Source organism: Schistocerca piceifrons, unplaced genomic scaffold, assembly GCF_021461385.2.
Source record: "Schistocerca piceifrons isolate TAMUIC-IGC-003096 unplaced genomic scaffold, iqSchPice1.1 HiC_scaffold_2345, whole genome shotgun sequence".
In the NCBI taxonomy this organism is placed as follows: Eukaryota; Metazoa; Arthropoda; class Insecta; order Orthoptera; family Acrididae; genus Schistocerca; species Schistocerca piceifrons.
In genome coordinates, this window is record NW_025728279.1 from 1,570,875 (window position 1) to 1,715,053 (window position 144,179).

The window sequence follows — 144,179 nt, forward strand, 5'->3', positions numbered from 1 at the left end:
ACAGCTTTACTTCCACCAGTACCTTGTCTTCTACCTTCCAAACTAAAAGGTACGTTACTTGGCAAGCTTCCAGAATGCACTTTCTTTTTCTAGCTGTAGGGAAAACATGCGCGCGCACACACACACACACACACACACACACACACACACACACACACTCACTCACATGCGCATGCATGTCTCCTTATGGTGTGGTCGCTCAACTGCCAGCTCTTTACTGGCCCACAGTGAGTGTTCTGGAGTGAGGTGGGGCTTTAGAGTGGGGTAGGATGGGGTGGGTTGAGGCAATGTGAGAGATGGAGAGAGATGGGAGGGGTTTGGAGGGAAGCATTTAGTGGCTCGTGGGAGAGTGGGGAGCCATCTGTGGGCTAGCTAGGGGTGCAGGTAGAGGGGTCAGGTGCCAGACAGCTGGGCACTCATAGACTAGGGTGTGACGTGAGATAACAGCACACAACTAGCTGATTAGTGAGGGGGGGAGAGAGGGGCGTGTGTGTGTGTGTGTGTGTGTGTGTGTGTGTGTGTGTGTGTGTGTGTGGTGGGGGGGGGGGGGGAGGGGCTGGGAGTTAACTTGGATTTAGGCCAGGAAGCAAAGGATGTGCTGTAAGTATGGCTACGAAAGTTGAATATTCTTAAATAAGATCAGCTGGTGCCAATGTATTGGAAAGTAACTGGCACACAAAGTGCAATTGTGGAGCCTTTTTTTTAAAAAATTTTAAATAGTCTGCAGAGCAAATTGAATTAGGAGGATCAGGCATTTGTGTGGGTCTAGGAAAGTAAATTGTAGAGCCAGATAAAAGGCGCACAAGACAGGAGGGGTACTACTACTCATCACTGCTGTATCGTGCTAGTATGTGTCAGTGTGAGTGCACCGAGAGTGGTGTTGCCGTACATGCGTCTTTAAATTGGTCACCGACTGATCATTGCAGGCTGGCTGCTGGATTCTGTCTCTGGAAGCCAAGCGTGCCGCGCGGTCCCTGCCATGCCATCTGCTGGTGACTCGCACATATATTAGTGTGGAACAGTGCTGACTGACTCTCTGTGTGATTCTAGTTTGTAATGTGCACATCAGTGTTCTGTGTCTTGTTGAGTCCTTAGAGGCATATTGTTCAGAGTTTATTATTAAAGCCATATTTGTGCAACTTGATCACACTTCAGTATTTATTTATTTATTTATTTCTTGTTCCATAGATTCAGTTAGTGAGTCAATCACAAGGATATGGAACATGTCAAATTATACAGGTTTCAATTTAAACTATACAAGGGCAATTCAATGGCAAATTGTACATAGTTTAAGTAAGACATACTATAAATACAGTAACAGATACAATGTCAGCTAGATAACATAACAACCATTTGACAGCAAAAGGAGTTTCAAATAAAGGTTAAAGATAAGAGCACAAAGTTAAATCAGATATTAGGCCTACAAGAGTAAATACATGTACAGCCAATCTGTTGTTACAAAAAGTGTGCTAATGCCCAAATGCACAATAAAATCAATTGAACTACTTCTAGACACAATAAGTTTAGTGATGGTATACATTTTCTTTCAGGTATTCATCCACAGTATAATAAGATTTCTCTGTCAGGTAATCTTTGAGAACTCGTTTAAATTTTGGCAGTTCTGTATGAACACATTTGATATGTAGTGGTAGAGCATTGAACAGCTTAATGCTGGAGTAGTAAACTCCTTTTTGTATCAGAGTGAGACGTTTCATTTCTAAATGTAGATTGTTTTTGTTTCTGGTGTTATAACCATGGAATTTACTGTTGTCTTGGTAGATGGAATAATTTTTGCACACAAAGGTCAGCAAGGAAAAAATATACTGTGAGGCAGTTGTTAGGATACCTATCTTCTGAAACAAGTGCCTGCAAGAGTGTCTTTGATGGACCCCACACGTTATTCTGATTGCTTTTTTTTGGATGGTGAAAACGTTTTTTGCAAGTGGTTGGTTCCCCCAGAATATGATAGCATATGACATCAATGAGTGGAAGTAGCCAAAGTAGGCAACCTTAATAGTGTCAACTTCAGCCACTGAAGAAATTACCCGTAGTGAAAATGTTGCCGAGCTAAGTTTTTTACATAGATGAAGAATGTGAATTGACCAGTTACATTTACTGTCTATGTAAGCACCCAGGAATTTTGTGTCTTCAACTTTCTGTATTGGTTGATCTCTACATTTTATGTCAATTTCATTGGGATTACTTTGTGATGTATGGAACCTCATATAATGAGTTTTATCTGCATTGAGTGAGAGACCATTTGAGGAGAACCAATTTAAGATGTCATTAAAAACAGTATTTGTAGTTTTTTCAAGATCATGATCAATCAAATCGTCAATTAGAATTGTGGTATCATCGGCAAACAGGGTAAATTTGCTGTTTGTCTCAGAACAAAGAGGAAGATCATTAATAAAGATGAGGAAAAGCAGTGGGCCCAAAACGGAGCCTTGAGGCACACCACACGTTATCGTGCCCCATTCAGACGAGGCAGGTTCTCCAGAAGAGCCATTTAGCATTACAGTCTGCTTCCGATCCTGTAGATATGATTGTAGCCACAAGCCAACAGTACCACCTAAACCATAGTATTCTGCCTTTTTCCAAAGAATTTGGTGGTTTACACAGTCAAAGGCTTTCGTAAGATCGCAAAAAATACCCACTGGAGACATTTTTTTGTTAATGGCTTCCAAAACTTGGTTGCTGAAAGGGAATATTGCCTCTTCAGTACAAAGACCGGCACGAAAACCAAACTGATTTTTGCTTAAGATACTATGGAAGTTGAGATGGTCTACAATCCTCCTGTGCATGAGTTTTTCTAGAATTTTCGAGAAGGTAGTTAATAGGGATATTGGGTGATAGTTTGTAACAATGCTTTTATCCCCTTTTTTAAAGAGAGGAATCACTACAGCCAACTTAAGTCTGTCAGGGACAATCCCATCTTGTAGGGATGCATTGAATATGTTGCATAAGATGGGACTAACAAATTTATAACAGTGTTTCAGTATTTTACTAGAAATATTGTCCACACCAGCAGAATTTTTGTTTTTTAATGATCTAATTACTCTTATGACTTCGCTTACAGTAACTGGAGATAAAGATAACTGTGGGATTCTGTTGCCAATAGCTTTCTGTAGGAGGGACAATGATTCTTCCATAGAACCATTACAGCCTGTCTTCTCTGCTGCTCTCAAAAAGTGGTTATTAAATATTTCTGCAACCAACTCAGGTTTCTTTATGATACTGTCCCCTGTTTTAATCTCTACCTGAGACATGTTCCCTGTTTTCCTGCCAGTTTCCCTCTTTATTACATTCCTTATAGTTTTAATTTTATTTTCTGAGCTTTCAATTTCTGATTTTATGCACATACTTTTAGATTTATTTATAACCTTCTTGAGAATGCTACAGTAAAGTTTGTAGTGTTGTCATTTCTTTGGATCATTACAAGTCCTGAGAGAACTGTATAACATCCTTTTTGTTCTACAAGATGTTGTTATCCCTGTAGTGATCCAAGACTTCTTGGCATTGCCTATATGACTATTTCTAACTACTTTTTTTGGGAAAGATGGACTCAAATACAGACATGAATTCATTTAAAAATGAATTGTACTTTTTGTTTACATCTGTTTCCCTATCAACTCGGCTCCAGTCTATCTCTTTTAGGCTATCATTGAATTTTTAAGGCCCTGTTCATTTATTATCCTAAAAGATTTCCAAGAATGCTCGGAACTGTTGCACACACTGATGTAATTGAGCCTAAGCAATTGACCACCATGATCAGAAAGGCCAAGGATTGGATGTACAGTGATCTCATTCCATGTAGACTTATCTATAAATATATTATCTATCAGACTTTTACTGTTAACAGTAACCCTAGTTGGGAAATCTACTATTGCCATCAGATTATAAGACTCCATTAAATGTACTAAATCAGCTTTACTATTGCTCTAATTTAGGAAATCAACATTAAAGTCACCAGTAATTATCAAGTTCTTGGACTTTGAGTACAGTATGGATAATAAAGAATCTAAGTGCTTAAGAAATACATTCAAATTCCCTGAGGGAGATCTATACAGTGCTAACACTACAGCCGTGAAGTCATTTACAAAAAATCTCAACACCACATACTTCAATTTGTTGCTCTATACAATGGCTCTTTAAATCTAATGCATTGTAAGACATGTAGTTTTTTACATAAATTACCACTCCACCTTTTTCCATGATGGTTCTTGAGTAATGCGCTGCCTGACACACAGTATTACTTGGTTAGTACATCACCACAAACATATGGACCGGGACTGTACATGCTTTGGCAGTTTGCTATGTCTCTCTCTTCTAGGACTGACATGGTAGCTGCCTTGCATTTCTTAATGACTCTGACCTTGTCAACCACAAACCGAATCTTAGTACAGTCATGATTTCCCTGAAGAGATTACATGACAGCAGAGACTTGTAAAATTGTGTTACCCATTTCTCTAGCCAGTGAAGATTCATTCTATACCTTCAGATACAGTGTCATGTAGGAGTAGAACAGCAAGAAATACGTAGCTCCTCTAACAGTAATGACAGTTTATCACCTCCCAACACTACATGTGCCAATGTTTCAGTGCATTTTTGAATATATTTGTTAACAGATTCATCAACACAACAAAAATTTACGATCTCAGTAGCATCTTGTTTCTTAACTCATACTTTACTATTCATCAGAATCTTCATCGCTGCTCTTTGATTTGTCAGAGCTCCCTGCTGTACTTTGTTTTATTTCATAGTCAGAATTAGTTGAAATACCACCTACCGTATTTACCCAAATCTAAGCCGCACTCAAACCTGAAAAATGAGACTCGAAATAAAGGAAGGAAAAAAAAAATTCCCGAATCTAAGCCACACCTGAAATTTGAGACTCGAAGTTCAAGGGGAGAGAAAAGTTTTAGGCCACACCTCCAAATCGAAACAAAGTCGGTCCATTGTAATATGAGACACAATTTAGGTCGAATGAATGACGATACAGCTACAGTAGTTTGGTTCGAGTCGTAAGCTTAGCAGTTAAGCTTTACCAGGTAGCCTTTGCTATGCGTCAAGCGCTCCGTCCGTATTTATACTGGTACCCTTCCTTTTTCACGTGCTTCGTCTGGTTTGAATCGATTGCTTATTTTGCTTTGATCCGATAAGTGTCGTTTTCCTTGTTATAGGCGTTTATGTCACTCTAAGCTGAAAATGCATTACTGTACTGTGTCATGCATTGTTTGTCGCATTCTGATAGTGCGTGTTTGCGGCCTGTCGTTGCTTGCGGCATGGCTTGCTTTTGTGCACGCTACCGCTGCCTACAATTAAAAAAAAAAAAAAGAGAGAGAAATCATCTCATTAGCGAAACAATGGCAAGAGACTACTATTTGTTGTTACTTACACTGCTGCTTTCTTTGATAATGATCAACAAGAACCAAATAATAGACTGCGTATGATAGAACATGTTCTGAACGAGAGTTAGGCAAAAATTTTTCTCCATTTGAAAATCTTTGCGGCCGCTTCTTTAGTACATCAAATTCTGCACAGAAATTAGAGTCATCTTGGATATAAAAATCTAGTCAGTTGCCGTGCTTCATTTCTGACTGTATCACTATTAGGCATAAGAATAATATGAATATAAACATGACACGATACGTATATTCTTCCGCATTTGCTGTTGTCTCACTCTAGTTTCGTAGTTTATTAGGCAGACAGGATTTAAATAAGATAGCAGCAAACACGAAAGAATACGTGGCAAAATGTTTATATTCATATTACTCTTATGATGAAGAGAATACTGCATGTGATTCACATTTCATCAGGTTGCTATTAACAACCATCTCTTCTCACAGGTAGGAAAAAATTCAGAACGTAGGGTTGGCCATATTGACAAACATCCCAAACAGTCTTGCCAGTTGGATTTTTGTAATACATTGAAGTTCTGCTACATTCAAAGATGAACAATACGGAATTTGTATTTACTTCGTTGGATAATGTATGAAAATTGTCTTCCACCTTTTTTTTTTAATTTATTTACTGACGCAGAGGTTTTGGCGCCAGTATTTATCTTTGTGCCTACGAAGCATGCCTGTGTAGCGCTACATATATTCGACGGCAGAAGTTAGTTGTTTCAGCACCTACCGACATTTTTCAGAACTTCCACTTGCTTTGCACTCAATTCCAAGCCGCAGGCGGTTTTTGGATTACAAAAACCAGAAAAAAAGTGCGGCTTAGATTTGAGTAAATACGGTACATCCTCTCCTTTGGATTCAACTTCTTAAGTATTATCTTTCAAGTCAACACCTGCTAATCTGTGAGACCGAAATGATGAGCCATACTACTCTATTTCACTGTGCCTGTATGTTTCATTTGTATAACATTTTATTCCATCATAGATGCTGCACTTATAGTTTCATATATGCATTGCAGCAGCAGACACAATGAAAGTAGCAATCAGCAGTGCTTAGTTTGTTGAATGGGTAAAAAATATGCCATTGTCCCAGTTCCACATATCCCCAAAATTTGATTCTGCCAAATTCTGTACTCTCTGAAATCGAATGTTTAATCCAAAGATGAAAGTGAACAAGTTTGATGCAGTATTGCTAATATTGTTTATTACTCATCTTGCTGAATGAAGTGCATACCGTGTTCTTTCTGAAAGGTTTGCAGAAGTAATGCACATACCAGTTTTCTAAAAACTTACATTGAGATTGTGCTCTCCTTCCTCTTGTACAAATTAGTAGAGCCCTTCGGATTACTCCACAATATGCCTCTTGGCAAGGTCGTAACGACAGTATTATGAAAAGGATAGATTGGCACTCACTGTATAGTGTAGATGTGTTGTTGGCAGGGGGGGGGGGGGAGGGGGGGAAAGAACACCACCTATTAGTAAACACGTAAGCTTTTGGTGCAAACCCCCTCCCCCTTCCCTCACATACACACACACACACACACACACACACACACACACACACACACACACACACACACACACACACACACGCGCGCGCAAATGCAGATCACACATACATGACCACTGTCTCTGGCTGCTAGGGCCAGACTGGGAGCAACTGCACATCATGGGAGAAACAACGGTCCTGTGTGTGTGTGTGTGTGTGTGTGTGTGTGTGTGTGTTTTGTCCACTTTGGAAGAAGACTTTCTGATTGAAAGCTTACATGTTTAGTAGTCTTTTTGTTGTGCTTGTCTGTGACCTAACATCTCCTGTATACAGCAAAGTATCTTTTTTATAATATGGTCATTACTCCAGCCTAGATTTTCTATTGTTTGTTTCCTTTTAAGACCTTATAAAGACAGTTACTGACAATTTCTTTTTTCTTATTGGAGAAAAGTAAAACCATATGGGGCCAGACATAGATTGTAAATGAATATGGAATAGAGTATTTTTATTCTCCCTGTATGCAGTGTCAATAACGTCACCTCACACACTTCATTTCTGGCAGCACCTCCTTCTCAACACATGACTGTCCCCCACCACCTCACCATAGTCTTCAAGTTATATCCTATAGCACTTCTGGGTGGACAAATAGATGAAGGATGTAGTTTAAAACAGTATAACTAAACTTAAAAGTCAAACTGCCCTTTTATAGAGACTGCCATCATTATTTAAACATGCTAAACAACATCAAAACGGTCAAAAGAATTTTTTTTTCAAAAGAGCAGAAAATTGTAGTGAAATTCATGAAAGGATTGTTTTGAATTATTATATCTTAAATCAATAAGTATGTCAGCATTTCCCAGGATTTTCTGGCTTAATTAAGACTAGGTCATGCCACCACAGTGGTCAGACAGTGGACTTGACTTCGAGAGGACAACGGACCCGAATCCCATCGGGCCATCAAAATTTGGGTTTTCCTTGATTTCCCTAAATGATTTAAGACAAATGCTGGGATGGTTCCTTTGAAAAAGATGACATTTGGCTGAGGAAGCTAATTTCTGTGGCACGTCTGATGACACAGTGCTGGTGGAAGGACGAGTATTTCAGAGCACACCATTTATTGCACATTGTTAAACATGGGGCTCTGCTGCAGACAACCCCTGTATGTTCCCATGTTGACAACACTGTTGAATTACAATTTCTGTCGCTCAGGAGCATTGAGATTGGGCAGTGAATCAATAGAAATGTGTCATCTGGTTGAATCATTCGTGTTTCGCATTACACCTGCTTGACGGTTTTGTGCACATACACTGTCAACAGAGTGAATTGGTGCTTGAAAGGTGCACTTTGCTACAGACTTAGGCCAGTGGGAGCAATATTATGCTATGGAGGACATTCACCTGGTCTTCTATGGGACCTGTGGTAGTAACTGAAGGCTCCATAACAGCTTTGTTCTGTGTGAACATTATTGTGCACTGTCTGCACCCTGTCCCTAATGAAGGTGACATGTTTCAACTGTGGTGTCACCGCCAGACACCACACTTGCTAGGTGGTAGCTTAAATCGGCCGCGGTCCATTTAGTACATGTCGGACCCGCGTGTCGCCACTGTGTGATCGCAGACCTAGCGCCACCACAAGGCAGGTCTCGTGATACGAACAAGCACTCGCCCCAGTTGTACGACGACATTGCTAGAGACAATACGGACGAAGCCTTCCTCTCATTTGCCGAGAGACAGTTAGAATAGCCTTCTGCTAAGTCCATGGCTACGACCTAGCAAGGCGCCATTAGCCTTACCTACTTTGAGAGTTATAGTATAAATGTCTCAAGAAGAACGCTGTATTCATCACATAATAAAAGTTAAGTATAAAGCAGCTACGTACTTTTCTTGCTACCATTCAATAGTTATCCTGTTCCAGAATTCACGCCCGTCGGCGTGTGTGTACGCGTGCCTTTCTTTAAATAGGCTACCTCAAGTGGCGTAACAGTCTTGTTACGTCACTACAGATTGGCGACGATTTAAAGTATTCTTTCTGATTGCTTACATTTACTTGTGTCATGGCTTCGCCAGATGTACTGTCCGAATTTTATCGCTTGCAGAATCAGCAGACGCAATCGTTATTGGATGCTGTTGCACCTCAATTCCGACCCTTTGATGCAACCCACGAGTCTTGGCAAGAGTGGTCCCGTCAATTCACCTTCCACCTCGCCGCCTACAGAATTCAAGGTAATGAGCGGCAGCCGTTTTTGCTTTCTTGTGTCAGTGTGTCCACATACCGTGTGATAGTGAAATTGTTTCCCCGACGCGACGTAGCAACTCTGTCCTACGAGGAAATTTTGTCTGCTTTAGATGCCTATTTCAAAGAAACAGTTAATGTGGTTGCAAAACGGTATACGTTTTTTCGTACAAAACGTACGGCCGGTCAAACTAATAGGGAGTGGGTAGCATCATTGCAAGGACTTACTAGGGACTGTGCCTTTGACTGTGACTGTGGTCTTTCTTATTCAGATACAATGGTGGGTGATGCAATTGCACAGAACGTTTCTGATGTTTGCATACGGGAGCAAATTTTGAAACTAGTTAATCCCTCCCTTCAACAAGTGATAGACATATTGGATAGGCAAGACACACTTGACTGTGCTCAGGAATCTTTTGAAACTTCGCCAGCTGTGTGTAACATTAACCGGCCCGCCAGGCGCGCTCGCGCTACGCGGCCCGGTCAACTGCCCTCGCGTACGTCCGCACAGCTGCCGCCGCGCGCTAAACCAGGTTTGCCGCGCCAGCCCACAAATGCAGTGAAATCATGCCCGCGGTGTGCTACTAGACATTCGCGTGAACATTGCCCGTCACGCCAAGCTATTTGCTTTTTCTGCAATAAGAAAGGACATGTTCAAAGTGTTTGCCAGAGAAAGCTCAGTTCAGACACTCTTAATCATTCCAGGCCCTTTGCTTCGCGCCGGAATCGAACCAGGGACACTCAGGCTCGTGGACCTTCGCCCATGGACATTCATGTCGTTAATTCCACTTCGTCCAGTGACACTTTCTCTAACAGTGACTGTGATCGTCCCACAAAAAGAGTGCGTCAACGTCGCCGGAAATCACGTCCATTAGCAAGTGATTCTGTACCAGTGTCTGTTCAAATTGCACGAGACAGTCGCTCTTGTCGTCAGCTGGACAATAAATTTTTTGTAGATTTGGACTTTAATGGCAAGGTCATACCATTCCAGCTCGATACCGGAGCTGCAGTTTCATTGCTCAATCACGACACGTACAAACAACTGGGCAAACCTCCGTTGCGTTCCGCAAATGTTAAGCTAACCACATATTCAGGACAGAAAATTCCTGTGTTAGGACAGTGCACTCTTCTTGCAACATACAAGGGACAAACAAAACTTGTGTCATTTTACGTTCTTCGTTCTTCTTCTGCAGTGAACTTGTTTGGTTTAGATTAATTTCAGTTGTTTAACATGTCTATAGTAAATCAGGTCCTATCAGTGAATCAAACTGTGCCTTCAGACAGTGTTTGCTGACATTTTTGCACCGGGCTTAGGTTGCACTAAAAACTATGAAGCACATTTGGAACTGAAAGTAAACGCGCAACCGAAATTTTTCAGAGCGCGCAATGTTCCCCACGCATTGCGTGATGAGGTCGCACGAACATTGAACTATGTAGAATCACAAGGTGTAAGTGAATGTGCGCATTGTCTCTTCCATTTCAGCTCCGCTTCCTCGCTTACGCCGTACAGGTGTTCCGTTTCTCTGGACGACGGAATGCGAACGCGCCTTTCGCCAGTTGAAATCGGCGTTGCTTTCTATTACTTGCCTCACGCCTTTCGATCCCCAGAAACCCCTTTTGTTGATGGTAGATGCATCGGATTTCGGGATCGGTGCTGTGCTTGCGCACAAAGTTGGCTCGCATGATCGCCCTATTGCCTTTGCGTCCAAATTGCTCTCATCTGCGCAAAGAAATTACTCGCAGATAGAAAAAGAAGCTTTGGCTCTCGTGTTTGGTGTTACTAAGTTCCATGATTTCTTGTATGGTCGTCACTTCACCATCATCACAGACCACAAACCTTTGACATCGCTTTTTCATCCGAACAAGCCGGTACCTCCACGTACGGCGCAGAAATTCATTCGCTGGTCTATTTTCCTCTCGCAGTACCGCTACGATATCTTGTATCGGTCCACTGCTAAGCACGGAAACGCCGATGCGTTGTCCCGTTTGCCTGTTGCTGAGGATAAAGCATTCGATTCTTCCGAACTTGCTTGCATGTTCATTGATTCGGAAACCGATGAAGTGGTCGAATCGTTTCCGATTGATTTTCGTCGTGTAGCTACAGCCACAGCTGCTGACCCTGTCCTTGCTACTGTTTTGCGTTTTGTTGCTACGCAATGGCCTTTGTCAAAGTCTCGGATCGAGGATCCGTTGGTTCGCCGATTTTTTGCTCACAGGGAGAGACTTTTTGTTCGACGTGGTGTTTTGTTGTTGCGTTCTGATAATGATCAGTCCCGAGTCATGGTCCCACGTTCGTTACAGTCCTCTGTCTTATGGCTTCTTCACCAAGGACATTGGGGTATAGTGCGAACGAAACAACTTGCTCGTCAGCACTGTACTTGGTTCGGAATCGATGCTGCGATTATGAATATGTGTTCTTCTTGCATGGCGTGTGCCGAACAACAATCCGCACCGCCGCGGAAAGTCTTTGCATGGCCGAAAGCCACTTCCCCTTGGCAACGCTTGCACATTGATTTTGCTGGTCCATTCTGGAATGCTCGATGGTTGGTTCTGGTCGATGCCTTCAATAATTTTCCTTTTGTGGTCCGGATGTCTTCCACGACGTCCTCCGCCACCATCCAAGCGTTGTCTGCTATCTTTTGTATTGAAGGTCTTCCGCAGACTATTGTTTCCGACAATGGCCCACCATTCATGTCCGCAGAATTTCAGTCATTCTGCCAGGCCAATGGTATTCAACATCTGACATCCGCGCCGTTTTCGCCTCAGTCAAACGGTGCCGCTGAACGATTGGTCCGGACTTTCAAGTCACAGATGTTGAAATTGAAAGAGTCGCATTCTCGGGAGGACGCGTTGTTGCTCTTTTTGTCCTCGTATCGCTCTCAGCCCCGAGATGGTCGCTCGCCGGCTGAGTTGCTCCACGGTCATCCTCATCGCACCTTGATGTCTTTGCTGCATCCGCCGCATCAGGTTCCTGTGCAGCGGCAGACTCCTGCTTTTGCTCCAGGCGACGGTGTATTTTATCGCAACTATCGAGGTTCACGGCGTTGGCTCACAGGGCGCATTCTTCGCTGCCTTGGCCGTGCGATGTATTTGGTTTTGGGGGCCTCTGGTGAGGTGCGTCGGCATCTCAATCAGCTGCGCCTCTGTCGTCGCACGGGTTCTGCCACTCCCCGTCTGCTTTCAGCGACGGTGCCGTCCGGTAAGCGCCCTGGGGACCCATCTACTGGCTCGCCTCATCCCCAGGTGTTACCGACGATGCCTTCCCTTTTGCCCCATGGCGACGTGCCGCCGCAGCAGCCGCCGCCGCCGCCGCCGCCTGTTCTCCCGTCGGCGCCGCCCGCATTCGACGCTTCGCTGCAGCCGCCACGCGTCTCCCTGGGTCACGCGCCGCCGCTCGCTTCCCGTGACCAGCTGTCCTCTGACTTGGAACTCTTGCCCGCTCTGGACCACATGACGTCATCGCGCGTCGGGTACCCCGACGCAATGGAGGTCGACCCTTCGGCCCCTCCTGTCTCATTACGGGCGCATACACCGCATGTTGACGTGCACCCTGGACTAGGTTTTCAGGCGTTTCCTAGCTCCCCTCTGACCGAATGGCCGGGTGCGGGTGGCACAGCCTCGCCTGTTGTTAGGCTCCCCACCTCATCGCATACGTCAACATGGGGTCCTCCCCACGGCGGGCGGCAGCCTTATCTCCCGACCGTTCGCCGATTTGCGGGGGAGGAATGTGGTGTCACTGCCAGACACCACACTTGCTAGGTGGTAGCTTAAATCGGCCGCGGTCCATTTAGTACCTGTCGGACCTGCGTGTCGCCACTGTGTGATCGCAGACCTAGCGCCACCACAAGGCAGGTCTCGTGATACGAACAAGCACTCGCCCCAGTTGTACGACGACATTGCTAGAGACAATACGGACGAAGCCTTCCTCTCATTTGCTGAGAGACAGTTAGAATAGCCTTCTGCTAAGTCCATGGCTACGACCTAGCAAGGCGCCATTAGCCTTACCTACTTTGAGAGTTATAGTATAAATGTCTCAAGAAGAACGCTGTATTCATCACATAATAAAAGTTAAGTATAAAGCAGCTACGTACTTTTCTTGCTACCATTCAATAGTTATCCTGTTCCAGAATTCATGCCCGTCGGCGTGTGTGTACGCGTGCCTTTCTTTAAATCGGCTACCTCAAGTGGCGTAGCAGTCTTGTTACATCACTACATCAACAATATGACTTTCAGTGTCACGAGGCCAGAATCAAATTCACCCCTTCTGAATCTGATGGAATACATCTGCGATGCTATCAGATACCAGTTCTGCACCCAGAAACCACTGATCTCCAATTTATGGGAATTACATGACCTGTGCTTAGACATGCGGTGCTGCATAATGCTGGGAACATACCTCACATAATGCTGGGAACATACCTGAAATTTGTTGAACTTGTCCCACACAAAATCACTGCTGTATTGTGTTCCAACAGTGGACAAACACATTATCAAACAGGAGGTCATAGTGTTTTGTCTCATCAGTTTATATATTCAAGCTTTAATGAAAGGTGTGCTCTTTTCCTTTTTTTCTGCCATTGCGTGTATGTGTAAAGCAGGATGTTCTACCATTTGGGCTTGTTTATATGATGGCTGTCAGTATTACCACCTGCACGGATACTAAATGCTCCTTTTGTGAAGACCTTTTATCTTGAGAACACTTTTAACTTTGTTTCACAAATGGCAGCACAGTTTCAAGAAAGCTTCTTAATTTCATGTAATAGTTAAAATAATACCTTCAGCAAAAGATGTGTGCGTTGGAGTGGGGAAAAAGATTGGAGATGTATGTAGTTTAATTTTCATAAATTGTTAAGAAGGTTAACAGCTTGGCATGCTAAGATAAATTCAGACATTCTCTAAAAAGAGAGAAAAAGATTAATTTAACAGAATCAGTGAGGTATACAAATATAACAACAGACTTGTAGAACCATTATTTTGTAGGTTAGATTAGATTAGATTCAGCTTTTGTTCCAAGACCCAAAACATGAGACGATTCTCATGGGTGAGTAACATGCCAGAAAGTATAACATAAAAAATATAAAACATTTGAATACCCTGATCATTTGTCAGGAGATTGTCAAACTAGGTGAATACAATACAAACTGGAACAGCTAATATTTTCAGAATTGATACGCTGTCAGACTGAAACATTGTTATGCACTATTAATAAATTTATCAAACAAAAAGTACATAATCTTGATTGTTATGACAAAGTGCTCTCAGAACTGAAATCTAACAGACATTCTTATTTAAGCTGGCCTAACAGCCACTGTTAAGATATTCATCTATAGAGTAGGATGAGTTACCTATCAAAAAGTCTTTCAAACTCTGTTTAAACCATGCTTTATCTGATACCAAGTTTTTAATGGTGTCTTTCTTCCACAGATAAATTATGTTGTAATGCGAGGTTTTAATGAAGATGAAGTGTGCAGTTTTGTGGAGTTAACAAAAGAGAAAAATGTTGATGTAAGATTTATCGAGTACATGCCTTTCAGCAGCAACAAATGGAATGATGGGAACATGGTCTCATTTAGTGAAATGCTCCAAATAATTAGAAAGCAGTGGCCTAATTTTGATCCTCTTCCCAATGGGCCCAATGATACCTCAAAGGTACGTGCAGTATTACATATGAACATACATTGAAAATAATTTAATGTTTATGACTTACTACCAATCACAAGAATACTTCACATCTGCTGGTGGTGTGAGAGATGGACTGGTTTAGTTACATATTTCTCATCCCATTCAGTAAGTCTGTCCTGGCCTGGGTTTCTCTGCAGCTTTTCTGCAACTCTCCCCATTTCCTAAACCTTGACAATCCTTTTCTTTCTTCCTTTTTCCTTCCCCTTCATTGTTTCTGCCAGAAGAATAAGCCACTGGCTCCGAAAGCTTGCACATTTCCATAACTTTAAGGGGAGTTAGAAGGGGAAAACATTCTTTTTCACTTTTTCGGGTTTTATACCTGATTATAAAATTTGCAATTTTCCAAATAAAATGATATGTATATTACTTATAAACTTGCGTGGGAAGTATTTTATTTTATTTTCTAAAATATAAATTACACCAGTTGAAAATGTTAAAATTTTTACATGCATTACTTCAAGACCTAATAAAATCGGTAATTTTTTATATACAGGGTAGTCCATTGATCGTGACCGGGCCAAATATCTCACGAAATAAGTGTCAAACGAAAAAACTACAAAGAACAAAATTTGTCTAGCTCGAAGGGGGAAACCAGCTGGCGCAATGGTTGGCCTGCTATAAGGCGCTGCCATAGCTCAAACTGATATCAACTGTGTTTTTGTAAATAGGAACCCCATTTTTTATTACATATTCGTGTAATATGTAAAGAAATATGAATGTTTTAGTTGGACCACTTTTTTCGCTTTGTGATATATGGCGCTGTAATAGTCACAAACGTATGTCTCATAATTTTAGACGAACAGTTGGTAACAGGTAGGTTTTTTAAATTAAAATACAGAACGTAGGTACATTTGAACATTTTATTTCGGTTGTTCCAATGTGATACATGTACCTTTGTGAACTTATCATTTCTTAGAACGTATGCTGTTATGGCGTGATTACCTGTGAATACCACATTAATGCAATAAATGCTCAAAATGATGTCTGTCAACCTCAATGCCTTTGGCAATACGTGTAACGACATTCCTCTCAACAGTGAGTAGTTCGCCTTCCGTAATGTTTGCACATGCATTGACAATGCACTGATGCATATTGTCGGTGGATCACAATAGCAAAATCCTTCAACTTTCCCCACAGAAAGAAATCCGGGGACGTCAGATCCGGAGAACGTGCGGGCCATGGTATGGTGCTTTGACGACCAATCCACCTGTCATGAAATATGCTATTCAATACTGCTTCAACCGCACGCAAACTATGTGCCGGACATCCATCATGTTGGAAGTACATCGCCATTCTGTCATGCAGTGAAATATCTAGTAGTAACATTGGTAGAACATTACGCAGGAAATCAGCATACATTGCACCATTTAGATTGCCATCGATAAAATGGGGGCCAATTATCCTTCCTCCCTTAATGCCACACCATACATTAACCTGCCAAGGTCGCTGCTGTTCCACTTGTTGCTGCCATCGTAGATTTTCCGTTGCCCAATAGTGCATATTATGGCGGTTTAAGTTACCGCTGTTGGTGAATGATGCTTCATCGCTAAATAGAACGCATGCAAAAAATCTTTCATCGTCCTGTAATTTCTCTTGTGCCCAGTGGCAGAACTGTACATGACGTTCAAAGTCATCGCCATGCAATTCCTGGTGCATAGAAATATGGTACGGGTGCAATCGATGTTGATGTAGCATTCTCAACACCGACGTTTTTGAGATTCCCAATTCTCGCGCAATTTGTCTGCTACTGATGTGTGGATTAGCTGCCCCAGCAGCTAAAACACCTACTAGGGTATCATCATTTGTTGCAGGTCGTGGTTGATGTTTCACATGTGGCTGGACACTTCCTGTTTCCTTAAATAATGTAACTATCCGGCGAATGGTCCGGACACTTCAATGATGTCGTCCAGGATACCAAGCAGCATACATAGCACACGCCCCTTGGGCATTTTGATCACAATAGCCATACATCAACACGATATCGACCTTTTCCGCAATTGGTAAACGGTCCATTTTAACACGGGTAATGTATCATGAAGCAAATACCGTCTGCACTGGCGGAATGTTATGTGATACCACATACTTATATGTTTGTGACTATTACAGCAGCTGGCCGGAGTGGCCGAGTGGTGCTAGGCGCTACAGTCTGGAAACGCGCGAACGCTACGTTCGCAGGTTCGATCCTGCCTCGGGCATGGATGTGTGTGATGTCCTTAGGTTAGTTAGGTTTAAGTAGTTCTAAGTTCTAGGGGACTGATGACCTCAGAAGTTAAGTCCCATAGTGCTCAGAGCCATTTGAACCATTTTTGACTATTACAGCCCCATCTATCACAAAGCGAAAAAAGTGGTCCAGCTAAAACATTCATATTTCTTTACGTACTACATGAATATGTAATAAAAAATGGGGGTTCCTATTTTAAAAAAATGTAGTTGATATGAGTTTGACCTATGGCAGCGCCATCTAGCAGGCCAACCATAGCGCCATCTGGTTTCTCCCTTCAAGCTAGACGAATTTCGTTCTTTGTAGTTTTTTCATTTGTTACTTATTATGTGAGATATTTGGCCCAGTCACTATCAATGGACCACCCTGTAGAAAGCTGTGGATTGCTGTGTTATAAAGGTTAAATTATGTGTTTGTATTGGTAGCACTGTCAAAAATAGTATCGTATCTTTTCATAGTATAAACATGCTTTGTATATCGAAGTGCTAACGTTTTTCCGAGGAATAGTGACGAATAGACTGGTAAATCTCTCAAAAAGTGTGACTCCAAAATGAAGTGTTTTTAAGAAATGTGGGTTTCATGGTAATAAATTTTTGAATAAAGAGAAACATTGTGTTCAGCATGTGGTGTGTGAAGTTACAGACAATGAAATACTGGCAAACTCATGAGTATCTAGAGAAACACCCATTAGTGCTTCGAAGATTAAAATAAAACATAGTGATAACACAGTTATCTCAAAACAAAACTCATGTAAATGGTAGGTTAGGTTATATTCTGATACATTTACACATCCTAACAGGGGTGTTATGTGAATGTGTGTGCTGTATGTATGTGGAGGGCCAGTTAGTTTACATGAAGACATTGAGGTATCAAATGGACTAGCCGGGAAACTTATCATTAATTCTGCCAGTTGTAAATATACTCATTCATTTTGGAGTTCTGATAAGTGTAAAGATAATTATTTTGAAATAAATGTTAGGTGGTTTTATGGATTTGGAGCTATTGGCAAAGGACACACTGCAGCAGAAACAATGTGTGTCGTGATGTATATGCCACACCCACTTTGTAAAATGTACAAGTATGCAGGATTTATTGGAGCTGCTGTGAAATCTGCTGCATGTGAGTCAATTAAGGGTGCTGCAAATGAAGCTGCTGAAATAAACGATGGTATGATTGACATATCAGTAGCTTTTTGGGCACTTGGTAGAAGCGCAGCTGCAGTTCTAAGAATTCTGTTGCTACAGTGACCAGTGTGGATACTGGAAAGCTAATAGATTTCCAGATTTTAACCAAACATTCTTATAAGTATAAATCAGGGAATGAAGAAGGGCATATCTGTGACAGAAATTATGAAGGACAACTAGTCGTACGGAGGCATGTGCAGCTGTTGAAATTTATAATCGATCTGTAAACTAAAGGGGAGTGTGTTACACTAAGTTCTTAGGTTAGGCAGACTCAAATGCATATAACAGTGTAGTAGCCACTCATCCTTATGGTGAGAAGCTTATCACAGAACTGGAATGTGTTGGTCATGTCCAGAAGAGGATGGGTACCAGATTGAGGAAGTTGAAACAAAGTTTGAGAGACAAGAAACTTTCAGGTGGTAAGACCATAAGAAGCAGGCTGACAGACAACATGATTGATGAATTACAACAGTATTATGAGAATTGTTGAAAATGAAGCAGGCAGTATGGGCTACCTTCTTCCAGAGACTGTCAGCTGATGATAAACCAGTACACCATCTTTGCCCTCCTGGATCTGGTTCATGGTGCAATTACCGCAATGCCCAGTACTCAAACAGGTCATACAGCCATAAACATTCTATCCCAGCAGCAGTTGTGGATATCATAAAACCTGTTTACAGAGACCTGGCAATCCTGAATTATTGAAGAAGTGTCTGCATTGTCAGACTCAAAATCCCAATGAGTCGTTCAATAACCTTATAGTGTCAGTGTCATCGTAACTGCCGTCTGCGTCACGTCTGCTGTGCAGCGAGCTATGCTAATTTTAGTATTAACTCTATTTTTCTTACTTGTCACTTCTTCTTCCGTGTGTTTTTGCTTTTAGGAAGCTTTAATTGTCGAGTGCTAGTAATAGTGTTCCATAGTTTTTGTGGTTGTTTTGAATACAGTCACAGAAAGTCCGTTTAGTCAGCCATAGTGCCAGTAGTGCTAGTGTTTGTTTTCAATACAGTTCAGAGACAGGTAGTGAGATTTTCATTGTTTTGCTACAGGAAGTGTCTAGTAACCACAGTTTAGTCAACTATCAGCCGCCTTTAGTGAATTAGCAGTCTAGTTATAAGTTGATTAACTCTCTACAGTAAATTGATTTCTTAGGATGGATAGGATGTGTGACTGCAGTGTACGGACACAGGAGGAGCCGGCCACTGTTCGCAAACAGCTGAACGTGTTGATGGCCGCGGTTAGCCGTCTTCAGGCAGTGGTGAGTCTGGTGCGTTGCATGGTACACCCCAGGTGTTACATGCTTCACCCACTGACCCTGCTGTCGACACATCTTTGCGGGTACCGGGCGCGGTTGGGCCACCCTCTTCCCAAGGGGAGTGGCGGGTTGAGCGGCGTTTGCGGCGCACGAGGCGGAGGGTCAGTGTGGAGGCTGGCCGTGTGGCATCGCCCGTTCTGCCTGTGAGTGGACATGTGGCCACTCCTTCAGCAAGGTCCGAGCAGGCACATGGGGGGAGGGGTTTATTAGATATTGGGAGCTCCAACGTTAGGCGGGTGATGGACCCCCTTAGGGAAATAGCGGAAAGGTCGGGGAAGAAGGTCAGTGTTCACTCTGTCTGCTTGCCGGGGGTCTCATCCGAGAGGTGGAGGAGGCCATGCCGGCAGTGATAGAGAGCACTGGGTGCACCCGACTGCAAATTGTTGCTCATGTCGGCACCAATGACTCCTGCCGTCTGGGTTCAGAGGTCATCCTCAGTTCGTACAGGCAGTTAACGGAGTTGGTGAAGGCGGAAAGCCTCACTGGGTGGAATCTGAGCTAGCTATTTGTAGTATCGTTTCCAGAACCGATAGTGGTCCTCTGGTTTGGAGCCGAGTGGAAGGCTTAAACCAGGGACTCAGACGATTCTGCAGAGATCTGGGGTGCAAATTTCTCAACCTCCGCTATCGGGTGGAGAAATGTAGGGTCCCCCTGAATAGGTCACGCGTGCACTACATGCAGGAAGCGGCTACAAGGGTAGCGGAGTATATGTGGAGTGCACATGTGGGTTTTTTAGGTTAGAGAATTCCCTCCCTAGGCCCGACAAGACACCTCCTGAGATGCGGCAAGGTAGGAGTAGACAAAATGCAACAGGGAATAACAATATTAATGTGCTAATAGTAAATTGCAGGAGCGTCTATAGAAAGGTCCCAGAACTGCTCTCAGTAATAAGCGGTCACAATGCCCACATAGTACTAGGGACAGAAAGTTGGCTGAAACCGGATGTAAACAGTAATGAAATTCTAAACTCAGATTGGAATGTATACCGCAGAGACAGGCTGGACAGTGAAGGGGGAGGCATGTTTAAAGTGATAAGAAGTGCAATAGTATCGAAGGAAATTGACGGAGATCCGAAATGTGAAATAATTTAGGGTGAAGGTCACGGTTAAAGCAGGCTCAGACATGGTAATTGGATGTCTCTATAGGCCCCCTGGCTCAGCAGCTGTTGTGGCTGAGCACCTGAAGGATAATTTGGAAAATATTTCGAGTAGATTTGCCCACCATGTTATAGTTCTGGGTGGAGATTTTAATTTGCCGGATATAGACTGGGAGACTCAAACTTTAATAACGGGTGGCAGGGACAAAGAATCCAGTGAAATTTTTTAAGAGCTTTATCTGAAAACTACCTTGAGCAGTTAAACAGAGAACCGACTCGTGGCGATAACATATTAGACCTTCTAGTGACAAACAGACCCGAACTATTTGAAACAGTTAACGCAGAACAGGGAATCAGTGATCATAAAGCGGTTACTGCATCGATGATTTCAGCCGTAAATAGAAATATTAAAAAAGGTACGAAGATTTTTCTGGTTAGTAAAAGTGACAAAAATCAGATTTCAGAGTACCTGACGGCTCAACACAAAAGTTTTGTTTTAAGTACAGATGGTGTTGAGGATCAGTGGACAAAGTTCAAAACCATCGTACAATATGCGTTAGATGAGTATGTGCCAAGCAAGATCATAAGAGATGGAAAAGAGCCAGCGTGGTACAACAACCGAGTTAGAAAACTGCTGCAGAAGCAAAGGGAACTTCACAGCAAACATAAACATAGCCAACACCTTGCAGACAAACAAAAATTATGCGAAGCGAAATGTAATGTGAGGAGGGCCATGCGAGAGGCGTTAAATGAATTCGAAAGTAAAGTTCTATGTACTGACTAAGAAATTTTTCTCTTATGTCAAAGCGGTAGGTGGATCAAAACAAAATGTCCAGACACTCTGTGACCAAAAAGGTACTGAAACAGAGGATGATGGACTAAAGGCCGAAATACTAAATGTCTTTTTCCAAAGCTGTTTCACAGAGGAAGACTGCACTGTAGTTCCTTCTCTAGATTGTCGCACAGATGACAAAATGGTAGATATTGAAATAGATGACAGAGGGATAGAGAAACAATTAAAATCACTCAAAAGAGGAAAGGCCGCTGGACCTGATGGGATACCAGTTCAATTTTACACAGAGTATGCGAAGGAACTTCCCCCATTCTTGCTGCAGTGTACCGTAGGTCTCTACAAGAGCGTAGCGTTCCAAAGAATTGGAAAAGGGCACAGGTCATCCCCGTTTTCAAGAAGGGACGTTGAACAGATGTGCAGAACTACAGACCTGTATCTCTAACATCGATCAGTTGTAGAATTTTAGAACATGTATTATGTTCGAGTATTATGACTTTTCTGTAAACTAGAAATCTACTGTGTAGGAATCAGCATGGGTTTCGAAACAGACGATCATGTGAAACCCAGCTCGTGCTATTCGTGCACGAGACTCAGAGGGCCATAGACACGGGTTCCCAGGTAGATGCTGTGTTTCTTGACTTTCGCTAGGCGTTTGATACAGTTCCCCGCAATCGTTTAATGAACAAAGTAAGAGCATATGGACTATCAGACCAATTATGTGATTGGATTGAAGAGTTGCTAGATAACAGAATGCAGCATGTCATTCTCAATGGAGAGAAGTCTTCCGAAGTAAGAGTAATTTCAGGTGTGCTGCAGTGGAGTGTCGTAGGACCGTTGCTATTCACAATATACATAAATGACCTTGTGAATGACATCGGAAGTTCACTGAGGCTTTTTGCGTATGATGCTGTGGTATATCAAGAGGTTGCAACAATGGTAAATTGTACTGAAATGCAGGATGTTCTGCAGCGAATTGATGCATGGTGCAGGGAATGGCAATTGAATCTCAATGTAGACAAGTGTAATGTGCTGCGAATACATAGAAAGAAAGATCCCATATCATTTAGCTACAATATAGCAGGTCAGCAATTGGAAGCAGTTAATTCCATAAATTATCTGGGAGTATGCATTAGGAGTGATTTAAAATGGAATTTTATTGCAGAGGATCTTTGTCACCACTAATTATTAATTTTGTGTTCCAGTTAATTAGACATGGTTTCATCCTTTCCTGGATGTGCTCTTTTTGTTAAATTTTCCTTCAAAAGATCTGATTTACTTCAAATTAATAAACCTGAGTATTCTGAAAAAGGAGGTGCAGCTTACAGCTGCAGTGTGACAGTTGATCACAGGGTGATTTTATCACTGCCATATCGTGGGTACCCATGGCTCGAGACACTTATTCTATAAGGGTGTGTAGTCATTGGGCTTTCTTGCACCACAGTGTCAAAGGTGTACTGTGAGCAGATTTATTCAAGGAAAATACTACCACAATCAGCAGAGTGAACTGCTATGGGCAACAGGATATCATTGACAGGGGTTACCACTGACTAGCATGGCTTTAGCAGCGAACAGGTGGGCCACAATGTAGCAAATGACTCACCAACTCAGTGACAGTCAATAAACAGTAACCATTCATGCCACTGGGAACTGTCACCTCTTTGTGGGATACAAAGATGCAATCTGCACACTGCTCGTCAGAGTTACAAAGATTAGCATTGGTTCGGAACAGCACCAGGGGATGCTCGAAGCATGCAGGAAGGTCGTCTGTCTGATGATTTGCGGTACATATTGCCAAGGTGGCAGGGAGCAAAATAAGGAGTGATCAAAAAACTTCCATTTTAAGGCTGCATAGTTCAGTTCAGTATGCCCCACACACACACACACACACACACACACACATACACACATATCCATCCGCACATATACCCTGCTTGTGTCTGTATATGTGCGGATGGATATGTGTGTGTGTGTGTGTGTGTGTGTGTGTGTGTGTGTGTGTGTGTGTGTGTGTGTGTGTGTGTGCGCGAGTGTATACCTGTCCTTTTTCCCCCCTAAGGTAAGTCTTTCCACTTCCAGGATTGGAATGACTCCTTACCCTCTCCCTTAAAACCCACATCCTTTCGTCTTTCCCTCTCCTTCCCTCTTTCCTGATGAAGCAACTGTGGGTTGCAAAAGCTTGAATTTTGTGTGTGTGTTTGTTTGTGTGTCTATCAACATACCAACGCTTTCGTTTGGTAAGTTACATCATCTTTGTTTTTAGATATATTTTTCCCATTTGGAATGTTTCCCTGTATTATATTATATATCAGTGCTTTCCTCTCCCACAACTATCCTGCAGACCTTGTCCACAAACAGATCTCCCAAGCAATACAATCCTCCCCACCCAACAACAATATTACTACCCCCAGACCACACAGAAGCATCCCCCTTGTCACCCAATATTATCCTGGTCTTGAATACATCAACTAATTACTCCGCCAGGGATATGACTTTCTCAAGTCAAGCCCTGAAATGAGATCATCCCTTGACAATATTCTCCCCACACCACCCAGAGTTGCCTTTTGCCGACCCCCTAACCTCCGTAACATCCTTGTCAAACCCTACAATATTCCCAGACCACCTTCTCTACCCAGCGGTTCCTACCCCTGTAACCGACCCCGATGCAAAACCTGCCCCATGCATCCCCCCACAACCAACTACTCCTGCCCCGCTACTGGTATAACATACACAACTCAAGGCAGGGCCACATGTGAGACAACACGTCATTTATCAGCTGACATGCCTGCACTGCACAGCCTTTTACATTGGTATGATGACAACTAAACTGGCTGAGCGCATGAATGGGCACAGACGAACTGTCCACCTAGGAGATGTCCAATACCCAGTAGCGGAGCATGCCCTCCAGCATAATTCTAGGGACCTAGGAACCTGCTACACCATATGTGCCATTTGGCTTCTCCCACCCAACACCAGTACCTCGGAACTGCGAAGATGGGAACTTGCACTCCAACACATCCTTTCATCCCGCCATCCCCCTGGACTGAACCTATGTTAACCAATCTCACTCTCATTTACTCTTTAGTCTTCTCCTCTTTCCCTTTCCTCTTTAGCCATTCACTCATCTTTTCATCCTACATAGTTGCGTTTATCTTTATACTATGTACCTCTTTACTTCTGTATTCATCCTCCTTGGTTTGAAGCTGGCACAGTAATTACAGTAGAATATCTTTGGCTTCCCTCTGACATCCATGCCTCCATCTTTGCTACCCTCCCTGTTTACCTTTCCCCTGTTGCTTCATAACCTGGGTTGTCAATAACTGAATCCACTTTCCCTTCTTCCCCTTTCTTCCCCTCTCTCCTCCCTGATGAAGGAACGAAGTTCTGAAAGCTAGGATACGTCAATTTTCTGTTCTGTTTTGTGTATCTACCGGCTGTACTGAGCTGAGGTAAGTACTGGCCAGGCCCTCTATCTCTTTGTTAGTATTTGTTTCATATATATAAACACACACACACACACACAAACACACACACACAGACAGGGTGATGCGTATTAACATTTAAAAACCTCCAAAACACTGTAGATGACCCTGAGACAAGTAATTTAATACAAGACACATGGGATCACAAATGTTGGATACGATACAAATGTTGGGAAATGTGTCAGAAGCGAATGACAAATGTCACCAGATGATGTACCTTGCCATGCTTGCAGTGGTTGAGCCTCTCGGCCTCTCACAGAAAAATAATGTATACAAATCTTCTCAGATTTGCCACTGAATAACTTTGTGCAAGCCTCACAATATTTCACCAACACAACTGTTCGTCATCTTCAGGTAGTGGTGGGTCCTGTCATCACTGCTGCAAGATGTGGCTGGTGATATTCGCACAGCAGAATTGAAATTTGTCAGGCTAGAAGCAGGAGTACGAATGTGTGGACAGGCACTCCCAGTTGGATGGAAATGCCATTCATAGTAGCCTTCTGCTTATGTGTTGTGGGCAATGACTGCACTCCTGGACACTCGTGTGGTTAAAAGCTGAATTAACTCTCTGCAAGGTGCTGCATCAGGTCATACATCGGAGGATCTGGTTTCTACTGTTTTAATTTCATGGCAGTCATTGCTGGATTCTGGGCAGTGCTTAGTCAAAATTCCATATTCCTGTTGGTAAGATTGCCCACCGTATGGCTACATGCCTCATTCTTAAAAACACAATCCTAGAGTGATGATGCTGAGGATAAAATTTCAGTGCTCTTGGGAAACGTGTGGTGCCCTGTATTCAGGCAGTGCTCTGCTACCACTAATTTACTGGGTGGCATTTTTGTCAGCGCTGTTGAACACAGTGTTCTTGCACAATGTGAGGTGTCTGCCCTATATAAGGTTTCCCATAATGGCATCAGATCTTATATATGATCTGTGTTTTCTAAGGTCAAGATTGTCTTTAACTGAAAACAAACAATTCCTTAGTTTTGCTGGTAGACGAAAAACACACTTGATTCTGTTTCTCTTAGTGATTCTTTCAATTTTGAAAACATGCCACTGAAATATGGCAAGAAAGCCATTTGCAGTGCTTGTCTAAGTATCTTCATTTACATCCCTACACTGAACTTGCTTTGCTCAGAACACATTGCAAATCTGTTTACAAGAATAAACATTCTGCTGGAACACTGTTCTTAGGTGTTACAGTTCACCAGGCAGACTGTCAGTATCTGAGATCACTTGTGCTCTATGTGCCAGGGAGTGTAAGACACTACCACATTGTGCAGGGTGACGGCAACTTTTGGACCGCAAATATAACTCTGCGTGTATCAGTTTGCAGTAGAGACTAAGCCCCAGTGTTATGTCAGCTTTTCTTCTAACCGTGACATCCAGGAATGGTAAGCTGCTATCTTTTTGTACTTCCACAGTGAACTGAATATTCAGATGGACCGAGTGCAAATGCTGCAGGAACATAGGTAGTGTCTGTATTATGTGGGCCACACCACAAATGTTTCTTCAGCATTCTGCCAGAAGGAGGAATGTTGGATATTTACTAAGGGAAATAGAGGATCTCCCATGGGAACACTGTCCACTTGATCAAAGTAGTTGGTGTTACATAAGAAATAGGATGAGGTATGCACATGTTTAAACAGCACCACAATTTCTTTCTCAAACTTGCTGCTAATAACCTCTAATGAGGGCTGCAGGGGCACTTTTGTAAGTAATGGTATAACATTTGAGCTAACTAAAAGATCTGAAAGTTCTAGTTTAAGCATCTTCAGGTATTCTATGAAATCCTCTGAATTCTAAATATGATGGTCATAGTCATCCACATGATAAATTTCAAAGCTGTCACGTGGAAATTGCCAGTTGCATCTTGCAGTTGTGATGGTGGAAATCACCACCACCTGAAGATGCCAAAACGTTGTGTCACTGAAATATTGAGGGAGGGACTTGCATAATGTTATCTGGTGGGGAACCCAAAGTGTTTTTGCAACAGATCTATCAGGCAAGCCTGAAAAGTCACATATACTCCAAGCAGTAAGTACCTATTGTAAAATGGTCACATTAGTGAGCTTGGCAATTAATTAAGAGTTTATCAATAAATTTGGCTTCATTTTGCAAGAAATTGTGCTGTGTTCCAGTACTCCCTCTTCAACAAAACTAATGTCAGTTTCTGCTCCACCTCTTCAGCCCGAGATCCTATGTATACTCTTGAGCATTTGTGTAAGATACCTGTTTATTTATAAAAATAAAAGTAACTTCTATCATGACTTTCCCATTCTTGTCCAGTGGGTTTGTTATCCTGCTGTTGCCTACTGCAGACTACAAGATTACTGTTGAAGATTTCTGCAAAGTTTTTCTTCCTTTTTAGTGTACCAACATTTCACTGTGTGGTAATTGCCTGGTACTGTTTAACGGGTGTTTTAACTGTTGTTTCAGAGATGCAATACAAAGCAAATGCAGTGAGGATGACTTGCTTGCCATGATTGGGGCAGCAGTGAGAAGAAAGAAGAAACAACATGGAGGTAAGATACATAACAGCAAATGTAACTCTATACATAGAAAGAAAATTTCTGCTTAACAAGTCATAGCAAACATAAGAGCAAAATAGAACGAAAAGCAACAGTGATAGAACCTGTGTTTTTTGTGTAAACTTGGATTTAATTTTTTATTTAGTATTCATTCTGATTGATGCCCATTGGTCAACAGTATATTTCAGCCCTAGAATTTGGTTCTGCAAGGTCCACCAGATAACCACATATGGCTGTTGTAGCTCCTTTATTGGACTTCAGAAGTTTTCCAGCAACAAATCTTTTTTTTTTTTTTCTTTCTTTCTTTCTTTTTTTTCTTTTTTTAAAAAAAGCTAAAATGCAGAAAACATCATAAAGGAAACACTCACAGAAAAGCATCAGTGTCCTTGAAACAATGGAAACTCCAGTAGGAATATCAACAATGTTGGAAAAGACAGATTACTACTTACTGATGAAGGCTGTGGCTGAAAGCTTTATGTAAGTGTCTTTTAATTCTTCCCATCTGCAGCCTAAGGTATCTTCTTTATGGTAAGTAACAGTTCGTCTTTTCCTTCATTATTCATTAGTGTTCTTTGTTTTTATTGCTGTTTAGCAAGCATCATGTGGTATATAAGGGATGTGAATAGCGTCAGATGTTGAATCATCACTCTGGAGGATATGAAGGTGCTGCATATTGGTGTGAGACAGCATTATCTGATGAGAGTTTGAAAGAAACCCCATTGTGGATGTCCATTTGGTCGCCTGGTTAAACCTTGCAACATCTGTATTTTTGGAGTATTTGGATCTGACAGTGGCTTGATGTTGGAAAGTAAGGGCATACTCATCATCAATGTTCCAGTTGACTACATCAGACCACTACAAGGGAGCATCACTGTGTAGTGTACTGAGTACATTGTAACCTGTTCACGTCTGTGACTACCATCTGAGAACAAGTACAGTAAACTCTCGTGCAGCTACACTTTTGGCTATCTAGATTGACACTTGACAAGTTTCAATTTGCGTGCACCTGGAGCCAAGCATTTGCTGGTGTTTTTTGGCAATCCACTGCTAATCAGTGCACTGGTGCGTGTCAAAAGTCCAAGTATCGTCAATTCGTGCATGTGTTGGTTGAAGCTCTAGTGTGTTTCTTATTCATATTGCATGGTTTCATGCCACTGCCATCTATTGGAACTCCTTGGAAGTACAGTACATACAGTATTGTTCTATGCAGCACAACGTAGCCCTGTCGAAACCGACAATTAGAGTGCGCCGCCTAACACTTTCCACTTGTTGTCGGTACATCAAAGCTGAGTGTTTAACAGTGAATGTACAACACCCTGTTGTGTTGCCACGTGGGCTTGGGTAGAACAGAGGAAATGGCATAGATGTATCGAATGCTTTCATTTGATGGCTGCCACAGCCTGGTTTCAAAAATCAAAAGTTTGTCTAGTGCATCTCGAGTGTTGTCAAGTTGTGCATCTGTGTGTTTCTGATTTGAGGTTTTGTGCTCCCACTATGTGCCTTAAAGTGTCCAGAGATAAAAGGGGCCAAAAACCATAAAGGACTCAGTCGAGTGTCTGTAAAAAGAACACTGAATGTGACTACGGGCACGAAACATAAAATGAATGTGATCTTGTTGGAAAAAGAGCTTCACACTTTGCGGAGAATTGATGCTGGTGAGCCACCCACAAAAGTTGCTGCAGAGTAGGAGTACAATTACTGATCGGAAGACAAATCGATCAGGAATTGAAAAATTTTGTTCCATCCAAGCATTGGGCAGTGCAGTGAAATCTTGAAAAACAATGAGAAAAGGTGCACATCCTCAGTTAGAAGAGGCATTATTTTTGTGGCACGAATAAATAAGAGCCAAAGGTGTGTCAGTTTCAGGTCCTCTAATTTGTCAAAATGAGCTAATGAGCTGATAGAAGGAAAGAAGCAAGAATTCCTCGGAAGTAATGGCCGGCAGGATCATTTCAAGAAGCAGCATGGCATCCATGAAATTGCCATCAGTGCCAAATCATTATCTGGGGATGAAGCTGCTATGCTGATTTTAAGAAGAAACTGCACACAATCATTGACAAAGGAGGTTATACTGGCAATCAACTTTACAAATGTGATGAAACTGGGTTGAATTACAAAATGCTGCCAACGAAAACCCTTGCCTCTAAAGAAGAAGAAATGGCTTCCGGATACAAAAAAAATCAAAGAAAGATTTACTGTCCTTGCTTGCAGTAATGCCACTGACAATCATAAACTGTGTCTTACTTTAATTGGCAAATCCAAAACACCAATAGCATTTAGACACCAACCAACCAGCTTTGCCACTGAGGTACACGAATCAGTCTTATGGCATGTATGAACAGTGCCATCTTCAGAGAGTGGTTCCAGGCAGAGTTTGTTCCAGCTGTAGTAAATTACATGGAAGGAAATGGACTTCCTTGAAAAGCGCTACTTCTTGTGGACAATGCTCCTTCTCACCCAGGTGATCTGCAAGATGGGGATATCAAAGTTGTATTTCTCCCACAAAATGTCACACCTCTATGTCAACCAATGGACCAAGGTATTCTTGAGGCGATGGAAAAACATTACAGACACAAGATGCTGGAATACTTAATAGATGTGATTGATGCTGCAGATGATTTTGTGGAAGCTCTTAAAAAAATTGATGTTTTAAGTGTCATTCATTGATTGCTGAAGCTTGGAATCTAATTCCTCCAGTTCCTCTTGTTAGGTCTTGGAAAAAACTCTTAGATCGTAAGGCAACCTAAGTGGTGAGAAGGAGGAGGCAACACCGAAACTCAAGCTGACATAATTTTGGTGAATTTACGGGAGAAGCTGGTTGTAAAGACACACACTTCGAAGACATTGAAGAGTGGATAGAAAATGGCATTTTTTCATGTGACTGAGGATGAAATCGTCCAAATTGTGACCGATCATAAAGCGTTAGAAGACTATGTTTCTGATGATGAATCAGAGAAAAATATTCCTCACACATTCTGTTATGAAGTGATCCAAACTGCCCTGAAGTACATCAGCCAACAGGAGGAGACGATTTATCCTGAAATAGTTTGATTTCAACATTGGAGATGTATTGTTGCAGCAATAGTTTCTCAAGCAAAAAAACAAAAGAAAAAAAGACATTCGTGACCTCGTTACCAAAAAATAAACTCTAATGAAGCATCCTAGAACTTCTATGTCCATAACTTAAAAAGTTTTTTTTTTTTTTTTACTTTTCTTGAAAGTTCCTCTGGACAGACTTTTCGTTCCTTTGAGTAATCTCTAGATTTGTTTCATAATTTTGTTCAGTAGTTTATTTTTTATTCAAAAGAGTAGGTAATAAAATTAAAACTCCTGTTTTTTCCTGCTGCCAAATAAGGGAGATTTTTTTCTGTAAGAATGCAAAATAAACAAGCTTTGTTATACAGCATTTAAAAACTTTGAGTTTTCAATCATAGTTTGGTGCCTTTTTAACATGTTAACACAATTTTTTCAGTAAAAAAGTGCAGGGTTATTTGCAACCATATCAGTAACGTTTTACATACCCTACGCACGTTTTACGATCGTATTTTGCAATATTGACGCAATTTGGAGTGTTCGCATGTGAAAACAGGGAGACTTTGATTTATCTGGAATTTTCGTTATCGGAACCAGCCACCGTCCTGATCATTTCGGATAAACAGGAGTTCACTGTAATAGACTCCTTGCAACATGCTGTGTCATACAGCTAGGAGCAGCCAGACTATGGAACTGCCGTCCTGCGCATAGGCTGCCATTAACACCCAAGCAAATGACTGCATGTGAAGTGGTGCCATGATCAAGAAGTACGGACTGCTAATGAATGGCGTCACATTATGTTCACTGATGAGTCCCAGTCCTGCACTGCTCCAAATGACTATCGTGGAGAAGTTTGACAGTGACCCGGGGAGATGGGGAGAGGTCCCATTCTTCCACTTTTGTGGGGGGGGGGGGGGTCACAAAGGAGTCCCATGGTGTGGGGAGCCATTGGGTATGACTTCAGGTCATGGCTTGTAATGGCCGAGGGAACTCTAATGGTACAACAGTGTGTAATAGTATTGTGGTGCTATTTTTCAACAGGCCACTGCTTGTCCACATGTAGTATGTCTCTCTTTAAATTGTCTGTGTGATGTTGATATACTCCTGTGGCCAGCAAAATCCCCATATCTGTCCCCGATAGAACATTATGGGACTAACATGGACGTCAACTCCATCCCACTGCCTGTATCCATGATTGCAATGTCCAGTTACAACAGTTGTGGATCACCTTTCTCAGGAGGGTATGCAGCAGCTTTACGACATCCTCACGCACTGTCCAGGCCAGACAGGGTGCATTGCTGTATTGATAAGTGGGCTCAAACTGATAAGTTCTGTGTAGATTTGACTCTGTTTTGTTATCACTGAAATAACATCACATACCCTCTAAATTAGCTACGTTTCAATTTGTTTTCTCCCCACCTTCTGAGTGTCTCACTTTTTTTCAAGCAGTGTAATTTAAGACAGACATAAGAATATGAAAATGGGATGGCATATCACATTGCTATTCAACTATGCCCCTAAGAAAATTTGTAAGATAATGGAGAAGAGCAGGTGCACTATTACACTGACTAGAACGTAAACTTAAAGATAGAATTATATTGTGTAACCTATACCGATGACATAATACTAATTGACAAAAACATCACTGATGTGCTAAAGCAATTTGAAATATTAAGGGAGCAAGCTAGGAAAATTGGACTACTAATTTCACCTGGAGAAAAAATTATTGACTGATACCAAAATGGCACTGGGTGAACTTATATAGGCAATGACATAGTATTCGGTCTTAAATAGTTTAAATAATTTGGTGAAAAAGACCACTGAACATCATAATGAAAAGAAGGCCATAGAATCCAGACTTCAGAAAGTACAAACTGTCTCTCAGTTAACTAAAAGTATTTTTCCTAGAACTCTAAAATCTAACATTGTACAACAGTGATCAAATTAGTATTTCTTTATGCATGGGAGAGACTCTTTGTCCAACACAAGACATGAAAACAGCAAACTGAATTAGAAGAATGTAAAATTGTAGTAAAAATCTTAGGTCCAAGAATAAAGGATGGGATACATCACACTGAACCCAGTGTGAAATCTCCAGGCAAATTCCTAAAAGCTCTTGTTACAATGCGTCTCCAAGGAATCCAACTTGTGGGACATACAGAAAGAATGTATCCAAACAGGCAGCTCATTGGATTCCCACATACTTGAAAAATAAGATCCTACTGATGAAAACAAACAGGAAGAGACCTTAAGAAATTGGAATCACCACATTTACAGTATTCTGATGTAGTGATGAGTCACACAAAGTGCAGTTTCGCAGTAGCTTGATCGATGCTTGTACTTGTGTATGTAGTATATGCAAGTGTGTACAGCATCTCTTCTGGTGTACTCATGATATGCTAATTTAGTGGCCGCGCAGTAAACCGGATCCCTACTCAGTTCCAGTGTGCTGTGCTAATTATTCTTCTTCACTTGACATTTATGCTTGGAGCTGCAAGAGAGGTCATTTTCCAGATAATGCCACAAAAACAACAAATTCTCAGATATCAGTTTAACTTACACTCTTCAACATCATAGACAACATTTCACATTAATATGTTGCAGAACACTAGATTAGTGTTAAAATTGCCAGAGTAAACATTGTTCTCCATGTGACAGATTGTCACCCGATGTCCAAAATCGATAAATTTTATATCTCTGCACAGAGAAGCAGCTGGTTGCTCATTGTCATCTGTGGTGCTAATCAATGGGTCGAGCTCGTTGCTGGCACAGCGCCACCACAGAGTAAGTGGCCCCTCATCCCAGCAGGTGGCGATGTTTTAACACCCGTATAGCTCCCCAGACTTACCACGTCTGTGGGTAACTCCGTCTCTGCACAGAACTTCCCACATTTCCCACACAGTGGGCCCTTGTGTCTTTTACACACAATAAATCTTCAAACTTATTTCATTGGCTAAGTTAAATTTCGAGTGTGACATGCTATTTCGTAAAAAATAGCAAACGGTAGACATGGATGTTATTGTGACTCTTTCCTAAGGCAACATTTGTGTATTACACTTGTAGAAGTGCACTGCAACATAAAACAGTAGACCGTAAGTTCAAACAATGGAAACTCCAGGTTGGAATATCAGCAGTGTAGGAAAAGATAGAGTGCTAATTACCATAAAGATGGCATGTTAAAATGCAGACAGGCACAGTTAAGACACTTACACATAAGCTTTTGGTCACAACCTTCATCAGAAAAAGAAATAGAAATACACACCATTCATTCACACAAGCAAGCACACCTCACACACACATGACCGCCAACTCCGACAGCTCAGACCAGAATGCTAGTCTGTAAGTTTGCTACACAATAAAATAATTATTCTGAGCTGCAAGAAAAATGGATTCAAAGAACTAAACTGCTTGAAGAAAAAAAAGGGAAGCTCCCTGAAGCAACGTAGATTCACGAGTGTGCATACCAGTGGTAAATTATGAGAGTTGCAACTCTCTGAAATGGATACAAAGGCCACCGGATTGCATTAGCTTTGTTTGTGTCTCGGATTGTTACCAAGAATGGTAGGAGCTATAAGAGATGTGAAGAGTGTAAGATGTTGAGTGATCCCTGTGAAGGACACAGATGCCCTGTACTTCTGTGAGTCAGCATTATCAGCACGTAACAAAATTCGAAGGGGCCTAGTTGTGTGTCTCCATTTGCCAGGCTGATTGAATTATGCAATATGCAGATTTGTGAGACATTCAGATGTGGTAGTGGCCCCATGTTGGACTGCTTGGGAACGTAAGGGCGGTGAGCTTGTCAGGAAGCTTCCAGTTTACCGTGTCTGACGAGCCCATGGGAGAATTGCTGTAATGTACACCGAGCACATAGTAACACTTTCACACCTGCACCTGTCATGTGATCAGCAGTGAGTCACATTCTGCAAGACCCACGGTGACAGTTGTCAGTGAGTATGACAACGACATAGGGAGAGGGCGTGTGGGGCAGCATCGGATATGACTTCAGGTCACTCTGACAGCACAGCAGTATGTCATGGACATCCTACATCCTCATTTGCTACCTCCATGTCCAACGGAGTTACAAGAGACAGAGCAGTGAAAACATATCCAGTTGTTGACTCACAAAACGGTTTTGAGCTGTGACGCATGTAGTCTTAAGCGAATCATTCATACAAAAAGAAAAGAAGAAGAAGCTAAAGTCAGAATGTGAAAAAATTGGAGAATGGAATAGATATTTGAAGACTTCACACTTGAAACTCCCAGTTTTCCTATTGTGAAAGTGCCTTTGTGACCATATGCATTTCACTGACGATAAACTTTTTTTTTCCCCCTGGGTCTTGGCTCCATATTTTTTCATCCAGTTGAGTCAGAATACTTGCATAGTATTTGTGAGGTATTGTTTCAGTCTTGCAAGCTAATCTAAAATACAAATCCCTTTTGCATCCTAGAAAACAATGACCACTCTTTCTCTCCGATGAAGTCACCTTGGCTATTTTTGTGCAACTGCTGTTTCATTTCGGTCATCTCTCATCCAAGGGAACAGATTGGTGCATAGAATCAGTTGTGTGTCAGATTGTCCCAAATTGTTTTTCACATTAGGTTGTAGTCAGGCTTCAACAGACATGCCACTCACTTTCTGGTACGGCCACGGCATCAACTGTTTTGCACATCTTTTTAATTACTGATCTTGCAATATCACACTGTGTTCTTTCTCAGCATTTTCATATTTGATTGTAATTCTAGGAAGTTGTTCATGAGTCATCTTACAGAGACATATGCTACATATGAATTCAGCCACCCATTCCTTAACTGTTGACTATGAAGGAACTCCCCCCATGAACCATGGACCTTGCCATTGGTGGGGAGGCTTGCGTGCCTCAGCGATACAGATGGCCATACCGTAGGTGCAACCACAACGGAGGGGTATCTGTTGAGAGGCCAGACAAACATGTGGTTCCTGAAGAGGGGCAGCAGCCTTTTCAGTAGTTGCAGGGGCAACAGTCTGGATGATTGACTGATCTGGCCTTGTAACATTAACCAAAACGGCCTTGCTGTGCTGGTACTGCGAACGGCTGAAAGCAAGGGGAAACTACAGCCGTAATTTTTCCCGAGTACATGCAGCTCTACAACTTGACTAGATGAAGAGATCGGTTGGTAGGACATGTTTTGAGGCATCAAGGGATCACAAATTTAGCATTGGAGGGCAGCGTGGAGGGTAAAAATCGTAGAGGGAGACCAAGAGATGAATACACTAAGCAGATTCAGAAGGATGTAGGTTGCAGTAGGTACTGGGAGATGAAGAAGCTTACACAGGATAGAGTAGCATGGAGAGCTGCATCAAACCAGTCTCAGGACTGAAGACCACAACAACAACAACATGAAGGAACTGACTCCTAATAAGTAAGATGATGCCTGTAGAAAAGTACAACAAAACAGTAATCTCAAAAAAGGACAGGATAGACAGTACATTCTGTAGGACATATTAAAAGTGATTGGTAAAAGAGACTTGGTGTGTTAAATGCAGCTTTTGATTACATGATAATTGAATTGGATAGATAAACAATCGACCCGCTAAGTGGCGGCAGAACACACACATAAAAGAAGATTATAATTAGGCAAGCTTTCAGAGCCAGTAGCTCATTCTTCAGGCAGAAGGGTTGAAGTGGAAGGAAGAGGGGTGAAGGATAGGTCTAGGAAAACGGGTAGATTTTGAGAAAGTTACCCAGAACTGCAGATCAGGGAGAACTTTCCAGATGGGATGAGAAGGAAAGACTGATTCCACATCTACATACATACTCCACTAGCCACCATATGGTGCATGGCAGAAGGTACACTGTCTCACTACAATAGTCTGAATAAAATTACTTGATAGTTGACATCAATCACTTGCTGCAACAATGTTGCCACATTGGCTACCAGCAACCGTTTGGTTACAGGTGAGAACAAACAAGCGGCTCACTTCACAAATTATGTTAAACGTTTAACACAATTCTAGTGGCTGGTGCAAGGTATGTCAGAAATGTTGGATACTCTGTCGACTATTGATTTAATGTGACCAGTGACTGAACTGGGGCAGACGACCCGTTTTGTATCCCTGACTGTAAACTTGTGTCCTAACCCAGCCGAGAAAATTGTGGTCAACAGTCTGCAGCAGTACTAATATCATGATCGCTTTGTTCATGGCGATTAAAGCTAACGCTTAAGGGTAAACTCAAGACAACAAAAACTCAATTTCAGGGCTGAAAGCAAATTGAAATTTCTCCATGTCATTTGTTACCTGTAACTATCCTTATTCTAGCTGCACATGCTGCCATGTTAGAAAACAGTGAACAGTCCATGTGGGCACTTGTTCGTGGATTATAGATGACTGAGGCAGATTCCAAATGAAGAAATAATGACAGGAAGAAAAATAAGACCAAATAGAACAGTCAAAACAATGATGAAAAATGATGCAGCAAAGTATTAAAAATAAAAAAATACATTTAAACCAATTAATTGAATGAAAATAATAATCACACTCTTTTGGTTGGATTTAGAAATAAAAATTTTGCTACGTTGATGAGATTCAAACCTACGACATGTTACACATTAGATTAATCTGCCAACCATTGTGCTATGCCACAGCACTGCATGAAGTATTTATATATGTGAATGTAGTGACCCAGTTGCAACTATGAATTGCAACCTTAAAAATTTCAGTTTCACACAGTGTAGTGAAAAGCTTATCTAATGTAAGATGATCTCTGTGAATATGATAACTATATGTATGATACTGAATTACACCTTGTGCTGAGTTATTCGGTAGTGTTTGGTTAGTGCTATGAATGAAATGAGTGTCTTTCATTAGCATTGTTAATGTGTGTTGTTTTTGGTGTAGCTATCGCGTGTCATGAAATACATAATAAAAGTGTCGGGCTCATAATTCGGGATACAAATACATCAAGAAAGAATGCTGAACCAGGAATTGGAAGTGACTGGCCAATTCTGGTGGAGTTTGGCAACAGCAGACAGTTCAAGTGTGACGCTGACTACTCTTATTGGCGTTTGAAGTGCCAACTATCAAGTAATTTTATTTCAACTGTAGTCAGTTCCTTTCCCATTCCATCTGCCAATCGAGTGAGGAAAAAGTGAATGTCTATATGCCTCTCTATGAGTCCTAATTTGTCGTCTCTTATCTTCGTGGTCCTTACACATAATGTATGTTGGTGCAAACAGAATTGTTCTGCAGTCAGCACAGTGTTCCTCAAAATCCCTCCAGGGATTCCCATTTTAGTTCCAGAAACATCTCCATAATACTTGTATGTTGTTGTTTCAACCTACTGTTAACAAATCTAGTATCCTGCCTCTGAATTACCTCAATGTCTGCTTTAATTCGACCCCTTGCGGATCCCAGACACTAGCATCCTATATGTGATGTCCATCACAGCTGAGCCACACTGTAGTAAAATCCACCCAACAAATGAAAGATGATTATTCGCCCTCCCTACCATGACCCTCACAAGTTTGTTCCATTTCATATCACATTGCAACGTTATGTCCAGATATTGAAACAATGTGACTTCTTTCATGACACTACTAATGCTGGATTCTGGCATTATGGATTAGTTTTTCCAACTCATCTGCAGTAACTTATATTTTTCTACATTTAGGGTTGGCTGTCATTTATCACACCAACTGGGAACTTTGCCCAAGTCATCTTTTATCCTCCTAAATCACTCAACGATGACACCTTCCATACACCACAACATCATCAGCAAACAACCACAGATTACTGTCCACTTTGTCCATCAGATCAGTTATGCACATAGAAAATATGAGTAATAGCGCTCCTATCACACATCCCTGGAATGATCCTAATGATACCCTAGTCACTGATGGACACTCACCGTCAGGATAATGTAGTGGGTTCTATTACTTCAGAAGTCCTTGAGCCACTCACATGTCTGGGAACCTATTCCATGTGCTTGTACCTTTGTTAAAAGTCTGCAGTGAGGCACTATGTCAAATGCTTCTCGGAAATCAAGAAATATGGAATCTGTGTTTGTGAATTTTGTGATGACAAAGTTAGAGGAGTAAGGCATCTGCATTAAATTTTGCGTGAAGCTCAAGAAAACCTTTACACAGACACACCAAATGATGCAGGGAGCCTATAGCGATGAGTGCTTAAGCCATACTTAGTGTTATGTATTATTCACACGTTTTAAAATGGCTTAACAAAAGTCAAAAATGTTCCTTGTTCAGGACTCTCTTAGATGTCCCCTGATGACACTTGTGACAGGAACGTCAAAGAAATTGTGTGTGGCAGTCGAAGATTCACTGTCTGAGAGATTGTAGAAGAATGTAACATTTCAATTGGATCATGTTATGAAATGACACAGCATCTTGGAATGCATTGTGTTGCCGCCAAGTTCATTCCACGGCTCATGAGTCAAGACCAAAAAAACTTTTTGGATCTCACAAATGAGAATGAGATGTTCCTTGCGAGAATAGTATGACCCCTGCAGACTTCTTTTTATTTCCAAAGTTGAAAAGGATGAAGTTTTGCAATGGTAGATGAGATAAAAGAAAATTCGCAGACGGCACTTTATGCGACCCAGCAAGAGGTGTGTCAAGACTGCTCCTGGAAGTGGAAATGATATTGGGAGCAGTGTATCAATTGAGGAGGAGAGTATTTCGAAGGAGACAATCCATAGTAATTAAAAGATAAGCATAGAAAATTTTGTGGACAAAGTTCTGGAATTTTTTGAACAGACGTTGTATGACAAAAGGGCATGCTGAGTTGCCCATGAGCGATGCTTTGTACTGATTTGTGGACATAAACTTATTGGTCTCTATGAAACTGATTAGATTCAAACCCAGAATATGTTCAAGAATTCTGCAGCAAACTGATGTTACGGGTATTGGTCTGTAATTTCGCGGGTCTGTTCTTTCGCCCTTCGTATATATAGGAGACGCCTCTGTATTTTATTCCCCAGTTGCTTAGGTCTTTCTTCTGGGTGAGAGATTCACAATAAATACAAGCTAAGTAAGGGTCCAGTGCCATATAGCACTCTTTGTAAAACCAAATTGAGATTCCATCTGCAACTGGCGACTTATTTGTTTTTAATTATTTCAGGCGTCAGGGATGCTTATGAGGGTGGTTTGAAAAGTTCTTGAAACAGAATAGAAAAAAAGTACTTATGTCACTGTAACTTTTTTGTTTTTCAGTGTACCCTGCTTGTAGATTAATTCACTTGGTCCAACAGTGTTCCAATACCTTGATCCCATCTCGACAATGATTTTCCTCCAGGCCTATAAAATAGTTGTCAACTCAGGCTATCAATTCTTCATTTAAGTGAATCTTCATCCACAAAGAAAAATTTTCAGTTTAGGGAAGAGGCACGTGTGGCAACAATTCATACCTTAGTTTGTGTAATTTTACCATGGCGATGGTACATGCATGTGAGCGTGCATTTGCTTGATGCTAGATGACTTTCTTCCTTATTAAACCTGGCCTTTTTCACATATCATTTGTTGCAATTTGTCCAGAAGGTTAGCATAGTATTCTCCAGTAATTGTTTGCCCAGTGGGGAGATAATGTACAAACAGAATCCCCTTCTCATCCCAGAACACTGATGCCATGCTCTTCCCCGCTGAAGGAATTTGGTGGCGCATGCCAGAACACTGTCGCCATGTCCTTCCCCGCTGAAGGAGTTTGGCGGCAGAGATTCAGCATGTTTCCACTGCCTTGATTGTTGCTTTGTCTCTGGGGTATAGTAGTAAACCAAAGTTTCCTTGTGGTCACAAACCAGCACAAAAGATCTTGTTTGTTTCTCCTAAAACAGGCCAAACATTGTTGTGATATGTCCATTCTAATGCGTTTTTGACACAGCGTCAAGAGTCGCGGCACCCATCTTGTGAATACCTTTCAGATGACATCTGGCAAGCGTGAGCAATTTCATGCACTCTAAATTGGTGATCCTCCTTGATCATTATGCGCACTTTTGCAATTATTTCTAGAGTAGTGACACATCTTGGCTGACCTATTCATGGATGTTCATCATCTAAGCTCTCCTGACCAAATTTAAATTCATTTATCCACTTGGCAACAGTTGAAGACAAAGGAGCAGAGTCCCCTGGTGTATTCTGGAAATCGGCATGAATGTCCTTCGCTTTCATACCTTTCTTTATGAAGTATTTAATCACTGCTTGGATCTCGACCCAACCCCCCCGTCCCGTACCGTCGCGTCTTTGCAGATCACTGCACAGGAACAACAACAGAGCCATGTCACTGCCACAGCTCTCTTCCAAGAGCACTGACATGGCACGCGTTTACAGGCAACAGTCCAACGAATATCATGTGAACAACTTGTGCTAGCGCTGGCCTCTTGTGGTGATTGTTGTTAGGTGTCTTTGTGCTATTGTCAAATGACGGTATGTTTATATGACTCTCTTGCATGAATGATTTCTTAAATGCAAAATTTAAAACATTTATCTCCTACTGCCACACCAGACTGGTCAAGTGACTTGATGGAAACCTTTGACTCACTTAGTGATTTTACATAGGACAATAATTTCCCCTGCTTCTCAGCCAGATCTTTTGCTGAGGTATGGCAGTGGTAGTAACCTTTCCTTGTTGCCATTTGGCATTCTCTTTTGAACCAAGAGTGCAGTAGCTTTTCCTTCCTCAGTAATTTCCAAATTTCATTGTTAAACCGCAGTGGCTCTTTTGCATCCTTAATTTGTTTACTAGGTACAGACTTGTTGAGAGTGCAATTCACGATCTGTTTAAGCTTTGACCATAATCTCTCTACATCCATCTTAATGGAACTAAGTGATGTCAGTTCTGTCTAAGTAAGATGCTAACATCTGCTTATCTGCTCTTTCTGGCATGAACATTTTCCTAGCCTTCTTGACTGATTTATTAATTTTTGAAACCTTAGTTGTTATGATGTTATCATGATTATTAATCCCAATCTCTATGCTGAAGTCATTGATGATATCTGGCCTGTTTGTAACTACAAGGTCTAAGATATTTCCATTGCATGTGGTGTGCCAAACTAGGTGCTCAAGACAATTTTCGAAAACCACATTCAAAGGTGCTTCACAAGATTGACTGCACCCTCTGCAATGAAGCCATAGGCTACCATCTATACTCAGTAGGCTAAATTCACCTCCAACTAGTATTGCATGATCTAGGTATTTACATGCTACTGTATGTAGACTTTCTGTGAATGGCTCCAAAACTGTCATAGCAGAACTGGGTGGCTGATTATCCATTAATTAACGTGATTTCACATAGACTTGTTATACGCAACCAGATAACTTCACTGTCACAATCAGCTTTGACCTCAATAGAGACAATGGACACTCCCTCTCCTACAGTGTCTAACCTGCCTTTCTGATATATATTCCATTAATCACTAAATATGTCAGATCTTTCTACTCTCAGTTTCAGCCAGCTCTCAGTCTCTGAGAATAATTTGAGTGCGATACTTTCCTGGATGGCAGTAAATTTGGAAACTGTGTTACAAGTACTTTGACAACTGATAAAATTTTGACAACCTACACTGGAGTGAATTCAAAAGATAAACCTCAACCAACATTGAATGTATCTTGGTGATAAAGAGCCCAAATAAATAAATTGATGATTTTATTCCATTTCATCTGATTGAATGAAACACACACAGCATAACTACTCAGCAAACAACTATAGTGCTGATTACATTTACTATCATACATGTAGCACTCTGAGAACATTTCACCTTGTCATAGTAGTCCTGTGTTTTGGAACTAGGCAGTGCTTCATTTCACAAAGCGAAAGGAATAGCTTGTGTAAAAAACAAAAGAAGGGGAAATAGTGGTTGCTGGTGTTTTTAACACTATCATTCAATTTAGTTCCTATTGTGAACTTTGCAGCTAGGATATGTAAATGCTCTGAGACTGCTATTGATAATATCTTTATGAACAAATCTAGGGGAAAAACATCATATCACAAAACCAATAGTATATGGACTATCTGATCACGACATGCAGCATCTTGTGTTAAATGTTGAAACTTGTCAGGATAAAAAAATATTAAATCTGAGTACAGGAGGATAATGAATAAGCCAGAAATTGAGGAATCCAGGAAATTGCTCAAAGACATGAACTGGAGAGATATTTACCTGACTCAAATGGAAAATACAAAGCATTTATTAATAAAGTTACCTCCTCTTTTGAAAATTGTTTTCCCCTAAAGGTAACTCAGATCACACAGAAGTCAAAAGATAAACCATGGATTACACAATGAATAAAGATATCATGTGGGGCAAAAAGGAGACTGTATCTACTATCTAGGAACATTTCTGATATTAGAATTGTAATGCATTACAAAGAATACTGCAAAATATTGAATCAAGTAATCCAGAAATCGAAGTAGCTTTATTAAGAGAAAAAGATAATTGTATCGGGCAACAAAATAAGAACTGTATGGGATATAGTGAAGACAGAGAGAAGTGGGGCCAAAAAGGAAGTGGAACAGATAGCTCTAAAAGTAAATGAGACTTTGGTAACAAGTGCATGTAGTGTTGTAAATCTCTTAAGCAAGACTTAATTTTTGTTACTGACGGCTCGGGGTTATCAGGTTCGGTGAATGGTGCAATGGAGTATCTGGGACCAGTCTTTGAAGAACATCGTGTAGAACCTATTCGAGGAACTTTGAATTCCAACCATTGCTTCTCAGTATACTTACTCCTTAATGAAATTTGTTGCAAGTTATATATCTATATTTCCAACAAATAGCTCAATACATATTATCAATACTAGGAATAACAAAAATCTACATAAAGACCTAAAATCACTTATGTTGGTCCAAAAGGGGGTCCAATATTCAGGAACACACATTTTCAATAAATTACCAGCAACCATTAAAAACTTGGTTTCAGATAAAGCACAGTTTAAACAGAGTTTGAATGACTTTTTGATAGGCAATACCTTCTACTGTATAGATGAATATCCTAACAGAGACAGTTAGGCCAGCTTAAGTAAAAATATGTTAGATTTAAGTTTTGACAGCACTTGGTTGCAACAGTCAATATTAGGTATTTTGTGTATGATAAATTTATTAATAGTGCATAACAATGTTTCATTCTGACAGTGTATTAATTCTGTAAATATTAGCTTTTCCAGTTTATTGTATTGTATTCACCTATTTTGACAATCTCGTGACAAATGATCAGGGTAGTATTCATTATATTATTTATGTTTTGTGTTATACATTCTGACATGTTCCACACCCTCGAGAATCATCTCATTTTTTCGGTGTATGTAATGAAAACTGAATCAAATCAAATCCAATCACCATCTCACGTCATGTAATAACTTCACTTCTTCTTCTTCCCTTGTCGTCTCCTGTTTTTCCAGTACTCGTCCATCTCCTCCTCATGTTTTTCCCCCTTTATTCTATTCGTGTTGTTCTCAATCCCCTATTTCTTCTGCATTGAAAGCCTTTTATTTTTATTTATTTATTTATTTTATCGAGGTGAGTCTCTACGGACTGCGTGGTAACAACCGACTTCACTCTAGTGTCCAGGTCTTGTTCTTGCTCCAGCTGTGACTTCCTGCCAGTATCTTCTGAGCCCCTCCAAGAAGTGCCTTTTTATGCTCTTCAGATAATGGTCCTCACTGTCTTTCGGATGTTGATGCCATGTTAAAACCTTGGCAGTTGGTCACCAATCTTCTAAATTTGTTCCTTTCAGGAATTTCTCTCTGAGATACCAATCTGCTTAAGATCTTTTTCACATTCTTTGAACCATCTCAGCCTCGTTTTCTTAGATAGGATGAAACTCCATATTCTTTTTGTTAGTCGATCACCGTCCATTTTCATGAGATGACCATAAAACAACAATCATTTCTTCGTAATGGATGCTGTGATAGGTTCTGTCTTGCTGCACGAGTCCTCATTTGCTCTCATTCGCCATTGTCCATCGACCCATCTATTACCTTAGGATTTTCCTTAATATCCTACACTCACGCTTTTCCAGCCGCTCAGCTTGACCTTGTCTATTCGTCGTAAAAGTTTTGGATTCTTATAAGCCCTCAGGTTTTACAACTGTATTATAATGTTGGAACTTGGCCCATATACTCATAGACTTTTTGTTATAAGTATTCTTTGTCAGTCGGTATGCTTGGTCTAACTTCCTCATCCCGACAATTGCTTCTTCTTTTAATCCATTCTCCTGGTGGATGTCTTCACCGAGATACCTGAAATTCTTAACTCATCCGATTTTTTCCAGGTTGGTTATCATCCATTCAGGTCCATCACAGATCTTCGTCATATATTTTGTCTTTTGAATAGAGATCTGGAGTCTAACTTTTTTCAGCAATTTCTGACAGCCTATTTATCTTGTTGACTGCTGACTCTATGTTGTTAGCAAAAATGGCCAGGTCAGCCGCAAAATCTAAGCAGTCAATGCACACCCCTTTGTTCTTAGGACCAAGTCTGAACCACTCTTCATTTGTTTCTCCTTGGGCTAATAACTTTCTCCACTCTTGAATGACCTTTTCCAAGACACAATTGAAAAGGAGAGGGATAGTCCATCTCCTCGTCTTATGTCTGTTCTGATTGTAAAGGGTTCAGATACCTCACCCATAAATTTAATTTTTGACACTGTGTTAGTAAGAGTTTGTTTGATCAGCTTTCTTGATGTATTATCCACCCCAAACTTTTCCAAAATATTCATTAATGCCTGTCAGTCGATGGAGTCATATACTTTCTAAAAATCAACAAACATGACATAGTTATTTTTCCAATTTTTTTTGTACCTGATGTTCTTCAGGTTAAAGATCTGTTCTGCGCAAGAATCGCCCTTTGGGAAACCAGCTTGATAGTCCCCAATCAGTTGGTTACAATGATCTTCTATTCTATTCTGTATCACTTTGGAGAGAATCTTATATGGAACAGATACTAATGAGGTACCCTTATAGTTATTGACATTCTATTTATCACCTTTTTTGTGTATACGATGGATTAAAGCTGATTGCCATTCAGTTGGTATCATCCCAGCTCTCCAGATCTCCTCTAAAAGTTGGACTAGTATATCTAGAGTTTCATTATTTGCCAGCTTCAGTAGTTCCACCACTATTGAATCCTCTCCAGCTGCCTTATTATTCTTAAAGTTGTTGATGATCTTTTTGGTCTCCTCTTTACTAGATGGAGATGAGGGGTAGTTTGTGGATTGGAGCACATACAGGGAATCTTTCTTTCGGTTCATCACAATTAAGTAGGTTTTCAAAGTAACGAGACATTATCTTGCAGTTCTCTTTGTTGGTCATTCCGAGTGTGGTGTGCATACTGTAAGACCTTCAGTACACACACCATTAGATTATTTGACTTGTTGCTCTAATGAAGTAAGCGAGTGTCAGCAATATGTCTCGTGGTCTTATCATGGCATGTTTATCTTCTGCCATTAGGTCAGACGATAGAAATGCCACTTGCACGCTTAGAGTAGCAGATTGACGGTGACCAACTTTAAACAGAACTTGATTAATTTTCCCACACATTTATTAAAATAATAACAAATATAAAAATTACTTAACTTGGTTCTGGATGTTATTTACAATTGACAATCTGAAGTTCCTTTGGTATTGATACATTAATTTTATTCCCACATATATCTCGGATACTTGACAAAAGTGTCTATACATTTATCTTCATGGCTATGTACAGGAATATGGTAATCTTATTAGGCGCAGACTGGATCTTGACTATGGACTGGCACAGACAATTGTAGAACTCGTGCAGACTGGTACAGACTAATGCAGACTGGTACAGACTAATGCAGAGTGGTGCAAACAAATGCAGACTGACTGATCGAAGGTCTTTACACTCGTTATAATACCTCGCACGTTCATGTATCACTGCGCGAGTGTGATGCGCGAGGAGAAAGTGTTCTATGTTAGCAGCAATCTCATTGGCTGCGTTACATATTAATACGCGGATCGGCGGAAGCAGAATTTGGTCTGTCTCTATGGCAGCGCCATCTCGTAGTGCGGAGATGGACGAGTGTTGCGCCTGCGCTGTTGTGCTTAGCGGAGCACACTCTAGTGGGAAATTTGTGTACGCGCTGAATACGCGGAACTATGTACACAACACTGAGCTTTCCATTTTCATCTCTAAAACAAAAACTAGGGACTTGGTACCCTTTCAAATTCGATTTGAACATCTGATAGAAGTCTCTGACATTCTTTTTCTGGAAACGCTGATCGATCTGTTCTAACTGCTGTTTCTCATGCAGTTTCTTAGCCCTTCGTAGAGTTCTGGCTGCATATTTTTGAACTTCATGGAATACATCAAAAGCATCAAGTCTCCTGGTAGAGTTCCACTATTTCCATGCACTTGCTGTTTGGGCCACCACCTCACCACAAACCTCATTCCACCATGTATGATTCCTCTTTTTAGCTGTCAGGATTGTAGTATTAGCTGCTTGTTGGATCATGGAGGCAATGTCTGCCCATTTATGGGATTCAACTGTCAGTTACTGGTGGCATTGTTCCAATACGTTTTGATTGATTTTGAGCTTCGCAATATCATATTTATGAAATTTATTTCCGGTTTTCACAGTCTTATTGAGAGGGATGAAATTAATTTTGATCTTGGAGAGGTGATGATCCTTTTAAATTCAGTATTTTATCTGTAAAAAGGTTTCTTTCTATTATTTCTGATTGTTTGATGTTGTTTCTTTCTTATTTCTGTAATCCATGCTATCATTGATTCCTTCTTCCAGAACTACTCATTCAGTAGAGGTCTCTAAAAAAAGATTAATCTTCTTTTAGCCATTACTTCTGATATTTTCTCAAAATTTTTGTAGATCTCCTCATTACTTCTCATTTTCCAGCCATCTGTAGCTTGTATTGCAACCATTATTTTCTAATAATGCTCCTTTGAGGAACCTCTGTTCTGTCCAGCTTATAGTTCATCATTAGGCATCCTCATCCATGTAAACATCCTGGTCATACCACTGTGGGATAGTGTTTAAATTTGTTTTTTTAGTTGTACATTTCTTGTTGTAAATATCCTTTGTCAAACGATTTGCTCTCTCCAGTTTGCTGACTCTTGCATCTACTGTTAATTCTTCTAGTCCATTTTGTTGTACAGTTTGTCCAATATATTTAAATTTACTTACTAATGCTATTTTACATTTTTGTTTTTCTAAGAATGTTGATGCATTGTTTGAAATTGTCATGAATGTTGTTTTTTCGGCTGAAATTTTGGGACCAGCTCTCTTTGCTATTTCTTCCAAAAGATTTCTTTTAATAACTGTCTGTCAGATTTTTTGAAAGTATATCAGAATCATCTGTAGAAGCCAGGTAGTTTACCTTAATTCCATTTGTTTTTCGTCCTAAAATTATTGGTTCAATTTTGTGATTTTTTTTTCTCCAAATTCCAATAACTTTCTATTTTTTTTTAGAATGTAGTGTTACAGTAAAGGTGATAAACTGTCCCCTTGTCTAACACCAGTTTTTATTTCAAATGGTTGAGATACTTCTCCCATAAATTTAGCTTCAGTCTTCCTATTTGCTAGTGTTTTGAGGATTATGTTTGCTTTAACACAAAATTCTTTGATGATTTTACCCATAATTTCTCTGCCTACCAAATCAAATGTTTTCTTGAAACCAATACATGATACTATTATTGGTTTGGTTATTAACAGTCTGTGGAGAATTATCAATTTTCTAATAAACATCTGTTCTGTGCAGGGTCTTCCCTTTCTAGAGCTCCTTGAGATTCTCCCAGTTATTTATATAAAGTTTCTACAACTCTGTCCAGAGAATTTTTGATAATATTTTGTATACCACTGGCAGAAGTCAGGCATCTCTGCAATTGTTGACATTTTGTGTGTCCCCTTTTTTTCATAGCTGTGGATTAATGCTTTCAATAATCTCTTCAGCTTTCCAAATGTTCTCAAACAGCAGTTGTAGATCATTTGTGTGTTCTGACTATTTCAATAATTTTGCTGTAGTGGAGTCTTCATTTGTTGCTTTGAAGTTTTGGAATGATTTGATGACTTCATGAATTTATTGTTCTGTTAGTGGAAAATCTTCCTCCAGATGTTGTGGAACTGCTATTATATATTGCTACAATGTGCTGTTATTATTATTGTTGTTGTTGTTGTTTGGTTGCCTGTTCTTCAGCACTATCTTTCTGTTTCGTTTATCTATTTACCGCCATTTTAGCCCATTTACCGGTATTTTCAGCTTGTTCTTCACTTATTTGAGCTTTTGGTGGCTCCTCTTGAAGAGATCTTATTTCTCAGCATTTAAAATTACATCATCTGCTGCTCTTTTGCAACTGAATTTCATCATGTCCAGTCTAGTTTTTTCATTCATTTAACCATTCATCTTCCTTGACTCAAGATCCTAAATTTTCATCCTTATTTCTTGAACAGTCTCATTTCTCTTTTTACATTTTCCAGATGAAGAAACTTTTGGTCCTCAAAGCTAAGATTAGTATCAGTTTTTTTATTTGTTTCTGCCTACGGCTGCTATATCTCTTTAGTTAGAATATTTTCTCTCTTTGTATTTGATTATAGTCTAAGTCTGAATATTTTTATAAGTACATTTATTGCTGTAGCAATGAGTAAAATAAATGGTATTGCACTGCCTGTAGCATGTAGCACCATTTTGACTGTTAGTCCTCTTGCTGTACAAAAAGTAGCTTTGATGATTACTTAATGCAAGTATTTTGTAAGAGCTGTGGAATGGTTAGTATCTGTTTATATTTTTCTGATTAATTCAAGCTCGTCAATGCACATCCTGTGTTAAGGAAATATTTGCTGTGTGTTAAATATAAGCAGTGGATCCATTGGGGTAGTCTTTTTGGTAGAAATATGTCAAGGTGAACAAAACAGGAGATGGTGAAGGAAGAGAGGGAAAAGATCAACATTTGCTTCTCATCAGCAATATAACTGGGTTGCAACATTCAGTGAAAATTATCTGTGACAGGAAGTTGTCAGAAATACATTTCTTGAAGAAACTTTATGTTTGTATAAGCATTTATTAAATTTAAAAAATTGGATTTCATCTGTTAATACAAAAGATAATGTTTTGCATTGCAGGCATGCTGAACCTGTCAAAGACGAAGAATCGGCCAATGATTCTTATTGGAGGATAACAGTATGTATAACTTAAACTTGAGATTCCTGAAAATAAAGCTAGTCAGTATTTCTTAACAGTACTGATTTAAATACATCTAAAAGATCGCTGTTACCTAAATGGAAGTTGACGAGCAAAGTCTTAGTGGACATTTGTATAAAATTGTCATAGGTATTATTTACAAGAAGAGTAAATAGTTTCAATAGGAATGTGGTGAGACATTTAACAAATGTCATGACCACACATTAATAGGACCTTATAACACTACCATTATGATATTAGTATGCTTTTATGTAAATAACAGAAACCCTGTCTCTATGTTGCCACGTATAACCCTCTTACTAAAATTTAGTTTAGTTTCCAAATAAAATACACTATGGAAGGATAGTCCTGTTTATAGGAAAAGATAATCAATAGAGTTATCCTTCTTACAGGATTTACCGTGTGTTGCGTCTAATGGATAAGTAAATTGGACTATTCACTTCTTTTCCAAAGATCTTACCCAGTGGCTAGATAGAAACACAGTATGAATGATAATATACTGAAGCTAGGACAACTCATTTCCAAGTTCATTTAGTGGTTTAAAACATGTACTTAATGGTCACCAACCTATCCTGGCAATGAAATAGTGAAGTATTGGAGAAGCAGAAATGTGAATTTTGCCTACTTTCTTGCTACTGTTTAGTTTGGCTCTTCAAATAAATTACCCCACTTAAACAATTTTGGGCTACATCTTTATACATTATGTTTTTAAAAAAGAAAAAGCCCAGTAGATAACTTCAAGGAAGGTAAAAAAAATTAGCCGGGGATGGGGGGAACAACCTTTAGAAAAGCACTTTCCATAATCAAGAAACTTAAAAACTTAGACACTAAAGCACACACATTTTAACTGAACATTTCACTTAAAGAAAACCTCTTTCTTGGTGGAATTTACTTTCAAAAGCTATTATTCTTTGAACTAATTCTGTATAGCCATCTAACAGGTTCTAGTAACTTGGCTTCACTCTGATTGAATTTTATGTAAGCAAACTATAACACTTTGCAATAGTTAAGAAAACATTTTTATTATTTACACTAAAGCAATTTAAATGGTTCCTCTTTATATTAACTTGGCACTTCATAAGTCTGTAAAACAGGACACTCGGATCAATCAAACACCAGGAAGGAACCCTACACAGATGTATGATTAGGATGAGATGACAGGGTGAGCCAGTTTCCGTAAAGTTCAAGAATGATTATTAAATCACAGTTTAAATTAATGGTTCATGCTGTACAAAGGTAAAAATAGAAAAAAATCTTATCTGGTGGCTGTAGGCTTGGGTGTGGCGAACAGTTATGACGGCTACACTACCCACACTATGGCCTGCAAGTTTCTTGCTGTATGGGCTCAATTTCTCTTCTTGGCTTCATTCAGTTTTACATACAGTAGCTCAACAACTCGCAGCTATGCTGTAAGCTGTTTGCAGTCTTCAACCAAGGCATTTTTATGAAAATTTGCAGGCAAAGCTTCTGCTCCACAAAGGAGTTACCTCAATCACTGCTGCCTACAGACTGTGTGACTTACTTCCCACACTTGCTCAAGGTAGCACGCCAATTCGCCTTTCGCACCTTTTCCACTCCCCACAGCTATTTTCATTTCAAACAAAAGCACACTGGCTTTTACATAACACCTATTTCTTACATTGTTCCTAAGCATGACCATTTCTTAAATTGTCAAATTTACATCAACATGAACAATTTATACACACAAATATTTTTAAATGCAAAATGTTATCAAAACATTATTTAGACCCTTCGTATCCTTTGTAGAGGACTTGGGCAGGTTTGTCCCATCCTAATACACATTATTTTGTTACTTCCCTTCAGATATTCCATTTAGCTACATCTACAATAATTCCCAATGTTCTGCCTTTTGAGGTGTCCAGTGCGGGTTGCTCTCCACTTCCTGGGTGTATTGTATCAAGTTAGCTTTTTCAAATTTCCATGTGGGTTTATCAATGTATTTTGTAACTGATATTTCAGCACCAATGATAACTTTTGTGAGCCAATGTACACTCCTTGAAAAATGTTTCAGTACTACTATTGAGTGATTCAGTGGTAATTTGTTCTCATCAGTGGAAAAGATGGATGGGTCAGGTTTTGTATCAGTTTCCATTTGCCTGCCCAAAACGTTTTAAATTCCTTGGCATCAAACTTAGATAATTTCTTGTGTATTGATCCATTTGAACAATGGTTCTCTACTTTGGTCTCTATTTATGTATCTCCGGGTTGTGTTTTGGAATTAAAATCTTAAACATATACGTGCTGTCTAGTTGCTGTGTGTAAGACTAGTGTCAGACACTTTCCGTTAGGTGATTTGTGGACTGATGTAATAACCAGGCCTTTGAGTTTTATCCTAATTACTTCTACATCACTAATTTTCTGACAGCTTAAGCCAGCATAATCCAAGAGCTGTTTCTTTTTTCACTTATTGTGGTAGCACCTAACAATTGAGAGGAGTATTGATATTGCTTTATATTGCGTAATCTTGCATGTAGCTGCTGAATTATCACCTAAATGCATTTCCTATAGAGCTATAATACTGATGGCATGCTCATCATCTAATTTGCTTTGGTAACTGCATTTGTCACTTGTTAATCCTACGTTAATTTGCATAATATGGACACCTTGCCTGATAATTTTTGACTGTAAGCTCTGAGAAGTGCTGGACCATCTTTTGTGTAGAGTTTTTGCTGTATGCTCCTGCAGTCACACTGCCTTGGTGCACCATCTCGGGGGTTGTCTACATGCCACACAACAGTCTTTTTGGTGTCCCGTGTGAATGATTCACTGGTAAATATCCTGTACCATACACTTTTGTTTGTAGACAATACTTCTGTGTTAGCTGAAAATAGAGCCAGGAAGCAGTAGTCTCAGTACCTCAGAGAATTAGTTTCAGGTAAAGTATATGGATCTAACATATCTAAAATGCACATGGTTTAGTTTGGAAACCACACAAACACCCAAATGTACACACCCGCAGTAGCTTCAGGGGGTGGGGGAGGGGGGGGGGGCAGAGTGATTGGAGAAGACAGTACATGGTCTGAATGGGAAAAGATTGGTGGGTACAGAAGAGAGAAGGGAAAAGGTAAAGTGATACAGTGGGAAACAAATTAGCAGAGGTTTAGGTCAGGTGGATGGCACTAGATGTGCTGGAGAGACAATTTCCACCTGCGTAGTTCAGAGAAACTTGCACTGGAAGGGAATATCCAAATGGTATGTCTAGTGAAGCAGTTGTTGAAGTGGTGTACAGCCTCTTGGCAACTGCAATGTCAAGTCTGTGGTTTGCCACAGTTTGGTGCTAGACATTACTGCGAGTGAACAGTTGGTTACTTGTCATCCCTACATGGAAAATTGTATGGTAATTGCAGCATAGCTGATTTTTAACAGGTTGCTTTTGCACATGATCGTGCCTTTTATATGGTGGGAGATACCTGCGACTGGACTGCTGTAGGAGGTGGTGGGTGGATTTGTGGGACAGGTCTTGCACCTGGGTCACTCACAGGATTAGGGGCAGACAAGGATGTTCTCTAGATTGTGCGGGCAATGGAACACTACTTCGCAGGAAGTGGGTAGTATCTTGAGTACAGTATACCCCATCTGAGATAGTCAAAGCCCCAGTGAAGGATGTGGTTGAGCTTTTCAAGGCCTGGGTGATTAGATGAGTGCTGACCATTGTCTGGTTAGCAGGGTTACAGGTGTGAGATGAGGAGATGGCACGGGAGATCTATTTATGAATGAGACGGATAGGATACTGTGGCTCTGGTAGTGCTATTGCCATATTTAGACAACTCCTGCTTTCCACTGGGGATAGTGAGTCCACGTGTGACAAGGCTGTATGGAAGAGACTTTTTGACATGGAATGGGTGACGGCTGTCAAAGTGGAGGGAGGTACTGTTGGTGGTTGGTCCACTTGACATGTATTTATGGATATCGATGTCTAGTGATATGGCGCATTGAGTTGAGAATAATCAGGTTAAGATGATTTGGGAGTAGGTTTTTAGGTTATGGAAGAAGCAGTCTATACCATGAGTCCAGATCATGAAAATGTCTCAATTACTCTGAATCAGACAATGGGTTTTAGGTGTTGACTGGATAGGAAGGACTTCTCCTGATGGCCGATACAAAAGCTGGCATAGGATGGCACCATGCGAGTACCCATGGCAGTACTACAGATTTGCTTGTACAGGGATAATCACTTAAAACCTGCACCACAAACATTGCAGAAATGGAAAGTGCTATTGATGTGTGGTTTTCACAGGATGGATTGGGAGTTGGGGGCTTATGCTAGTAACCAACCAACAGGTTGTAGTGATATTAGAAATTGCATTTTTTGTGCAAACATAAACTTTTTTAAATGAAACTATGCCTATCGGTATTAACTAAAAGTAGGGTAAATTAGTCTATCAGCGGTGTTTGTTGCAGGAGTCTAGTGTGAGCCATTCATGAGATATCATATTTTGAAAAGGTCCCACACCAACACTTGTACATTAGCTGTAAAGTTCCCACGCCAACACTTGTACATTAGCTGCGGTAGCACACACCAAAGAACAGTCCAAGTCCATACACTAGTTATGTGGATTGTGACCAGTAATGAGACAATTGACCATCACAGGCTGTGTTCAAAATGACCACTGGCAGCACCAGTATATGCTCCCATTCTGGTATGGAAAGACTGCTGCACACATACCAGTATTTCAGCAGGGACAATCTGACAGGCTGCAGTAATACATCATTGCATATCATCAGATGTAGTTGGTATGCCCTTGTAGACAGTCTTTCAGCTTTCCCCATAGAAAAATGTCTGCAGGCATGAAATTTGGCGAATGGGTCAACCGCGATACAGGTCCTCTGCATCCAATCTAATGATTTGTAAACAGTTTGTGAAGCCATGTTTTACTTCGTGCACTGTGGGTTGTACAGCCATCGTATTGGTACCACAAGTTGCTCCTAGTCTGCAGAGGAATCTCTTCTAGCATCCGTGGAAGATGATTTGTTAGGAGGCTGTGATACTTGTGCGCATTCAGTGTTCTTTCTAAGAAAAACGGGCCTATGAGCTGATGGTTCACTGCCCCACACCACACGTTTACACTCCAAGGATGCTGACATTCCACCTGCCACAGCCAAAGAGAATTGTTAACAGACCAATTGTGCTTATTTCAGCACTTTACCAGGCCACGATTGTTAAAATTTCCTTCACCACTAAACAAGATACATGATACATCTGGAGTATCCTGTCTTAATGCCCATGTATGGAAGTTAACACAATTCTCTTGATCAATTCCATGCAGCTCTTTATAGAAAGGGATAAACCTATATCAATGGAGAATGCATAGGACACTTGCCCAATTAATGCCATTTCCACATGCGATTGTGGAAGAGGTAACATGTGGATCAACTACTTGTTTCATCTGTTATGTTGCTAAGAGTTAGGCTATGACTTCCACATAACTGGGTGAAGAGGTTGATAAATGATTGCTGAGATGCTTGACATTTATTGGGATTTATTGCCGCATATACTGTACAAGAATGAACTGCATTATTCGTACACTCTCCATACACCATGAGCATGTCACCTTTTTATGCGTTGGTAGATCCCATCGTCCACTCACGACCTACTGATTGGACTGTCACACACTTATTGACTTGCAAGTCACAATGCACTCGAGGAACACACACACAAACACACTGTAAGCAAACAACATCATACCTAGCAACTACCCACACACACAAACACACTGTAAGCAAACAACATCATACCTAGCAACTACCCACACACACACAAACACACTGTAAGCAAACAACATCATACCTAGCAACTACCCAGATTGAGTGGCACAAACTAGTATTGGTGTGGAAACTTTTAAAAATACTGTATCTCATTGACAACTTGTGCTAGAATCCTGCAACAAACACCACTGACATTCTGATTTACCATATTTTTAGTTTGTTAATGTCAGTAAGCACAGTTTCATTTAAAAAGTGTACATCTGCATAAGAAAGGATTTTTACAATCTGTTGATTGGGTAACAATAATGAGTCCCTGACTACCAATCCATTCTGTCAAAGCCGCAAATCAATAGCACTTCATACTTGTGGTGAGAGCTTTAGGCATTTCACCCTGTGACTTGGTCTTCGAAAGTGAAATAATTGTGGGTCAGGATGTGATTGGGTAAGGGGATTAGGAAAGAGGTGGTGGGTTTGGTATCAGGAGGATGTTTGGAAAGTGAGGCCATGGGCATGGGGGATGTTGTAAAATGATGTTGCATCCATAGTAACCAGCAAGGAGTCATGTGGTAGCAAAACAGGAAATGCAGAAAGGCGGTGAAGGAAGTGAGCATTGTCTTCACTGTAGGATGGGAGGTTACAGACAATGGTTTGCATGTGATGTTCAGTGGGAGGATTGTACCCAGCCACAGTTGGACAAGTGGAGAGACCTGTGTAGTTGGGTTTGTGTAGTTTGGCGAATAGGTAAAAAGGAAGGAGTGGTGTGAGGAGGGAGATAGATCCAGGAGTCAAGTTATGGGATGGACTTATGGTCTTGGAGAGCTGCTGGAGTCTTGTTGGAATTCTAGGATGTGATCATGGTTGTAAGGTTTGTATGTAGAGGTGTTAGAAAGTTGGTGAAGACTCTCAGCCACATAGTCACTATGATTCATGAACACTGTGATGAAGCTTTTATCTGTGGGAAAGATGATAAGGCACAGATTGATTTTCAGGATATGGGTAGCTGTGTGTTACATAGGAGTGATGTTGGTCTCATTAGGGAGGATTTAGGAAAGGAAAGTAAGGCCGAGTTAGAAGTGATGAATTCCTGAAAGATAACCAAGAGATGACTGGCTGGAATGGGAGGTTCAGGGTGGGAGGGAGGCTGGAACTGTTTTAAGCAAGGTTCTATGTGAGGTTTTTGTTGGCTGTTATTAGTGGGATGCATCATCATCATCATTTAAGACTGATTATGCCTTTCAGCGTTCAGTCTGTAGCATAGTCTTGATCTATTTCAACGGTTTTTATACCCCTTCCCTTCCAACACACACACACTAGCCACCAAGGAAGAGCCTACAGCTTTGATTCAACCCCCCCCCCCCCCCCCCCCCCTCTTCCAGTCATACCCTCATACCTCCCTAATGCACATTGAAGAAATTTCAGCTGCAGAGATTAGGTAAGGAAAGAAGTTCCTTTACAAGTCCAGCACACTTGAATTTAGGTTTTGGGCTAAAGGTGAGGCCTTTAGAAAGTACCAATACTTCTACAGGGCTAAGAGTTGTGGCAGAAAGGTTGACAACAGTTTTACAGGATTGGTGTTTAGGATGTATATATCTCATGGAGGATGGAGGAATTTGTTGCGATTGTGGAAGATGGAGTATCGAACAAAGCATAGTTAGGGAGGTATGAGGGTATGACTGGGGGGGGGGGGGGGGGGGGGGAGGGGGTTGAATCAAAGCTGTAGGCTCTTCCTTGGTGGCTACTGTAGAAATAGATCAAGACTTCACGACAACTAGCAGGTTTAAACGGGTGGGTGTTGTAATAGATATGTAGAGGTGGAGGTGATGAGGCTTGCACAGGATAGATTAGTATTGAGAGCTGCAGCAAACCAATCTTCAGACTACCACAGCAACAACAAAAAGGTCATAAGATGGAAACAATTTTGCATCGTAGTATCTCCCTCTTTCCACTCCATGTAGTTTTCACTTATGGTAATGTGGCGTGTGTACAGAGATTTATCGGGTGTTGTTATTTTTTATTGTACTGTATTAACAGGATTTATCAAGAGTGGTGATAACATCAATTTGTGACAATAAATCTTTGTCATGTGCAATCTATAATACTGTTGTTCCATTTGTAATAAACAATTTCTTTGGTGCTGTTTTCCCAAATAAGCCTAAATTTTACTGTTATTCACATGGACAGAGGCAGAGTAAGACATGGGAGATAACTTCAGCTGATCTTCGAAGATCAGTTTCTTGAGACAGAGACAGTGTCATTATTATTATTGTTATTGTTATTATTATTGTTATTATTATATTGAATTATTGTTAATTAATACCCCCTTAAGGAGAGCAGTAAAGCACCATCAATTTTCAAGGCTTTTTTTCTGTCTCTTTCATTTGTCTTTCAAAAACTTCTCATATATTCATTGTGATTCCTCTTCCTCTCTTCTGTATCGTCGTTCCCCGTTTTCTTCTCTTTCAATATCTGCTGAAATTTCTGTTTTCCAATTTTTTACTCTGTATTTTTTCCTGTCTGTGATGTCTTCTGTGGAGATGTTTTGTTTCTTGAGGTCCTCCATGGTTTCCTATACCCAGTTGGTTTTCACTTTATTGGCCATAACTATATAAAAAATATTCTTGGTAAGTCTGTTTTTGTGCATAATTTGTATGTGTCTCTAGAACCTTGTCCTTCTTTACCTGGTGTTGTTTTTAATCCTCTGTTTGTATTTATACAGTTCTTTTGTCAATATGTTTATCCAGATCCCCTCTCTCTGAACTGGCCTGTAGATCTTTCCTTCTGTTTTTCCATCTCTTTGATTTTTGTTCTTCCCTTCATTGCTGTTGTTCTGAGGTGTACAAGGCCTGTGTTAACTACTGTAATACAGTGTCTTAATTTGGCATTGATGGAAAAACTTGTTTTGTTATAATTGTTCCATATAAGTCTGAATACCTTATGTAGTTTTGTGATTCTTTTTTCATTGGATGTTGAGTTCAGTCTTATTTTCTGTGTAATCTCTTCCAGGCACTGGAAACTTTGTTCATGTGATATCTTTCCATACTTTGTTACCAGTGGGTGTCTGTCTCTTTACATTGTGTCAATGTACAAGTTTTTTTCATGTGAGATTTGTAGTCCCATATTGATTGAGATTTGATAAAGAGTTTGTAGAGCTTTTTTGTCTTCTTTTCTGTTATTTGTTATTATGGCTATATTATCAGCAAAGGCCAGACATTTTATCTACATGTGCATATATATTCCGCAAGCCATGGTGTGGTGTGTGACATGGTCTGACTACACGTAGAGTGCAGTCTTTGTTTGGCACGGCACTTGGAGGGCAACGGTTCAGTCTTTACCCATCTGTCTCTTTTGTCGCATGTCCTGATTATTTTCTCCAAAACTGAGTTAAATAGAGTAGGTGATGGCCATCCTCATGCCTCACTCCTGTCTTTACTTTGAACGGTTCATAGATCTCTCCCATGAACTTCACTTTCGATATTGCATTTTTCATGTTTCTGGTCCTATTAACATCAAAGATAATGATAATGTGCAAGAATAATGTAAGGCTAGCATCTTTTTAGTAACATGTTTCTGCTTATACAGCTTATATTGTACAACTGGAAATACAATGTCAATTTTGTTCTGATGACAACACATGTCACCTGGGAATAGTAGATGTACTGGCAATGGTTTCAGTGTCGTCCGCCAACAGATAGTGTAATGGCATAGCTATCAGAGTGCTATATGTGTCTACCCTTTAATAGGAAATGCTCACAGCCAGTGTGATGCAGACATGTGAAGCAAGCAGGCAACCATGCCAGGAAGGCACACTCATGATTCTTATAGCCAACGAGTGAGTTTAAAAAGGGGTCAAATTGTGGGCTTCCGAGTGGCAGGATGGTCCTTTCGGGGGAATTGCCACACAAGTTGGACATGCTGCGTCAGTTATGCAACATTGCTAGTATCAGTAGTCACGTGAACATTCTCACACACGTAGTCGAGGTTCTGGACATCCACACAGCACAGATGCTCACTAGGATTGTTGTACTGAAAGGGCAGCAGTTGCAGATTGTATGGCTACCACAGCACAGATAAAAGGTCTTGTGAGCCCCAGATGTGTCAACACAAACTGTTGCAAAACAGTTATTGCCAGTTTCGTTACGGACGTGCACACATCTATCCCGTCTTCCAATCGTGCCTCAGCACTGACATGCATGGCTCGATTGGTGCCATCAGAGGATCTCTTTGAGGATGGCATGGCACGCCATGGTCGTAAGTGATGAAAGCAGATTCTGCTCGCACACAAGTGATGGTCATATCAGCAAATGACATAAATCTGGTGAGCACTCTCTTGTAGAGTGCATTCGTCCAAGATACAGTGGCCCCACCCCACGCCTTATGGTCTGGGGTGCGATAAACTACAACTCTCATTCGTCTGTGGTGTTTCTGCACTTGGTACATGCAGAATGATGTTACACCCGTTATTTTTGCATTCTTGCAACTGGAAGGTAATGTACTGTTCCAATAGTATGGTGCTGACCCACACGCTGCCCACGAATCTCAGTGTTCTCCGAAAGATGAGCAGTGACTTCCCGGGCCAGCATGTTCTATGAGTTTGTCTCCAACCGAGCACATGTGGGAACATGGGATGAGAAGTGACTCGTGCAACTTGTCAACCAACAACTCTTACATAACTATGTGAACAGATTGAGCATGTGTGACATAATTTATCTCAGGACAGTTTTTGCCATCTGTACTATCGACTGAATGCCATAGTCAGTGCCTGCATTGTCACCAGTGAGGGCTACACGACATACTAATGTGTGTGTTTTGGCACGGGTCGATACATGCTAGCTGAGAAGCATTTGCAGTATTGATCTGTAAATGTGATCATTTCATGTACTCCATATGCACTGTTGCAACATTAAATCTAGAGTGAATTTTCTTCTGGCAGTGGGCACAGACTTTTACCTCACAACTTTGATACATTTTACTTTTTCTTTTTCTTAGACTTTATCCCCTGCTATCACAGTCTCAGCATGTTAATGTGGATTTGGCAGTATTAGTGGTAAATTGTGGCCAGATGCCCTTTCCATGCCACCTCCCCCCCTCCCCTCCCCCCTTCCAACCCACACCAGGATGAAAGTTATGTACCCTGTATCTGTATGTATCTAATATTATCGTGTGTGAAAGTGTGAGAATGTTTTCAAAATGTTTGAGGATCATGTAACTGATGTGGGGTGTGCATACCAGTCTGCTATTCATCTAGTCGGATGTGGACAATAGCCTAAAAACCATGTCAACACTGGCTCTAGCTGCATGCTAACGTTGGCATCTACCCAGGGGTATTACAATTTCGATAGAGTACAGTAGAGTTTTAATGATTTATACAATATTTTTATGTCATAAATTTTAGAAAATTGATTGAAGATGTCTTTCTGTTGTTGTTTAATTTATGATATAGCCGCAACAGAAAATCCAACAGAATATGTTAATTATTCTGGTCTTGTTCATTTCCGTATTTGTTCTGTGTTAAAGTAATTTTTCAGACGCATACAACATAAATGTTAAAGTAAGGTCTATGATGGCAGGCAGTGACTAGGATGTTGTCCTGACAGCAGGTGGGGTGCAGCCTTTGTTCACCGTGGCACTAGGAGGGAGAGGGTTATGGCCTATCGCCCCAGCTTCGTTTTACCCCTGGGAAACATCCCCAGGAGTCATCTGATAGCAGGTTGGTGTCACCTGGGGCCATCCTGCAGTCACTGGAACAAGGAAAAATCCCCACCTTTTATGTTTTATGGGTAATCGAGCCCAGGACCACCTGATTGGAGTCTAGTGCACTACCCACTAGACCACCACAAACACCGTGCTTATGGGATATGAAATGTCTGCATCTATATGACTACTCTGCATTTCACAACTCAGTGCCTGACAGAGGATTTATCAAACCACTTTCATACTGTTTCTCTACTGTTCCACTCTTGAACAATGTGTGGGGGAAAAGTAACACTTAAATTGCTCTGTGTGATCTCTGATGTGTTGTGTTTTATTATAACGATCATTTTTCCCTATGAAGGTGAGTGCTATGAAAATGAAAATGTTTTTGTATTTGGAGGATGAAGTTGGAGACTGGAATTTTGTGAAAAGATCTTGCCACAGCAAAAAAGTATTTCTTTTTGTGATTACCATCTCAACTCGCATATCATGTCCGTGACTCTCTCTCTCCTAATATATTACAATAATACAGACTGAGCTGCCCTCATTTTGACTTTGATTTCCTCCATCATTCGTATCCCATGGTGTACTTGTGCATTGTCATCTTGAAACACAACCAATGATCATCCAAATGTTGACTATATGACAGGACAGTAGGTTCGAGGATCCTGTCATCAAATTGCACAGCCCTCAAATAGCCTCACTAGAAATGAGATTTGTCAGACATCTGTATACCATACTGGCCCAAAAAATGACCGATCCATCTGCCTGCTAAACTTAAAAGACTGGACTGCAGGTCTGAAACTCATTTTTCACTGGAGCGGACACAAATGAACAAGAATTCTCTGTGGCTCTGAACAGTAGCTGAGCACAAGCAGACACCATTATGTTGCATATGGTTAGCATTGACAGGTGTTCACTCATGTTCTGCCCATTATCAGTCTTTCGATGAACTGTCAAACGGAGTCTCCATCATCTCTGCATTGGTGAGAGCAGGAGAGAAAGAGCTAAATTCTGGTGTTTCATCAGTGAACTTTTGTCTTCAACTCAAGATCTTTGAGCAGCAGAATGGTCTGAAGAGAATGTAATGTTTCTGATAACAGAATAGATGCTCGTGAATTCCAAGATGTCCACGCCATAAATGCCAAATAAAAAGAAATGCAATTGACAGAGTGTTTCCTTGGTACTGGGAACATGAGAAAGATGATAATTACAATAGATACTTTCATCAGCCAGGAATGGAGTGAATAAGCACGAGCTTCGTATTTGTTTTTATTAAAAAAGAACAGCACAACAAAGTTCCTTGAAAGTAAACATGTACAAAAATGTATCTATCATGCTGATTAAAATCACGTACATACCCCACAAGCCACCTTAGTAATTTCTTGCCCTGTTCCACTGACAAATAGTGCTAGGAAAAATTATAGTCTATATGCCTCTCTACAAGCCCTAATTTCTCTTGTCTTTGTGGCCTTTACGTGAATTGTAAATTGGTCGCTGTAGGATCGACCTAAAGTCAGCTTCAAGTACGAGGTACCTAAATAGTTTAATGGTGTTTTGTGAAAAGAATATCATCTTCCCTCCAGGGGTTCCTATTTGAGTTCATGAAGCATCTCTATAATACTTATGTGCTAGTCAAACTTACTGGTGACAAATCTCTGAATTGGTTCAATGTCTTCCTTTAATCCAATGCCATGCAGATCCCAAACACTCAAGCAATGCTAAAGAATGGGTCACACTTGTGTTGCGTCCTTTACAGATAAGCTACACTTTCCTAAAATTCTTGCAATAAACCAATTTGGCCATTTGCCTTCCCTACAACCAAATTTGCTTGTTTCATGTCTTACTGCTTTGGAACATTATGCCTAGGTATTTAATTGACATGACTGTCAAGCAGCATTCTACTGATGCTGTATTCAAACATCATGGGATTTTTTTTTCCTTCTCATCTGCATTAACCTACATTTTTGTAATATTTACAGTGAGCTTCCATTCATCTCATCAATCACAAATTTTGTCTAAGTCATCTCATATCCTCCTATAGTCACTCAATGGCGACATTTGCTCATACACAATAGCGTCATCAGCAAACAGCCACATAGTGCTGGCCACGTTGGCTGTCAGATCCTTAATGTACACTTATTAGCCAAAACATTATGACCACTGCCCACTGCGAGTTGGATGCTGCCTGGTGGCATTGCGGGCATGTGATGCAGTAACAAAAATATGTAAATAGAGCAGACACAGATGGGGGCTCACTTTAGGGAAGATATGGGCTGCAAATGGGGAAATCAGTTGAGATAAGTGATTTTGATAAATGGCAGATTATTATTATGCTGAGCCTGTGACACACATCTCAAAAGCGGCAGTGCTGGTCAAATGTTCATGAGCTATCTATCACTAGGTGCTAAATGGTTAGACATCCATGACTCTTCACAGTACTTGGGGTTTGGAGGCATGTCTGGCTGCAATGTGGATAGATGGTGATTTGTAGCAACTCTGCTGAAAGAGCACAATGCTGGTGCACGCACAAGTGTTCCATAGCACACTGTTCATTGTAAATTCTGGAACACAGAGCTCCGCAGCAGACCACTCCTACATGTTCATATGTCTACCCAACAACATCATCAGTTGTGATTGCAGTGGGCACAGGACCATTCGGATTAAACCATCAATCAATGGAAATGTTGGCTTTTTGGGTGAATCCCATTTTTGCTACACTAGGTTGCTAGGTGTCTCCACAAAAACCATCATTGAGGTGAATGGCAGCTCCAAATGTGCAGCACACCATGGATGCCGGCTGGTGGGAGCAGCATTATGCTTGGGAGACATTCTCCTGCACTTGCATGTAGTAATCGAAGACATGCTGACAGCTGTGAATCACCTATTTCCCTTCATGCTTGATGTCTTCCCCGTCAGCAATGTCATCTTTCAGCAGTGTAAATGTCTGTGCCTCAGAGCCAGAATCATGCTACAGAGGTTTGAAAAGCATTATAGTGACATCATGTTGATGTCTTGGTGGCCAAATTTGCCTGATGTAAACCAAAAGAACCCATCTGGATCGCTATCGAGCATCTTTACCACGTATGCAAATCAGTGATATGTTATTTACGTGAATTACAAGACCTGTGTGTAGACATCTAATGCTTCATACCTCCTCGAACCTAACAACAAGCTGTCTGATCCCTGATATGCAGAATCAGTGATGTATTTTGTCCCAACGATGGACAAACAAGCTATTAAGCAGGTCATAATGTTTTGGACCACCAGTCTAAACAGGATGTTACAAAAAGGTACGGCCAAACTTTCAGGAAACATTCCTCACACACAAAGAAAGAAAATATGTTATGTGGACATGTGTCCGAAAATGCTTACTTTCCATGTTAGAGCTTATTTTATTACTTTTCTTCAAATCACATTAATCATGGAATGGAAACACACAGCAACAGAATGTACCAGCATGACATCAAACACTTTGTTACAGGAAATGTTCAAAATGTCCTCCATTAGTGAGGATACATGCATCCACCCTCCGTCGCATGGAATCCCTGATGCGCTGATGCAGCCCTGGAGAATGGCGTATTGTATCACAGCCGTCCACAATATGAGCACGAAGAGTCTCTACATTTGGTACCGTGGTTGCATAGACAAGAGTATTCAAATGCCCCCATAAATGAAAGTCAGGAGGGTTGAGGTTGGGGGTGTGTGGAGGCCATGGTATTGGTCTGCCTCTACCAATACATTGGTCACCGAATCTGTTGTTGAGAAGCGTACGAACACTTTGACTGAAATGTGCAGGAGCTCCATTGTGCATGAACCACATGTTGTGTTGTACTTGTAAAGGCACATGTTCTAGCAGCACAGGTATGAAATCATGATAACATGCTCCATAGAACGTAGGTGGAAGAACATGGGGCCCAATCAAGACATCACCAACAATGCCTGCCCAAACGTTCACAGAAAATATGTGTCGATGACGTGATTGCACAATTGCGTGCAGATTCTCGTCAGCCCACTCAAGTTGACTGTGAGAATTTACAATTTGATCATGTTGGAATGAAACCTTATCCGTAAAGAGAACATTTGCACTGAAATGAGGATTGACACAATGTTGGAGAACCATTCGCACAAGTGTACCCGTGGAGGCCAATCAGCTGCTGATAGTGCCTGCACACGCTGTACATGGCAACAACTGGTTCTCCTGTAGCACTCTCCATACAGTGACGTGGTCAACGTTACCTTGTACAGCAGTAACTTCTCTGACACTGACATTAGGGTTATCGTCAACTGCACGAAGAATTGCCTCGTCCATTGCAGCTGTCCTTGTCGTTCTAGGTCTTCCCCAGTCGCTTAGTCATAGGTTGGAATGTTCCGTGCTCCCTAAGACGCCAATCAATTTCTTCGAACGTCTTCCTGTCGGGACACCTTTGTTCTGGAAATTTGTCTCGATACAAACGTACCGCGCCATGGCTATTGCCCAGTGCTAATCCATACATCAAATGGGCATCTGCCAACTCTGCATTTGTAAACATTGCACTGACTGCAAAACCACGTTCCTGACGAACACTAACCTGTTGATGCTACGTATTGATGTGCTTGATGCTATTACTGTAGAGCAATGAGTCGCATGTCAGCACTAGCACCGAAGTCAACATTACCTTCCTTCAATTGGGCCAACTGGCGGTGAATCGAGGAAGTACAGTACATACTGACGAAACTAATATGAGCTCTAACATGGAAATTAAGCATTTCCGGACACATGTCCACATAACGTATTTTCTTTATTTGTGTGTGAGGAATGTTTCCTGAAAGTTTGGCTGTACCTTTTTGTAACACCCTGAATAGAGAATGAGAGTGATCCTATCATACTTCCCCGGGGCACTCCTGAGAATAACCCCAATACCCCTGCCTCTGATGAACACTCACCATCAAGGACGACATTCTGGCTTCTACTACACGAGAAGTCATCTCGAGCCATTCACATATCTTGAAACCTAATCTGTAATTTCAGACCTTCATCAACAGTCTGCAGTGGCGCACTGTGGCAAACACGTTCTGGAAATAACAATGTGGTATCTGCCTATTCCCTTCATCCGTGATTTGCAGGATATCTTGTGAGAAAGGGGCAAGTCGAGTTTCACACGAATGATGATTTCTAAATCTGTGCTGATTTGTGAACAGAAGCAGAAGGATATTGGTTTGTAATGATGTGGGTCCGTTGTTTTACTCTTCTTATATACAGGAATTACCGTGCTTTTTTTCCAATTGCTTAGGACTTTGCATTAAGCAGGAAATTACAATAAATGCATGCTAAGAACAGGACCTATGGCATAGTGCACTATTTGTCGAGAGACCCATTGCTGAAATTTTGACATTATGTTGACTAGACAGTAGGTTGGAGGATTCAATTCTGATACTGCACAGCTCTCAAATTATACTTACTAGTTATTAGAGGCATTTGATATCCATAGGTGACACCAGACCAAAACCAGACTGACTCAACTATGTGCTGAATCTGTGGGTCTTCACACTTGAGACATGCATTGGTACCTGGCCATTTCCGCACCCTTCTACAAGGATCATCAAGTATCAAAGAAATGCTTCACATATTGTGAAAGGAATACAATACCACTGATCCAAGTTCCGCTGGAGGACACTCTGTATCACCACTAGTAATTTCCTTTCCTGTTGCACCACAAACAGAGTGAGGGCAAAATGACTTGTCTATATGCCTCTGAATGAGCCCTAATCTCTCTAAACTTGTCTTCATGGCCCTTACATGGAATGTACATTAGTCGCAGTAGATTGTTCTGCAGTCAGCGTCAACAGCCATTTCTCTAAATTTTCTCACTAGTGCTCCTCAAAAAGAATGTTGCTTTCCATCCACCGGTTTCCAAGTACACCACAATTCTTTGTGCCCTACATTCCCCGGGGGTTTGTACTGTAGTACATAATGGACACCTAGAGACCCCACTGAATGTGTCGAGATGGTTGTGTACCGTGTGAGTCAACACAGCTCTCCCCATTATCTGAAAAAAAAGTCACAGTGCAGTTACAGTAAGTTCCCGAGGTACTACCTGTCAGCTATAATTTGAAGTTAGCAGTCGTCAGTTGTTGTTGGCTCTGAGCAATCTCTGTAGTTCTGATTTTTAACATTTTGTTACTGCAAAGGCTGTGGAATGTTCATATGACGCCGCTGTAGCGTTTGCCAATTGTGTGGTAACTTTCCATGCTGACAAACATTCTGACTGTAAAGTAACAGTGCTTGGGCAGTCTTTAAACATCAACGCTTTAATCCCTTTGCAAAGTCAAATTTTTTAATGTTATATTGGACATGTGATCAGTTTGTTTATTTATTTATTTTTGTAATTTTATTTTTGTGGTTTAGGACAAAAACTGTAGTGGTAGTGTATTTCTCCTAGAGCCCTTTTGTGAGCTGCTATTTTCCTCTGTGAAAATGAGGCAATTTTTTTTCCAACTACACAAGTGATGATAGTAGTGATCTGACAATAAACAAAAACTGTTTGTTGTAGCAATTTTTATGCATCTGGTACAGTGTACTATCACAAGATAGCAGGTACATCTACAGATGGTAATATATATTCCCAAAAGCTTTGTAAAACCACTAAGTGGTTGGCAAGTATGCTTCCCGAGATTCACAAAAGACATAATTGAGTAATACCGTATTTACTCGAATCTAAGCTGCACTTTTTTCCGGTTTTTGTAATCCAAAACACCACCTGCGGCTTAGAATCAAGTGCAAAGTAAGCGGAAGTTCTGAAAAATGTTGGTAGGTGCCGCCACAACTAACTTCTGCCGTCGAATATATGTAGCACTACACAGGCATGCTTTTCAGGCACAAAGATAAATACTGGTGCCAAAACCTATGCGTCAGTAAACAAACTAAAAAAAAACAGAGCTTTTTTCTCTGCCCCGAGTTTCGACCACTGCATTTTCATACTTTATCCAATGAAGTAAATACAAATCCCGTATTCTTCATCTCTGAATGTTGCAGCCTTTCAATGTACTTCGAAAATCCGACTGGAAGACTGTTTGGGATGTTTGTCAATATGGCCAAGTCTACGTTCTGAATTTTTGTCCTACCTGTGACAAGAGATGGTTGTTAATAGCAACTTTTATGAATTGTGAATCACATGCAGTATTCTCTTCACCATAAGAATAATACGAATGTAAACATTTTGCCATGTATTCCTACATGTTTCCTGCTATCTCATTTAAATCCTGTCTTCCTAATAAACTACGAAACTAGAGTGAGACAACAGCAAACGCGGAAGAATATATATATCATGTCATGTTTATATTCGTATTATTCCTATGCTGAATAGTGATACAGTCAGAAATGAAGCATGGCAACTGACTAGATTTTTAAACCTAAGATGGCTCTAATTTCTGTGCAGAATGTAATGCACTAAAGAGGCGTCTGCAAAAATTTTCAAACGGAGAAAATTTTTGGCTAAACTTTCGTTTGGAACATCTATCATATGCAGTCTACTATATGGTTCTTGTTGAACATTATCAAAGAAACCAGCAGTGTAAGTAACAACAAATAGCAGTCTCTTGCCATTGTTTTGCTGATGAGACGATTCCTCTCTCTTTTTTTTTTTTAATTGTAAGCAGCAGTATCGTGTGCAAAAGCAAGCCATCCCGCGAGTGGCGACAGGCCGTAAACACGCATAATCAGAATGTGACAAACAATGCATGGCACAGTATGATATTGCATTTTGAGCTTGGAGTGACGGAAACACCTATAACAAAGAGAACGGCACTTATCAGATAAAAGAAAAATAAGCAATCAATTCAAACCAGACGAAGCACGTGAAAAAGGCTCTCTAGTATAAATATGGACGGAGAGCCTGACGCATAGCAATGACTACATGGTAAAGCTTAACTGCTAAGTTTACCACACACACCAAACTACTGTAGCTGTATCGTCATTCATTCGACCTAAATTGTCTCATATTACAATGGACCAACTTTGTTTCGGTTTGGAGATGTGGTCTAAGACGTTTCTCCTCCTTAAATTTCGAGTCACAAATTTCAAGTGCTGCTTAGATTCGGGAAAATTTTTTTTCCTTGATTTCGAGTCTCATTTTTCAGGTGCGGCTTAGATTCGAGTGCGGCTTAGATTCGGGTAAATACAGTAAGTGTACTTCCCAAACCATTTTGAGAAACTATTTTGATGGAAAGCATATTTTCCTAGAGCCATTAAAACACTGTTATTTGGTGGGCTGTATATTTCTCACAGCACTAAAAGCTATATTTCATAACAAAAAGAAAGTAAACTGGTGCAGCGGACTATCACTGGATGCCAGGAGCATGCAGAAGTGGTAGTTCCTTTCAGAAGCAGTTGCAAATATATGTGCCACCAAATAATGTTGTTTTGAAGGCCCCTGGGAAGTATGCTTGCTACCAAAGTAATTTTTCCATGATACAAGGGGAATATACTTACCACAAAATTAATTTCTTTTTTGGACTGCAGAAAAGATACTTACCACCAACTGACCATACTTACCACTAATTTAGTTGTTTTACTCTGCTCTTGGGAAAATGTTGTACCTCCTCTGGATGTGGTTGACCTTTTGTGATAATATGCTAAACAACTGGTGTCTGTTTGTCATGATATCAGTGCTGTTGTCACTTGTTACAACAGAACACATTGTTTCATTCTGCAATTATGCTGTTGTGACTTGTCTCAGCTCGTTTCTTTAAGTAGTGTTAAATGAAGTTTCTAGGATTGTAAAATAGATAGTCAAATAAAAACAGAAAATTCCTTTTTTTCACATGTAGTAGTAACTCTTAACAGCTTACTAAAGACAGTGGGAAGTATACTTACCACTATAGTTTCTTGCTCCTAAATCACAAAAATAAAATAATCAAAAATTAAATGTAGTTGACACTTCAAAAATGATACCAAAACAATTAACTTTACAGGGCTGCTACAAAAAATGTGCCCACAAATGGGTTAAAAACAAAGTATGCAAGCTGTGGGGGCAGTGTGAAACTTTTTTAAGCACTGTATTTGAAAAATATTATTCATTTTGTTCCACTTCTAGAAAGGAAATTGGACGGATAGCTGACTCCATAAAAATTAATACATTTCATACTGTGCTCGAGCACAGGCAATAAAAAACTGTGAGCAAACATGATGTGTGTACTTGTTGCCTCAGGGTCTCCTGCAAAACTGAGGTGCTTGAGTAAGCTACATCACACTGCTTCGTTGTGTGCTTGTTGTCAAGCCAGTTTATGAAGTACACATCCCCCTTCATTTCTATATAACTTTGTTTTGAATGCACTGTACAAGAATATTGAATACCTTGAAAATTATCGAGTTCAGCCATTCATTCACATGTAATATTCCAACAGCTCCATCACCGATGAGAGCCTTCAGGGGTGTAAAACGAGTAAGTGAGAAGTGCCACTGAACTATTAACAACCATTTTCATCTACTACTAATCTGCTCACATTAATCATTATTCAAGGGGATTAGTTCTACATCATTTTATTTTTATAAATATACAGAGAAACAACTACTTGAAAAAAGCCAATGCTCTGCTACTTAAACTGCTCTGCCACTATTTTGATTTAATACTTCATGCTAAATGGGCATTTAATTTTACACAGGACACTGTCATCTAAACTTATTCTGATAAATTCATATACTTCCTTCCTGTGCAATGCCCTTTATGCTGTCAATGCCACGTTGGGACCGGTACAGTAGTTTCTGTTCCGTGGAGAACCAACCGTACCTGCACATAGGCTATTATTATGATGGAATCACCACTTCAAAAGGTTTTCCAAAGCTGCTGCCAGCTTCCCTCTGTGGAGTAAACCATCTACCATTCCTGTCTGCTCCTAGAGAATATGTTGCATTGCTAAATATGGTTTTCTGTTAGAAAGTGTTTGTGTGTTGTGTATCTGAGGTGGGACAGGTAGGTAAATTCACATATCCAGGTTAATTATTGGTGGACTGGCTAATAAAACATTTTTTACTATAATTTTGAGTATTTGGGGATTTCCAGATTGCTCCTAATGTTGGCTGGCAGATGTTAAAAGGGTGTTGCACCTGAATATAAAACAGTTTTCTTAACCCTAAGCTTCAATGCATATTCTCTATGGAAATTATTTATATTGTGATTGTTATGGTTGCAGACTTTGCAATTAATGCTAAATTCTCTCTTGTCCATTTGAGCAGCTCAGAGGTCAGCATATCTTGCTGCTATGTGGAGGACCCAGGTCCAATTCGTGGTAATGCCTTTTTCTTTAAAGGGCGAAGCTACTCCACACCCACACTGACATGGTGACCATCACCAAAGTTCTATCATCACCTCCGTTAGCTTCGTTACAATTGAGAAGTGCACAGGATGTGAGGTCATGATGTTGTCCGTAGGATTACCCACTTATACAGTCACTTTGAGGTGATAGAAGTGGTCGAGAAGTGAGCAGAAGGTAGCAGTTTTAAGGGCAGAGGGAGAAAAGTGCCGAGGCAAGCACCAAAGGAAAATAACTTCTGCAATAGTCTGGACAGATAGTAAGAGCAGTAGCAGTTTCTTTCTGTCTGCAAGGGTGAGGTTGTTGTTAGTTTTGGGTATTGTGCGATGCTCGATACCATTGTCGCAGCTTAAAACACTCTTTACAAGTGTCAGTCCTATTGAGGAGGGGTACTCCTGGGCTATGCACCTGAGTGTCTCCTGGGCCACCTGCAGCATCTGTACTTGTAACATGCCAAGGTCGTTATATGAGTGGTCAATTGGCCATAAAAAGGTTTGGTTGGATATGTTTATGTTTAGTGTGCAATACTGCTTTCCTGTATTGCCAGTTGGTCAGCTAGATATTTGCAGCTGGCAATGCCATTTAGTTTTGCTGTAATGCAGGGATTCACCAGTGTTTATTTTGTCTGTGAGCTTGTGCTGTCAACAGGTGATTAATTGTCCCTAGATAGAAGTGTTTTTCAGCGTTTGTGTTTTCACCTGTGGTTGTGGTCGTAGTTTCCCAGGTTAAGAATGAAGTGATTGTCAGAGTGTCTCAAGTTCCTGTACAGTCGTGTGGTGAGGTTTTTGAATATCTGTGTGTGAGTTTCAAGGCAGTATTCTCTGTGAAGGTCGACAGTGTGTGTGGACTGTGGTGCACTTCGTTCTGTATCACCTGTAGGCAGCACAGGCGGTCAGAGCCACGTAACCCCAGACTGCAGCTGCATGTATCATCATGGGTCTAATCAGTATCATGTACACGGACCTCGATACCCTCCTATTCAGTGTGCTTTACCTGTTGAGCTTAGAGTAACACTGTTTGAGCCTTGCATTTGCTCGGTTGGCCTGTCACTGAAGTATATGACTTTAACACTGAAACGTATTGGGCGTGTGTGTAGTGTTATTTGTCTGCAGTCTTAATGTGGGGTCCTGCCCACTCATCTTGTATAGGGTGCCTAAAGGATGCTGCATTCTCAAAATGCTATACAACAATTCAAGCAAACAACATTAATAGTTTTTATTACAAATAAGAAGCTAGACAATGCTTAACCTGGAATTTACAATGGTGTCGCAAGCAATAGGCGACATGCAGTATAAATGCGAGTCCTTTGCTATATACAATGTTCGTGCAAGTTTGACACACAGTTTGTGGATCACTAATAACTGTTATTGTAGCATTCAGCGCTAGGCCTGTTCGTATACTGTCCTAATCCTGTCCAAATACTGAGTGGCCGAGGCTGGCAGGAGTGGCACTTATATTCTCTTTGTCTAGGGGCCTGCTCCCGTCGTGGTGTGGTCCTTGCCAGTGGGCTATTGGCTGACGGTGTGTTCACTGCCTTCTTAGCTCTTGCAATCTTAATTTTCATTCCAGAGCTTGTGGGTATGCCAGAACACTTAATGTTTGTGCAGTTGTTATGGTTTGTCAGTGAACAGAACTGCTTCAAACTTGTCGCATTTGCTTTAACACACTGTCATTCCAGCTAGGCAGTTTTGTTTGCAGTTGCGAATTATGCCTGATGGTTTTCAGTCTTGCACTAGGATGGTAGTGTCATCTGCGTAGATGGTTGCCATTGTGTTTTGTTCAGTTGGAAAGTCAGTGACGTAGAGATTAAACAAGAGGGGCCCTTGGATGCTGCCTTGGGGTACTCCCACTTGTATACTGTGTTGTGTTGACTGTTTGCCCTGAATGTCGGTGTTGAAGCTTCTGTGGGTGAGATATGAGTGTGTAAGATGTACGAGCTCGTCGGAGAGACTAGCAGTGCAGAGTTTGCGAATGAGATGATTGTGCCGTTGATGACTGAAGACCAGGATCAGCGCTCCTGTAGCTTTGTTGGTGTTGGGGGTGTGTGTAATATGTACTACTACATGGAGGAGTTGTTGTGTTGTGGAGTGGTGATTGCTGAATCCAAATTGCTCCAGTCTCAGCGAGTCATTGGTGTTGCAGTGCATAGTAAGATGTTTGAGAATCATCTTCTCAACAATCTTATTCAGGGAGCTCAGCAGGCTGATGGCTCCGTAATTTTGTGGTAGGGAGTGGTATTTCCCTGGCTTCCTGAACATCTGGACAGGGAAGTGTTGATGTTGTAGAATGGTATTCGTCATATGTGTGAGATGCTCTATAGCTTTATTCGTGAACTCCTGGTTGACACGGTTTTGAAAGTGATTGGGACCAGGAGCTTTTCTAGCTGTTTTGTGCTTAATAACCTGTGTAATTTCATGTGTAGCAGTATGTATTGTTACATTGCACTTGGTCTGGGTTACAAGCCGTGTAACCTCCTGGTCCATTTCAAGTAGCAGTGCTGGATTGGAAGGAGCCAGATTCAGTGTGAATGATGTTGCTAGTGTTCTGGTCATCAGCTCATGCTTCTCCTCCATGGAGAATGCTGGTCTGTAAGGTATTTGTAAACTTGGTGTGTAGTATTTCTTCTTGGTGGAGTGGACAGCTATTTGCCACACTCCAGGTGATGTGGTGTGCAGCCCTTCGAGTGTATTGTCCCAGTTTGTGGTTTTAAAAGTTTTAATTTAGCCTGTATGATCCCCTGGAGCCTGCTAATATGCTGTTTGTACAGCCAGTATCTCCCGAGATGATCTCTCATTGACATTGGCCCCTGTATTTCTGGGAGCAGGGCCATTTGAGCATTCTTGTGGTATAAGTACCTTAATGGTACCTGCTATTGCATCCTGAACTACGGTGGTAAGGGCTTTGACAGCTTCAACAAGTTTCCTGCTTTGTGTAATTTTGGGAATTTGTGGGATACGACTTTTCAAGCATTTCCTTGAACAATGCCCAATGTCCACACGTCAGTTGGACAATGAGCTCATGCTGTCTCCGAGCCATTGCTTCTTGATTTGTGGCAGCAAAGTCCAGATTTAGCTGGTTCATCACTTACTGATAGGTGGCAAAGCAAGACAGAAACGTCGAAGGGAACAGATGGCACTCCTGCCTCTTGTGCTGCAGTCTTGCTACGGGTCGTCGGGTGGGATCTGCTCGGTGGATCTGCGTCTCCCAGACATAAGGATACTTTTAAGGATAGAATGTGGATATGAGACAGTTTTACTTTTTCGTCTGAAAAGACAATTTTGCTTTTTTAGTGTACATACAGAAGAGGGGAGTCCTTATGACTCACTTGTGCAAGATGCAATGCTCAGTGCAAGAGAGCACGGGTGGAAGACAGCAGCCTGTACTGGACAGTGTTGTCCAATGTGAACGTGCCCCGGACACTGAAATACCCTATTAAAGAATGGGAGAGTCACACTGGGGAAGTTCCAACCACAGTTGCAGGAACTTTGAGCCAGAACTCTTGGCCACCTAGCACTGTCAAGTGTGTAGCAGCGTGTGCTTGTTAGTGACACTCCAAAAAGTGTCCTGTGGCATCTACGCCAGTTTTAGCGTATGTGTAACACAAATATCCTCTCGCAGCTACTGCAGGTACAGGGGGAAGGCAGCTGCTCAGCTGTGACTCACCCATAGTACTGCCCGTGGTTTTCCTTGGTGGGAGGACTGGAACGAGGTGCACCAAGCCTTGTGATGCCCATTGAGGAACTGTTGGAGTGAGACGTAGTGACTCTGAGGTCAAGAAAGCTGGCAGTGACCAGAACAGGGTGTGCTGACTCCCGCCCCTCCCCAGATTTTCGACCTTAGCTTAGGAAAGAAAAGAATCATCACAGATCATTAAGGTTCAAAGAACTTGTCTTGAACACTGTAAGGGATCCGTGATCCAACAAACATTGATGCTAGTATCTGATGCCCAGGTCGATAGCCAACAGGAGTAGATTGTCGAGCGCTGCAGTAGGCAGTGAGACTAGTGCTGAGTGCGCAGTAGTATGGTAGAGTGTCGAGTGAGAAGTAGAGCGGAAAAGACGGGCAAGAATGGTGGTCGAGTGAGTTGTAAACGGTAAAATTCACTGGAGTATGACAAGTGATCACGTCCCCCTGATCGTCATGGGGTTGACTCTCACTAATGCCGATTCGCGAGTGATAAGAAACAGAAAGTGACAAGTGCCGAATTACGTGTTTCACGTCAACCGCGTCGGCCAGCAACAACCATGGATTGCAGTGAGGATTGTTGTGAATGTTAACCATCAGCATTGCGTGTGACAAAGTACTGAAAATCAGCAATCAATAAAAAGAGATAACCGCAATTAGACGTGTAAGGCAAAGGTAGCAACTGCCTCAGAATTTGTGTGTTAGTAGGAAATATATATCAGTTGTACATCACAACCTTTGTGATACTTAACAATAGACAAACTTTCAATCATTAGCTATTCCGTCTCAGAACAGCCGCATTCGGTTGAAATACTCCTGAAACCACAGCAGAACAACCAATAGCCTTTCATCCATTAAGCACACGGTCATATATCATAATAATTAATTGTTTGGTGGCTTCGGTAAATTACCCAAAATCCAGTAAAGGGATTAATCGGGGGTGGTTCAACACGAATGCTTAAAAATTCTTTTGTAGTTAACCTATTTTCAGATTATGAAGAGTTCTTTGTTACAGCTTGTATTTTTTTCCAGGTGGCCCTGAACTTAATGGCTGTAGTGATGTCGTGAAGGCACAAAGTCGGAAGTTGTTAAACCTTCAGAAACAAGATTTTCAAAAGTACTTCTTCTCAGATACCAATATTTCGCCCCTGTTTGTGTCGGATACATAGATGTCTCAGTTGTTGTCACATAATTTGAGTGTAGTGACTGAATCTAGAAAACAGTTTCTTTTGCTTCCCTGTACCCCAAGCATTATGTGCAATGCAGGACTCCTAACAAGACAAACACACAGAGCGCAGCCCTCTGTCTTCTCTTGCCATTTCTGCAGTTTGGGAGCACAGTCCGGAAGTCTGACTCATGTTGACCGGACCGGCAGGGCGAAAATGGTCAACGTGGGTTCGAAGCTGGTGACAGAACGAACTGCTACAGCATGAGCAAAGGTTTTTGTGGGACCCGAACTGATGAAACTCGTACGAGAAAATGGCCTGAAGAAAGGTGACGTACTTAGCATTGCTCGCCTGGCGGGAATTGTGGGGTCCAAGCAGACGTCCAGCCTTATCCCTCTGTGTCATAACATAACTTTATCCTCTGTGGCTGTGGACATTGAACTGGACTCTGCTCTCAACTGTGTGATTATAACTGGCACGGCAAAGTGTAGAGGGCAGACGGGCGTGGAGATGGAAGCTCTCACTGCTGTATCGGTGTCTGCCTTAACAGTGTATGATATGTGCAAAGCTGTGAGTCATGACATTGTGATATCTGAAATAATGCTTCTGGCCAAAAGTGGGGGAACTAGAGGAGACTTCCACCTGACATGAGCATCTGTGTGGGTAAGTGAAATAAGTTAAGTATACCTGGTGTGATGTAGGCAAATTTCAAAGTCTGTTCATAGTTATCATAAATTATACACTCCTGGAAATTGAAATAAGAACACCGTGAATTCATTGTCCCAGGAAGGGGAAACATTGTTGACACATTCCTGGGGTCAGATACATCACATGATCACACTGACAGAACCACAGGCACATAGACACAGGCAACAGAGCATGCACAATGTCGGCACTAGTACAGTGTGTATCCACCTTTCGCACCAATGCAGGCTGCTATTCTCCCATGGAGACGATCGTAGAGATGCTGGATGTAGTCCTGTGGAACGGCTTGCCATGCCATTTCCACCTGGCGCCTCAGTTGGACCAGCGTTCGTGCTGGACGTGCAGACCACGTGAGACGACGCTTCATCCAGTCCCAAACATGCTCAATGGGGGACAGATCCGGAGATCTTGCTGGCCAGGGTAGTTGACTTACACCTTCTAGAGCACGTTGGGTGGCACGGGATACATGCGGACATGCATTGTCCTGTTGATACAGCAAGTTCCCTTGCCGGTCTAGGAATGGTAGAACGATGGGTTCGATGACGGTTTGGATGTACCGTGCACTATTCAGTGTCCCCTCGACGATCACCAGTGGTGTACGGCCAGTGTAGGAGATCGCTCCCCACACCATGATGCCGGGTGTTGGCCCTGTGTGCCTCGGTCGTATGCAGTCCTGATTGTGGCGCTCACCTGCACGGCGCCAAACACGCATACGACCATCATTGGCACCAAGGCAGAAGCGACTCTCATCGCTGAAGACGACACGTCTCCATTCGTCCCTCCATTCACGCCTGTCGCGACACCACTGGAGGCAGGCTGCACGATGTTGGGGCATGAGCGGAAGACGGCCTAACGGTGTGCGGGACCATAGCCCAGCTTCATGGAGACGGTTGCGAATGGTCCTCGCCGATACCCCAGGAGCAACAGTGTCCCTAATTTGCTGGGAAGTGGCGGTGCGGTCCCCTACGGCACTGCGTAGGATCCTACGGTCTTGGCGTGCATCCGTGCATCGCTGCGGTCCGGTCCCAGGTCGACGGGCACGTGCACCTTCCGCCGACCACTGGCGACAACATCGATGTACTGTGGAGACCTCACACCCCACGTGTTGAGCAATTCGGCGGTACATCCACCCGACCTCCTGCATGCCCACTATACGCCCTCGCTCAAAGTCCGTCAACTGCACATACGGTTCACGTCAACGCTGTCGCGGCATGCTACCAGTGTTAAAGACTGCAATGGAGCTCCGTATGCCATGGCAAACTGGCTGACACTGACGGCGGCGGTGCACAAATGCTGCGCAGCTAGCGCCATTCGACGGCCAACACCGCGGTTCCTGGTGTGTCCGCTGTGCCGTGCGTGTGATCATTGCTTGTACAGCCCTCTCGCAGTGTCCGAAGCAAGTATGGTGGGTCTGACACACTGGTGTCAATGTGTTCCTTTTTCCATTTCCAGGAGTGTATACACATCGAATTGGCCTGAATATAAGTTGCACCTTTAATTTCGAAAAAGAGAGAAACTTAATTAAAAATAATTTGTCAAGTTGCCCATTTACAAAAGCTTTTCAAAATGTGATTTACCCTTAACCACTTTTTTTGTAGTACACTGTAGATAAATTACACACAAAAACAAAGCTTTCAGTTGCAGTTTTCATGTAAGACACTCTTAACTTCACTAACATTCATTGTTTTGTCACTGTCAGTATTTTTGTCACTCTCCTCCCAAAGGACAGTGCCGTCGCTACAATCCCGGGCATTGCATGTGCAGCATTTCTTGAACCGTACCTTTAAAAAGCACATCTGTTAGATGAATAACTGTGAGTTTGAAATTTGCAACGTAACTGTACCGAATTCCAAAATTTTCACTCAATGTTGTGCTTCATTGGTGAAGAATAAATTATATTCTTTAGTTAGGGAAAAACTGTGCCTGTCCCATTGTCTAAAATAGTGAAACTGTGACAGTGGTAATACAGAGGGGTCCAGAAAACTGTAGACTCTCTTTGATAGTCAATATTGATGGAACAAAATGGCATAGTGTCAAAATTCTTGCATGGGAGGAAGATCATTTTGTGTGTTCAAAGTGACACCTGTTAGCAGCCAAGCAACATCAATGTTGCTGAATTGTTGACTGAAGTACAGCTGTCAGTGTTGCCAGTGTGGTAGCTGCACAGGATGTCTTGATGGTCTCTCATATCTCATTCAGTGTAGCTGGGTTCTGTTGGTAAACTTTGTTTGTCGAGTTCCCCCATTGGTAGAAGTTGAGAATTGTAAGGTCCTGTGACCTTGGTGGGCACTTGACAGCTCCTCTTCGACTTATCCGTCGTCCAGGTAGATTTTCATCTAAGTAGAATCTGATATCTCTGTGGTGGTGAGGTGGAGTACAGTCTTGTAGGTAAAAATCTTTTGTTTCCAAACACCACTTGGATGGCTAATAAAATCAATGTTTGCAGCATGTGATACACCTCACCATTTATGTACATTCAAAGAAGAATGGGTCAGAGAAACAATACTATGACGGACAACACCACACATTAACACCAAGTGAAGTAACATGTTTGTCCATGTGAACATGAGGATTTTCAGCAGCCCAATACACGCAGCTATGGCAGTTTACATTACCATTCAGGTTGAATTGTGCCTCATTAGGCCAGATAACCTTCCCTGCAAACCATTCATCTTCGTGAAGCATGCCTTCAGATCACTCGTAGTGCTCCATCCTTCGATTGCAGTTGTCCTCATTCATAGTGTGAAACAATCTTGGAATGTACACTTTCCACTTTGCAGTCTTCAGAATTTATCATGCACTTGATCAGCTTATCCCACTTTCCCATACACCCTGCTTCATAGATTCTTGAGACGATCTAGAAAAATGTTGCAATACAGCAGTGCTGGAACCTGGAGGTTGATGTTCTTGTTCGGAGGACCTTTCCTTGTGCACATTTTAAACAGTATTGTCGGCTTAAAATTTATACCAAATACAATAAATTGTTGTTTCAGTAAAGCCTTGCATTGGTCAAACAATAGTTGTACTTCATTCAGTGCTGCATTGTCATCTGCTGGAAACCCACACTACAAGATCTGTTGGGAAAACAGTGGTTTATGCTACCACTCAAAATTGCAGCCATATAACACATTGTTCCAAAGGTAATAACTATCAGAAAATGTTTACACTTTTCTGGATCCCTCTGTAGTCACTACCTAAATGGGATATCAACAAAGAGAATGTTTGCATTGCTACCTCATACACAACAATTGATTTACAAACTGTAGTGATATTTTTGTTTCATTTCAAACTTAAGAAGAAGCACTACAGTTGAGGTTTCTATGATTCATAAAAGTCCCAGTTTTTATGGGGTGTGCTGTATACTCTAAGTTTTTTGGAGATTTTTTGTAGAAATGGTGTATCTTATATTCAGGCCAGTATGGTACCCGGTACCATCCTGTTTTAAGTCTTAATTCAAAATATTTATCTTTCTTTTTCCAATACCTAATCAATTTGAGAGAGATATTTAAAACAAAAAATAAGCACTAGCAAGTACGTTAATTTGCTGTTGTTAAAACTTTTTCTCGTGCATGTTCTCTACAATTTTGATATGACACCACCTGCACTCTTATCTTGTTGCCAGTAAAAAGTGAGTAAGTAGGTCATTAAACTCTCTCTCTCTCTCTGTGCCCTCCCCCAGCTGTGTGGTAGCGTCCTCTGTGTTGCTCTATTGTTTCAATTTTTGATGGTCCTGTGCTGTGAAAAGTTGAGGTGAAGTGTTCATTCTTAAATAAATAGTGTGTATCAGCTCTTTTCTCTTAGGATCAGGTTGTCATTGCTGTCTTCATTGATGTAAAATGACACTTTTTTAACAGTTCCTAAAAGGTGCACCACTTCATTGACACTTTTGCTCAGGTGTAGAGCATATTGGCCAGACTAATTTACATGTTTCAGCTTTACACTGTATCGTATCCTCTTTTTTAAAGGCCTATTATCTTTCTTGTGTGTGACTTGTCCAGAGATTGAAAATGTTTTATTTTTTAAGTTACCAATCCAGAACAGGTTTCTGTCAATTTAATTCTTCAGGTTTTTCCAGAAGTTTGCTGAAATTCCCGAGTTGTCCTTTGCACAGTCGGACATCATTGTCTTACTCGCATATTTCAGTGACATTAGTTGTTGCTTTTACAAAGTGCTACTTGAGACTGATCATCAGATGGAGCAGGTCTGTAATTTGTTCCCTCAGCCTTCATGCTTCATCTGCAATCTGCTCTGACAGACACCATCCTCGGGTATCCGTGTTACGTGATATTCCGAGTGTCATCTACACTCACGGGCACGATTCTTGTGTGTTATGTTTTCAGTCCAAGCTGGTTGGTAGAATTCTGTTTGCGGGCTGTCCCTGTTTGGGGACAAGGATCGGCAGGGCATGAAACCCTAATCTTTCATCTTTCAGTTAACTCAAATGTCGAGTGTCAGTTTTTTCATGTACTGCGGTTACAAATATAAGAAAATACAAAATGAAAATTTCTCAACATAGTCATGTTTCTTTTCAGTATGTTTCTCAGATCAGTACACTGCAATGTAAATATTCCATTAAAAGAATATATTTTTGATTGTTTCTTCAGTCAAAGATGCATTGCCTTTTTGACTTAACAATCAATGTCAAATCATTGTCCCTCAAACAATGCTGCAGGGGTTTGACAATGTGAGACCATGGCTTTATGGAGGATCACCTAGAATTAGCTGCCGTCTTTTCTGACATGATTTTAAATCAATGCTACCATCACCGTTTCTTTTGCTTAGGGTTTTGAATCTAGGAATGATGCAAACAATCAGCAGTTTATTTCTTTCTTATGTGATCTTGTTTTCTCCTCCCTAGCCCCCTTTCTTCTTTCATTTGGTAGCCTTGAGCAAATTGAATATTCCTCATTTTGTTTGTATTTATTAATCTGTTTGTGCCTCTAATTCTTAAAAGACTTCATTATGACAGTAATACTCTGAAGCAGGAAATTTGGGGAAAAAGAGCTGCATTCATTTATGCTGTTGTAAAATGGAGGAATTGGTTGTAGTTGGAAAATTTAATGCTGGTCTTCAATATTTTAATTGTTATAGTTTGGGGTATGATTGTTGTAATTAGAAAATGAATGTGTGCCTTGTGCACTATGTTGTTACAGTAATTTGGAGTTTATTTTGTACATCATCTGGTGTAAATTATAACATTTTAAGCAAAAACTTCTGTCTCTCAACAGCTTTCTTAATAACACTATTCCAGTAACTGGATATGCATATTGAAATATCTGTGTTGTATATTAGATTCTATAACCTGTACTGAGGCAATATTTTGCGGTTGCAAATTTTCTTGACTATTATTAAGTGTGTGTGTGTGTTGCTTATGCCCTACATACGAGTCCTCCAAGCTACTGATGATCTGACCAATGTACGACATGCCAAAATGCTACGGCTGCATGGGGGGATACAATTAAATCCCATCCCCCCCCCCAATTATCTCTCTCTCTCTCTCTCTCTCTCTCTCTCTCTCTCTCTCTCTCTCTCTCTCTCAAAGATCGGCAGGTTCAGGAATCTAACACAGAAAGAATTTAATCACGGTTTCTTTTTCATCTCTATCATACAATGTAGTCCAATTTTTTGCTAATACAGAAATAACATTTTGTGATTTATGTTGTGTACTCTTCAAAAGATCTAATGATGTCCTCATTCCTTTCTTATAAACAAAACAAGAAGAAACTGACAATAATTGTCATTAAAATAAAACACAGAACAGTGTTCATCCACACTCTGCAAACCACTATGAAGAGTATGACAGAGGGTACATCTCACTGTACCAGATATTAAAGCTTGTTCATATTTCCTTTCCTCCATCTTGTACTTCAACTTTTCTTCCTTAAACTTATCCTGTTTCTAACTACTCTGATTTGCTTTTGTGGTTAGTGTGAATTTAAACTCAGTTGCCATAAATATCTAATATGTTTTATTGAACAGTGAATGGATTATTTTATATTTCATCTAATGCTGTTCTGCTCTTTGTTACGGCACAAATGGTGTTCCCTACTTTTGTGCAATTTTCACGCAACTTGAAAAAATGGTGAGATAAACAACTAGCTTCATGATTTATTTATGTTTTGAATGTACCACAAATGTTTTGAATGTAACCAAAAATGCTTGTTGTTGTAAAATATACTTTCAACTTGCCTCCTTCACTAGCTGAAAACCTTTTTAGTTTCTCATGTTACCCCTGATGTCTTCTTTTTGGTTGATTCATTTATAATAACATTTTACTGTCCTGAGTAGTACCTGCGTATAAATATAATTTTATTTTTATTTTTAGTGATGTGCATTTTTATGTGCATGTTCTTTCAGTCCTGTGTAATGTGAGTCTCTGTTTAATGGTATGGTTATGTTGTCTTCAGACTTAAAGAATTGATGCAGAAATTTATAGTTTTCAGCATGTGGTTCAACAGATCCTTATTGTGTTCCTAAATTGGAAAAGTCCTAAAAACAGAAACTATAAAATAACTGTATAGAAATTTTGGACCACCATTGGTTAAATATTTTACTACCAACCCAAGAAATAAATTGGGAACAATGTGCAGCATCTTATTCAGTGTAAAAGAAAACTCAAATTTAGTTAAAAGTGGACCACTTGAGTTTGCTAAAGGCATAGAATCGTGTGTTTCTAGTGTTCTTAAATCCATTCAAAACCCTCGAAAAGAACAAAAAACTAAGAGAATATAATATTGAACTTACAGGCCTAAGTCTGAAAACAACATTATAATTGTGTGTATTTGGTTTTGTTTCTATGCTGTTGACATCCTGTACTGTTGATTTTAAATTATATGTGAGAGTTGATGTTTGGAAGCTAAGTGCAGGAAAGAAGACCATGAAGTGAAATCCACCCTTTATGTTCTCAGTTGGCGGAGAATGTGGGCAAAGAACTGGAAATCTTTGAGGTACCAAATGGTCAAGGGCTGTGATATTGCCCTTTTAACATCACTTAGAGTAGACATAGTTCTCTTAGTCCCAAGTGTAAGACAACATTTTTGGTACCTTACAATTTCAGTGGTTTCCATTTACAATTTCTGTTTACAGTGCTCATCATCAAATGTTTTGGTGTTGTTATTTGATTTCATATAAATAACATAGAGGTAGTTATTTCACATACTATTATGTTTCTGATAGCTTTTTCTCACAAAGCATACTTTAGGCTCATATTTTATTGTAAAATATTTAAACTGACAGACATATAGACTTACATTTTCTGCATGTCTTCTGTAACCAGTTTCACCTCTAATATTGACTGCAAAGCAGAAGTGATCAGCATAGAAAATGATGGAGTGAGGGTGGAGAGGGGGAGGGGGGGGGGGGGGGAGAAATGTAATATTGAAACTAAAATCAAGAAAGAGAGCAGTCAATTGAGGATACAATGAAACATTTGAGACCTCATTAACTGCAGGATCATTCTAGTAGAATAGAATTGTATAAAAGATTACTGCCAAAGAGAAGTGTTAGAACTTCAAGTTTAACACATATATTTAGGAACAACACAACAACACATATAAGTCACTGAGTAAGTTGACCTGTGTACAAGTCGGCATTCGATTCAACACTGAGTCTCAGTCTAGCGGCCGCTGCTCAGCTGGCCGCTTAGGTGGTGCAGCTGCTGCATGGCTGGCAGACAGCGCCGCACGTAGAGGACGTGTGTAATTGCGCGGCAGCACTTTGAATAATCGGCGAGTCACAACACTTTTCCCCCCTTTGAAATTGTTGCACTGGTCTTGATGGAGGTGTCCTGGAGATGGCTAACGTCCATAGGCGTTGTTTGACTCGCCGTAAAGTCTCGAGGAGTAGGCTTCCCGTACGGACGGAAGTGTCCCCGATGATAACGGGTTGAAATGACAGGAGACGTGGGCGATGTGTCGGCGTCCGTTGGAGAAGGAGGCGAGTAGATGTACTCTGACAGAGGATGATCCTCCGGTTCCTGCATGGGCACGTCTCCTGGTGGCGTCCGTTCTGGTGCTGGCATCGCAATGACGGTGAGAGGGCTGCGTTGTGAGTATTGAGAGATGCCAAGATCCCGAGCATCAGGTAGAGCCAAAGGTGGTGTGGCGGCATTCGGAACAGGCGTTGCTGGCACCCGAGGCCGAAGCTGGTCCAAATGACGCACTGCAACACCCATGTCCATCTGGATTTCATACAGGCGTCTGCCACAGTGTCGTAAGATGCGGCCCGGGCTCCTTTTTGGCCACCTGCCATATCCCCGTACCCAGACGAGGTGGCGGTGAACCGGCCAAGGGAAGGCACCCGCGGCCGTGAGGAGGGAGGCCGCAGAAGATGAAGTAGCGTGCGGGGCTGTCGCCATGTAAGAGCTCAGCCGGGCTGTGATCACCCATGGGGGTGAAACGGTAAGACGCCAGGAACAGGAGAAGCGCATCATTAGCAGCAGAAGAAGTCAGAAGTTTTCGCATCTGAGCCTTAAATGTGTGGACCAGCCGTTCAGCCCCACCGTTGCATTGTGGATGGAACGGCGGGGCCGTGACATGAGTAACGCCGTGACGAGCACAAAAATCTGCAAAGTCGGAAGAGGCAAATTGCGGACCATTATCAGTAACAAGAGTACAGGGGAGGCCTTCCAAAGAAAAAATGCGGGCAAGAGCACTGGTGGTTGCCACGGTGGTAGGTGACATGCAACGGACAATGAAAGGAAAGTTAGAGTAGGCGTCAATTACAAGGAGCCAATAAGTACCTAAAAAAGGTCCCGCAAAGTCAGCATGAATGCGCTGCCAGGGCTTCTCAGGCGAAGGCCACAGTGACAGAGATGACTTCGGGGCAGCGGCCTGTGACCACGCACTGGAAGTGACAGGAAGTAAGACCCCTGACGCAGTGAGACGATCCAACTCCCGTTTAACCCGATTTCGAAGGGCCACAGGAATGGGCAGAGCCCGAAAAAACTTAGGCCGAGCAGTGGGTTTGAGCGTAATATGAGCTTCAAAGTCGTTCGCACGGCCTAAACTGGGAGAAAAAAGGGACAAAAATGTAGTCGACAAGGAATCCAGTTGAGCATAAGGAATAGCGTCAGAGACAATATTGACAGAGTCATCTATGGAGAACCCAAAAACGTGAAAGGCATCGAAACCAAAAAGATTTTCTGCGTTGGCAGAACTCCGGAGATGGGAACTTGCCCTTCAGTATATCCTCTCTTCTCGTTATCCACCAGGCCTCAACCTCTGCTAATTTCAAGTTGCCGCTGCTCATAGCTCACCTGTCTTTCAACAACATCTTTGCCTCTGTACTTCTGCCTCGACTGACATCTCTGTCGAATCTCTTTGCCTTTACAAATGTCTGCTTGTGTCTGTGTATGTGTGGTTGGATATGGGTGTGTGTGCAAGTGTATACCTGTTCTTTCTTTCCCCTAAGGTAAGTCTTTCCGCTCCTGGGATTGGAATGACTCCTTACCCTCTCCCTTAAAACCCACATCCTTTCGTCTTTCCCTCTTTCCTGATGAAGCAACCGTTGGTAGCGAAAACTAGAATTTTGTGTGTATGATTGTGTTTGTTTGTGTGTCTATCGACCTGCCAGCGCTTTCGTATGGTAAGTCACATCATTTTTGTTTTTAGATATATTTTCCTGCTTGGAATGTTTCCCTCTTATTATGCATTCAGTTAACTAAGTAGAAATCAGTAATATCTTATCTCAGTGAGGAACTTGAAACTTTCAGCGCACGTCAGGAGCATGTAGAGGTGCTCTTCCTCTACTTGAAAAGAACAGTTGACCACGCACTGAGTAGATAGGTTCCTAGTAGAACAGTTCATAATGGGATGCAACCTCCATGATATACAGTCACTGTAAAGAAAACTTCTAAAGGAACAGAGATTACTGCATAATACGTGTAAAACAAAGTGTAGGATTATAGATTGAGAGAGGCTGGATGAAACATGTTTGGCTGTCAAGAGAGCAATGCATGAAGCCTTCAATGACTACTGTAGCAGAATATTGTCAAATGACATTTCACAAAATCCAAATAAATTCTGGTCATATGTAAGGGCTGTTAGTGGCACAAAAGTTAGTGTCCAGTCCCTAGCAAGTGAGACAGGAACTGATATTGAGGGTAGCAAAGTAAAAGCTGAAATTCTGAACTCAATTTTCAAATGTTCCTTTGCAAATAAAAACCCAGGAGAACTGCCCCAATTCAATCCTCGTACACTGAAAAAATGAACGAAATAGGTATTAGTGTCAGTTGTGTTGAGAAACAGTTGAAATCATTAAACATAGGTCCAGACCCCGATGGAATCGCAGTCAGATTCTATATTGAATTTGTGGCTGAGTTATCCTCTCTTCTCACTGTAATCTATCCAAAAAACCTTACCCAGTTTTTGGAAAAAGTTACAGATCACACCTGTCTACAAGAAGGGTTGTAGGAGTGACAAAACTACCATCCAGTAGCCTTGACATCAATTTGTTGTAGATTCTTAGAAAATATTTTGAGCTCAAACATAATGAGGTATCTCGAACGGAACTACCTTCTCGAATCAACCAGCATGGTTTTCAAAAACATAGATGATATGAAATCCAACTCTCACTTTTCTCACATAACTTGCTGAAAGCGTTGGATCAAGGCAACAGGTAGATAGTGTTTCTTGATTTCCTAACAGTATTTGATTCTGTTCCACACCTACACTTACTGTGAAAAGTACGATCATATGGGGTATCAAGTGAAATTCGTGACTGGATTGAGGACTTTTTGATAAGAAGGACACAGCATGGTACCTTGGATGGAGAGTCATCATCAGATGTAGAAGTAACTTCAGGTGTGCCCCAGGGAAGTGTGTTGGGGCCCTTGCAGTTCTTGTCCATTAATGACCTTGCTGTAAATCAGGATTTTTGCAGATGATGCAGCTATCTGTAATGAAGTGCTATTTCAGAGAAGCTGCATAAATATTCATTCAGATCTTGATGAGATTTCAACATGGTGCAGTGATTGGCAACTTGCTCTGAATGTTTAGAAATGTATAAACTTAGTATCCTGTGACTATAATATTGGTGAGTCACTGTCGGAATCTGCCAACTCGTACAAATACCTGTGTGTAACACTTTGTAGGAATATGAAATGGCATGATCACATAGGTTCAGTTGTGGGTAAAGCAGGTTGTAGACCTTGGTTTATTGGTACAATAATGGGGAAATGCAATCAGTCTACTAAAGAGATGCTTAAAAGTCATTCGTGTGACCCCCCCCCCCCCCCCTGCCCCCCTCCGCCCACCACCCTAGACTATTGCTTAAGTGTGTGGGACGTGTACCAGATGAGACTAGCAGGAGACATTGAATGTATACAAAGAAAGGCAGCATGGTCACAGGTTTGCTTAATCCATGGGAGAGTGTCACAGAGATACTGAAGGAACTGAAATGGCAGACTGTTGAAGACAGGTGTAAACTATCCCAATAAAGTGTATTAGCAAAGTTTCAAGAACTGTCTTTAAATGATTACTCTAGGGATATACCACAACCCCCCCCACATATTGCTCTCACAGGGGTCGTGAAGATAAGATGAGAATGATTACTGCTCACACAGAGGCATTCAGACAAATTCAGACAATCATTCTTCCATGCTCGATACATGAATGAAACAGCAAGAAACCCTGATAACTGGTACAATGGGACTTACCCTGTACCATGCACCTCCTGGTGGATTGCAGATTATAAACGTAGATGTGAACTGACAGTCTCTTACATGTGCATGAGGGAAACATCTAATCACCTTTATTTTACCAAGACAAAAATTATGATTTAATAAAGCTTCTAACCTTGACAGGAAATAATGGATTAGGCTGTCCGTAAATTATAAACTAACATTATTGTGATGATGGAAAATCTCATATAAAGACGTGAAACAAATACTAACAAAGAGATAGAGGGGCTGGCCAGTACAGCCAATAGATACACAAAACATAACAGAAAATTTACGTATCCTAGCTTTTGGAACTTTGTTCATTCGTCAGGGAGGAGAGAGGGGAAAGAAGGGGAAGAAGAGAAAGTGGATTCAGTTACTCACAACCCAGGTTATGAAGCAACAGGGTAGAGGTAAACAGGGAGGGTAGCAAAGATGGAGGCATGGGTGTATACTCTACAGTATGTCAACATGTTGCCTTGACCTGTTTGATCACCAGGTCTGGCTCCAATTCAGTGCACACGGGACATCATCGAACAACTCCAGTGTCTCTCAAAAACAGCATTAACCATCCCTGTTTTGATGACAATGTGAAACAGGCATGGAACTTCATCCCACAAACTCATATCCAGCACAGTGCATGCACATTTACATGCTTACATTTGGGCAGTTACACTGGATTTCAATGTATTAGTGTATCACATTTGCAATGGTGTATCTCGCACTTATATTATTCTGTGATCTTGCAACGTTAATCACTTAAATAAGTTACTTAGACATATATGTTCCTGAAATTTCATTACTCTACGTTAATTACTTTTTGGTGTTGCAAATTTTTTTTTTTTTTTTTCCAGTGTACATGATGACTACAATAATACATTATAATGTTTCTCCAGTGGTTTCAACATTAACTTTTTAACAGAAAAGATTTTGCTTACAGTTCATTTTTAAGTTAACATTTCTAAACTTTTTAACAATCCATATTAAAGCTAGCAATAGTAACTATATTAGTAATTGCTACTGTAAACAGTTACACATATAAACATCAGTTTTGAATAATGGGTTTTGAGTGTAAATAATGTTTTATGTAAGTGTTTGCATTGATACTTAAAATTAAATGTCATGTAATGAATGTCCACTGTTTTGTTGGATCAAGTTATTTACGAACGCGATGTACTGTGTTCTTCCATTAGAGAATGAGACTGTATTGTTTATCGGTTTCATTACAAAGTGCTAATAAGCTTTTAGTTAGAAAACCTTCTATAACTGGAATTATTAATATGAGAAAAATAGGAACAATGAAGGAACGGAAGATCAGTTGCAGAAACAAGAGTAGCTCTGAGTTGCAAGAGTGGTTGCTTTTCCCACACATGTAATTAACTGGCATTATCACCACTATTAACTTACCGTGGTTTCACATCTCATCTGTTCATTGTTCCCCATGTCCTGCCCTTCTGTTCCCCCTTCCTATTAGACCATATATGCCTCTGTTACTGTAATCGATATGTAAACAATATTTTTCACATGACCATTTTTTTTTACAGGTTGTAATATTTGACATTGCAGCTTTTGAAAATGGAGCAGGATGTTGTGCCCTCTTTCCTATTGGAGTGTTTCCCTGTGATCAGAATTGGAGGCAGACAATTCACTTGAACTTCCATTGCTGTTGTTGATGTCTTTGAATCATGTTGTTTCTTTGTGATTAATAAAAAAATTATACAATCCAATGGTTTCTTCACCTTGTCTTTAAAAATTCCAGACCTATTGTTCAAACACATATTTTGAGAGTTATGCATCTGAGCATTTTTGTGGAAAGTGTGTTTCACACATACTTTCAAGATAAATTGAATAATGACCCCCATTTTGTGTGTTGGGGAAAATAATTTGATACAGCTAAATGCATATTCAGGTACACACATTTGCTCGCGCCTGAGACAAAGTGAGAGTGATTCAAAGGAAGAATTCACTACTTTTTACCTACTTTCTGAATAACTCGTACTTTCATCAGAAATGTCACAATGCAAAGTTGATTAGATAAAGGGACAAAAATGAGAGCAAAATATAATTTGAATATCAGAAAAAATAACCAATTAGTGTTTGCGTAATACTTTACGGCAAGCCTAAAATTAATTTTTAAGCATTGGGAAATCTGGGATGGAATAACAATAATATGGAATAGGATAGCTTTCTGCTCCCCACCTAGAGGAGACACTGAGTGGCAGACTGGCACATTGAAGGAAGATTTTTAGATATTAGAAAGTATGGGACAGTCCTCATCTAGCAGGTGTGGTGGTGTGAGGCCGGGGTGGGAGCAGGTAAAGGCCTAGATATGTGAGACAGAGAGACTAGCAAAGGTTTAGGTAACGGGGTTTACAGGAGTGAAGAATATGTCACAGCTAGAGTTTCTAGGCTTCGTTCCTGTGGCCCCACACCTCAATGCCCTCCCCTGCTCCCATTCCAACCTCACACACTATTACGTCCCCCTAGTACACCTCTCTCTGTCTGTCCACCTCCACACTCCCAACCAGCAGAGACTCCCTATGCTGAGGTGGGCTCTGTCCATTAGATTACACTCGTAAGATAAAAATAAACATTATGCAGCATGAAAGAATTATCTGTGTGGGATGGAAATATGTAGATGTGATGTACGTGCACACACACAAAAAAAAAAAAAAAAAAAAAAAAAAAATTACAATGTCAGAAAAATTGAATGATTTATTCAAGAGAAAGAGCTTTACAAATTGAGCAAGTTGGTCCACCTCTGACTCTTGAGTAAGTTTGGCATTGATAGATTTGTTGGATGTCCTACTGAGGGACATCAAGCCAAATTCTATCCAAGTGGCGCATTGTATTGTCTAAATCATGAGCTGGTTGGGTGGCCCTGCCCATAATGCCCCAGACATACTCAGTTGGGGAGAAATCCCGTGACCTAGCTGGCGAAGATAAGGTGTGGCAAGTATGAAGACAAATTGTGTGTGGGCAGGCATTATCTTGCTGAAATGTAAGCAAATGATGGCTTGTCATGACGAGAAACAAAATGGGGTTTATAATATCGTCAACAGATGTCTGTGTTGTAATGGTGACACAGATGACAACCAAAGAGGTCCTGTTATGAAAAGAAATGGCACAGTAGACCATCAGTCCTCGTTGGGCTGTATGGCAGCCAGCAGCCGGGTTGGTATCGCACTGCTATCTGGTGTGTCCCCAGGCACGTCCCTGGTCTGGAATTGCATTGACTGGAATATAATTGGCTTCAGTGATGAATCCCACTATGAACTGAGCCTCAATGATCAGCACAGATGTGCCTGAAGACGCCCCAGACGGTGGGATACCACCTTGAATGTCACATCCCTTACGGTCCAACTACCAGGACTGATGATCTGGGGTGCGATTTCTTTTCGTAACAGATCCCTTTTGGTCAACAGACGACTATGCTGTAGGGGTGACATGGATGTCACCCCTACAGCATAGTTGTCTGTTGACAATACTGTAAATCCTATTTTGTTTCCCTTCTTGGCAAGGCATACATTGCTTACATTTCAGCAAGATAATACCTGTCCGCACACAGCTTGTCCTCATGCTTGCCAAACCCTACCTTGGCCAGCAAAGTTGCTGGATCTCTCCCCAGTTGAGAATGTAAGGAACATTATGGGCAGGGCCGTTAGACCACCTCGGGATTTTGACTATCTACAGTGACATTTGAATAGAATTTGGCATGATGTCCCTCTGTTGGACATCCAACAACTCTATCAGCCAGAGCCAAGCTTGTATAAGGGCCAGAGGTGGACCATCTCATCCAATTTGTGATGCTCTTTCTCTTGAATAAATCATCCAGTTTTTTCTGAAACTGTAATTATTTTTCTGTCTTCACATGTATGTCACATTTACTGATTTCAGCCCTATTTGGTATTTCGATAATTCCTTCAGTACCTAAGTGTTTTTTTGAGTATATAGTATCTGACAGTTTCTTTTTTTTCAATATGCTTGTCTGCTGCCCATTGCCTGCTCTAACTGGTGAGTAGCAATCTGTCCTATTTCATATTGTTAGAATTAACTTTTGACACTCAATATTTATGATGCAAGCAAACTGTTATTGCCACTTGACATGATGGTGAATGGTACTCTGTTAGCCATTGGCACAAATGGATTGACATGATAAAACAAGGCTCCACAGCTTTTACAAACTTTTTGAATGTGATAAATACAGCTTACTGCTGTCAATACTTTTGTTAATTACAATTTTGATAGTTTGTTATTTTCAAGCATACATGTCAGGTGCTACGACACATTTGAATTACTGCAAATGGACAAAGATGACCATACTCATTTCTCTTCAGTAGAAACAACTATCGACAAGAGAAGAAACTTAATGTCATTCAAATCTACTTTTTCATTGGTAGAGATCTTTCACTCATGGGATTAGCAGCAGAGATTAAAAAGAAGCAGCAGCAAACAGATCCAAGGCATCCATTGTTTGGAGCTCATGTTCTTCCATCACAACTCCTTATAATAGTATCAGCTCTGGAGAACTAAGTCCTGATTCATTTTCTTGTAACAAAATAGACTGGCATTACCTTGCAGTTAAAAATGTGAAGCTTTACATGAATGTCCTACATGCAGTTTTTTTATACTTGTGCTCTTTGAGTTCCTGTCCTAGAATACATTAAAATATTAAAAAATGTGTAAATTAATCTTTGAAACAATCCAAACCTTTCAATGGAAACCAGGAAAGACTTAGAAACATTATAATTAAAAAAAAAAAAAAAAATCAAGGAAAGGTAATGTAAGGAACAATCAGGGAAAGTCTGCTGTACCCTTCCTGTTGTGTATTGTGTTATTGTTATTCTTAATTTTTTAAAATTTGATAATGGCCATTAAAGACCATGCAGAATAGCAATTGCACATTACTAGAAGCTGCCTTTGCATTCTTCCTCCAACAGCCCGTTGTATTTGCTCATCGTAGAAGCCTTTAAAGTTGTAACTCTGGTCAGTCTGAGACGCCGCCTAGATTTAATCCAGCCTGTCAAAGATCCCTTTGTCATTCCCCTGAACCACGTCAGAAACTTTAAGGTTGTTTCCAAGAGTATTAAAAATCTGTTTTGTCATCCTGACCTTCAAACTTTCGTCTTCCTGACTCGACAGGTGCAGGCAGTATTTCTCGATTTCTGAACAGCTTTTGACTTAGTGCCAGATTGATGCTTATTATCAAAATTGCTACCGTGAGGGGTATCGAGTGAAATTTGTCACTGGAATTGAGGATATTTTGGTAGGAATGACTTACATGTTATCTTGGGTGGGGAGTCATCATCTGATGTAGAAGTAACCTCAGATGTGTCATAGAGAGGTATGTTGTGACCATTGCTGTTCATGTTCATGTACATTAATGACTTTGCAGACAATATTAATAGTAAAGCACTCTTTTCACAGATAGTGCATTTATCTAGAATAAAGTACAGTCTGAAAGAAATTGTACAAACATTCGTCAGATCTTGATAATTTCAAACTTTCTTTTAAATGTTCGGACATGTAAAAGCGTGCATTTTGCAAAATGAAGAAAACGCAGTGTGGTATGACTACAGTATCAGGGTGTCTTGCTTGGATTAAGTCTATTCATACAATTACCTGGGTGGAGCACTTTGTAGGGATATGAAATGGGACAGTCATATAGGCCCACTCAGGGGTAAGGCTGGCGAAAGAGTTAGATTCTTTTTTGGTAGAATACCATAGAAATGCAGTCATTCTACAAATCGTTTGTATGATCCATCCTTGAATATTGCTCAAATGTGTGGGACCCGTATCAAAATGGATTAATGGGTGATTTGAACGCATGCAGAGAAGGGCAGATCAAATGGTCACAGGTTTGTTTGACCCAAGGGAGAGTGTCACAGAGATGCTGAAATAACTGAATTGGCAGACGCTTCAAGATAAGATGTACACTATCCTAAGAAAGTATGCTTACCAAAAGACGACTCTAGGAATATGTTACAACCTTGTAACTATTGCTCCCATAGGGACCGTGAGGACAATATTAGATTAATTACAGCATGCAGAGAAAGATTTAAATGGTCTTGAAACATGAACAAGCTTTAATATCTGGTACAGTGAGATGTACCCTCTGTCATACTCTTCATAGTGGTTTGCAGAGTGTGGATGAACATGTAGATAGCATCATCAAGAACGCAATCAACGTGTATCTGAAACTTGAGCTTCTCCTAGTGTGTAGTGTCACAAACGTTTTGACATTATTATACATACAAGACTGCAAAGTGGAAAGTGTACATTCCAAGATTGTTTCACACTATGAATGAGGACAACCCGAATCGAAGGATGGAGCACTACGAGTGGTCTGAAGGCATGCTTCACGAAGATGAATGGTTTGCAGGGAAGGTTATCTGGCCTAATGAGGCACAATTCAACCTGAATGGTAATGTAAACTGTCATAGCTGCGTGTATTGGGCTGCTGAAAATCCTCATGTTCACATGGACAAACATGTTACTTCACTTGGTGTTAATGTGTGGTGTGGTCCGTCATAGTATTGTTTCTCTGACCCAGTCTTCTTTGAAGGTACATAACTGGTGAGGTGTATCATATGCTGCAAACATTGATTTTATTAGCCATCCAAGAGGTGTTTGGAAACAAAAGATTTTTACCTACAAGACTGTACTCCGCCTCACCACCACAGAGATATCAGATTCTACTTAGATGAAAATCTACCTGGACGACGGATAAGTCGAAGAGGAGCTGTCAAGTGCCCACCAAGGTCACGGGACCTTACAATTCTCGACTTCTACCAATGGGGGACCTCGACAAACAAAGTTTACCAACAGAACCCAGCTACACTGAATGAGATATGAGAGACCATCAAGACATCCTGTGCAGCTACCACACTGGCAACACTGACAGCTGTACTTCAGTCAACAATTCAGCAACATTGATGTTGCTTGGCTGCTAACAGGTGTCACTTTGAACACACAAAATGATCTTCCTCCCATGCAAGAATTTTGACACTATGCCATTTTGTTCCATCAATATTGACTATCAAAGAGAGTCTACATTTTTCTGGACCCCTCTGTATTACCACTGTCACAGTTTCACTATTTTAGACAATGGGACAGGCACAGTTTTTCCCTAACTAAAGAATATAACTTATTCTTCACCAATGAAGCACAACATTGAGAGAAAATTTTGGCATTCGGTACAGTTACGTTGCAAATTTCAAACTCACAGTTATTCATCTAACAGATGTGCTTTTTAAAAAGAAATGCTGCACATGCAATGCCCGGGATTGTAGCGACGGCACTGTACTTTGGGAGGAGAGTGACAAAAATACTGACAGTGACAAAACAATGAATGTTAGTGAAGTTAAGAGTGTCTTACATGATAACTGCAACTGAAAGGTTTGTTTTTGTGCGTAATTTATCTACAGTGTACTACAAAAAAAGTGATTAAGGGTGAATCACATTTTGAAAAGCTTTTGTAAATGGGCAACTTGACAAATTATTTTTAATTAAGTTTCTCTCTTTTTCGAAATTAAAGGTGCAACTTATATTCAGTCCAATTCGATGTGTATATAATTTATGATAACTATGAACAGACTTTGAAATTTGCCTACATCACACCAGGTATACTTAACTTATTTCACTGACCCACACAGATGCTCATGTCCGGTGGAAGTCTCCTCTAGTTCCCCCACTTTTGGCCAGAAGCATTATTTCAGATATCACAATGTCATGACTCACAGCTTTGCACATATCGTACACTGTTAAGGCAGACACCGATACAGCAGTGAGAGCTTCCATCTCCACACCCGTCTGCCCTCTACACTTTGCCGTGCCAGTTATAATCACACAGTTGAGAGCAGAGTCCAGTTCAATGTCCACAGCCACAGAGGATAAAGATATGTTATGACACAGAGGGATAAGGCTGGACGTCTGCTTGGCCCCCACAATTCCCGCCAGGCAAGCAACGCTAAGTACGTCACCTTTCTTCAGGCCATTTTCTCGTACGAGTTTCATCAGTTTGGGTCCCACAAAAACCTTTGCTCATGCTGTAGCAGTCCGTTCTGCCACCAGCTTCGAACCCACGTCGACCATTTTCGCCCTGCCGGTCCGGTCAACATGAGTCAGACTTCCGGACTGTGCTCCCAAACTGCAGAAACGGCTAGAGAAGACAGAGGGCTGTGCTCTGTGTGTTTGTCTTGTTAGGAGTCCTGCATTGCACATAATGCTTGGGGTACAGGGAAGCAAAAGAAACTGTTTTCTAGATTCAGTCACTACACTCAAATTATGTGACAACAACTGAAACATCTGTGTATCCGACACAAACAGGGGCGAAATATTGGTTTCTGAGAAGAAGTACTTTTGAAAATCTTGTTTCTGGAGGTTTAACAACTTCCGACTTTGTGCCTTCACGACATCACTACAGCCATCAAGTTCAGTGCCACCTGGAACAAAAATACAAGCTGTAACAAAGAACACTTCATAATCTGAAAATAGGTTAACTACAAAAGAATTTTTAAGCATTCGTGTTGAAACACCCCTGATTAATTCCTTTACTGGATTTTGGGTAATTTACCGAAGCCACCAAACAGTTAATTATTATGATATATGACCGTGTGCTTACTGGATGAAAGGCTATTGGTTGTTCTGCTTTGTTCTGCTGTGGTTTCGGGAGTATTTCAACCGAATGCGGCTGTTCTGAGACGGAATAGCTAATGATTGAAAGTTTGTCTATTATTAAGTATCACAAAGGTTGTGATGTACAACTGATATATATTTCCTACTAACACACAAATTCTGAGGCAGTTGCTACCTTTGCCTTACACGTCTAATTGCGGTTATCTCTTTTTATTGATTGCTGATTTTCAGTACTTTGTCACAGGCAATGCTGATGGTTAACATTCATAACAATCCTCACTGCAATGCATGGTTGTTGTTGGCTGACGCGGTTGACACGAAACACGTAATTTGGCACTTGTCACTTTCTGTTTCATATCACTCGCGAATCGGCATTAGTGAGAGTCAACACCACGAGGATCAGGGGGACGTGCTCACTCGTCATACTCCAGTGAATTTTACCGTTTACAACTCACTAGACCACCATTCTTGCCCGTCTTTCCCGCTCTACTTCTCACTCGACACTCTACCATACTACTGCGCACTCAGCACTAGTCTCACTGCCTACTACAGCGCTCGACAATCGACTCCTGTCCGCTATCGACCTGGGCGTCAGATACTAGCATCTATGTTTGTGGGATCACGGATCCCTTACAGTGTTCAAGACAAGTTCTTTGAACCTTAATGATCTGTGATGATTCTTTTCTTTCCTAAGCTAAGGTCGAAAATCTGTTTCGTCTGCAGAAGTGTGCAATATGAATATTACACAAAGTTGATAGGAACATCTCACATAAATCTGCTCAGTGGCTGTAGATTTCACAATCTTGCAGGAGTGGATACAAGGGGAGGTCATAGCAATGATGATAACTACCACCCACTTCCCAGACAACATATTATACTGGGGTGCCCTTAAGAAGGCAGCAGTGTGGTGCATTCTGTGCAGAAAGAGATGGGGAATGCTTTATGGTGCTGTCTGTGTGTTCTCTCTCTCTCTCTCTCTTTCTCTCTGTCCCACGACTCACATTTCAGCCACTTCCAACCCTCGTATCTTGCACAGGCCACTGTGTCTGCTTCTGACTCTCCCTAGTAGAATTTATGCGGTCGGAAAGCTATCGCTGTTGCTTTCTAATGTAATACTTGTCATGTTTCCTTTATGCCAGCCATTGTGAACACTAATGGCTAAGTAATCTCACCATACCTAAATGCCTTGTATCGTACACGCACCACAAAATGCACACTACAGACAGATGTGGCAGAATGACACAATGTCTTTATATTTCTTACTTCACCAATTTCCAAATGCACGCATAACTTTTGGAGAAGGAGGTAGCGTGGAAACAGAAGTGTGTCAAAAATGCCAAGTTCTTCCAGCAATGACAAGCTACATGTAATAAAGGACACTTTTCAGTTGCTCGTGCTAGGGTCTGCCCACAAGGACACGCTTTTGGTCTGATTGACAACATTCCAGCCGGGTAAAGCTGCACACCACTGGGTTAACATACCAGCTGTCAACAACAGATCCGATACAACAACAACAGAAAGAATGACTTCCCGAACACAGTTGGAAATCACTGATAGAAACAGTATTCCCCTCATTCACATGTGTTTGCAGACCTCTGTTCAGTCATAATGTTTATTGAAAGAACGATGGTGAGCACACAGTTTGACAGAGTTCAACTTGGTTGTTACGTGATTGTTCAGCTTTTTCCTTCTTTCCTCCTCCCGTTTCTCTTCCCAAAATCTTTTCAATCTTTGACTGTGTTCTTGTTTCCTTTGATATGTACATATTTTCTCTGTTTTCTTCCTTCCCTTTACTTCAAGTTTTATGTTCATAATTTTGTTTCTGAATTTGTCTCTTCCATTCATCATTTCCATTCTGATTCCTGCTCGTTTTAGCCTTCTTTTATTTCTTGAAACCAACTAGTTTTTTTGATTAAGGCATTTACTACATCCTAAATCCCTTTGTGAATCTGTCGCTGTTCATTGTGTGTATGTGTCCACAGAATGTTAGTTGGTGTTTTCTGATTGTGACTGAGTCTGCCTCTGTGTTCTTATAATTCTCTGGTTGATCTCTTCATCCATATACCATCTCTGTGCACTGCTCCAAAAAATTTTCTGAGGATTTTGCATTGTATTCTTTCTGCTTTGTGGTGCCTGGTCCTCAGATTGTGGTCATTTCTGATGCGAAGAGTGCTTCTGATACTATAACTGTATTGTAGCGCATGTGTTTGCCTTGTACTGAAATGTTTCTTTTATTATTGTGTGTCCATGTCAGTTTGTACACTTTCTGAAGTTCTTTTGTTTGTTCTATGTTTTCTTCCTTCTTTGATCCACCTATTTGTATTGTTGCTATTATATTGACTAATTTAATATATTTTTGTGTGTTTATTATTGTTATTAAAATTGTAGATGTCTGTCGTATACTAACAGTGAGGTTGCTAGCGAGTTGCATTTTTGAGGGAAGCTGGGCGAGGGGGGTGGAAACAATAACAAACCATCACTCCCCCCCCCCCCCCTCCCCCCCCCCCCCCCCCGCAAATAACCAAACCCTGGATGCCAACACATTTGCTCTGTATAGGTGTTTGTGTCCAGAAGTAAGAGTCAATTTAGCAAAAAAAAGCAAAGGAAAGCTTCATGTTCTGGGCCACATCAAAACCAGATGACCAACCACAGTGTAATCCTCTGCAATGGCATCACTGAAAGCAGTATTGTGAGACAGGGGGGGGGGGGGGGTGAGTCAGCACACCCTGTTCTGGTCACTGCCAGCTTTCTTGACCTCAGAGTCACTACGCCTCAGTCCAACAGTTCCTCAATGGGCATCACAAGGCTTGGTGCACCTCGTTCCAGTCCTCCCACCAAGGAAAACCACGGGCAGTACTATGGGTGAGTCGCAGCTGAGCAGCTGCCTTCCCCCTGTACCTGCTGTAGCTGCAAGAGGATATTTGTGTTACACATACGCTAAAACTGGCGTAGATACCACAGGACACTCTTTGGAGTGTCACTAACAAGCACACGCTGCTACACACTTGACAGTGCTAGGTGGCCAAGAGTTCTGGCTCAAAGTTCCTGCAACTGTGGTTGGAACTTCCCCAGTGTGACTCTCCCATTCTTTAATAGGGTATTTCAGTGTCCGGGGCACGTTCACATTGGACAACACTGTCCAGTACAGGCTGCTGTCTTCCACCCGTGCTCTCTTGCACTGAGCATTGCATCTTGCACAAGTGAGTCATAAGGACTCCCCTCTTCTGTATGTACACTAAAAAAGCAAAATTGTCTTTTCAGACGAAAAAGTAAAATTGTCTCATATCCACATTCAATGCTTAAAAGTATCCTTATGTCTGGGAGACGGCAGATCCACCGAGCAGATCCCACCCGACGACCCGTAGCAAGACTGCAGCACAAGAGGCAGGAGTGCCATCTGTTCCCTTCAATGTTTCTGTTTTGCTTTGCCACCTATCAGTAAGTGATGAACCAGCTAAATCTGGACTTTGCTGCCACAAATCAAGAAGCAATGGCTCGGAGACAGCATGAGCTCATTGTCCAACTGACGGGTGGAAGCAACGCAACGGCAACAGCAACGCCAACACCAGTCACACCACCAGTGAATATACTAGAGAGGCCCTCAATATCACCGCAGTAGTCCTCGAGCTGGAAGTGAGAGCTCCGTGGAACAAAGATGGACCTTGGAAGCTGGTAGGTCCAAAATGCTATCAGCAGCAACATACACGAACAACTGAGCCTACTGACTCACACGGCAAATGCAGCGTGCTTTTACCAACACCAGTTCTGAGCATCGGTAATATGAGGGACCATACAAACAATTCTGCAGCACCTCAACTACACAACACTACCCCAGCCGCTACGCAGAACACTACACCGACTGGCTTCCCACTGGTCATAATACACAATTACACTTGCCTCGGCAAGCTAAACAAGACATTTGTAGAATGTCACTCCCCACCATATACCAAACACAAAACTCACAAGGGACCATGTATCACTGTATGTATGCAACAAAACAGATTGCACAAATCTCCTGAAATTCGTCAAAGCTGGGGGAATTGAGTATCATAAACATAGCACCCAAGGGGGGAAAACTCGAATGTACATCGTGAAAGGAGTTGACACCATAACCCTCAATGACATTCTTCATGGTATAATCACAGCTCTCAGCTGGGACTGTGAGAGCATGAGATGAATTCTTGGATTCGTGACACACAGATTGCAGCCAAACTATTTAGTGGAGTTGGATGACACAGCTTACTCCTGCAACTTTCTGACGCAGATGCTCCTGCTTCACATGGTCGTAGTAGAAATATACACACCTCCGTGTGTCCCCCAACAGTGCCACCACTGCCAGAAGTTTAAACTTGGTACAACTATCAATTGTACCAAATGTGGAGGGGTCCATGTGAAAACTACAGATGGTGTGCAGCATACAAAGAAGCTCTAAGGTGCAAAAGTGCCAAAGACAGACAAGTGGTAACCAGAACAGCTCCAAGACACTCCCCACACCCCAACCAATAAGGTGTGGAATCTCTTTTACTGGCATTGTCAGTGGAAGTGGATGAACTGAGGATGCACAGAGCTCCACAAACTCATGGCACACTCCCACAACAACAGAACCACAACCAACACCTGCAGTGCTAGAAACTGCCCCTGTACTGATGACAACACTGCCGGTCCCAGACAACACCAAGTCAACTCTGTCTAGGCCAGATTGTGACACTCGCGAAATCACAGAAGACACACCCAAACTAGGGCAACCACAAACACACGAAATGAAACGGAGGTACCCAAAAAACAAAAGAGGGGACACTATCACACCACAACAAATACACCAGCAACAGACCAGACAAACATAGGAACACATTCAAAGGAACAATGTAACTGTAGCTCACACTCTTGCCCCCCTCACCACAGCAATAACACAGGTGACCCTTGAATAACACACAAGCCAGCCCATCCAGTACACCAACATAAGGACCACCAGCCACCAACACCACCGCCAACACTTTGGCTGACATAACAAACATTCTCACCACAATCAGAGGCATAGTGGAGACACTATTCCCCACTCATGTGGCTTAAGATCCTCTTGAGGCTCTTCATCGTAACACATGCACAAACTCATGACGGCTACACACAGCCAGTGCATGGCTGCTATACAAACTGCTATCAACACACTGCCCACACACTTCCATAGATAATACACCACAAAACACAAACAACAGTACTTTGACCCAGATGCTATTCTGGAATGCAGATGGGATTGGCAACAAAAGGGCAGAGCTAGCTGCATTTATGGAGGAGAAGGGAATCTGGATTGCTCTCATGAACGAAGCTGAGCTCCAGTCACACAATCTAACTACTCTTCCCAAGATATTACATCTACTGTACTGACCACCTGAAGGCACAACTGTGGGTGGAACAGCAATCATCATATATTGAGACAAAGAATACACAAATATTAAGATCTCTGAACCTGAAAGACTAGAAGTCACAGCTGTTAGGGTCAAGTCAACTGAGTGAACACTACATTGATATCGATATACAATTGATCTGGTAATATCATAACAAGCGATATCAGCACAATACTCAACATAGCATAGTGACTAATTGCCACTGGTGATCTTAATGCTAAACACTCTGCTTGGAACTAACAAAGATCAAACACCAATAGCAAAAAAACTATCCGAACATGCACTGCGCCCAAACTACATTACACAAGTGCCAGCTGAGGTGACTCTTAAAACAGGGAACAGAGACTAAATGTGATAGACATTAGATGTGATAGGCATTATAGTCACAATCAACATTGAAATTATACATGATTTGGCCTCACCAAACACCTGTAATACTTTACTTGGAAGAAACACAGCAGTATGATGAATCTCACAGGATACTGAGCTACAAGCATGTGAATTGGACATTGTTCAAGGAAATGCTTGAAAAGTCATATCCCACAAATTCCCAAAATTACACAAAGCAGGAAACTTGTTGAAGCTGTCAAAGCCCTTACCACCGCCTTACAGACCAGCATACTCCATGGAGGAGAAGCATGAGCTGATGACCAGAACAATAGCAACATCATTCACACTGAATCTGGCTCCTTCCAATCCAGCACTGCCACTTGAAATGAACCAGGAGGTTACATGGCTTGTAACCCAGCCCAAGTGCAATGTAACAATACATACTGCTACACATGAAATTACACAGGTTATTAAGCACAAAACAGCTAGAAAAGCTCCTGGTCCCAATCACTTTCAAAACCGTGTCACCCAGGAGTTCACGAATAAAGCTATAGAGCATCTCACACATATGACGAATACCATTCTACAACATCAACACTTCCCCGTCCTGATGTTCAGGAAGCCAGGGAAATACCACTCCCTACCACAAAATTACGGAGCCATCATCCTGCTGAGCTCCCTGAATAAGATTGTTGAGAAGATGATTCTCAAACATCTTACTATGCACTGCAACACCAATGACTCGCTGAGACTGGAGCAATTTGGATTCAGCAATCACCACTCCACAACACAACAACTCCTCGGTGTAGTAGAACATATTACACACACCCCCAACACCAACAAAGCTACAGGAGTGCTGTTTTTGGTCTTTAGTCATCTACGGCACAATCGTCTCATTCGCAAACTCTGCACTGCTAGTCTCTCCGACGAGTTCATGCATCTTACACACTCATATCTCACCCACAGAAGCTTCAACACTGACGTTCAGGGCAAACAGTCAACACAACACAGTATACAAGTGGGAGTACCCCAAGGCAGCATCCAAGGGCCCCTCTTGTTTAATCTCTACGTCAATGACTTTCCAACTGAACAAAACACAATGGCAACCATCTACGCAGATGACACTACCATCCTAGTGCAAGACTGGAAACCATCAGGCATAATTCGCAACTGCAAACAAAACTGCCTAGCTGGAATGACAGTGTGTTAAAGCAAATGCTGACAAGTGTGAAGCAGTTCTGTTCACTGACAAACCATAACAACTGCACAAACATTAAGTGTTCTGGCATACCCACAAGCACTGGAATGAAAATTAAGATCGCAAGAGCTAAGAAGGCAGTGAACACACCGTCAGCCAATAGCCCACTGGCAAGGAGCACACCACGACGGGAGCAGGCCCCTAGACAAAGAGAATATAAGTGCCACTCCTGCCAGCCTCAGCCACTCAGTATTTGGACAGGATTAGGACAGTATACGGACAGGCCTAGCGCTGAATGCTACAATAACAGTTATTAGTGATCAACAAACTGTGTGTCAAACTTGCACGAACATTGTATATAGCAAAGGACTCGCATTTATACTGCATGTCGCCTATTGCTTGCGACACCATTGTAAATTCCAGGTTAAGCATTGTCTAGCTTCTTATCTGTAATAAAAACTATTAATGTTGTTTGCTTGAATTGTTGTATAGCATTTTGAGAATGCAGCATCCTTTAGGCACCCTATACAAGATGAGTGGGCAGGACCCCACATTAAGACTGCAGACAAATAACACTACACACACGCCCAGTACGTTTCAGTGTGAAAGTCAAATACTTCAGTGACAGGCCAACTGAGCAAATGCAAGGCTCAAACAGTGTTACTCTAAGCTCAACAGGTAAAGCACACTGAATAGGAGGGTATCGAGGTCCGTGTACAAGCTACTGATTAGATCCATGATGATACATGCAGCTGCAGTCTGGGGTTACATGGCTCTGACCGCCTGTGCCGCCTACAGGTGATACAGAACGAAGTGCACCACAGTCCACACACACTGTCGACCTTCACAGAGAATACTGCCTTGAGACTCACACACAGATATTCAAAAAACTCACCACACGACTGTAAAGGAACTTGAGACACTCTGACAATTACTTCATTCTTAACCTGGGAAACTACGACCACAACCACGGGTGAAAACACAACTGCTGAAAAACACTTCTATCTAGGGACAATTAATCACCTGTGGACAGCACAAGCTCACAGACAAAATAAACACTGATGAATCCCTGCATTACAGCAAAACTAAATGGCATTGCGAGCTGCAAATATCTAGCTGACCAACTGGCAATACAGGAAAGCAGTATTGCACACTAAACATAAACATATCCAACCAAACCACTTTATGGCCAACTGACCACTCGTATAACGACCTTGGCATGTTACAAGTACAGATGCTGCAGGTGGCCCAGGAGACACTCAGGTGCACAGCCCAGGAGTACCCCTCCTCAATAGGACTGACACTTGTAAAGAGTGTTTTAAGCCTCGACAATGGTATCGAGCATCGCACAATACCCAAAACGAACAACAACCTCACCCTTGCAGACAGAAAGAAACTGTTACTGCTCTTACTATCTGTCCAGACTATTGCAGAAGTTCTTTTCCTTTGGTGCTTGCCTCGGCACTTTTCTCCCGCTGCCCTTAAAACTGCTACCTTCTGCTCACTTCTCGACCACTTCTATCGCCTCAAAGTGCCTGTATTAGTCAGTAATCCTGCGAACAACATCATGACCCCACATCCTGTGCACTTCTCAATTGTAACGAAGCAAATGGAGGTGATGGTAGAACTTTGGTGATGGTCACCATGTCAGTGTGGGTGTGGAGTAGCTTCACCCTTTAAAAAAAAAGGCATTACCACGAATTGGACCTGGGTCCTCCACATAGCAGCAAGATATGCTGACCTCTGAGCTGCTCAAATGGACAAGAGAGAATTTAGCATTAATTGCAAAGTTTGCAACCATAACATTCACAATATAAATAATTTCCATAGGGAATATGCATTGAAGCTTAGGGTTAAGAAAACTGTTTTATATTCAGGTGCAACACCCTTTTAACATCGGCCAGCCGACATTAGGAGCAATCTGGAAATCCCCAAATATTCAAAATTAAAGTAAAAAATGTTTTATTAGCCAGTCCACCAATAATTAACCTGGATATGTGAATTTATCTACCTGTCCCACCTCAAATACACAACGCACAAACACTTTCTAACAGAAAACCATATTTAGCCATGCAACATATTCTCTAGGAGCAGACAGGAATGCCTTTTGAAGTGGTGATTCCATCATAATAATAGCCTATGTGTTAGTTCTCCACGGAACAGAAACTACTGTACCGGTCCCAACGTGGCATTGACAGCATAAAGGGCATTGCACAGGAAGGAAGTATATGAATTTATCAGAATAAGTTTAGATGACAGTGTCCTGTGTAAAATTAAATGCCCATTTAGCATGAAGTATTAAATCAAAATAGTGGCAGAGCAGTTTAAGTAGCAGAGCATTGGCTTTTTTTAAGTAGTTGCTTCTCTGTATATTTATAAAAATAAAATGAATATAATAGAGGGCAACATTCCACGTGGGAAAAATATATCTAAAAAGAAAGATGAAGAAACTTACCAAACAAAAGCGCTGGCAGGTCGATAGACACACAAACAAACACAAACATACACACAAAATTCTAGCTTTCGCAACCAATGGTTGCCTCGTCAGGAAAGAGGGAAGGAGAAGGAAAGACAAAAGGATATGGGTTTTAAGGGAGAGGGTAAGGAGTCATTCCAATCCCGGGAGCGGAAAGACTTACCTTAGGGGGAAAAAAGGACAGGTATACACTCGCACACACACACATATCCATCCACACATACACAGACACAAGCAGACATTTGTAAAGGCAAAGAGTTTGGGCAGAGATGTCAGTCGGGGCGGATGTACAGAGGCAAAGATGAAGCTGAAAGACAGATGAGGTATGAGCGGCGGCAAATTGAAATTAGAAATTAGCGGAGATTGAGGCCTGGCGGATAGCGAGAGGAAAGGATATGCTGAAGGGCAAGTTCCCATCTCCGGAGTTCTGACAGGTTGGTGTTAGTGGGAAGTATCCAGATAACCCGGACAGTGTAACACTGTGCCAAGATGTGCTGGCCGTGCACCAAGGCATGTTTAGCCACAGGGTGATCCTCATTACCAACAAACACTGTCTGCCTGTGTCCATTCATGCGAATGGACAGTTTGTTGCTGGTCATTCCCACATAGAACGCTTCACAGTGTAGGCAGGTCAGTTGGTAAATCACGTGGGTGCTTTCACACGTGGCTCTGCCTTTGATCGTGTACACCTTCCGGGTTACAGGACTGGAATAGGTGGTGGTGGGAGGGTGCATGGGACAGGTTTTACACCAGGGGCGGTTACAGGGGTAGGAGCCAGAGGGTAGGGAAGGTGGTTTGGGGATTTCATAGGGATGAACTAAGAGGTTGCGAAGGTTAGGTGGACGGCGGAAAGACACTCTTGGTGGAGTGGGGAGGATTTCATGAAGGATGGATCTCATTTCAGGGCAGGATTTGAGGAAGTCGTATCCCTGCTGGAGAGCCACATTCAGAATCTGATCCAGTCCCGGAAAGTATCCTGTCACAAGTGGGGCACTCTTGGGGTTCTTCTGTGGAAGGTTCCGGGTTTGAGGAGATGAGGATGTGGCTCTGGTTATTTGCTTCTGTACCAGGTCGGGAGGGTAGTTACGGGATGCAAAAGCTGTTTTCAGGTTGTTGGTGTAATGGTTCAAGGATTCCGGACTGGAGCAGATTCGTTTGCCACGAAGACCTAGGCTGTAGGGAAGGGACCGTTTGATGTGGAATGGGTGGCAGCTGTCATAATGGAGGTACTGTTGCTTGTTGGTGGGTTTAATGTGGACGGACGTGTGAAGCTGGCCATTGGACAGGTGGAGGTCAACGTCAAGGAAAGTGGCATGGGATTTGGAGTAGGACCAGGTGAATCTGATGGAACCAAAGGAGTTAAGGTTGGAGAGGAAATTCTGGAGTTCTTCTTCACTGTGAGTCCAGATCACGGAAATGTCATCAATAAATCTGTACCAAACTTCGGGTTGGCAGGCCTGGGTAACCAGGAAGGCTTCCTCTAAGCGACCCATGAATAGGTTGGCATACGAGGGGGCCATCCTGGTACCCATGGCTGTTCCCTTTAATTGTTGGTATGTCTGGCCTTCAAAAGTGAAGAAGTTGTGGGTCAGGATGAAGCTGGCTAAGGTAATGAGGAAAGAGGTTTTAGGTAGGGCGGCAGGTGATCGGCGTGAAAGGAAGTGCTCCATCGCAGCGAGGCCCTGGACATGCGGAATATTTGTGTATAAGGAAGTGGCATCAATGGTTACAAGGATGGTTTCCGCGGGTAACAGACTGGGTAGGGATTCCAGGCGTTTGAGAAAGTGGTTGGTGTCTTTGATGAAGGATGGGAGACTGCATGTAATGGGTTGAAGGTGTTGATCTACGTAGGCAGAGATGCGTTCGGTGGGGGCTTGGTAACCAGCTACAATGGGACGGCCGGGATGATTGGGTTTGTGAATTTTGGGAAGAAGGTAGAAGGTAGGGGTGCGGGGTGTTGGTGGGGTCAGGAGGTTGATGGAGTCGGGTGAAAGGTTTTGTAGGGGGCCTAAGGTTCTGAGGATTCCTTGAAGCTCCGCCTGGACATCAGGAATGGGATTGCCATGGCAAACTTTGTAAGTAGTGTTGTCTGAAAGCTGACGCAGTCCCTCAGCCACATACTCCCGACGATCAAGTACCACAGTTGTGGAACCCTTGTCCGCCGGAAGAATGACGATGGATCGGTCAGCCTTCAGATCACGGATAGCCTGGGCTTCAGCAGTGGTGATGTTGGGAGTAGGATTAAGGTTTTTTAAGAAGGATTGAGAGGCAAGGCTGGAAGTCAGAAATTCCTGGAAGGTTAGGAGAGGGTGATTTTGAGGAAGAGGAGGTGGGTCCCGCTGTGACGGAGGACGGAACTGTTCCAGGCATGGTTCAATTTGGATAGTGTCTTGGGGAGTTGGATCATTAGGAGTAGGATTAGGATCATTTTTCTTCGTGGCAAAGTGATATTTCCAGCAGAGAGTACGGGTGTAGGACAGTAAATCTTTGACGAGGGCTGTTTGGTTAAATCTGGGAGTGGGGCTGAAGGTGAGGCCTTTGGATAGGACAGAGGTTTCAGATTGGGAGAGAGGTTTGGAGGAAAGGTTAACTACTGAATTGGGGTGTTGTGGTTCCAGATTGCGTTGATTGGAATTTTGAGGTTTTGGAGGGAGTGGAGCTGGAAGTGGGAGATTGAGTAGATGGGAGAGACTGGGTTTGTGTGCAATGAGAGGAGGTTGAGGTTTGCTGGAAAGGTTGTGAAGGGTGAGTGAGTTGCCTTTCCGGAGGTGGGAAACCAGGAGATTGGATAGTTTTTTAAGGTGGAGGGTGGCATGCTGTTCTAATTTGCGGTTGGCCTGTAGGAGGATGCTCTGAACAACAGGTATGGATGTGGGAGAGGAAAGATTGAGGATTTTTATAAAGGATAGGAGTTGATGGGCGTGTTGATTGGCTGAGTGGATGTGTAGGTGAAGGATTAGGTGGGTGAGGGCAATGGATTGTTTGGTTTGGAACTGGTATAGGGACTGATGGAAAGAAGGGTTGCAGCCAGAGATGGGAACTTTAAGTGTGAGGCCTTTGGGGGTGATGCCAAATGTCAGACAAGCCTGAGAAAATAAAATATGGGAGTGTAATCTGGCTAGGGCGAAGGCATGTTTGCGGAGGGAATGTAAATAAAACTTAATGGGGTCGTTGTGAAGGTGTTGTGAGGGTGACATGGTACTAGAAGGTGGAAAGTGGAACACGAGGCTGAAATGAAAATGCAAATAAATATGAAAAAATATATGGGGAGAGATAAAGGTAAAATTAGAAAGCAAATGGAGATCTGGTGTGAAAAAAGGCGAAAAAGGGTTGGTTAGGGCTGGGCTATGTTGATCCTGTGGTGAACTTGTGTAGGTGGATAATTATGTGCATAAAGGTTAGGTGGTTGTGTTGCCGCCAAAACACGTTAAAGGGTGGAGAAATTCGGGAAAATTTCGAAAAAACTACGTGAGGATGTATTAAAAGGAGTGGTTTGGTGGTGGCAGATTATGGAAATGAAGCTAACAATTGTTTGATGAAGAAATAATGACGTTAAAACCTGTGGGAAGCGGCTAAAAATGATCGATGATGTGAGAAAAACGGAAATGGAAATAAAGCAAAAGTTATTAAAACTGCCGAAAGGGTTGTTTAATAGCTAAAAGGAACTGTTTGTGTACTGGAAACGGTGGATTTTATAGAAGCAGAGCGGAGAAAAAAAAAAAAAATTTTTTTTTTTTTTTTTTTTTTTTTTTTTTTTTTTTTTTTTTTTTTTTTTTTGGTTATGGTTTCGAAGTGATTTACGTATTATTACGTATTATTGAGTTTATATCGACGGGATAAAATTGGGATAAAATTGTATACTGGATTACGGTAAAAAAGGAGAAGGTGAATAGAAAGTGAAACTGCTGGCAAAAACAGGAGGAGGAAATAAGACGACAGAAAAGACTTCGAAATGTAACAGTGACAATAACAATAACGATAACAATAACAAACGTGATTGTTGGCTTCAAATTAATGATATGAATATAATAGAGGGAAACATTCCACGTGGGAAAAATATATCTAAAAAGAAAGATGATGAAACTTACCAAACAAAAGCGCTGGCAGGTCGATAGACACACAAACAAACACAAACATACACACAAAATTCTAGCTTTCGCAACCAATGGTTGCCTCGTCAGGAAAGAGGGAAGGAGAAGGAAAGACAAAAGGATATGGGTTTTAAGGGAGAGGGTAAGGAGTCATTCCAATCCCGGGAGCGGAAAGACTTACCTTAGGGGGAAAAAAGGACAGGTATACACTCGCACACACACACATATCCATCCACACATACACGGACACAAGCAGACATTTGTAAAGGCAAAGAGTTTGGGCAGAGATGTCAGTCGGGGCGGATGTACAGAGGCAAAGATGAAGTTGAAAGACAGGTGAGGTATGAGCGGCGGCAAATTGAAATTAGAAATTAGCGGAGATTGAGGCCTGGCGGATAGCGAGAAGAAAGGATATGCTGAAGGGCAAGTTCCCATCTCCGGAGTTCTGACAGGTTGGTGTTAGTGGGAAGTATCCAGATAACCCGGACAGTGTAACACTGTGCCAAGATGTGCTGGCCTTGCACCAAGGCATGTTTAGCCACAGGGTGATCCTCATTACCGACAAACACTGTCTGCCGGTGTCCATTCATGCGAATGGACAGTTTGTTGCTGGTCATTCCCACATAGAACGCTTCACAGTGTAGGCAGGTCAGTTGGTAAATCACGTGGGTGCTTTCACACGTGGCTCTGCCTTTGATCGTGTACACCTTCCGGGTTACAGGACTGGAATAGGTGGTGGTGGGAGGGTGCATGGGACAGGTTTTACACCGGGGGCGGTTACAGGGGTAGGAGCCAGAGGGTAGGGAAGGTGGTTTGGGGATTTCATAGGGATGAACTAAGAGGCTGCGAAGGTTAGGTGGACGGCGGAAAGACACTCTTGGTGGAGTGGGGAGGATTTCATGAAGGATGGATCTCATTTCAGGGCAGGATTTGAGGAAGTCGTATCCCTGCTGGAGAGCCACATTCAGAATCTGATCCAGTCCCGGAAAGTATCCTGTCACAAGTGGGGCACTTTTGGGGTTCTTCTGTGGAAGGTTCCGGGTTTGAGGAGATGAGGATGTGGCTCTGGTTATTTGCTTCTGTACCAGGTCGGGAGGGTAGTTACGGGATGCAAAAGCTGTTTTCAGGTTGTTGGTGTAATGGTTCAAGGATTCCGGACTGGAGCAGATTCGTTTGCCACGAAGACCTAGGCTGTAGGGAAGGGACCGTTTGATGTGGAATGGGTGGCAGCTGTCATAATGGAGGTACTGTTGCTTGTTGGTGGGTTTAATGTGGACGGACGTGTGAAGCTGGCCATTGGACAGGTGGAGGTCAACGTCAAGGAAAGTGGCATGGGATTTGGAGTAGGACCAGGTGAATCTGATGGAACCAAAGGAGTTAAGGTTGGAGAGGAAATTCTGGAGTTCTTCTTCACTGTGAGTCCAGATCACGGAAATGTCATCAATAAATCTGTACCAAACTTCGGGTTGGCAGGCCTGGGTAACCAGGAAGGCTTCCTCTAAGCGACCCATGAATAGGTTGGCATACGAGGGGGCCATCCTGGTACCCATGGCTGTTCCCTTTAATTGTTGGTATGTCTGGCCTTCAAAAGTGAAGAAGTTGTGGGTCAGGATGAAGCTGGCTAAGGTAATGAGGAAAGAGGTTTTAGGTAGGGCGGCAGGTGATCGGCGTGAAAGGAAGTGCTCCATCGCAGCGAGGCCCTGGACATGCGGAATATTTGTGTATAAGGAAGTGGCATCAATGGTTACAAGGATGGTTTCCGCGGGTAACAGACTGGGTAGGGATTCCAGGCGTTTGAGAAAGTGGTTGGTGTCTTTGATGAAGGATGGGAGACTGCATGTAATGGGTTGAAGGTGTTGATCTACGTAGGCAGAGATGCGTTCGGTGGGGGCTTGGTAACCAGCTACAATGGGACGGCCGGGATGATTGGGTTTGTGAATTTTGGGAAGAAGGTAGAAGGTAGGGGTGCGGGGTGTTGGTGGGGTCAGGAGGTTGATGGAGTCGGGTGAAAGGTTTTGTAGGGGGCCTAAGGTTCTGAGGATTCCTTGAAGCTCCGCCTGGACATCAGGAATGGGATTGCCTTGGCAAACTTTGTAAGTAGTGTTGTCTGAAAGCTGACGCAGTCCCTCAGCCACATACTCCCGACGATCAAGTACCACAGTTGTGGAACCCTTGTCCGCCGGAAGAATGACGATGGATCGGTCAGCCTTCAGATCACGGATAGCCTGGGCTTCAGCAGTGGTGATGTTGGGAGTAGGATTAAGGTTTTTTAAGAAGGATTGAGAGGCAAGGCTGGAAGTCAGAAATTCCTGGAAGGTTAGGAGAGGGTGATTTTGAGGAAGAGGAGGTGGGTCCCGCTGTGACGGAGGACGGAACTGTTCCAGGCATGGTTCAATTTGGATAGTGTCTTGGGGAGTTGGATCATTAGGAGTAGGATTAGGATCATTTTTCTTCGTGGCAAAGTGATATTTCCAGCAGAGAGTACGGGTGTAGGACAGTAAATCTTTGACGAGGGCTGTTTGGTTAAATCTGGGAGTGGGGCTGAAGGTGAGGCCTTTGGATAGGACAGAGGTTTCAGATTGGGAGAGAGGTTTGGAGGAAAGGTTAACTACTGAATTGGGGTGTTGTGGTTCCAGATTGCGTTGATTGGAATTTTGAGGTTTTGGAGGGAGTGGAGCTGGAAGTGGGAGATTGAGTAGATGGGAGAGACTGGGTTTGTGTGCAATGAGAGGAGGTTGAGGTTTGCTGGAAAGGTTGTGAAGGGTGAGTGAGTTGCCTTTCCGGAGGTGGGAAACCAGGAGATTGGATAGTTTTTTAAGGTGGAGGGTGGCATGCTGTTCTAATTTGCGGTTGGCCTGTAGGAGGATGCTCTGAACAACAGGTATGGATGTGGGAGAGGAAAGATTGAGGATTTTTATAAAGGATAGGAGTTGATGGGCGTGTTGATTGGCTGAGTGGATGTGTAGGTGAAGGATTAGGTGGGTGAGGGCAATGGATTGTTTGGTTTGGAACTGGTATAGGGACTGATGGAAAGAAGGGTTGCAGCCAGAGATGGGAACTTTAAGTGTGAGGCCTTTGGGGGTGATGCCAAATGTCAGACAAGCCTGAGAAAATAAAATATGGGAGTGTAATCTGGCTAGGGCGAAGGCATGTTTGCGGAGGGAATGTAAATAAAACTTAATGGGGTCGTTGTGAAGGTGTTGTGAGGGTGACATGGTACTAGAAGGTGGAAAGTGGAACACGAGGCTGAAATGAAAATGCAAATAAATATGAAAAAATATATGGGGAGAGATAAAGGTAAAATTAGAAAGCAAATGGAGATCTGGTGTGAAAAAAGGCGAAAAAGGGTTGGTTAGGGCTGGGCTATGTTGATCCTGTGGTGAACTTGTGTAGGTGGATAATTATGTGCATAAAGGTTAGGTGGTTGTGTTGCCGCCAAAACACGTTAAAGGGTGGAGAAATTCGGGAAAATTTCGAAAAAACTACGTGAGGATGTATTAAAAGGAGTGGTTTGGTGGTGGCAGATTATGGAAATGAAGCTAACAATTGTTTGATGAAGAAATAATGACGTTAAAACCTGTGGGAAGCGGCTAAAAATGATCGATGATGTGAGAAAAACGGAAATGGAAATAAAGCAAAAGTTATTAAAACTGCCGAAAGGGTTGTTTAATAGCTAAAAGGAACTGTTTGTGTACTGGAAACGGTGGATTTTATAGAAGCAGAGCGGAGAAAAAAAAAAAAAAAATTTTTTTTTTTTTTTTTTTTTTTTTTTTTTTTTTTTTTTTTTTTTTTTTTTTTTTGGTTATGGTTTCGAAGTGATTTACGTATTATTACGTATTATTGAGTTTATATCGACGGGATAAAATTGGGATAAAATTGTATACTGGATTACGGTAAAAAAGGAGAAGGTGAATAGAAAGTGAAACTGCTGGCAAAAACAGGAGGAGGAAATAAGACGACAGAAAAGACTTCGAAATGTAACAGTGACAATAACAATAACGATAACAATAACAAACGTGATTGTTGGCTTCAAATTAATGATATGAATATAATAGAGGGAAACATTCCACGTGGGAAAAATATATCTAAAAAGAAAGATGATGAAACTTACCAAACAAAAGCGCTGGCAGGTCGATAGACACACAAACAAACACAAACATACACACAAAATTCTAGCTTTCGCAACCAATGGTTGCCTCGTCAGGAAAGAGGGAAGGAGAAGGAAAGACAAAAGGATATGGGTTTTAAGGGAGAGGGTAAGGAGTCATTCCAATCCCGGGAGCGGAAAGACTTACCTTAGGGGGAAAAAAGGACAGGTATACACTCGCACACACACACATATCCATCCACACATACACGGACACAAGCAGACATTTGTAAAGGCAAAGAGTTTGGGCAGAGATGTCAGTCGGGGCGGATGTACAGAGGCAAAGATGAAGTTGAAAGACAGGTGAGGTATGAGCGGCGGCAAATTGAAATTAGAAATTAGCGGAGATTGAGGCCTGGCGGATAGCGAGAAGAAAGGATATGCTGAAGGGCAAGTTCCCATCTCCGGAGTTCTGACAGGTTGGTGTTAGTGGGAAGTATCCAGATAACCCGGACAGTGTAACACTGTGCCAAGATGTGCTGGCCTTGCACCAAGGCATGTTTAGCCACAGGGTGATCCTCATTACCAACAAACACTGTCTGCCGGTGTCCATTCATGCGAATGGACAGTTTGTTGCTGGTCATTCCCACATAGAACGCTTCACAGTGTAGGCAGGTCAGTTGGTAAATCACGTGGGTGCTTTCACACGTGGCTCTGCCTTTGATCGTGTACACCTTCCGGGTTACAGGACTGGAATAGGTGGTGGTGGGAGGGTGCATGGGACAGGTTTTACACCGGGGGCGGTTACAGGGGTAGGAGCCAGAGGGTAGGGAAGGTGGTTTGGGGATTTCATAGGGATGAACTAAGAGGCTGCGAAGGTTAGGTGGACGGCGGAAAGACACTCTTGGTGGAGTGGGGAGGATTTCATGAAGGATGGATCTCATTTCAGGGCAGGATTTGAGGAAGTCGTATCCCTGCTGGAGAGCCACATTCAGAATCTGATCCAGTCCCGGAAAGTATCCTGTCACAAGTGGGGCACTTTTGGGGTTCTTCTGTGGAAGGTTCCGGGTTTGAGGAGATGAGGATGTGGCTCTGGTTATTTGCTTCTGTACCAGGTCGGGAGGGTAGTTACGGGATGCAAAAGCTGTTTTCAGGTTGTTGGTGTAATGGTTCAAGGATTCCGGACTGGAGCAGATTCGTTTGCCACGAAGACCTAGGCTGTAGGGAAGGGACCGTTTGATGTGGAATGGGTGGCAGCTGTCATAATGGAGGTACTGTTGCTTGTTGGTGGGTTTAATGTGGACGGACGTGTGAAGCTGGCCATTGGACAGGTGGAGGTCAACGTCAAGGAAAGTGGCATGGGATTTGGAGTAGGACCAGGTGAATCTGATGGAACCAAAGGAGTTAAGGTTGGAGAGGAAATTCTGGAGTTCTTCTTCACTGTGAGTCCAGATCACGGAAATGTCATCAATAAATCTGTACCAAACTTCGGGTTGGCAGGCCTGGGTAACCAGGAAGGCTTCCTCTAAGCGACCCATGAATAGGTTGGCATACGAGGGGGCCATCCTGGTACCCATGGCTGTTCCCTTTAATTGTTGGTATGTCTGGCCTTCAAAAGTGAAGAAGTTGTGGGTCAGGATGAAGCTGGCTAAGGTAATGAGGAAAGAGGTTTTAGGTAGGGCGGCAGGTGATCGGCGTGAAAGGAAGTGCTCCATCGCAGCGAGGCCCTGGACATGCGGAATATTTGTGTATAAGGAAGTGGCATCAATGGTTACAAGGATGGTTTCCGCGGGTAACAGACTGGGTAGGGATTCCAGGCGTTTGAGAAAGTGGTTGGTGTCTTTGATGAAGGATGGGAGACTGCATGTAATGGGTTGAAGGTGTTGATCTACGTAGGCAGAGATGCGTTCGGTGGGGGCTTGGTAACCAGCTACAATGGGACGGCCGGGATGATTGGGTTTGTGAATTTTGGGAAGAAGGTAGAAGGTAGGGGTGCGGGGTGTTGGTGGGGTCAGGAGGTTGATGGAGTCGGGTGAAAGGTTTTGTAGGGGGCCTAAGGTTCTGAGGATTCCTTGAAGCTCCGCCTGGACATCAGGAATGGGATTGCCATGGCAAACTTTGTAAGTAGTGTTGTCTGAAAGCTGACGCAGTCCCTCAGCCACATACTCCCGACGATCAAGTACCACAGTTGTGGAACCCTTGTCCGCCGGAAGAATGACGATGGATCGGTCAGCCTTCAGATCACGGATAGCCTGGGCTTCAGCAGTGGTGATGTTGGGAGTAGGATTAAGGTTTTTTAAGAAGGATTGAGAGGCAAGGCTGGAAGTCAGAAATTCCTGGAAGGTTAGGAGAGGGTGATTTTGAGGAAGAGGAGGTGGGTCCCGCTGTGACGGAGGACGGAACTGTTCCAGGCATGGCTCAATTTGGATAGTGTCTTGTTACTTTACAGTAAGAATGTTTGTCAGCATGGAAAGTTACCACACAATTGGCAAACGCTACAGCGACATCATATGAACATTCCACAGCCTTTGCAGTAACAAAATGTTAAAAATCGGCACTACAGAGATTGCTCAGAGCCAACAACAACTGACGACTGCTAACTTCAAATTATAGCTGACAGGTAGTACCTCAGGAACTTACTGTAACTGCACTGTGACTTTTTTTGCAGATAATGGGGAGAGCTGTGTTGACTCACACGGTACACAACCATCTCGACACATTCAGTGGGGTCTCTAGGTGTCCATTATGTACTACAGTACAAACCCCCGGGGAATGTAGTGCACAAAGAATTGTGGTGTACATGGAAACCGGTGGATGGAAAGCGACATTCTTTTTGAGGAGCACTAGTGAGAAAATTTAGAGAAATCGCTGTTGACACTGACTGCAGAACAATCTACTGTGACTAATGTACATTCCATGTAAGGGCCATGAAGACAAGTTTAGAGAGATTAGGGCTCATTCAGAGGCATATAGACAAGTCATTTTGCCCTCACTCTGTTTGTGGTGCAACAGGAAAGGAAATTACTAGTGGTGATACAGGGTGTCCTCCAGCAGAACTTGGATCAGTGATATTGTATTCCTTTCACAATAAGTGAAGCATTTCTTTGATACCTGATGATCCTTGTGCGGAAATGGCCAGGTACCAATGAATGTCTCAAGTGTGAAGACCCACAGATTCAGCACATAGTTGAGTCAGTCTGGTTTTGGTCTGGTGTCACCTATGGATATCAAATGCCTCTAATAACTAGTAAGTATAATTTGAGAGCTGTGCAGTATCAGAACTGAATCCTCCAACCTACTGTCTAGCCAACATAATGTCAAAATTTCAGCAATGGGTCTCTCGACAAATAGTGCACTATGGCATAGGTCCTGTTCTTAGCATGCATTTATTGTAATTTCCTGCTTAATGCAAAGTCCTAAGCGAATGGAAAAAAGCACGGTAATTCCTGTATATAAGAAGAGTAAAAAAATGGACCCACAACATTACAAACCAATATCCTTAAAATTGGTTTGCTGCAGAATTCTTGAATGTATTTTCATTTTGATTTCCACAAGACAGAAAAGCTTCTGTTCACAAATCAGCACAGATTTAGAAATCATCGTTCGTGTGAAACTCGACTTGCCCCTTTCTCACAAGATATCCTGCAAATCAGCGATGAAGGGAACAGGCAGATTCCACATTGCTATTTCCAGAAAGTGTTTGCCACAGTGCGCCACTGCAGACTGTTGATGAAGGTCTGAAATTACAGATTATGTTTCAAGATATGTGAATGGCTCGAGATGACTTCTTGTGTAGTAGAAGCCAGAATGTCGTCCTTGATGGTGAGTGTTCATCACAGGCAGGGGTATTGGGGTTATTCTCAGGAGTGCCCCGGGGAAGTATGATAGGACCACTCTCATTCTCTATACAGGGTGTTACAAAAAGGTACGGCCAAACTTTCAGGAAACATTCCTCACACACAAATAAAGAAAATACGTTACGTGGACATGTGTCCGGAAATGCTTAATTTCCATGTTAGAGCTCATTTTAGTTTCGTCAGTATGTACTGTACTTCCTCGATTCACCGCCAGTTGGCCCAATTGAAGGAAGGTAATGTTGACTTCGGTGCTTGTGTTGACATGCGACTCATTGCTCTACAGTAATAGCATCAAGCACATCAATACGTAGCATCAACAGGTTAGTGTTCGTCAGGAACGTGGTTGCAGTCAGTGCAATGTTTACAAATGCAGAGTTGGCAGATGCCAATTTGATGTATGGATTAGCACTGGGCAATAGCCATGGTGCGGTACGTTTGTATCGCGACAAATTTCCATAACGAAGGTGTCCCGACAGGAAGATGTTCGAAGAAATTGATCGGCGTCTTAGGGAGCACGGAACATTCCAACCTATGACTAAGCGACTGGGGAGACCTAGAACGACGAGGACACCTGCAATGGACGAGGCAATTCTTCGTCCAGTTGACGATAACCCTAAGATCAGCGTCAGGGAAGTTGCTGCTGTACAAGGTAACGTTGACCACGTCACTGTATGGAGAGTGCTACGGGAGAACCAGTTGTTTCCATACCATGTACAGCGTGTGCAGGCACTATCAGCAGCTTATTGGCCTCCACAGGCACACTTCTGCGAATGGTTCTCCAACATTGTGTCAATCCTCATTTCAATGCAAATGTTCTCTTTACGGATGAGGCTTCATTCCAACATGATCAAACTGTAAATTTTCACAGTCAACATGAGTGGGCTGACGAGAATCCGCACGCATTTGTGCAATCACGTCATCGACACATATTTTCTATGATCGTTTGGGCAGGCATTGTTGGTGATGTGTTGATTGGGCCCCATGTTCTTCCACCGACGCTGTATGGAGCATGTTATCATGATTTCATACCTGTGCTGCTAGAACATGTGCCTTTACAAGTACAACACAACATGTGGTTCATGCACAATGGAGCTCCTGCACATTTCAGTCGAAGTGTTCGTATGCTTCTCAACAACAGATTCGGTGACCAATGGATTGGTAGAGGCAGACCAATTCCATGGCCTCCACACTCTCCCGACCTCAACCCTCTTGACTTTCATTTATGGGGGCATTTGAATGCTCTTGTCTATGCAACCCCGGTACCAAATGTAGAGACTCTTCGTGCTCATATTGTGGATGGCTGTGATACAATACGCCATTCTCCAGGGCTGCATCAGCGCATCAGGGATTCCATGTGACGGAGGGTGGATGCATGTATCCTCGCTAATGGAGGACATTTTGAACATTTCCTGTAACAAAGTGTTTGAAGTCATGCTGGTACATTCTGTTGCTGTGTGTTTCCATTCCATGATTAATGTGATTTGAAGAAAAGTAATAAAATAAGCTTTAACATGGAAAGTAAGCGTTTTCAGACACATGTCCACATAACATATTTTCTTTCTTTGTGTGTGAGAAATGTTTCCTGAAAGTTTGGCAGTACCTTTTTGTAACATCCTGTATAGACTGGTGGTCCAAAACATTATGACCTGCTTAATAGCTTGTTTGTCTATCTTTGGGACAAAATACATCACTGATTCTGCATATCAGGGATCAGACAGCTTGTTGTTAGGTTTGAGGAGGTATGAAGCATTAGATGTCTACACACAGGTCTTGTAATTCACGTAAATAACATATCACTGATTTGCATACGTGGTAATGATGCTCGATAGTGATCCAGATGGGTTCTTTAGGTTTACATCAGGCAAATTTGGCCACCAAGACATCAACGTGACGTCACTATAATGCTTTTCAAACCTCTGTAGCATGATTCTGGCTCTGAGATACAGACATTTACACTGCTGAAAAATGACATCGCTGTCGGGGAAGACATCAAGCATGAAGGGACACAGGTGATTCACAGCTGTCGGCATGTCTTCGATTACTACATGCAAGTGCAGGAGAATGTCTCCCAAGCATAATGCTGCTCCCACCAGCCAGCATCCGTGGTGTGCTGCACACTTGGAGCTGCCATTCACCTCAATGATGGTTTTTGTGGAGACACCTATCAACCTAGTGTAGCAAAAATGGGATTCACCCAAAGAGCCAACATTTCCATTGATTGATGGTTTAATATGAATGGTCCTGTGCCCACTGCAATCACAACTGATGATGTTGTTGGGTAGACATGTGAACATGTAGGAGTGGTCTGTTGCGGAGCTCCGTGTTCCAGAATTTACAATGAACAGTGTGCTATGGAACACTTGTGCGTGCACCAGCATTGTGCTCTTTCAGCAGAGTTGCTACAAATCACCATCTATCCTACATTGCAGCCAGACATGCCGCCAAACCCCAAGTACTGTGAAGAGTCATGGATGTCTAACCATTTAGCACCTAGTGATAGATAGCACATGAACATTTGACCAGCATTGCCACTTTTGAGATGTGTGTCACAGGCTCAGCATAATAATAATCTGACATTTAGCAAAATCACTTATCTCAACTGATTTCCCCAGTTGCAGCCCATATCTTCCCTAAAGTGAGCCCCCATCTGTGTCTGCTCTATTTACATATTTTTGTTACTGCATCACATGCCCGCAATGCCACTAGCAGTGGGCAGTGGTCATAATGTTTTGGCTAATAAGTGTACATTAAGGATCTGACAGCCAACGTGGCCAGCACTATGAGGCTGTTTGCTGATAACGCTATTGTGTATGAGCAAATGTCGCCGTTGAGTGACTATAGGAGGATATAAGATGACTTAGACAAAATTTGTGATTGATGAGATGAATGGAAGCTTACTGTAAATATTAAAAAAATGTAGGTTAATGCAGATGAGAAGGAAAAAAAATCCCATGATGTTTGAATACAGCATCAGTAGTATGCTGCTTGACAGTCACGTCAATTAAATACCTAGGCATAATGTTGCAAAGCAGTAAGACATGAAACAAGCAAAATTGGTTGTAGGGAAGGCAAATGGCCAAATAGGTTTATTGCAAGAATTTTAGGAAAGTGTAGCTTATCTGTAAAGGACACAACACTAGTGTGACCCATTGTTTAGCATTGCTTGAGTGTTTGGGATCTGCATGACACTGGATTAAAGAAGACATTGAACCAATTCAGAGATTTGTCACCAGTAAGTTTGACCAGCACATAAGTATTATAGAGATGCTTCATGAACTCAAATAGGAACCCCTGGAGGGAAGATGATATTCTTTTCACAAAACACCATTAAACTATTTAGGTACCTCGTACTTGACGCTGACTTTAGGTCGATCCTACAGCGACCAATTTACAATTCATGTAAAGGCCACAAAGACAAGAGAAATTAGGGCTTGTACAGAGGCATATAGACTATCATTTATCCTAGCACTATTTGTCAGTGGAACAGGGCAAGAAATTACTAAGGTGGCTTGTGGGTTATGTACGTAATTTTAATCAGCATGATAGATACATTTTTGTACATGTTTACTTTCAAGGAACTTTGTTGTGCTGATCTTTTTTAATAAAAACAAATACAAAGCTCGTGTGGGGTATGTACGTAATTTTAATCAGCATGATGGATATATTTTTGTACATCTTTACTTTCAAGGAACTTTGTTGTGCTGTTTTTTTTTTAATAAAAACAAATACGAAGCTCGTGCTTATTCACTCCATTCCTGGCTGATGAAAGTATCTATTGTAATTATCATCTTTCTCATGTTTGCAGTACCTCAGAACCCTCTGTCAATTGTATTTCTTTTTATTTGGCATTTATGGTGTGGACATCTTGGAATTCACGAGCATCTATTCTGTTATCAGAAACATTACATTCTCTTCAGACCATTCTGCTGCTCAAAGATCTTGAGTTGAAGACAAAAGTTCACTGATGAAACACCAGAATTTAGCTCTTTCTCTCCTGCTCTCACCAATGCAGAGATGATGGAGACTTCGTTTGACAGTTCACCGAAAGACTGATAATGGGCAGAACATGAGTGAACACCTGTCAATGCTAACCAAATGCAACAGAATGGTGTCTGCTTGTGCTCAGCTACTGTTCAGAGCCACAGAGAATTCTTGTTCATTTGTGTCCGCTCCAGGGAAAAATGAGTTTCAGACCTGCAGTCCAGTCTTTTAAGTTTAGCAGGCAGATGGATCAGTCATGTTTTGGGCCAGTATGGTATACAGATGTCTGACATATCTCATTTCTAATGAGGCTATTTGAGGGCTGTGCAATATGATGATGGGATCCTCGAACCTACTGTCGTGTCATATAGTTGACATTTGGATGATCATTGGTTGTGTTTCAAGATGACAATGCACAAGTACACCATGGGATACGAATGATGGAGGAAATCAAAGTCAAAATGAGGGCAGCTCAGCCTGTATTATTGTAAAATATTAGGAGAGAGAGAGTCACGGACATGATATGCGAGTTGAGATGGTAATCACAAAAAGAAATACTTTTTCGCTGTGGCAAGAACTTTTCACAAAATTCCAGTCTCCAACTTCATCCTCCAAATGCAAAAACATTTTCATTTTCATAGCACTCATCTTCATAGGGAAAAATGATCATTATAATAAAACACAACAAATCAGAGATCACACAGAGCAATTTAAGTGTTACTTTTCCCCACACATTGTTCAAGAGTGGAACGGTAGAGAAACAGTATGAAAGTGGTTTGATAAATCCTCTGTCAGGCACTGAGGCCCATAAGCACGGTGGTTGTGGTGGTCTAGTGGGTAGCGCACTAGACTCCAATCAGGAGGTCCTGGGCTCGATTCCCCATAAAACATAAAAGGTTGGGATTTTTCCTTGTTCCAGTGACTGCAGGATGGCCCAGGTGACGCCAACCTGCTATCAGGTGACTCCTGGGGATATTTCCCACGGGTAAAAGGAAGCTGAGGTGATAGGCCATAACCCTCTCCCTCCTAGTGCCACGGTGAACAAAGGCTGCACCCTACCTGCTGTCAGGACAACTGCCCAGTCACTGCCTGTCATCATAGACCTTACTTTTACTTTTATGTTGTATGCATCTGAACAATTACTTTAACACAGAACAAATACGGAAATGAACAAGACCAGAATAATTAACATATTCTGTTGGATTTTCTGTTGCTGCTATATCATAAATTAAACAACAACAGAAAGACATCTTCAATCAATTCTTTAAAATTCATGACATAAAAGTATTGTATAAATCATTAAAACTCTACTGTACTCTATTGAAATTGTAATACTCCTGGGTACATGCCAACGTTAGCATGAAGCTAGAGCCAGTGTGGACATGGTTTTTAGGCTGTTGTCCACATCCGACTAGATGAATAGCAGACTGGTATGCACACCCCACATCAGTTACATGTCCGCCCCAGTAGCTGAGTGGTCAGCGTGACGGATTGCCGTCCTCTGGGCCCGGGTTCGATTCCCGGCTGGGTCGGAGATTTTCTCCGCTCAGGGACTGGGTGTTGTGTTGTGTTCATCATCATTTCATCCCCATCCGGCGTGCAGGTCACCCAATGTGGCGCCGAATGTAATACGACCTGCGCTATGGCGGCCGGACCTGACCCGCGAGGGGCCTCCCGGCCAATAACGCCAAACGCTCATTTCCATTTCCATCAGTTACATGATCCTCAAACATTTTGACAACGTTCTCACACTTTCACACATGATAATATTAGATACATACAGATACAGGGTACATAACTTTCACCCTGGTGTGGGTTGGAAGGGGGGGAGGGGGGGGGGGGAGGTGGCATGGAAAGGGCATCTGGCCACAATTTACCACTAATACTGCCAAATCCACATTAACATGCTGAGACTGTGATAGCAGGGGATAAAGACTAAGAAAAGAAAAAGTAAAATGTATCAAAGTTGTGAGGTAAAAGTCTGTGCCCACTGCCAGAAGAAAATTCACTCTAGATTTAATGTTGCAACAGTGCATATGGAGTACATGAAATGATCACATTTACAGATCAATACTGCAAATGCTTCTCAGCTAGCATGTATTGACCTGTGCCAAAACACACATTAGTACGTGGTGTAGCCCTCACTGGTGACAATGCAGGCACTGACTATGGCATTCAGTCGATAGTACAGATGACAAGAACTGTCCTGAGATAAATTATGTCACACATGCTCAATCTGTTCACATAGTTATGTAAGAGTTTTGGTTGACAAGTTGCACGAGTCACTTCTCATCCCATGCTCCCACATGTGCTCGGTTGGAGACAAACTCGTAGAACATGCTGGACCGGGAAGTCACTGCTCATCTTTCGGAGAACACTGAGATTCGTGGGCAGCGTGTGGGTCCGCACTATACTGTTGGAACAGTACATTACCTTCCAGTTGCAAGAATGCAAAAATAACGGGTGTAACATCATTCTGCATGTACCAAGTGCAGAAACACCACAGATGAATGAGAGTTGTAGTTTATCGCACCCCAGACCGTAAGGCCTGGGGTGGGACCACTGTATCTTGGACAAATGCACTCTACAAGAGAGTGCTCACCAGATTTATGTCATTTGCTGATAGGACCATCACTTGTGTGCGAGCGGAATCTGCTTTCATCACTTACAACCATGGCGTGCCATGCCATCCTCAAAGAGATCCTCTGATGGCACCACTCGAGCCATGCATGTCAGTGCTGAGGCACGATTGGAAGACAGGATAGATGTGTGCACGTCCATAACGCAATTGGCAATAACTGCTTCGCAACAGTTTGTGTTGACACATCTGGGGCTCACAAGACCTTTTATCTGTGCTGTGGTAGCCATACAATCTGCAACTGCTGCCCTTTCAGTACAACAATCCTAGTGAGCATCTGTGCTGTGTGGATGTCCAGAACCTCGACTACGTGTGTGAGAATGTTCACGTGACTACTGATACTAGCAACATTGCATTACTGACGCAGCACATTTAACTTGTGTGGAAATTCCCCCGAAAGGACCATCCTGTCACTCGGAAGCCCACAATTTGACCCCTTTTTAAACTCACTCGTTGGCTATAAGAATCACGAGTGTGCCTTCCTGGCATGGTTGCCTGCTTGCTTCACATGTCTGCATCACACTGGCTGTGAGCATTTCCTATTAAAGGGTAGACACATATAGCATTCTGATAGCTATGCCATTACACTATCTGTTGGCGGATGACACTGAAACCATTGCCAGTACATCTACTATTCCCAGGTGACATGTGTTGTCATCAGAACAAAATTGACATTGTATTTCCAGGTGTACAATATAAGCTGTATCAGCAGAAACATGTGACTAAAAAGATGCTAGCCTTACATTATTCTTGCACATTATCATTATCTTTGATGTTAATATGACAAAAAACATGAGAAATGCAATATCGAAAGTGAAGTTCATGGGAGACATCTATGAACCGTTCAAAGTAAAGACAGGAGTGAGGCATGAGGATGGCCATCACCTACTCTATTTAACTCAGTTCTGGAGAAAATAATCAGGACATGGGACAAAAGAGACAGATGGGTGAAGACTGAACCATCGCCCTCCAAGTGCCGTGCCAAACAAAGAAAGTTGATGATTGAAATTTTAAGAACCTGCTCCAGCAAAATGCTTTTGCTTTAATGACTGCCACCCCAATTCACAGGCGATATCTGTGGCATGCACTTTCCTGTTTGCCAATAATACAAAATGAGCTGCCCTTCTTTGAACTTTTAAATGATGTCTCCTGTCAGTCCTATCTGGTAAGGATCCCACACCATGCAGAATACTCCAAAAGAGGACTGACTAGTATAGTTGTAGATAGTCTCTTTAGTAATCCTAATCTTCTAAATGTTTTACTATTAAATCACAGTCTTTTGTTTGCTTTCCCACCGCATTATCTATGTGAGCATTCCAATTTAAGTTATTTGTAAATGTAATTCCTAAGTATTCAGTAGACTTCACAGCCTTTAGATCTGCGTGAATTATCATGTAACCAAAATCTAGTAGATGCCTTTTACTACGCATGCGGATGACATAACAATTTTTATTATTTAATGTCAGTTACCACTTTTTGCATCATATGGATAGGTAGCCTAAATCATTTTGCAGTTCATTTTGATCATCTGATCACTTTACAAGACAGTAAATGATTTGCAAGACTGTAAATGATAGCATCATCTAAGAGGACTGCTCAGATTCTCTCTTAAATTGTTAATGTAGATCAGCAACAGCAGGTGGTCTACAACACTTCCTTGAGGAATGTCAGATATCACTTCTGTTTTACTTGATGAATTTCCATCAATTACTATGAACTGTGACCTTTCTGACAGGAAACCACACATCCAGTTGCACAACTGAGACAATACGCCATAGGCACACAATATGATTAGAAAATGCTTGTGAGGAACTGTTTCAAAAAGTCTTCTGGAAATCTACAAATATGGAATCAATTTGAGATCCCCAGTCGACAGCACTTATTACTTTGTGTGACTAAAGAGCTAGCTGTGTTTTAAAAGGTCGATATTTCTGAATCTATCTTGGCTATTTATCAATGAATCATTATCTTTGAGATAATTCATAATATTCAGACACAATATATGTTCCAAAATCCTAATGCAAATCGACATTGGTGATATGAGTCTGTTATTTATCAGGTTACTCCTCTTTTCTTTCTTGAGCATTGGTGTGACCTGAGCAACTTTTCAGTCCCTAGGTATGGATCTTTATCAAATGAGCGGCTATATATGATTTCTAATGGAGCTATTGTATCAGTATTCTCTGAAAGAAACATAACTGCTTTATTACACTGAGGAGAGCTACTACTAAGTTACTCACAGTTGCAGTTGTTCTTGATTTGAATACTGCAATATTTACTTTGTTGTCTTTGGTGAAGAAATTTCAGAAATCCGTGTTTAGTAACCCTGCTTTAGTAGCACTGTCATCAGTAACATTACCACAGCTATTGCACAGTGAAGGTATTGGTTGTGTCTTGCCATTGGTGTACTACACATTCAACCTGAACCTCTTTGGATTTTCTTCCAGATTTCAAAACGAAGTTTCACTATGGAAACTATTAAACACATCTTGCACTGAAACCCACCCTAAGTTTTGAGCTTCAGTAAAACATCGCTAATCTTGGAGATTTTGCATTCTTTTAAATTTTGACATGCTTTTTTTCATTGCTTCTGCAGCTGAGTTTTGACATATTTTGTGCACCACCCTTTTAATTTATTTGGTATCCTTTCAGTTTATTTGGTATATATCTCTTAATTGATGTCAATACTATTTCTCTGAATTTAAACCATCTCTGGTCTACACTTACATAGTCAGACTTGAAGGAGTAGAGACTTAGCAGAGACCATCTCCTTGGAAGGCATCAAGTTAATTTTTATCTGCTTTCTCATTAAATGCCCTATTGTGTAGGGCTGAAAATTAATAGAGATAAGGCAAACAGAATGTGCAAAGTAAGTGGAAATTACTCGTCTCTTCCCCAATTACAGTGCAATAGAAGATACTACAAGATGTTGACAGATTGCCATATCTCGGTAGCTTTATATGTAATAATGAGGTCACAGATGCAGAAATCACCAGCAGAACTGGAAAATTGCTCCATATGTCAATTAGGTCTGTAATATGTCAACAAAGCTTTGACTGTACACCTTTATCGTTTTTATGTGTGAGACTTGGAAAATGTCAGTAAAATCAGCACACAGTCTCCATATTTTTCACCAACAATGCTAGAGATGAATTATGAAGATGTTAACCCAACCAAGTTACAAACGATGAAGTGCTGAGAATACGAGGTCTACACAGCCTGCACAAAATTATTGTTGAAAGAAGACTGAAGATTGCAGGTTATGTTCTACGCATGTAAGGTGGAAGAATCCCAAAATCAACAATGTTGTGGAAATCAATGGACAGATACAGATCTACAGGAAGACCTTTTAACACCTGGAACTTTTGCAATGAATCTTCAATGCATGGACACAAACTTGGAGGAAGGTGAGAACTTGGCAGCTGATCGAGTGAACTAGTGGAAACCAATTCCTTGTATGGTACACAGTAAATCTGAGTAAGTTAGTAAGTAAGTAAGTAAGTAAGTAAAGTAAGTACAACTCGGGATTTTGCAAAACTGTTGGATGATCGATATTATTGTCTAGATTTGACACTGTTGGACTTCTACCTTTCCCTTGATGTGTATTCTTCAAATTGTGAGTTTTCTGAGAAAGCTGATAGGTACTTACCAACCAACCTTCCCTCACATGAACTGACATTGTCTCTTTACAAATTCTACTGTGCTAACAATTATCTACTGAGAATCCTCGACTTGGTCTCCGCAGCTCAAATGAGCCAGTTTCTTTTAAATTTCTGTCTTTGGCTATAATTGTCTTCCAAGTATGGTGACACAACATCCTGTCATGAAACTTTTGCCTTTACACTTGTTTACTTTTCTGGACACTGCCTTTTTCTGCACTGTGCACTAAATACACTATGTGAGTAACGCTGAATCTCCAACAACCAATCGTGAACTGTAAACAGTTGTAAACTCTACCAGGGCACATAACAAACAATTAACATTTGTGTTTTAGTGTTCTAAGCTGTGAGGTCATCAGCGGACAAATAATTTAGTACCTATTCCTGGACAGCCGGAGTGGCCGTGCGGTTCTAGGCGCTACAGTCTGGAACCGAGTGACCGCTACGTTCGCAGGTTCGAATCCTGCCTCGGGCATGGATGTGTGTGATGTCCTTAGGTTAGTTAGGTTTAATTAGTTATAAGTTCTAGGCGACTGATGACCTCAGAAGTTAAGTCGCATAGTGCTCAGAGCCATTTGAACCTATTCCTGACGTGCTGTTGTTTGGAACAACAACTGACATGATCCAAAATATTACTTTCTTTTATTATAGCTTCACTTTTATTTTGTCTAATGATTACCAATTTCAGTATCAAATTCCATCATCAAGCCACTATATGATCAGAAAGCATAGTGTATCGTTAAAATATTGTTTAATAAACAGATTACCATTATATCATCATTCCTTAAAGTAATGTCCAAAGTGGAAGGACAGATGATTAATTTTGAGTATATACAAAAGTCAGAGTACTGTACCGGATATGAAAGAGGGAAAACCAGAAGGGCAGTGAGAGACGGGTGCCTTCTATCACCTTACTTCCTTAATATGTTCATCAAGGAAGTAATAACAACAACAGGTAATTTTTGGCATATGCCAAGGAAATGTGATAGGACCATTACATTTACAATGTATATAAATGATCCAGTAGAAAGTGTCAGAGGCTCCTTAATATTGTTCACAGGTACTACACTTGTCCATCAGAAAGTAGCAACAACAGAAGGCAGTATCACTTTGCACAATGACCTGCAGGGGATTTGTGAATGATGCAGGCTCTGGCAGTTGACCCTGCACATAAATAAATGTAACATATCACACACACACACACACACACACACACACACACACACACACACACACAGGAAAAGAAATCCAATACTGTACAACTACACTATTAATGACAAATTGCTGGAAACAGAATCTACCATAAAATATCTAGAAGTAACTATCCAGAGCAACCTTAAAGTGGAATGACCACATAAAACAGCAATAGAAAAGCAGATGCCAGACTAAGATTCACAGGAAGAATCTTAAGTGAATGTAAATTACCCCTGTGTCCTTAACCAGTAGGACTGACAGAAGAGAGAAAGAAGATCCAATGAAGTGCGGAGTGTTTTGTCACAGGATCATTTATTCACTGTGAGATCATTACAGAGATGCTCAGCAACTCCAGTGGTAGATGCCATAAGAGAGCAGTTGTGCATCACGGAAAGATTTACTACCCAAATTTTGAGAGAGTAGTTTTTGAGAAGAGTCTGACAACATAATAGTTTCTCTCATATACAATTCACGAAATGATCACGAGAAGGAAATTTGAGAAGTTAGAGATAATACAGAAGCATACTGACAGTCATTCTTCCCAAGCACTGTTCACAAATGGAACAAGGCAGAAGGGATCAGTTGGTGGCATGAGACGTATCCCCTGCCACACACAGTTAGGTGGTTTTTGGAGCATGATGTCGATATGGAAACTTAATTGCATGCATATACACTGCAGATTGATGTCATCGCAATAGTAAATCAGAGTAGGAACTAAATAAAATATTTCAGGCCTTAAATCAAGAAGTGGTAAAAGTAAAGCTAAAAATGAATACAAAGAAGACAAAAGTTATGGCTACGGACAAGAAAGGAGGTGGAGGTAGAACTGACACAAGAACAGGCAATGAGCAACTCAAGAAAGGAACTGAAATTCAATATCTCAGTAGCATTTTGCAAGAAAACAATCAATATTTCAAGGCATTCAAGAAAAGAATAGCACAGGTGAAGAGTTCCTTCTAAAATAAGAAGAAGCTGCAACTGAATAAACATATCAGCTTCCACATTAAGAAAATATTTGTAAAGACCTTTGTGTGGAGTGTTCTGACACACAGATGCAAAATCTGTACAATAGAAAAGCCAAAGGAAGCTCGCCTCAAACCTGCTGAAATGTGGTTCTGGAGGAGAAGTACAAGAACTAGCTGCATTGACAGAAAAATTAAAGGAAATAGGAGAGAAGAAAGAACCACTGAAAGTTATAGGCCAGGGCAAAGCAAAATACACTGGACACTTAACTGGAGACGATAATCTTTTAAAAAAATTTCTGAAGGCAAGATCGTAGGTAAGAAAACAAGGGGATGACTGAGAACATCCTACTTAAACAATATGATAAATGAATGGGATTTTCTTCACACATGGAAATGAAGACAACTGCTGGAGAGAGGAAGCTGTGGCTGCAGAGACAAGGTTTAACCTTTTGGAAGAGTAAGGACAAACTAATACAAAATATGAGTCTGCATGGTAGCTACATATGGAATAAATGACAACTTCTTGTGTGCATTCATCAAGTCACCTACCCCAGTAGGTGTCTTATCTACTAAAAGTAAAGGTCACTGTTGTGCTTTCAATAGATGTGAACTGCACCCTGAAAATGGTATGTCTAGTTTGCAGTTGTACAGAAGCTTTTTATTTTGCAAAATGGTTCAAATGGCTCTAAGCACTATGGGACTTAACATCTGAGGTCATCAGTCCCCCAGATGTACAACTACTTAAACCTAACTAACCTAAGGACATCCCTGCCTGAGGCAGGATTCGAACCCGCGACCGTAGCAGCAGCACGGTTCCGGACTGAAGTGCCTAGAACCGCTTGAACACAGTGGTCAGCTTTTATTTTGCAAAGAAATTTTTGATAATAAGATGAACTGATGCTGGTACTTGCTACTGAAACCAGTAGTACTTAGACACAACAAAAATGTGACTACAGAATTAAGAATAATTTTTCCAAACAATGGAGTTTTTTTTCAAAACAACACCACAATAGAGGAAACTTATTTTAAACTAAAGACACAAAAGAAAAAAAAGAGAAACTGTAAGGATCTTGAGTCTCATTAGACTCTCTTGGGAGGAAAATATAAGATATTTAATTGGTAAACTTGCAAGGCATACTTTTTTATGTTGTATAAACTACGAAACAGTTAGCATCGTCAACTAAAATTTACTTCCTCTGTCTTAATATACCTTCCTTCACTTACAGCTGCAGTGTGGAGACAGGGGTGAGGGTGGGAGCGGGGATGGGGGTGAGGGTGAGGGCGTACTGCTTTAAAATGGTGATTATTGTATTGATATTCTTAACAACAGATTTATATCTTTTGCTTATGAAAGTCTGCATGCGATGACAGCTGCACTAGTAATACCTTCACAGGGTCGTATTCAAGTTGCAAGGCTAGAACTATGCCAGCCATGACACGCTCCCAGCCTTTCCTCCTCGTGATCTGGTTGTAGCATTGGGACTGCAGGGTGTCTAAGCTGATGTTCAGACCGTCAAGCCCTGCCCTCTGCAAGGCAACCAGCTGTCTTGTCAACATGAGGCCATCGGTTGTCATTAAGACACTTTCGAGATATTTTATTTTCTTCAAGGCACCTGTGAAACAGCAAATTATTCTAATGAAACTGAAACAAATAATTTGTAACATTGCTGCTGCATATGAAACAAAACTCCAGTTGAAAAATTGTAAATACAAATTCCTTAAAAGTTAACTGTACATTTGCAATAATACCAAGAGATATGAAGGGTTAATAAACTGAATTGAAGAATGCAAGTTAAGATAGCAATGAAAAAATAATTAGAGGCATAAGATCACCTACTGCAACAGGGAAATGGGAATCAATATGAACCATTACCCAGCTACTGTCAACTGATTCCATGTCTCCATGCACACTGTATAAACCACTGTGGGTTGTACGACAAAGTACATTCTTGTACCACACATTACGGGTTTTCCCCATTCAATGCTCATGTGGAGTGTGGGAAGAATGATTCTTTAAATGGTTCTGTGCATGCTGTAATTAATCTTGCCTTCATGGTCCCTATAGGAGTGATACATATGCGGTTATTGTATAATCCCTAAATACCTCACTTAATACAGGTTCCTGAAATTTCATAAGTTAGGTTTTGTCATATATTTGGCATCTATCTTCACTTGTCTGGCATTTCCAATTTTTAGTAGCTTCTTGATGCTCTCCCATGCATCAAATAAATCTATGATCAATCATGCTACACTATTTTGTATGCATTCAATGTCTGCCATTAGCCTTATTTGTTATGGGTCATACTTAAGCAATATTCTAGAATGGGCCACACAAGTATTTTGTAAGCAATGTCCTCTATAGACTGATTGCATTTTCCAGTATCTTACCAACGAATTGAAGTCTGCATTCTGCTTTGCCTACAAGTGAGTCTATGTCACCATTTCATTTCATCCAGATATTTGTATGAGTTGACCAATTAAGACTGTGATTATTTGATAATGTAGTCATACAATACTGTCTTTTTTTTTTGTTTTGTGATGTGCTCCAATTTACATTTCTGAAAACTTAAACTCAGTTGCCTATCTTTGGACCAAATTGAAATGTTATGATCTGACTCAAATTTGTGCATATTTTTTTCAGGCAATAATTCATTATAGACAACTCTATCATCCAGGAAAAGTATGAGGTTCCTTATAATATCGTCTTCCAGAACATTAAGGTACAACATTAATGTAATGATATAAATTACTATAACTGTATAAATAAGTTTATAAGTGTGTAAAATACATTGAACTATTTGTTACAACAAAACATTGTACTGGTATACTCAGCAAGATGTTAAATCAGCAGATAGCTACATTTTATGTTCAACATTTTGTGTACAGCATATATGCTGGAAAGGATTTATACCCAAATTAAATAAATCTGAAGAAATGGTAGTGTGTGTCTGGAAAAAAAATCCATAAAAACTCATACAGTCCAATTTGCTATTATGTCACTGTTACTGAAATATAATACAAAGTAACTGAATTCGATGAACATTCTCAGAGTGCAATATGCCTCAGAGTGAAATGCACAGCAATGTCAACATTATTTTTCAAGGCTATGTTTGTGAAAATGGATGAAAGCAAACCACACATTTTGTTCTCAATCTGCGGAAGCATTATGCACTGTGAAACACTGTACTGCTGTTCTACATAAAAGCTGTCTCATTGCCAACATCTTTCCCCTGCTGGCGGTTCTACACTTCTCATCACTGATTCAACACGTTGTAAGATATTTTATGCTGTATGACACCAGAGTCCAGTCTGGTTAGGACAGCATAAAAATAATATATGAATTTCAGTATTGAAACTGGAACAGCAGAACAGCTCTCATCACACTGGCTATCAAATCGAGGTTGGATTACAGCCATGGGTACATCATTTCATGCTACTCAACTGTATGTCATATGTCAGAGTTCTTCAACTGTAATGGCTGGTGACTGGTGGCTGGCGACTGGTGGCATACCCATCTCTTGGCATCCTGTGAACAGACGTTCTCCACAGGTGACAGATTTGAAGAAAATGCTGGATACGGCAACAGTGGAACACTCTCTGTATCGAAGTAGCTCAGTACAGCTCAGGTGATGTGTAGTCTTGCATTATCCTGTTAAAAGATAGCATCACGGAGCCCTTGAAAATAGGGCACAGCGATAGGCCTTAACAAAACACAAATGCAATGGCTGCTGTCCAAATTACTGGCTATGTGAACCAGAGGTTGTGACATGTATCCAGTTGCACCCCATACCATCACATCACATGCTGGACCCGCATGAGAATGACAGGTACAATCTGGCCAGGTCTGTTGGCATCAGAGCCTCCACACACAAGTACATCAATTGTGACGATGTTGCAGAACCGAGACTCATCTGATACGATGACATAGTGCCATTCCTGTGTCTGGCATTGTTGTCAGTTGCACCGCTGTCAGTTCAACTCTCTCTAGAGCTGCATTAAGGGCTTGACAGTCTGTGCTGCTCCAGATACCATCACATTGTCTGTGTGGATACTTGTCTCACTGTATACAAGCCCACTTCCTGATTAAATGTACACAACTTCACTGCAGGATCACGTACGCATGAGCGAACACTTGTCTGCCCTCTCAGGTGCTAGTTGGGTGGCACTACTGAGGCCCTCAAGGCATTTAGCATGGCCCTCCTGAACCTACCAATTCTATGTTCGCACAAAATGAGATTCTGAGCAATGCAAGCAGCAATATAGTGAAACTGGAATGCTGATAAACATTTCTCCTTCTTCCATTACGCTTAACACGGTCTTCGTGTAAACAACCAACACTGAAATAGAATTTCTGAATGAAAAACCTGCTTTCTTGCATACAGAATATGCATGGGAGTGCTGAAAAGTAATGCCTCTGAATTTTTTATTCTGTTCTCAATATCGGTCGAGGCATGACACGTCACGCATATTACTTGGTCAACTTTCCCACTTCACTGACTCGTGGCACACCCCCTCCTGCAAACAGATGGAGTCGCAATAGGCAGCCCACTCTGACCAGAGATTGTGAATATGTTTACAGTGCACTTCGAGGAAGAGGCCCTGATGTCATCCAAATGGAAATCCATCTTCTTCTTTTCTTCTTATTCTTCTTCTGTTATGTGGTTAACACACTTGTCATCTGGCCTCATGGAAGAGACAAACTCCACACGCCACAAAATCAAATTCACTATGGAGACCAAAGAAGATGGAAGACTACCATTCCTGGACATCATAGTCAGGAGAATAACGGACAGCACCCTGTGCCATAGCATGTATCTGACTCTAAAAAAAACATAAACGCAGTTCTCCCTATGGCACTGTGAATAATTTCAATAACAAAAACTGAGATGAATGTTGCAGCGTACATTTAATTTCCACTTTGGCTTTGCATTCAAGATCAGTCTTACCTGAGAGTGCAACATTACATCTTTGGTTAATTTAATTATATGTTCATTAGATTTTGTTTATAAGGCACGTTTTGCTGCCTAATGTTTCATCTCCAAATACTGGAAACAATCCATGGAGGAAGAGGAGTATGTAAGACATTGGTGGACCAGGTTGGAAGAATCTGTGAATTTCAATACTCTGTAGAAGAGCTCAATCATTTGAAAATAACTTTCAGACCTTGTGGCTATTCTAACAGATATACATAGGGCACTACGTTCTAAAATATTTGCATCTTTCAGTGAAAAACAAGCAACTAGAGGAAAAGTTCTCTTGCCATTTGCAAAAACAGTCGCAGATGGCAACCGCCGAGTGCTATGAAGAGAAGGTATTGACGCAGTGCTTAAACCAAACTGAAGACCACAACAGCAGCCATACTCAAGCAAATTGCTATGCAGTAGTTTCAGTGAATTTGACAATGATGTGGCTGCTTTCATGGTGGCCCAGTCATATTGTGGGGTAGGGAATGTCAGTGACTGGGCTGGATTTGTAGGTGACAGATGGATTTTTGGCAAAGCCTTGTATCAATACCTCCTTAATTATTGAGCTGAAAAACTGTAAAAAACATTCATACAGTAAAATCACACAAAAAAATTTCCTATTTCTGCAGGTATTGTGCCTTCTGTTTCTTTTTCATTACAAAAACATATTGATTCAAGTTTATAAAGTCACAACTATGTCACTGTCACATGTGTAACACACATTCTGGAACATGTTCCAGGAATGTCATGAAACAGACAGCTTTAAATACTTACTCTAGCTCATCTTTCAAGACTTGCATGCCAACAACAACACCATCTATCCAATCTGTTTTTATTTCACTTTCATGTAAAGATTTCTCGACAAAGGATGTCATCTGCCATGTAGGCAGTGCAAGAGGAAATTCCACACTCACATTTGGGTAATCAAGTGGATTCTGTGTCTTGTCAGAACCAAGTACAATCAACCCAATTTCATCTTTACCACTGGTAAATATCTGGAAACATATTAAATGGTAAAAATGAGTTTTGTTTATAACAAGTTGTATACCAATTGAAACATCACACACAGATACTCTTTATAAAATTATTTAATTGGATAGATAAAAAATCTACTCACCAAGCAGTGTCAGAACACACACATAAAAGACTGTTGTGATAGGCAAGTGTTTGGATCCAGTGACTCTTTCTTCAGGCTGAATGGTTGCAGGGGAAGCAAGAAGGGTGAAGGAAAAGGACTGGAGAGGTCTAAGAAAAGGGGTAGATTTTGGGAATGTTACCCAGAACCATGGCTCATGGGTGACTTACCTTACAGGATGAGAAGGAGAGACTAATTGTTGGGGACTGCATCGGGCAAGATTCAGAAACCTGAGAGCTTAAAGGTGGAAGACAGGGTAATATGCAAGACAGAGATTACTACTAAAACTGTACATGAGATAATAAGAGTGAGAACCTAAGTGTATTGTATGCAACAGCTGTGAGAGGGGGCAGTGAAAATAGACGGGAAAGACAATGAAAGATGTAGAAAGCTAAAACGGAGTGAAGCAAAGAGTAATTACAGTGAAGAAAAGCTGAGACAGGAGAAATTAACGTAAATTGAGGCGAGGTGGGTGGTGAGAACCAAGGACAAGTTGTAGTGCTAGTTCCCACCTGCGGAGTTCTGAGAAACTGGTGTCTGGCGAAGAATCCAGGTGGCATGTGTGTTGAAACAAGTGCCGAGGTCATGTATGCCATGTTGTAGAGCATGCTCTGCAACAGGATATTGTGAGTTTCCAGGATATACACTATGACTATGCCCATTTATCCTAACTGATAATTTGGTGGTAGTCATGCAGATGTAGAAAGCTGAACAGTGTTTACATAATAGCTGGTATATGACATGTGTCGTTTCTATTTCTCACCTGATCCCCAGTTCTGTGTGACTTTCCCAAAATCCACACCTTTCCCTGGAACTCTCCAGGCCTTTTCCTTTACCTTTCTTCCTTCCCCTTCAATGCTTCTGTCTGGAAGAGCCACTGTCTTTTATGTGTATGTTCTGCTGCCGCTTGGTGAGTAGATTTTTTATCTATTCAATTAAATAATTTTATCAATAATTTATTGTTTTTGTTGTTATAGTTACTCTTTATAACCTACTTAAAATACATCACGTACCCTCCTCTCCACAATTCTTCGAACACATAGTTTTGCCTTTTGTAAAAAATCACTGCGTTTCTGTATAACATACTTGGAGTCAAAGTGTCCAACATCTATTACAATTATAAACAGAAGAAAGAAAGTCATTGTATTTATTGGCAGTATTACGCAATCAAATATTTTGAAAGAGTTCCAGTGGTATAAATTTACAATATCTTACAATTAAATATATACGTTTATTCTTTAAATCATTCAGGTGCGACCTACATGTCTGCTTTAGTTGGCAAAGACGGGGAAGCCATGTCAACTAGGCATCAAAGACCGGTCCTAAAAAACACAATGACAGAAATGCATATCGTAGGTCATGGCAGCCAAAAAATGGATGCTATGAGTGAAAGCCCAGGATTGTGCTTGGTGTATTGCTCCCTGCATTCTGCCTCCAGCAATAGCCGTCGCGGTCGAACAGAAAAGATGGTGACACCATATGTCATGCAGGTGCCACCAGATCATTGATAGCCACAAAAAGGAGAGTGACACTCAAAACAGAACCTTGTGCAAGCCCCTTCTCCTGCAGGGGGGGATGCTAGAGGAGGCACCAACCTGTACCCAAAAAGTGTGACATGGAAGAATGTTCTGGATAAAAATCAGGAGTGGGCCATGGAGGCCCCGCTCCTTTAAGGTGGCAAGGATGTTATGGCACCATGTTGTATCATAAGATATAAACGCAGATCAATGAAAACTGCAAGAAGGAACTGATGCTGAGCAAAAGCTGTTCAGATAGCACACTTCAAGTGGACTAAATTATCTTCAGTAGAGCGCCCTTGGCGAAAAGCACCCTGCATCGAAGCCAAAAGATCCGGAGATTCAAGGACACAATACAGCCTTCGACTAACCATATTTTCAAGTAACTTGCAGGACACTGATTAAACAATCTGGACGACAGCTGTCCGTTTGAAGATGCAATTTATCTGATTTCAAAATTGGAATAACGGCATTTTCTCGCTACTGGGAAGAGAATTCTGCATTGCACCAGGGATGGTTAAAGAAAGGCCAGGTACACTAGCGGAAAAATTTGCAACACCAAAAAATAATTAATGTAGAGTAATGAAATACCAGGAATATGTGGTGTCACCGCCAGACACCACACTTGCTAGGTGGTAGCTTTAACTCGGCCGCAGTCCATTAGTACATGTCGGGCCCGCGTGTTGCCACTGTCAGGGATCGCAGACTGAGCGCCACCACAAGGCAGGTCTCGAGATACGGACTAGCACTCGCCCCAGTTGTATGGACGACGTAGCTAGCGACAAGCAAGTGTGGTGTCCGGCGGTGATACCACATTAAGAAGCTTTGGCTCTCGTGTTTGGTGTCACTAAGTTCCATGATTTCTTGTATGGTCGTCACTTTACCATCATCACCGACGCACAAACAGTTTGTAAATATTGCTGAAACAATGCAGGGGCGGATGCACACCCAAATGGCAGTCTTTTGAATCGGTACAAACCAAGATGCGTGTTAACCACCAAGACGCGCTGGTATTCGGCGTCCACTGGGATTTGCAAGTACGCATCTGCTAGGTCCAACTTCGAAAAGTATTTACCCAGTCCGCCGGGCGTGCTGCACGGCCCAGTAAACTGCCCTCGCACGCGTCCGCGCAGCTGCCGCCTCGCTCTAAACCAGGTGTGCCACGACAGCATACAACTGCAGTGAAATCATGCCTGCGGTGTGCTACTAAACATTCGCGTGAAAATTGGCCGTCACGCCAAGCTATTTGTTTTTACTGTAATAAGAAAGGACATGTTCAAAGTGTTTGCCAGAAAAAGCTCAGATCAGACACTCTTAATCATTCGAGGCCCTTTGCTTCGCGCCGGAATCGAACCAAGAATACTTAGGCTCGTGCACCTTCGCCCATGGACATTCATGTAGTTAATTCCACTTCGTCCAGTGCCACTGTATCTAACAGTGACTGTGTTCTTCCCACAAATACTGTGCGTCGATGTCGCCGGAACTCGCGTCAAGTAGCAAGTGCTTCTGTACCAGTGTCAGTTCAAATTGCATGAGACGGTCGCTCTTGTCGTCACCAGGACAATAAACTTTTTGTAGATTTGGACTTAAATGGCAAGGTCATACCATTCCAGCTCGATACCGGAGCTGCAGTTTCATTGCTCAATCATGACACGTACAAACAACTGGGCAAACCTCCGTTGCGTGCCGCAAATGTTAAGTTAAATAGTTATTCAGGTCAGAATATCCCTGTGTTAGGACAGTGCACCCTTCTTGCAACATTCAAGGGACAAACAAAACTTGTGTCATTTTACGTTCTTCGTTCTTCTACTGCAGTGAACTTGTTTGGTTTAGATTTATTTCAGTTGTTTAACATGTCTATAGTAAATCAGGTACTATCAGTGAACCAGCCTGTACCTCCGTGTACAGCGCAGAAATTCATTCGCTGGTCTATTTTCCTCTCGCAGTACCGCTATGATATCTTGTATCGGTCCACTGCTAAGCACGGAAACGCCGATGCGTTGTCCCATTTGCCTGTTGCTGAGGATAGAGCATTCGACTCTTCCGAACTTGCTTGTATGCTCATTGATTCGGAAACCGATGACGTGGTCAAATCGTTTCCGATTGATTTTCGTCGTGTAGCTACAGCCACAGCTGCTGACCCGGTCCTTGCTACCGTTTTGCGTTTTGTTGCTACGCAATGGCCTTTGTCAAAGTCTCGGATCGAGGATCCGTTGGTTCGCCGATTTTTTGCTCACAAGGAGAGACTTTTTGTTCGACGTGGTGTTTTGTTGTTGCGTTCTGATAATGATCAGTCCAGAGTCGTGGTCCCACATTCGTTACAGTCCTCTGTTTTATGGCTTCTTCACCAAGGACATTGGGGTATAGTGCGAACGAAACAACTTGCTCGTCAGCACTGTACTTGGTTCGGCATCGATGCTGCGATTACGAATATGTGTCCTTCTTGCATGGCGTGTGCCGAACAACAATCAGCACTGCCGCGGAAAATCTTTGCATGGCCAAAAGCCACTTCCCCTTGGCAACGCTTGCACATCGATTTTGCTGGTCCATTCTGGAATGCTCGGTGGTTTGTTCTGGTAGATGCCTTCAGTAATTTTCCTTTTGTTGCCCGGATGTCTTCCACGACGTCATCTGCCACCATCCAAGTGTTGTCTGCTATCTTTTGCATTGAAGGTCTTCCGCAGACTATTGTTTCCGACAATGGCCCACAATTCATGTCCGCAGAATTTCAGTCATTCTGTCAGGCCAATGGTATTCAACATCTGACATCCGCGCCGTTTTTGCCTCAGTCAAACGGTGACGCTGAACGATTGGTCCGGACTTTCAAGTCACAGATGTTGAAGTTGAAAGAGTCGCATTCTCGGGAGGACGCGTCGTTGCTCTTTTTGTCTTCGTATCACTCTCAGCCCCGAGATGGTCGCTCGCCGGCTGAGTTGCTCCATGGTCGTCCTCATTGAACCTTGATGTCTTTGCTGCAACCGCCACATCAGGTTCCTGTGCAGCGGCAGACTTCTGCTTTTGCTCCAGGCGACGTTGTATTTTATCGCAACTATCGAGGTTCACGGCGTTGGCTCGCAGGGCGCATTCTTCGCTGCCTCGGCCGCGCGATGTATTTGGTTTTGGGGGCCTCTGGTGAGGTGCGTCGGCATCTCAATCAGCTGCGCCTCTGTCGTCGCACAGGTTCTGCCGCTCCCCGTCTGCTTTGAGTGACGGTGTCATCCGGTCAGCGCCCTGGGGACCCATCTACTGGCTCGCCTCATCCCCAGGTGTTACCGACGATGCCTTCCATTTTGCCCCATGGCGACGCGCCGCTGCCGCCTCCGCCGCCTGTTCTCCAGCCGGCGCCGCCCACAGTGGACGCTTCGCTGCAGCCGCCAAGCGCCTCCCTGGGTCACGCGCCGCCGATCGCGTCCCGTGACCAGCTGTCCTCGGCCATGGAACTCTTGCCCGCTCCGGACCACATTGCGTCTTCGCGCGTCGGGTACCCCGACGCAATGGAGGCCGACCCTTCGGCCCCTCCTGTCTCTTTATGGGCACATACACCGCATGTTGACGTGCACCCTGGACTAGGTTTTCAGGCGTTTCCTAGATCTCCTCGCACCGAATGGCCGGGTGCGGGTGGCACAGCTTTGCCTGTTGTTAGTTTCCCCACCTCATCGCATACGTCAACATGGGGTCCTCCCCACAGTAGGCGGAAGCCTTATAACACGACTGTTCGCCGATTTGCGGGGAAGGAATGTGGTGTCACCGCCAGACACCACACTTGCTAGGTGGTAGCTTTAAATCGGCCGCGGTCCATTAGTACATGTCGGACCCGCGTGTCGCCACTGTCAGGGATCGCAGACCGAGCGCCACCACAAGGCAGGTCTCGAGATACGGACTAGCACTCGCCCCAGTTGTACGGACGACGTAGCTAGCGACTATACTGACGAAGCCTCGCTCCTTTGTCGAGCCGATAGTTAGAATAGCCTTCAGCTAAGTCAATGGCTACGACCTAGCAAGGCGCCATTAGTAACATTGCATGTATCTAAAGAGTCTCACTTGTATCGCCACATTCTCTAGATGTACCAAAAGGATGGATTAAAGTTTAGTATTACAGAAGCAACGTACTTTTCTTTATAGCATTCGTTATGTATCCTGTTTCAGACCTCACGCACATCTGCATGAGCGTAGCACGTGCCTTTCGGCTTCCTCTCATTGTGTCTAGGCTGTCTTGTCTAGACACAACAGAATATATTTGTTGAGTCAACGTATGTAAAGTGATTAACGTTGCAGGATCAGAGATCAATGTGAGTGTGAGATAAGCCACTGCAAATTTAAATGTAAATGCTGGTACGCCGTTGTACACTTGTCATGTGTCGGTTTGTGGGATGGAGTTCCATGCCTGTTGCACTTGGTTGGCCAATATAAGGACAGTTAATGATGTTTGTAGATGGGCTGAAGCTGTCATCAGGTGATGTCCAATATGTGCCCGATTGGAGGTAGAGCTGGTTATCGAGCAAGCCAAGGCAATATGTTGACACACTATAGCATGTTGGCTTACAACAGCAGTATGTGAGCAAGTGTTATCCTGTAGGAAAACACCTCCTGGAATGCTGTTTGTGAATGGCAGCACAACAGGTCAAATAACCAGACGGACATACAAATTTGCAGTCAGCGTTCATGGGATTCATACAGACAGTTTTGTCAGTGGAAAAGCGAAAGCCATTGTTGATGCTCCAGGAGTAAAGACAATCAAGACATTGCTGAAGATGCCACTAAGTGAGACAGGTTCATAGAGAACTGCAATAGAAGGCAAAATCGTCAAAAAAAAGGGAGCCGGAGATGCCCAGTGGGAGACAGGCCATTATAGGGTTAATGGCGATAGCAAAGAGAATGACACTCAGAATGGAACCCTGAGACACACCATTTTCCTGGATAAAGGTGTCTGACAAGGCAGACCCTTCATGCACCTTGAAAACTCGGTCTTTTAAAAATGTCTGAAGGAAACAGGGTAGGTGGCCACGGAAGCCCCACATGTGAAGAGCATGGAGGGTACTAGCTCTCTAGCAGGTGTCATAGGCCTTCTCCAAATCGAAAAACACAGCGACAATCTGGGATTTCTGCAGAAAACCATTCATGACGTGGGTGGGCAAAATAATGAGACGGTCCACTGCAGAATGCCGTGTTGAATGCCACACTGTGCATTCATCAAAAATTGTGAGACTCGAACCACCATATCAACCGGGCGTGAATCGTATGTCCCATCACCTTGCGAACACACTGGTAAGAGAGATGGAGTGGTAGCTAGAAGGAAGTGTGTGTGTGTGTGTGTGTCTGTGTGTGTGTGTGTGTGTGTGTGTGTGTGTGTGTGTGCGTGTGTTTGTGTGTGTGTGTGTGTGTGTGTGTGTGTGTGTGTGTGTGTGTGTCTGAGAGAGAGAGAGAGAGAGAGAAACATAGAGCTAATTTCGGCAAGAGCTGGATTTCCATCAAAAACTGAGTTGAAGTCTGCTGTTGTGGTCTTCATCCA

The 144,179-nt window shown here is 41.8% G+C and overlaps 1 long non-coding RNA gene across 1 annotated transcript; it reads left to right on the forward strand.

Moving 5' to 3' along the window:
• The first annotated feature begins 27,363 nt into the window (after positions 1-27,363).
• On the forward strand, positions 27,364-90,136 carry LOC124742890. The gene is made up of 4 exons (XR_007010272.1): positions 27,364-27,423; positions 49,539-49,596; positions 76,042-76,838; positions 90,084-90,136. It is a non-coding gene; the product is annotated as an uncharacterized LOC124742890 (long non-coding RNA).
• The last annotated feature ends 54,043 nt before the right edge of the window (positions 90,137-144,179 follow it).